This window comes from Euleptes europaea, chromosome 11 (assembly GCF_029931775.1).
Source record: "Euleptes europaea isolate rEulEur1 chromosome 11, rEulEur1.hap1, whole genome shotgun sequence".
NCBI classification, from domain to species: Eukaryota; Metazoa; Chordata; class Lepidosauria; order Squamata; family Sphaerodactylidae; genus Euleptes; species Euleptes europaea.
The window spans coordinates 74,274,666-74,418,844 of record NC_079322.1 but is presented as its reverse complement, the minus strand read 5'-3'; the positions used below and the strand labels follow the sequence as shown (position 1 = coordinate 74,418,844).

The window sequence follows — 144,179 nt, the reverse complement described above, 5'->3', positions numbered from 1 at the left end:
GTGTACCCATCATGAAATGTGGTTCCCCTAACCAACTGCATATCGGTTTGCAAAATTCACCGCGAGCCCCTCTGCAATTGGAACAGCTTTTGGAATCGGGTCGACTGCCTGCCTCGGGCATTGCAGGTTATTCTTGGCCCGCCTCATTATATTCCTCTGCCCGGGCTCAGCTGGGTTGTTTTCTTCCGACTCCCACGTTTCCCAGGCTCATTGTGCCCTTCGCAATCTCAAGCCGGGCCCTATTCTGATCCGAGCACGCGAGGCTGGGGCGGCGCTGTGGCCTTCGGAGAGATTCCCCAAGTTTAGATCACCTTGTCTTTCCTGCCTTCCATCTCTTTTCTCCGCCTTTTGTTTCCTCGCGCCGATTCTTTTCTCCCTTCAGCGGTTTTATTTTTATACCATCCAAGGTCGTGTTTAAAGCCTTGATTTTCTCAAGTTCTTTTTTTTCCAAATGCAATCCTATGTTACAATATGGCAGGGCATTTTTTAAAAAAAAACCATCACATTGCCTATACACATTATCTATGATTATATAATGTAGCACCTCTTGACAAGGTGGTGATTTTAGTCACAAAAGCTTGGAAGTTGGTGCCAAGAACATTCAAAGTGGGTGATCCAGATAAATTATCCCTATGCTACTGTTGGTGGGTTTTTCATTCTTTTGTTAGAGATAATCTCAATTTTCTCATCCCTGCTGTGTGAACTTAAAAAGCTGTGCTTCAAAGTTTGCTTTCCCCTTGTGTTAACCTGTTTAGATTTTTGCACATCTTCCAGTTACCTGTGAGTGGTTTGCTTGTCTCCACTTTATCAGTGCAACGGTGAATCAGCATGATATGTTATGCACCCATCAGGAGAGGTGCCGTGGCTCAGTGGCAGAGCATCTGCTTGGCATGCAGAAGGTCCCAGGTTCAACCCCCAGCATCTCGAGTTGAAAGGGTCAGGTAGTAGGTGGTGCGACAGGCCTCCGTTGTAGTGGTTAGTAGCAATGAGAACTGGGTTTGATTTCCCACTCCTCCACACTAAGCCAGCTGGGTGACCTTGGGCTAGTCACAGCTCTCTTAGAGCTCTCTCAGCCCCACCTACCTCACAGGGTGTCTGTTGCGGGGAGGGGGAGGGAAGGTGATCGTAAGCTGGTTTGAGTCTTCCTTAAGTGGTAAAGAAAGTCGGCGTATAGAAACCAGCTCTTCTTCTAGTGGCAAGACTGGTCTTCATGTTTTCCCGATGCATTTTATCGGCTTCCCTTTGTGCGGGTTGGGAAACTCCAATCACAGTGACAACACAGCACAACTTTTGACTCACACTACATCGTGGAGGAGAGGGGGAGAAAGTGACACGGGGCTGCTGTTTTTGCCGGCAGCTCCGGGTCTTTTGCAGGGTCTGACTCCAGCCTTCACCACCACCACCATCCCACTGGTTAATTCATATGTCTGTCTACGTTCGTGCTTCCCTGACCTTCCACACGACTTCCAGTATTCCCAGAGGCTTCTCTGCGTTTTCATGCTGAGCATAAAACCCGCCGGTCCTGTTTGCCCCACGAGTTTCTCACGCTAACAAGGAAGTGTCAGAAGCACTTAAGGAAATGGTGTTATAAAACCTGCAAAAGGTGGTGTTTTTTTTAAATCTCGCACACACACACAAATCGACAACATTTTTGTAATTGAAAGGAGAGAAAAATAAAAGTTTGCGCGGAGAGATCTCTTTCCTCGTTCCTCTCTTTTGTCTGAAGTTTTAAATTCTAGAGGGCTTTGGAGGTTTTCTCAGAAGTGTGAAAAATGCTTCCCAAGTGCTTTATGCAACATAATTGATTCAGAATATATTATGCACAAGCAGGAACCCGCGAGGACTTGCGGGAGGGGGGGGGGCATCTCATGTCTTCCTCCCACACTATTTCCCTGAAAGATGCTGGGCTTAGCCCACTTGCATGGTAGGGAATGCTCAAGGACTCATGCGGGGAGGGCACATCACTTCCCCCTGTATCCCTCTCCCCACATTATTCCCTATTTCCCTCCTCCTGGCAACCCCGTATCCATTCCCCATTCCCTGCCTCATTCTCTCCTGCTCAGCCGTTCACCAACCAACCTTTTATCTGCTTCTCATCTTCAGCTCTATTTATTATTTAATTTACACCCTGCCTTTCTCCGCAGTGGGGACCAAAGCGTTCTACCTCCCTCTCCTCTCCTCCTTTTTATCCTCACATCAGTCCTGTGAGGTAGGTTAGGCTGGAAGTAGATGACTGGCCCAACATCGCATAACTAGCTTCCCTGGTGGATTGAATCTGCGTCTCCCAGATCCAACTTTGAAGCTATAACTGCTAAACAGTGGGCTACTCACAGTTCTCTTAGAGCTCCCTCAGCCCCACCTACTTCCCAAGGTGTCTGTTGTGGGGAGAAGAAGGAGATTGTCAGCGTGGTGTGGAGGTCAGCGTGGTGTAGTGGTTAAGAGTGGTGGTTTGGAGCCGCGGACTCTGATCTGGAGAACCAGGTTTGATTCCTCACCCCTCCACATGAGCGGCGGAGGCTAATCTAGTGAACTGGATTTGTGTCCCCACTCCTACACATGAAGCCAGCTGGGTGGCCTTGGGCTACCCACACTCTCTCAGCCCCACCTACCTCACAGGGGGGTCTGTTGTGGGGAAGGGAAGGCGATTGCAAGCCGGTTTGATTCTTCCTTAAGTGGTAGAGAAAGTCTGCATATAAAAACCAACTCCTCCTCTTCTTCTAAGCCAGTTTTATTCTCCTTAAAAGGTAGAGAAAATTGGTGTATAAAAACCAACTCTTCTTCTTCTAAAAACTATACTGGCTTTTGTAGAGTGGCTGCTATTGAACAGGCCTGGGTGAGTCATGGATAGGGTTTCCAGGTCCCCCCTCACCACCAGCCAGAGGTTTCAGGGCGGGGCTAAGGTGGCGATCCCATGCACGGAGCTAGGGTTGCCAACCTCCAGGTAATAACACAAAACACAACAAATTATATACACAAATGTAACACAAGCAACATAAACATAAGTGTATACAGTCAACAATGGTCCCACAAAGTGAAGATATAGACCAATATAGATATAGACCCCATCGGTCTATATCTTCACTTTGTGGAAACCTTCGTGGGACCATTATTGACTGTATACACTTACCTTTCAAGGGATTGCTGAACACTTACCTTTTGAAGGACTATATAACTTTTGGACTATATATGTTGGTCTTGGACTGCTTGTTGGTGATGCACATGTTTATGTTGCTTGTGCTACATTTGTATATATAATTTGCTGTGTTTTGTGTTATTGTGTAGCATTATAAAATTTTGCACTTTGTTTAAATTTTTTGCATCTATGCTGATTTCCAAACCTCAGGTACTAGGTGCCTTTTTCCTACCTACAATCTCCATGTAATAGCAGAAGATCTCCTGCTGTTACAACTGATCTCCAGCCGATAGAGATCAGTTCCCCTGGAGAAAATGGCCGCTTTGGCTATTGGACTCTATGGCATTGAAGTCCCTCCCCAAACCCCGTCCTCCTCAGGCTCCGCCCCCAAAATCTCCCACCGATGGCGAAGAGGGACCTGGCAACCCTACACACAACCGTGCACGACACAATCACGTCACTTCCGGTTTTACTCCCAGAAGCGCTGCATTGCGACGGGACACCGAAGTGGCTGTGCTTCCGGGGCTAAACCCAGAAGTGACGTGATCACGTCGTGCGCCCGTCCGATTGCTGTTCCTTGTGGCCGGGTGGAATTGTCCGCCGAAACCAGCCACCTGGCAACCCCATCCATGGAGCTGGGGTCAGGTCGCGTAGCGGTTGCTGCCCAGCCTGGTCTCGATGAGCCCTCCCACAAACACTTAGGGCTGTTTAACTTGGAAAGAAGGCAGCTAAGGGGAGACATGATAGAGGTCTATAAAATGATGCATGGTGTGGAGAGAGGGGACAGGGAGAAGCTTTTCTCCCTCTCTCATAATACTAGAACGCGGGGTCATCTGCTGAAGCTGGAGGGTGAACAATTCAAAACTGATAGAAGGAAGTCTTTCGTCACACAACGCATAGTTAAATGGTGGAACTCCCTGCCCCAGGATGTGGCGATGGCTGCCAACTTGGAAGGCTTTAAGAGGGGGAGTGGACATGTTCATGGAGGAGAGAGGATTTCATGGCTACTAGTTAAAATGGATACTAGTCATGATGCATACCTATTCTCTCCAGGACCAGAGGAGCATGCCGAATATATGAAGTGCTTTGGAACAGAGGCAAGATAATGCTGCTGCAGTTGTCTTGTTTGGGGGCTTCCTAGAGGCACCTGGTTGGCCGCTGTGTGAACAGACTGCTCGACTTGATGGGCCTTGGTCTGATCCAGCAGGGCTTTTCTTATGTTCTTATGTAAAGGCCAAAACAGCCCTGCCCCCTCCCCCCCTGCCTTTTACTCACGGAAACTGAGATTGTCAAGATAAGAGATGCAATAATAGGAAGATGCTTCTCTTGACCGATTTTGGCTTGTCATCCCGCTGTTCAGCTCAGAGGAGTCTTGGCAGAATCCCCCGACGCTTCCTCTGCAGGCATCTGGAAAATGCTTTAACTTTCTTTTTGAAATATTTAGCACTAGGAAATTATAAATTTACATGCTGACCTAAAGGATGAATAATTCAAAAGGCGCATTTGCAGTATAGGATGAAACATAGAATCATAGAGTTGGAAGGGACCACCAGGGTCATCTAGTCCAACCCCCCGCACAATGCAGGAAATTCACAACTACCTCCCCCCTCCACACCCCCAGTGACCAGAAGATGGCCAAGATGCCCTCCCTCTCATCATCTGCCTAAGGTCACAGAATCAGCATTGCTGACAGATGGCCATCTAGCCTCTGCTTAAAAACCTCCAGGGAAGGAGAGCCCACCACCTCCCGAGGAAGCCTGTTCCACTGAGGAACCGCTCTGTTAGAAAATTCTTCCTAATGTCTAGATGGAAACTCTTTCAATTTAATTTCAACCCGTTGGTTCTGGTCCGACCTTCTTGAGCAACAGAAAACAACTCGGCACCCTCCTCTATATGACAGCCCTTCAAGTACTTGAACATGGTTATCATATCCCCTTTCAGTCTTCTCCTCTTCAGGCTAAACATCCCCAGCTCCTTCAACCTTTCCTCATAGGACTTGGTCTCCAGACCCCTCACCATCTTTGTTGCCCTCCTCTGGACACGTTCCAGCTTGTCTACATCTTTCTTAAATTGTGGTGCCCCAAACTGAACACACTTTTGAAACCAGGAACTTCTCAAAAAAGTAAATCTTATACCACAGTCTGTTCCCATCAAGTTTATATACCACATTAATCAAAGGAAAGCCAATTTAGGGATAAGAGTCTGGTTCTCTTTGCTTTCTTTCGTTTAAAAAATATTTTTGTACACATATTCAGTAGCTTTAGACATCTCTTCTGCTTTAAGCCATTCCTTTATGCAAAGGGAAGGAGGAGAACTCCGTTGTGAAATGATCAGAAACTTTCTAGTCGATGACAGAATTTGAATTTGAGAGGTTTCTTGGTTAAGGAAGAATCCCCAAGCCTTATCAATATGCTGATTGAGTTATATTTAAAACTTGTCTTGTATAATTAATTTACTTATGCATATTACTCCCCGCTTTAAAGAAAAACCCTCTAATCTGGAATTGTTCCCCCCATATGCGCATAATCTACTGAAGTCTTTCCACCCCACTAAGAAAGATCTTTGGCAGTTTTGAACATTGTACCCAACATGGGATACTGACGGTACATCATTTGGTAATGATTTTCTTTGAGATTAATACATGGAGATGTTTTTGGTCCTTTGGTCAAGATGAGATACCAGAATACCCAACCTCATTTTCTCTTTCCTGGCTAAGGCAGTACAATCCACAGGAGAATTAAGAAGAGTTGGTTTTTATATGCTGACTTTCTCTACCTTTTAAGGAGAATCAAGCCGGCTTGCAATATCCTTCCCTTCCTCTCCTCACAACAGACACCTGGTGAGGTAGGTGGGGCTGAGAGAGCTCGAAGAGAACTGTGACTAGTCCAAGGTCACCCAGCAGGCTTCATGTGTAAGAGTGGGGAAAGCAACCCAGTTCACCAGATTAGAGTCCGCTGCTCATGTGGATGAGTCGGGAGAATTAAACCCGATTCTCCAGATTAGAGTCCGCTACTCTTAACCGTTACACCACATTGGGTCTGTATTAAGATATAGATTTGCATGTTAGTAACCCTGACCTGGATGGCCCAGGCTCGCCCGATCTGGTCAGATCTCAGAAGCTAAGCAGGGTGCTCCCGCAGTAGTCCTCGGATGGGAGACCACCAAGGAAGTCCACAGTTGCTATTCAGAGGCAGGTGACGGCAGACCACCTCTGAACGTCTCTTGCCTTGAAAACCATGTGGGGTTGCCATAGGTAAGCTGTGACTTGACGGCACTTTATACACATGCACACATGGACCGTGTTATGAACTTACAAGTGGAATGGGGTTGTCGTTATGACACTACTTTTTAGCAAACGCTCCAGCATTTTACAGATTCCAGAAACGACCTGCTGGGAACTCTTTTAGTATCATGCTACGGATTCCTGCCTGGCCCAGTTCCTCATTACCCTGTCCTGAAGGGTTTTCTCCATCACCAGCATGGTGTAGTGGTTAAGAGCGGTGGACTCTATAAACCTCTAATAATTGATTGGAGAGAGAAATTATGGACATATATGAGGATGGCCAAATTAACGGAATTCCTTCATGGAAAGGATATGGAAGAATTTAAAAATATGTGGAAAAAGGCCGCCTCATATTGGGATAAAATGGCAAAAACGGATTTTATTAAATTATTTAGTGAGTTATAGAAATTAGCAATTTTAAAATATTTTTATATTTTATAGTAATAAATAAGTTTGAAACTGTCATAGCACTTCTTCGGAAGTCAGGTGAAGGGTCACAAAGGGTGGTGGGTGGTGGGAAAAGGGGTATCTTAATAGAGTTAATAGTGATATTTTTAATTGTATTATTGAATATATATGGATACTCCTGGTTTCTTCTTATTGTTACTTTGGTTATTATTATAATTATTGTTTTTTGTTGTTGTTATTTTTCTTTTTCTTATTTTTGTTGTTATAAAAAAAAACTAATAAAAATTTATAAAAAAAAAAAAGAGCGGTGGACTCTAATCTGGAGAACCGGGTTTGATTCCTCACTCCTCCACAGGAGTGGCAGACTCTAATGGGGTGAACCGGGTTTGTTTTCCCACTCCTCCACACAAAGCCTGCTGGGTGACGTTGGGCCAGTCACAGTTCTCTCTGAGCTCTCTCAGCCCCACCTGCCTCACAAGGTGCCTGTTGTGGGGAGGGGAAGGGAAAGCGATTGTAAGACACTGAGACTCAAAGGTAGAGAAAAGATGGGTATAAAAACCAACTCTTCTTCTCCTCCTCCTTCTCCTTCTGCTCTTCATCCTCCTTCTTCTCCACATTCATTAATACAGAGCAATGCTCAGTGTCTCTGGCTCATTTCTAAAAGGAGGGATATGCAAATTATGCCCTTTTGGGTTTCCTTTCCATACGTTGTCGCCGCACGGCTTTCCATTCTGCCAGTTTTTTTTTTTCTCTTGCTGGTGTTCCTGACTTGTTTGTTTCTTGTCTGCCATTTGTACATAATCGATCCAAAATGACAGGAACGGTGGCGTACACTGAATGGGAAAACTGTGAAGGAAAGCGAAGAACAGCATGAAAACGGGACATGTGGGTTGGGTTTGCAGAAGGGAAAAAGCATATCGCTCTAGCGTAGAACATGGGGACCGTTAAGTGCTGCCATGTCTTGGCCCATTGACAGTCTTCCAGTCTGTTTCTGGTTACAATTCAAGGACCTAGTCCTGATCTTTAAAGCCCTTGGGACTGGCATATCTCTGAAGGACCGCCTACCCCCTTACGAATCTTCCTGACCACTATGGTCATTTTTGGAGGCCTTGCTTGGGGTACCCCCACCTTTTAAGATTAGGCAGGTGACAATGCAAGGGAGGGCCTTCTCAGTCGTGGTACCAAAACTCTGGAAATCTCTCCCCTGGGAGACTTGCCTATCCACTTCAGTTGTCATCTTCCACCAGTGGGTGAAGACTGGCATTCCCTCAGTGATCTCTTCTTCCTTCCCTGTGTTTCAGTTGTAATTTTTATGTTTTTGTATGTGTATTTTGCCCTGGCCTGGATGGCCCAGGCTAGCCCAATATCATCAGATCTCAGAAGCGAAGCAGGGTCAGCCCTGGTTAGTAGTAGTAGTAGTAGTAGCAGCAGTAGCAGGAGGAGGAGGAGAAGTTGGTTTTTATATGCCAACTTTCTCTACCACAAGGAGTCGACAAGGAACCAGTCCATCCCATAAGCTTTCCAGGATATATTTTTTTCTCCAGAGAGGCCCAAAAGGATGAGAAAGGGGGGAGGCCAAGAAAGTGGTGGACTTGCCTGCCTCATTTCATCCGCTCTTAATATTCACAAACTGGAAGTAGTAGCATCATCTGATTTGATATTGGCTGTTTTGATACCCTTGGGCGATTTTGATGCTGTAATAACATCCACATACATCTCCCCTACCCAACATACCGTAAATGTGCATCGTCCTTTCATTGGACTTCTCTTTCGAAGGTTTATGCTAATTTGGTCTCTCGATTCCCTCATCTCCCAGTCCTTATTGCAGGTGATCTTAACGCCAGAATCCGCCAAGATGACAAGCAGTCAATCAGAAAGTGGCTGGGGGATGAACCTGAAGAATTTGTGTGTGTTAAGTGCCGTCAAGTCGCTTCCGACTCAAGGCAACCCTATGAATCAATGTCCTCCACAACATCCTATCCTTAATAGCCCTGTCCAGGTCTTGCAAATTGAGGGCCGTGGCTTCCTTTATCGAGTCAGCCCATCTCTTGTTGGATCTTCTTCTTTTCCTGCTGCCTTCCACTTTTTTTAGTATGATTGTCTTTTCCAGTGATTTTCCTACCATGACTGTCTTTTCCATTGAAGAATTTATCCCCCCCCCATTTATATAACAGATATTCAAAAGCTAAGATAGTTAATGCAGCAGGTCTTAAACTATTTGATTTCTCTATTCAAAGGAACCAGTCCTCATTGAGATTTACATTCTGGAGAGCCTGGGGCTGGTGTTGAAGAATGACCTCTGTAGCAACTCACTTGATAGGGTTGCCACCACTGGGAGGTTTTTGGGGCGGAGCCTGAGGAGGGTGGTGTTTGGGGAGGGGAGGGACTTCAATGCCATAGAGTCCAATTGCCAAAGCGGCCCTTTTCTCCAGGGGAACTGATCTCTATCGGCTGGAGATCAGTTGTAATAGCAGGAGATCTCCAGCTAATCCCTGGAGGTTGAGATAAATATGCACAAGTACTAACAAAGTATGGCTGAGTAAACAATAGTACAAGGCTCAAACACTCAAATAGCATAGATGTATATTTGAAAGTTACAATAGTGAAAGTGCAGGAAGTGACAAAAAGGAAACTTAACACAAAATCTATTCACTAAGATCTAAAGGTCGATAAATATGATAAAGTCAATAATTATGTCTCGATAGAATCTTTAAAAGTTCATAATAAATATATTCAAATCCTTGCGTTGTGGAGACAGAAGTCAGGAGAAGACGGAACGCAGTCTGGATGCCTTGCGTTTTCGCCGCCCCTCAGGGCGGCTTCTTCAGCTCTCTGTTATAAACAGAAACTGTTCTCCTTAAATATTCATTCAGCAGTTTCTTAGATATAAAATCTCAGGTGGACTCTTCCTGCTCCCAACTGGGCTGCTCAGTCTAATCCCTGGAGGTTGGCAACCCTATCACACAACCAGGATGTTCTCCAAAGGGGAAAGTGGGGACGAAATGGGAGTATTTGATTGTTAGATTCTGGGCCTCAGAACCTGTTAGATTTCTTGTATAAATATCTGGTAATTTTGCAGAGTGCTGAAAGGCTATTGAGTGCTGCAAAGTCTGTGTGTGTGCCAGGAACACAATTACTCGGAGCCTTTTATCTATTCAAACTAATATACTTGACTTATTAAAGGAACTCCATTTCTGCATAGGATAGAGTCAATATAGTTTCCTAATCTAGTCTAATTAGCTAGGCTGGAGGGAGCAGGCTTCCTCGGGAGGTGGTGAGCTGCCCGTCCCTGGAGGTTTTTAATCAGAGGCTAGATGGCCATCTGTCAGCAATGCTAATTCTATGACCTTAGGCAGATGATGAGAGGGAGGGCATCTTGGCCATCTTGTGGGCATGGAGTAGAAGTTACTGGGGGTGTGGGTGAGGGAGGTAGTTGTGAATTTCCTGCATTGTGCAGGGGGTTGGACTAGATGACCCTGGTGGGTCCTTCCAATATGATTCTATTCTATGATTTTATGAAGTCATCTTCAAGAGATACAGGACCTGCATCCTTCCCTCATGGCGGCAAGATGGAGAAGAGAGCAAGATGGAGAAGAGAGCAAGATGGAGAAGAGAGCATGCACATGCGAGTGGAGGTGTGAAGAAGGAAATGCTTCCCTGAGAATAGCAATCTAAACATCAAAGGGATCGTGTCAGAGCAGCAGAGCAGGGTGAAGTGTCTTCACCCTCTCTGTCTCTTTGAACCACCAGTCTTGTCCCCCTCTGGAGTCTGAGCGCAAAGTCCTTCTCTCCCAACATGGATGAGGACCACAAAACAGGGATGCCCTATGAGGAGCGGTTAAAACTCTTAGGGCTGTTTAGCCTGGAAAGAAGGCGGTTGAGGGGAGACATGATAAAGGTCTATAAAACTATGCATGGTTTGGAGAGAGTGGACAGGGAGAAGCTTTTCTCCCTATCTCATAATACTAGAACGGGGGGTCGTCTGCTGAAGCTGGAGGGTGATTGATTCAAAACTGATAAAAGGAAATATTGCACAATGCATAGTTAAGTTGTGGAACTCCCTGCCCCAGGATGTGGTGATGGCTGCCAACTTGGAAGGCTTTAAGAGGGGGCGTGGACATGTTCCTGGAAGAGAGGAGTATTCACGGCTACTAGTAAAAATGGACACTAGTCATGATGCATCCCTATTCTCTCCAGGATCAGAGGAGTATGCCTGTTCTATTAGGTGCTGTGGACAATGCTGCTGCCGTCGTCTTGTTTGTGGGCTTCCTAGAGGCACCTGGTTGGCCGCTGTGTGAACAGACTGCTGGACTTGATGGGCCTTGGTTTGATCCAGCATGTCCTTTGTTACGTTCTTATGTTCACATGCAAAAAAAAAAATCATGCCTTATGGATACTGGTCATGATGCATCCTTGTTCTCTCCAGGATCAGAGGAGCGTGCCTATTATTTTGGGTGCGGTGCAACACAGGCAGGATGGTGCTGCTGCACTCGTCTTGTTTGGGGGCTTCCTAGAGGCACCTGGTTGGCCACTGTGGGAACAAACTGCTGGACTTGATGGGCCTTAGTCTGACCCAGCAGGGCTTTTCTTACGTTCTTATTGTCCCTGGTAAATATGAACCCTTGGTTCCTGTGTTTCTAGTAACGGGAGTCAACTCTCCCTCCACTCCGCTTCTTTTATCACTTCTTTTCTACAATATGTTCTTCAGTATTAACATGCTGGGAGCCCTCCAGTGGCCGAAACAGGGAATCAAAATCTCAGCGGACGGAGACTTCTGCGGGAAAGGGGTATCGCGTTCGTTGGCCAAATGGGGATTCTTCGCGTTCTGCAAATGGGGGGGTTGAAGCAGACCCGTGAAGTCTTCCAAGCGTACTCCAAGCTGTTTTTGATCTCTGAAGGAGGATTAGCCAGGTATTCCACCGGTTTTTCTTGGAAAGATGAATTATTTTCAAGGAAATTCACAGTGGGTAGCCGTGTTAGTCTGTCTGCAGTAGTAGAAAAGGGCAAGAGTCCAGTAGCACCTTAAAGACTAACAACAATACTTCCTGGCAGGGTATGAGCTTTCGTGAGCCACAGCTCACTTCTTCAGATACAGCTAGAATGTGAATCCATCTGTCTTTAAGTAGAGGAGAGTGAATTCAGACAAGCATTAGTATGTAAAAGTATGTAAATATTAACAGTATGTACATGTGAATAGCAGGCGTGATGAAATTAGGTGTGGTATGCAGAAGAGTCTGTGATGTCCTGGGGAGAGATGGGTGTGGAGAAATCAGCATTGGTAATGAGCCACGAATGCAAGGTCTTTATTCAGCCCAGGTAAATCCATTTAGTTTGAATATCAACTGTAATTCAGCAGTTTTCAAGGAAGGGAGATAGGAACGCAGCAGGGATTAGTGTCGACTCCACCTCCCCACCAAAAGCAAGATGAACGCCATGATCTTATGAATATGCTGCAGTCTCCTGAGAGTACATACTTGAAGACAGATAAACTACTGCTGTGTCCTGACGGATATTGAGAATATCTCTTTATTAATGCCAGTTTCCCATATACAATTTATAATCAAATGTCAGGAGCACATCATTAAACCTGCTTGTTAAAAGCGCACAAAGGTTTTGTTAATTCGTATGTGCCCCGCTTTTTCCTGTGGGTACGCTGCCGCTCACGGTAATTCGGTCCCCAAACAGCTCATGGTATCTTTAATGTGAACCGAGTTGGTTTCCCCACTTCTTCACGTGAGCGGCGGAGGCTAATCTGGTGAACTGGATTTGTTTCCCCACTCCTACACATGAAGCCTGCTGGGTGACCTTGGGCTAGTCACACTCTCTCAGCCCCACCTACCTCCCAGGGTGGCCTGTTGTGGGGAGGGGAAGGGAAGGTAGATTGTAAGCCCGCTTGATTCTGCCTTAAGTGGTAGAGAAAGACGGCACATAAAAACCAACTCTTCTGCTTCTTCTGCTGCTGCAAGAACTGTCTTGCAACAATTGAGCATAGGGTTATACTGAAATGAGCAGTGTGCAGTCTTTTCTTCCTAGGTCTCTACCAGGTATGTTAAGAGTTTGGCAGAACTCTTGTGTAGCAGTCGAATAGGCCCAGCCTCACCTGATCTTGTCAGGGCTTGGAAGCTAAGCAGGGTCAGCTGTGGTTAGTATTTGGCTGGCAGACCACCAAGGGAGTCCACAGCTGCTACCTCTGCTAATCTCTTGCATGGAAAACCCCACGGGGAGTCGCCACGAGTTGGTTGTAGGGATGCCAGCCTCCAGGTGGGACCTGGGGATCCCCCGGAATTACAGCTCATCTCACTGCAGAGATCAGTCCCCCTGGAGAAAAGGGAGGCTTTGGAGGATGGCCTCTGCGGCACTGTACGCCACTGAGAACCCCCAGGCAACCCTACCCCCCACCCCCCACCCCCCACCTGTGGCCGGTGGGGACCCGGCAGCCCTAGTTGGTTATGACTTTCCAGCACACCATTATTAAAATAAACTTAAAGCACCTAGATTTCAGGCCATGTTCAGGCTGCTCTTTCCCAAACACTCCTGTAATGTTTTAAAATGCAGGTTTATCCTGTTTCTAGAGCATTCTCATCCTTGGGCTAGTCACACTCCCTCAGCTCCACCTACCTCACCTACTGGGGAGGGAAAGGGAAGGTGATTGTAAGCCGGTTTGATTCTTCCTTAAGTGGTAGAGAAAGTCAGCATATAAAAACCAACTCTCCTCCTCCTCATCTGGAGAACCAGGTTTGATTCCCCACTCCTCCACATGAAGCCTGCTTGGTGACCTTGGGCTAGTCCCAGTTTTCTTTGAACCCTCTCAATCCCACCTACCTCACAAGGTGTCTGTTGTGGGGAGAGGAAGGGAAGGAGATTGTAAATCTGTTTGATTCTCCTTTAAAAGGTCCAGAAAGTCGGCATATAAAAACCAACTCTCCTTCTCCTTCATGTGCTCTGCAGCCTGTGATCATACGTCACCGGTGGCCGTTCCACCTGGGTCTTCTAGAGGGCTTTTGCAACCAAAGAGGGTTTTTAATTTCCTAATCACAGACAGGTCTCGGATCTCATCCACCGTCCCCACAAGACATTGTCTATTTATTTGTGCAAGCATCTTACTTATGCTAGCAGTGGTTGTGTGAAGACTCCTCCAGCAGTAAGGAAATTTAGCAGATGATGAGAGGGAGGGCATCTTGGGCAACTTCTAGGCATGGGGTAGGGGTCTCTCTGGTTGTGGTGGGGAGGTAGTTGTGAATTTCCTGCATTGTGCAGAGGGTTGGACTAGATGACCCTGGTGGTCCCTTCCAACTCTACGATTCTGTGATTGCCGCTTACGTGTAACTAAGTGAAAAAGATTGAGTGGTGCGAGGTTAGCGGCTTCCAGAGCGCCCCAGAAAAGGAAATAGTTTTTGCCTTAATGAGCATCGCTCTGAAATTGTCATGCAAAAGAACGGGAGAGGGTCACCTTGGCATTAATTATTTGTTGCCAACAGTTCCTGTTTAAAAAGCAACGCATCAATTTGGCTGTCATAGTTAGTGGCACATTCGAGGAATTCCCTGTCTTAGGGTCAGATCTAGAGCTTAGGGGGAGGCAGATAGCCGTCAATAAGTCTCGGTCTTGACAGGAACCAGGAGCGGCTGGCTCATTATAGGAAGTTAACAGTTACAAACATTATGCACACATTTATCTTCTGTTGTCCACCCATCACCAGTTAGAAATGGCCCCACCCAGCCCAGTTGGACCTTTCCCTCCTGCATATTTCATCACTGTATGTCATTTCTTTCCATTAGAAGAAGAAGAAGAAGAGGTGGTGTTTATATGCCGACTTTCTCTGCCACTTCAGGGAGACTCAACCCGGCTTACAATCACCTTCCCCTCCCCACAACAGACACCCTGGGAGGCAGGTGGGGCTGAGAGAGCCTCCAGGTGGTGGCTGGAGATCTCCTGCTATTAACACTGATCTCCTGGTGATAGAGATCAGTTCCTCTGGAGAAAATGATTTGATTTGATTTGATTGATATGGTCTGTTTGACGAGCCACAAACTAATACATAAAATTATCTGACTTAATAGAACTTCAAAACTAATACAAATTACAGAATTAGATAAAATTCGAATATTATTAAAATGTAAAATAGAATCAAAAATAGAAATAGAATCAAAAGTCTAAGTGCAGCGTTCCAGCGACTCGCACGTAGAGACAAAGAGACCTATTATAATAACCAGTGTAAAGAAATAGAAGAGAACAACAAAAAAGGAAGAACAAGAGATCTTGTCAAAGGCTTTCACGGTCAGAGTTCATCTGTTCTTGTAGGTTATCCGGACTGTGTGACCGTGGTCTTGGTATTTTCTTTCCTGACATTTCACCAGCAGCTGTGGCCGGCATCTTCAGAGGAGTAACTCTGAAGGACAGTGTCTCTCAGTGTCAAGTGTGTAGGAAGAGTAATATATAGTCAGAAGGGGGTTGGGTTTGAGCTGAGTCATTGTCCTGCAAAGTATTAAAGGTAATGTGCTAATTATGGTCCTGTAAGTATCAAGATAATGTGCTAATGAGGGTGTGGTATGTTAATGTGGAACCATTGTATCCTGAAGTGATCTGTTGACATGTGGAATCCAAACATGTGGAATGTCAATAGCCATGCGGATTAGCTTGGACCAGGGTCACACAGTCCGGATAACCTACAAGAACCAAAAAAGAGATCTGTTCCACAAGATCCAAGAAATCCAAGAGATCATATTGCAAATATACGCTGGTTACTGGAGCGAATTTCAGAAGAAAATCATAGATACGAGAGAATTTCAGAAGAAAATCATAGATTTCATAGATTACCGCAAAGCTTTTGACTGTGTGGATCATGAAAAGCTATGGCTGGTTTTAAAGGAAATGGGTGTGCCACTACATCTGATCGTTTTGATGCGCAACCTGTACTCTGGACAAGAGGCCTCAGTTAGAACAGAATATGGAGAAACGGAATGGTTTCCAATTGGCAAAGGTGTCAGACAAGGATGTATTTTATCTCCCTATCTCTTCAATCTATATGCAGAACATATAATTAGGAAAACTGGATTAGATTTAGATGAAGGTGGAGTGAAAATTGGAGGGAGGAACATTAATAATTTGAGATATGCTGATGACACTACATTATTGGGAGAAAATAGTGAAGATTTGAAACGAATACTGCTGAAAGTTAAAAGAGAAAGTGCCAAAGCAGGACTACAGCTGAACATCAAGTAAACAAAAGTAATGACTACAGGAGAATTACACAACTTTAAGGTTGACAATGAGGAAATTGAAATTGTTCAAGACTTTCTATTCCTTGGCTCCACCATCAACCAAAAGGGAGACTGCAGCCAAGAAAGGAGCTAGAAAAGGAGATTGAGACTGGGAAGGGCAGCCATGAAGGAGCTAGAAAATATTTTGAAGTGTAAGGATGTGTCACTGGCCACCAAGACTAGATTAATTCATGCCATCGTATTCCCTATTACTATGTATGGGTGTGAAAGCTGGACAGTGAAGAAAGCTGATAGGAAGAAAATAGATTCCTTTGAAATGTGGTGTTGGAGGAGAGGGTTATGGATTCTGTGGACTGCCAAAAAAACCAGATCAGTGGGTTATAGATCAAATCAAGCCTGAACTGACCCTAATCTGACAGTCACCAGAATGACACTCTTTTCTTCTCAAAGCTGCAATTCCAGTTGAAGCAGATCTCCACTGAGTGGCTGTCCAGAATGCACAATTTCCAAATGGGGGGAGGGAGGAAATTCACTTGCAGAAGAAGAAGAGTTGGTCTTTATATGCCGGCTTTCTCTACCACTCAAGGAAGAATCAAACTGGCTGACAATCACCTTCCCTTCTCCTCCCCACAACAGACACCTTGGAAGGCTTTAAAAGGGAGTGGACATGTTCATGGAAGAGAGGAGTATTCATGGCTACTAGTAAAAATGGATACTAGTAATGATGCAGACCTATTCTCTCCGGGATCAGAGGAGCATGTCTATTATATTAGGTGCTGTGGAGCACAGGCAGGATAAATGCTGCTGCAGTCGTCTGGTTTGGGGGCTTCCTAGAGGCACCTGGTTGGCCACTGTGTGAACAGACCGCTGGACTTGATGGGCCTTGGTCTGATCCAGCAGGGCTTTTCTTATGTTCTTATGAGGTAGGTGGGGCTGGGAGAGTGTGACTAGCCCAAGGTCACCCAGCTGGCTTCACGTGTAGGAGTGAGGAAACAAATCCAGTTCACCAGATTAGCCTCCGCCGCTCACGTGGAGGAGGAGTAGGGGAATCAAACCCGGTTCTCCGGATCACTACTCCAAACCACCGCTCTTAACCACTACACCACGCTGGCTCTCCATAAGGCCCACAGGAGAGGCTGTTGGGAAATAAGAGCATGCAGGGCAATGCTGTGTCTGAAAAAAGTTCAACTAATAGCACAGGAGCAAAAAAAGAAAGAAAGGAAGAAGTGCCAAACACAGTTTGCAATCATGGAACGGCCTGCAGGCCAGCTATTTGTAAAAGAGACAGCTCTGATAATTACCAGGACAGTCAGAAAGCCCCCTGGGTGCCTCCATTTTTGTGAAATAGGTTAGGGCGATAGAGGGTGACCGCCCCAATGTCAGGCCATGGAATTTTATGTCTGTGGGGGGATTTGAACCCGGCTCTCTCAGGCCCTAGTCTAGTATTCTGCACAAACTATTCTTAGCCTCATCGAAAGTCCCTCCCAAACCGCAAGCGAATGATTAGAACATAGAAACGGCACTCCAGATAAAAGCCACTTTATTTCAGTAGATTATTTATCATGGATGGATACGATACCGCAATGCAAGGCACCTGTTCCATGTAGGGTTGTCAGGTCCCTTTTTGCAACCGGCGAGAGGTTTTAGCGGCCATTTTCTCCAGGTGAACGGATCTCTTATCGGCTGGAGATCAACTGTAATAGCAGGAGATCTCCAGCTATTACCTGGAGGTTTGGAAATCAGCACAGATGTGAGGGTAATTAACAACTACATTACCTGGAGGTTGGCAACCCTAGTTCCATGAGACCCCCCCTTGTCTGATGGCCACCAGTCAACTCCTGTGTGTCAGGCTTAATTCCTGTTTACCACTTGCCACTTTTTAAAGTGTCCAGGGGAGAACTTGAGGATCTGGGATTGTATCCCCAGAGCAGTATTAGCCAGGAAGACCCGGGTTCAAATCCCCCCTCGAATGTGAAATGAACTGGATGGTTCTGGTGCACTTAGTGTCTCTCAGCTTAACCCAATATGCGAAGAAGTGAACCATTTAGGGCTGCCATCCTGAGCTTCTTGGAGGAAGCATAGGATTAAAATGGCATTGATAAATGGGTAGATAAGAACGTAAGAAGAGCCTTGCTGGATCAGGCCAGCGGTCCATCTAGTCATAAGAACATAAGAAAGGCCACGCAGGATCAGACCAAGGCCCATCAAGTCCAGCAGTCTGTTCACACAGTGGCCAACCGGGTGCCTCTAGGAAGCCCACTAACAAGACGACTGCAGCAGCATTATCTTGCCTCTGTTCCAAAGCACTTCATATATTCGGCATGCTCCTCTGGCCCTGGAGAGAACAGGTATGCATCATGACCAGTATCCATAAGAATATAAGAAAAGCCCTGCTGGATCATACCAAGGCCCATCAAGTCCAGCAGTCTGTTCACACAGTGGCCAACCAGGTGCCTCTAGGAAGCCCACAAACAAGACGACTGCAGCAGCACCGTCCTGCCTGTATCCCAATGCACTTAATAGAATAGGCATGCTCCTCTGAGACTGGAGAGAATAGGTATGCATCATGACTAGTATTCATTTTGACCTGTAGCCATGGATAGTCCTCTCCTCCATGAACATGTCCCCTCCCCTCTTAAAGCCTTCCAAGTTGGCAGCCATCACCGCATCCTGGGGCAGGGAGTTCCACCATTTACTATGTCCAGCATCCTGCCTCACACAGTAGCCAACCAGTTTCTCTGGAGATCTAACTGGGCATAGAGGCCGAGGCCTTCCCCTGATGTTGCCTAATGGCACTAAGATCCAGAGATTCTACTGCCTCTGAACATGGAGGTTCCATTTAGTCACCATGGCGAGTAGCCAGTGATAGACCTATCCTCTATTATCTGCCTAATCCCCTTTTACAGCTGTGCATTTCTGTGGCCATCACTATATCCTCTGGCAGCAAATTCCTCATATTGGCCTTACAGATCTACCAGGAGATGCACAATGCAGTAGGAGTAGAGAAAATCCTGATAGCGGGATTGCATTCCTTAAATGTTTACTCTGGAGGGGGCCCTTATATGTTAATGCATGTTTGTTCCGTTCCTCGGGGCGGATTGGTACAAGCTGTTTAGTGGTCATCCATGAATTTCAGACTGAAGTACCTGCTTGAAAGGAACAGCGTGGACCTGGTGTTTCGGGGGGGCCCCAATAGATTCGCTCTGTGTTGTGACCAGTTCTCATCCATTGAAAAAATGTTTGCGTGCAAAAATTTCCTACTTCTTATCTTTTTCACCCTGGATAAAAAAGGCCCATCAGAATAAATGCCTTTTTCCAAAACAGGGTCCCTGAATTGCAATTCCTTTTTTACTCCAAGAAGTTCCTGTGTCGTCTGGCAAATCAAGGGAGAATTATTATAATAACCAGCAGCTAATGGCGAGGATATAGATCTGGCTCTTATCTGCAATGCGAACATTGATTTTCCAATGCTTAATTAGGTGGATGCCCGTGGAATTACTCAGCCCGTAATAATGTGTCACCGGTGGTTGAAGCTGTGTAGCGCCACAGGAGGGATGCCAGCTTTGGGTTGGGTGGGAGTGAAGTAGAGACCTCCCAGAATGGCAACTGATTTCCAGATTACAGAGATCAGCTCCTCTGGAGAATACGGCTGTTTTGGAGGGTGAACTCAGTGGCATCCGGTCACCCAGCAAGCTTTGGTGGCACAGTGGGGATTCAAACCTGGGTCTCCCAGGTCATTGTCTCCCAGATGGACACTTTAACCAATACACCACATACCTTGGGCCAGTCACTTGCTCTCATCCTGACCACAAGATCATTGCGAAGGATCGTTGTAAAATGTGGGTAGGAGACTTTGGCTCTCCTTGCATGCAAGAAGAAGAGGAGAAGCAAAAGAGTTGGTTTTTATATGTTGACTTTCTCTACCTTTTTAAGGAGAATCAAACCGGCTTACAATCACCTCCCCTTCCTCTCCCCACAACAGACACCTTGTGAGGCAGGTGGGGCTGAGAGAGCTCAAAGAGAACTGTAACTAGCCCAAGGTCACCCAGCTGGCTTCATATGTAGGAGTGGGGAAACCAACCCAGTTCACCAGATTAGAGGCCGTCCGCCACTCATGTGGAGGAGTGGGGAATCAAACCCGGTTCTCCAGATTAGAGTCCATCACTTTTAACCACCACTCTTAACCACTACACCATGCTGGCATCACAAGGTGCATGTGTAATGTTTGAAGTAAACCTCAGTCCCAAATACCCTGGGTTACTCCCCACCCCTAAGTTTCTACTTCAAACCCCAGGATCCTCAGCTCCCCAAGAGTGTGGAGCCGTGCGTCTCCCCTTCGCACCCCTTTGCATTTGTTGCTGCAGAGGCCAAAACACCGATTTGCCTGCAGTGCTACTAAAAATGCAAAGCAGCAGATCGAAAACCAAAGAGGAAAAAGAGGTTTGAATAATGGGAGGTTTAGTTTATCCGTTTTTCACGCACGCATTCTTAGCACCTTATAATGCACATTTTCTGAGACTTACAGTTCGGCGCCCAGATATTGTTTTGGCAGGGCTTTCTTGTAGTTTCGCAGCAGCTATTCATCATTTCTCTCCAGCAATAGGATTCACTTGCACAGGTTTTATAGGACAGGAGGATTGAGAATGAGTTTATGCCTCGGATAAAAGACGCCAGTGGAGTTATCGGGAAAGTTTTTTTGGGGTTTTTTTGCCTCTTAGAAACTTTTGTTTTGCTGGCAGGAAGGATTCATTACCGCAAATCTGCATGGGGACACAGCTCTGAAAATCCTCCCCGTCTCCATTATCGTATTTCATTACTCGATATTAAGGAACCCATCCGCGCTGTGGATGCCGGCTCCTCGGCTGCTAGAAGAAAAGAGGCAGCTTGACAGGGCAGAGAACGGGAAATTATTCTAAAACCGGGAGGACTTCGTTGGTCGATTGGACTGTTTAATTCTGCATCCTTTTTATTTGGGGAGGGGGATTTTGAACCCACCTCTTTTCACTCGACATGAACCCAGAGCGGCTTCGGGCAGCAAGCCATCAATGCCACAAATATTTGAAGTTACCAGATAATCTACTTGGCATCCGCAAGGTGTCTGTTGCGGGGAGGGGAAGGCAATTGCAAGGCGGTTAGATTCTCCTTTAAAAAGTACAGAAAATCGGCGTATAAAAACCAACTCTTCTTCCTCTCCCTCAAATCCCCATGCAGCCGTGAAGTTCCCTGGGAGAACTCTGGGCCAGTCTCACACTCCCAGCCTGATCTACCTCACAGGGGGGTTGTGAGGATATCATGGGGAAGGCAAAATTGTGCCCGCTGCACTCAGTTTCATTTCAGAGGGAGAGTGGGACAAGAATGCGCTAGATATATGGAATTGGTAGGCGGGGGGCTTAATGCTTAAGGTTGCCAAGCCCAAGTTGGGAAATTTCTGGAGATTTAGGGGTAGATCCTGGGGAGGGCAGAGTTTGGGGAAGGGAGGTACCCCAGTGGGGACGGGATACCACAGAGTCCAAAGCAGCTGTTTTCTCCAGAGGTGCTGATCCCTGTAGCCTGGAGTTCAGTTGCAATTCTGGGAGGTCTCCAGGCCCCACCTGCAGGTTGGCAACCTTACTAAAGCTATTTAGTATCCCTCCCCCTTTATGTGATCCTCTCAGCTGCCGGGTTGGGTCATGTGGAGCCCAGGCTTTTCTTTTGGGTGGGGGGAGATTTAAAATAGCTGGGGGGCAGTGGAGGGGGTGAGCTCCTTTCTCCTGAGCTTCTTCTGCTTCTTCAAATGCTGAGCCCGGGTGATGTTTTGGCCCTGATTCAGAAGTGTCCATTTAAGCACTCCGAATAAAGTTCTCTGGAGGGAGGCCAGAGACATCCCAAGCGCTGGGAAAATTTAGGAGAATAACTTCGAGAGCATGGCAACATCTGTTGCGTGTTTCCAAAAAGAGCAGGACCGCCCAGCGGTTCGGCCGCGACAGCCCTGAAGGCATAGCGTGTTTCCCCCCCCCCCCCCAACAGCGTGGCTTGCAAGACAGCTCATAGAATCATAGAATCGTAGAGTTGGAAGGGACCTCCAGGGTCATCTAGCCCAACCCCCTGCACAATGCAGGAAATGCCAAACTATCTCCCCCTCCCACACACACACACATACCCAGTGACCCCTACTCCATGCCCAGAAGATGGCTAAGAGGCTCTCCCTCTCATGATCTGCCTAGGGTCATAGAATCAGCATTGCTGACAGATGGCCATCTAGCCTCTGCTTAGAAACCTCCAGGGAAGGAGAGCTCACCACCTTGATTCACACTGCGTCAGCCGCCTGGAGTCTCAAGTGAGAAAGGTGGACTATAAACAGAGTAAAATAGTAAATGTCGTAAAACTGAACAACACCGCAAAACTGGGGGAAAGCTAGCACTGTTCTCGCACGCACATGCCAGCTCTCCTTCCCTGGAGGTTTTTGAGCAGAGGCTAGATGGCCATCTGTCAGCAATGCTGATTCTATGAACTTAGGCAGATCATGAGGAGGAGGACACCTTGGCCATCTTCTGGGCATGGAGTAGGGGTCACTGGTGTGTGTGTGGGGGGAGGTAGTTGTGAATTTCCTGCATTGTGCAGGGGGTTGGACTAGATGACCCTGGTGGTCCCTTCCAACTCTATAATTCTATGATTCTTCATCTTCCTCCTCTCCTTACTCTTAATCTTATTTTTATTCTTATTTCCTTCATCTGTACCCTGCCTTTCTCCCCTGTGGGGACCCAAAGCGGCTTGCATCATTCTCTTCTCCTCCATTTTATCCTCATAACAACTTTGTGAGGTAGGTTAGGCTGAGAGAGTCTGACAGGCCCAAGGTCGCCCGGCAGGCTTCCATGGCACAAGTGGGGATTCAGGCTTGTGTCCCTGATACTAGTCCGACACTCTTAACCACTACACTGCCTATTACTGTTGTTGTTGTTATATCATTTATAGTCCATCTTTTTCACTAAGACCCAGAGAAGGATTCCAAGTATGATTAAAAAAACACTTTTTGGTCAATCAGTAAGTGGATTACAAGACATAATAAGATTTGAATCTAAGAGCAAAGATCCCTGCGTGTGTTAAGTTCTGTCAAGTCACTTCCAACTCACGGCGATCCTATGAATCGATGTCCTATCTTTAACAGCCTTGCTCAGGTCTTGCAAACTAAGGGCCGTGGCTTGCTTTATAGAGTCAATCCATCTCTTGTTGGGTCTTCCTCTTTTCCGGCTGCCTTCCACTTTTCCTAGCATGATTGTCTTTTCCAGTGACTCTTGCCGTCTCGTAACGTGACCAAAGTACGACAGCCTCAGTTGAGTCATTTTAGCTTCTAGGGTCAGTTCGGGCTTGATTTGATCTACAACCCACTGGTTTGTTTTTTTGGCGGTCCGCGGTCTCCGTAAGATTCCTTGTAAGACAAAATAATGCAGTTGGGCTGGGATAGTAGAACAGGGCGGAAATGCACGCCAACCTCTCTGTTTAAGGCAACCGCACAATCGGTGTCGGAAGGACTTTATCCGGAATAAAAGCCAGCAGCTGTGCGGAACAGTTGCCCTGAAGCTTTGCTCTCTCTCTCTGCAAGCGTTTCCCCGTTGAACCGTTGCGTTTTGCCCATTTGGTGAAACGATAGAAGCCCAGGGGTGCTTTCTGCGTTAAGGGAGCAATCCAAGACGCAGGGTGGGGTGGAACGGCGAGGGCAGAAAGCCCCCCACTTAGGAAGCTGGCTGCGGTCTCATTGGTTCCTGAGCTGCCGCTTAAAACGGGAGGGTTTCGCTCCATCCAGTCCGCCCACTCTGCAAGACAGGGAGGCAGAGAAAGAGAGAAGAGGGAGAGAAATGACTCCACACGAGCCAGCGAAGACTGCTTTAGTTTAGCTGGGCAGGGAGGGACCCTGGATTTAAAAAAGAAAGACCCCAAAAGGAGAATCTCCCCCCACCCCCTCACCCCCAGGCTGTACCATGAATGAGACCATTATTCTCCAATTCTTTATCGAGGAACTAGATGCTAACTGCAGCCTTTTGGACGCTCTGCAGGATGGTTTTGACGGTAGGCAGGGAGGAGGGGTGTCCAGAGTCCATCAGGAGGTGCTCTTAGGGTCACCCCCCTCCAAACTGGTAACTTCTTTTCCTTCTCTCCCCTTCCTTTGACCCGAAGGTCCCTACTGCAACGCCACCACGGACCAGATTGGGACCTGCTGGCCCAGGACCGGCGCAGGGGAGCTGGTGGAGAGACCCTGCCCGGAGTTCTTCAACGGGATCAAGTACAACACCACCAGTAAGTCCCCGTCGGTTCTTTTCTTTCCCCTCTCTTTGTCGGGCTGAGTCTTCTTTGCCCCTCGCTGGGAAAGGAGGCTGGGCGAGAAATACGGATTAGCCCTTCCTCCCATTTGTTCTCGGGTTCGAGAAGTGGCGTTCCAAAAGACGTGCGCAAAAATTCTTTTCCCCAGATGACGGCCGCTGGCTTGGGTTTTCCTGCAAGTTCGTTGACTTATCTAATTGGTTTCCTCGGGGCAAAAGGTGAGCTCGATATTTCTGAGGATGCAGAGAAAACATAGTGCGTGCTGGTGAACTGTTGTGGATTTCGCAGGTGGGATCTTGTGTGTGCACCGGAAGGTACAACGCATGTATCTATGCTTCCACAAGAATAGATGCACATTGGGTGTTACTGCTTCCTTGATTCTCGTGTAAAGAGAGGCAGCAAAGCACCAATTTACCTATCCAGTGTGTGTGGCTTGTCTTGCGCGAGAACGCAGCCGTCTGCTAGGTGAGGCAAAGTTAGCATCTGGAGTTTGGATCGCTGGATGTCAAAAATGCCCTGTTTTCAGACCTTTCTCAGAATCGGGGAATCTGGGGCTGTATGTAAACTGCATTTCCGCTTTCTCACTGTTTCTCAATCTCGAGCATCTCTGACGCATTATAGTAAACATCCCAAATTGCAGACACGTTTTGGGAATGTCTGTAAAGTTGGTGGTCATCTAAATCTGGTTGTCGGCATGCATTTGGCTTATGCCCCAAAGTGGGGAAATGTCTGTCTGTCTTTGGTATCCCGGAAATTCCTCAGGGGTTGTCAGCATTCACCGATGAGTGGGAACCCTCACCAGATTTTGAACATGTGTGGTGCAAAGGAACTTGAACACAGATGCTGGTATGGGGAAGAAAAAATATTCTGGCATTCTGGCAGCGATATTTCTTCTGCATTCATTGCAGAGGTTATAAGAGGGCTTCTGTGATGTGTAAGTCAAATTTGTCATCTGCTTTCATGAGAGGGGCTGCGGTTCCTTGGAGAGGACGGGTTGTGGAAAATCCCAGGTCCACTTCTGGAAATTATCTGTGAATTGGCTAGCAGGTGATAGGAAAGACCTTTCTCTTCCTGATTCCCCGGGGAGCCACAGTTAGTCGGGGTGACCATGCTGACCTCAGTGGACCAATGCCCAAATAAGCTCCATGTGTCCATCATTATACTGAATTTGCATCTTACACTCTCAGCCTTGGCACACGAGCGCCTCTTAATTTCCACAGTGAGGGCCCACATGCACCTCCCGTCTAGACTGACTGACCTGAAATAAGAACATAAGAAAGGCCATGCTGGATCAGACCAAGGTCCATCAAGTCCAGCAGTCTGTTCACACATTGGCCAACCAGGAGCCTCTAGGAAGCCCACAAACAAGGTGACTGCAGCAGCATTGTCCTGCCTGCGTTCCACAGCACCTCATATAATAGGCATGCTCATCTGATCCTGGAGAGAATAGGTATGCATCATGACTAGTATCCCTAAGAACATAAGAAAAGCCCTGCTGGATCAGACCAAGGCCCATCAAGTCCAGCAGTCTGTTCACACACAGTGGCCAACCAGGTGCTTCTAGGAAAGCCTCAAGCAAGACGACTGCAGCAGCACCGTCCTGCCTGTGTTCCACAGCACCTAACATCATAGGCATGCTCCTCTAATCCTGGAGACAATAGGTATGCATCATGACCATTATCCCTTTTTACTAGCAGCCATGGATCGCCCTCTCCCCCATGAACATGTCCACTCCCCTCTTCAAGCCTTCTAAGTTGACAGCCATCCCCACCTCCTGAGGCAGGGAGTTCCACCATCCAACTCGGCGTCGTATGAAGAAATGCTTCCTTTTATCAGTTTTGAATCTTTCACCCTCCAGCTTCAGCTGACCCCTCGTTCTGGTATTATGAGAGAGACACTACCCACGGCTGACCCTGCTTAGCTTCCAAGATCGGATGAGCCTGGGCCACCCAGGTCAGAATGGGGCTCAGTGACCCTGTTAAGCCACCGTTTCGCCACCCTCTCATTTGCTCTATTCAGGCAATAAAAGGCCGAGCTTCCCATTCCATCCATTCAGATGGAAGAAGGGGAGGGGGAATCTACAGCAGTAAATGCAACCCGATTACTGTGCTCATCTCGGGCCGAGTTGGGTTGTTTTTCCGGACACTGGTGCATTACTGGGAGACCCAAATCCCTGCAAGCTCCCCGAACGTCTCTGGTGCTCTGCCGTCAGAAGCTTCCTTCACAGGGCAGAGCGACCTAGAAAAATCTCTTTGTGGCACTTGATTTTCTTTCCCTGCCTTCGCATCCGTACCAGCACACGACTGACGAGGCACCAGCGGCTGCTTTCCATTCTGGAGCTCAGTCCTTGGAAATGCGATGCTAGAACCAGGGAAAGAATGCCTCTGAGCATGGGCGGGCTGCCTCCGCCACTTCCCTGAGCTCTCAACAAGCAATTCTCATGTATCTGGAATTAGGTGAGAGGGATGGGGTGAGGGCCGCCAGCTTGTGTGCCCTTTACACACCCAAGCCATCTTACGTGATCTGCAGCTGTCTACCATCTGACATGAATTGTGTGGCATTAGCAGTAGGGGTAAGCTTTATGTGGCAAAGGAACTCATAGTAGAAGAAGAAGAAGAAGAGTTGGTTTTTATATGCCGACTTTCTCTATCACTTAAGGAAGAATCAAACTGGCTTACAATCTCCTTCCCCTCCCCACAACTGACACCTTATGAGATGTGGGGCTGAAAGAGCTCTAAGAGAGCTGTGACTAGCCCAGGGTCACCCAGCTGGCTTTGTGTGTAGGAGTGGGGAAATCAACCTGGTTCACCAGATTAGCGACTCCCGCTCATGTGGAGGAGTGGAGAATCAAACCCGGCTCTCCAGATCAGAGTCCACCATAGCACAGGGTCAGATCCTGTGGATCCATTTCATTAGCAGAGGTGCATTCCCACCCCACAAGATCTCCTCTGCAGTATATTGCTTCCAAGCGTCTTCCATCCTTTCGTTAGAGCAAAGTCCCTCATATACTGTGTCCGTGGGATCCAGCCCATAGCGGCCCGAAGCTGAGAATCACAAGGGTCTCTGTTCTAATTTTGCCTCAGCCATGGGCTCATAGGTTGGCTCTCTTTCAGTCGCGGCTGCTGCAACTGACATGGATTGGTCACGGCGATGGGTGCATTTGGACTTTTTAATTTTTTGTTTTTATTTGCTGTTAGCTGCCTCATAGCTTTTTGCAGACGGCTATTGATCGAACAGATGGATGGATGCATGGATGCATGGATGGATGGATGCATGGATGCATGGATGGATAAATGGATGGGTGGGTGGGTGGACGGATGGACAGATGGACGGGTGGGTGGCATCCCTGACAAGTGTTTGTCCAGCCTCTGCTTAAAGACAGCCGGTGAGGGGGAGCTCACCACCTCCCTAGGTAGCTCATTCCACTGTCGAACAACTCTTACTGTAAAAAACGTTTCCCCCAATATCCAGCTGGTACCTTTCCATCCATAATTTAAACCCATTATTGCGAGTCCTGCCCTCTGCTGCCAACAGGAACGGCTCCCTGACCTCTAAGTGCCAGCCCTTCAAATACTTCAAGAGAGCAATCCTGTCCCCCCTCAAACTCCTCTTCTCCAGACTAAACATTCCCAACAGTGCATTCCTGAGAGGAATGCCTGCCCCGCCGAAACCTCCTCATGGCGCCAAAAATCGTAGATACGCCACCTAAAAGGTGGCGTTATCTCACCCCCCCCAAAGCGTGTTCCTCGCCCCCCAGCCCCGCTCCGGAATGCCCTGGGAACGCCTACTGGGACGCCAGCGCGGCCTTTGATGGTGTTGGGACGCTGCCAGAAAGCCCATCGGTGTCCCAGGGTGCCGCTGGCATGGCAGCGCCCGGGAACCAGCATCCAGGCCTTCACACTGGCATTGGGGCAAGAAATGCAGGCAAGAACATAAGAAAAGTCCTGCTGGATCAGACCGAGACCCATCAAGTCCAGCAGTCTGTTCACACAGTGGCCAACCAGGGGCCTCCAGGAAGCCCGCAAGCAAGACGACTGCAGCAGCACTGTACTGCCCGTGTTGCACAGCACCTAGTAGAATAGGCCTGCTCCTCTGATTCTGGAGAGAATAGGTCTGCATCATGACTAGTATCCATTTTAACTAGTAGCCATGAATACCCCTCTCCTCCATGAACATGTCCCCTCCCCTCTTAAAGCCTTCCAAGTTGGTAGCCATCACCACATCCTGGGGCAGGAAGTTCCACAGTTTAACAGGCAAACGCAGGAGGAGAGCGAGGCGGACTCTGACAGGCGGAAAAGGCATGCATAATCAAAAGGAAGCCCCGAAGCGGTCGGTGGGAGTGATGCCGGGGAAACGTCCCTGCATAAAAGCCCGTTGTGTCTCAAAATGCTTCTTTTGGCCTTTCCTGCCTCTCCTGCCAATCATCTTCATTGTGTAAGCCGGAGTTTGAGTATAGTAAGGGAGGGAGACAAAGTCTTTCTTTCTTTTTTTTATCGACCCTCTCACATTCACCATCAAAGCCTTAACACCGTAGAACATGACATATAATATAATGCTCTGCACTTCAAGTTGCTTGTAATTTATGCTTGCTATTAATATTTAGTACATGGAGACAAGGGCTCCGATGTTCCCAGCTCTTCCAGTCTATAAATGGTGAAAGGGTGGGCCAATTTATCAATGTGATTTTGGGGGAGTGAACCCTATGACCAGTAGAAGATCTGATGATCTCCTGTCAATGTCAAATTCATCTTTCACAGTTGAGGAGGCAGAGGGAGGAAGATGGATGCAGCCAGATCACCCCGAGGTGAGATTTATAGTGCCACAAACGAACCTCTTAACTTGGCTTGAAATATGTCAACGTGGTTAGGGACTAAAGTAACAAGGTATTGGAGGGCCAGATTTAAATCTCTCCTCAACCCTCATCCTTATTGGGTATCCTTGGTCCAGTCACTCTTGCAGCCTAGCCTACCTCACAGGGTCGTTGTGCGGATGTGATGGGGAGGGGAGAACCATGTGCACTGCTCAGAGCACCTTGGCAGAATGGGCTGGGGGGGACAAACATGTAAAAATGTGATAGAAATTGAGATCTGTGATCAGATTTCCCATCCCTTTAAACTTTCCTAAGTAGTAACCATGGGCGGGGGGAGAGATTGGCAGTGTTATACAAGTTTAACTTTCCTTCTCTCAAATCCTTTTCTCTATATAAATCTTTTTCTATGGGCTACTTTCCTATTTCCTATTACTATGTATGGGTGTGAAAGCTGGACGAAGAAAGCCTAAAGGAAGAAAGTAGATTCCTTTGAAATGTGGTGTTGGAGGAGAGGGTTACCCCTGGATACCCTGGACTGCCAAAAAAACAAATCAGTGGGTTATAGATCAAGCCTGAACTGACCCTAGAAGCTAAAATGACTAAACTGGGGCTGTCGTACTTTGGTCACATTTTGGGAAGACAAGAGTCTCTGGAAAAGACAATCATGCTAGGAAAAGTGAAAGGCAGCAGGAAAAGAGGAAGCTCCAACAAGAGATTGATTGACTCTATAGAGGAAGCCACGGCCCTCTGTTTGCAAGACCTGAGCAAGGCTGTTAGGACATTTTGGAGGACATTGATTCATAGGGTCACCATGAGTCGGAAGCGACTTGATGGCACTTAACACACACACGAGGGCTACTTGCCCCAGTAGGGAAAGTAGGAGCTGTGGCTCAGTGGTACAGCATCTGCTTAGCATGCAGAAGGTCCCAGGTTCAATCCCCAGCATCTCCAGTTAAAGGGTGTAGGCAAGAAGGTGATGTGAAAGACCCCTGCCTGAGACCCTGGAGAGCCACTGCCAGTCTGAGAAGACAATACTGACTTTGATGGACCAAGGGTCTGATTCAGTAGAAGGCAGCTTCATGTGTTCATGTGTACAGAGGCAGATCAGACCTACAGGAAGCTGATTGGCATTGACTGAAGTGTATAGTGGGGAAGGATTAAACCCCTTTTGGCCTAGAATCATGGTCCCAATCCAGACTAGTCCACCCTTCCTCTACTGTTCAGAGAAGTTCAAAGAGGTAGCATCCCAAATCTTTAATGTCTTATTCTGTTTGGCCCTGAGGACCAAGATAGATCAGAAACGGTGCTAGCCAAGATTCCCAGGGATTCCCAAAGAGACCTGGGTATTCAGGAAGCATTGAGCGCTATAATGGATGAAAACAGTGGGAGAGGGGCCGAAGAGCCTCTGCTTGGCCTGCAGAAGGTCCCCGGTTCAGTCCCCAGCTTCTCCAGTTAAAAGGATCAGGAAGTAGATGGTGTGACTTGACAACACTTTCTACCACCAAGCTTGCAAAATTAATTCTCATTCCTAGCAATGACTGTGGGTTGCCCCCACCCCACATTCAGTTTCTTCATTCAGTTTTTTTTCCCAGCTATCCATTTCCATTGCGAAGGCAGCCTGAGGGCATGAGGAAAGCCGCCCCGATCCAGTCCAGCTCCGAAAACAGGGTCCTTCCAACAACCAAGTAATGGCTCTTACCTGCACACCCAGAACTTAGTCACAGCTGTCCTACAAGAAGTAATGTCGGACTTCTGCTATGAAAACTGGCACCGGAATTGCTGAGGCACTGTGTTAATGTGCCTTTGGTGGCACAGGGACACATGCTTTTGCGCACACGTGCACACACTCAGGGCTGCCGATCCAGCTCTGTACCAGATAAAGCTTTTAAATAGGCTCAAGGGCAGCTCTGCGTAGAGCGTGCTACAGTTACCTGGCCTTGAAATGATCCAGGCATGAATGACGGTTGCTAGGGTTTTAGCAGAGAACCTGCAAGAGGTGTTCTGTCATCTTTTCCCATAAATAGGTGCTGGAGTAGATTTCCTCCAAGTACTAATCTGCAGAACAGTGGCGGGAAGAGTCTGCATTGGATCGCGCTGACCCCCCTCGGCTTATACTTCTTTTGATGCACAGAGATGAAATCCAGCTCCATGCGTAACACACAGGAGTGCATCTGAGCCTCTCCTATGCACTGCTTGCGCCATATGAGGATGTTGTTGATGAAGGATTGTTACCCTAAGTAGGCAGTCTTCACTTTAGGGGAGGGGCTGTGGCTCAGTGGAAGAGCATCTGCTTGGCTTGCAGAAGGTCCCAGGTTCAATCCCCGGCATCTCCAGTTAAAGGGACTAGGCAAGTAGGTGATGTGAAAGACCTCAGCCTGAGACCCTGGAGAGCTGCTGCCAGTCTGAGTAGGCAATACTGACTTTGATGGACCAAGGGTCTGGATCAGTATAAGGCAGCTTCATGTCTTCATGAGTTGGGAGGAATTAGCTGGAGACAGAGACAGAGAGGGGGTAACTGGGACTGATAACCTATGATCGGATCAGATCAGATTTATTGATACATTAGCCAGTAAAAACTCATGTGTCATTTATACAAAAGGTTGATAACCTGTGTATACCAGGATAGCCCTGGGTGAACACTCTCAAATGAACAGGCAGTTGTATAATTTAAAAAGGTGGCACCTCTTAGTGGGAGGAGAGGTCTGACTGCTACACGAGGCTCTAGCGCAGAGGAGAAGTTGAATCTCCTTTTTCAAGCTGATGTCTGTTGCACATTCTAAGAATTGCCCGATGTAAACACAACCCCCTTTGAGACCTGTGTGGAAATGCTAGATGCAAGCCTAGTAGTACCTTAGAGGCCAAAAATATTTCTAGGGTATAAGCTTTTGAGAGTCAAAGCTCTTTTCGTCCGATACAAAGAAGGGAGCGTTGACTCTTAGAAGCTCATACCCCGCAAATCTTGTTGGCCTCTAAGGTGCTGCTGGACTCGAATCTTGCTCTTCCGCTGCAGGCCGATTCAGGTACCTGTGTGGAAATGATCTGAATGGATCTCCAAACCCACTACTCGGTTGGAAGTTACTCTTGCCATATGTTGGAATGGGAATTGAAAACAGAAGATACCGAAACAGGTTCTGCTGATTATTCACTGCCTCCCTTTACAAAACAGAGGGCCGTTTTAAGCAATTTCAGGTGCTTTGAACGTAAATTCAGATTTCCCCCCTCCCTCCTCCCCAGGCATCCTGTTGTCCTCTGATACTTCTAGAGGGCGAATCCAGGTTTTGCGTGAATGCATGAAAGCAGAACGGCAGATATATGAGCAGATGTGAGCAGCATGAAGGTATGCAGCCAGGCGATGCGGTTACAGCGGCGGGAGAAGCTCTTTTGCAGCCCAGTCAGGGATGGCATGATTGGGCATCTGTCAAGGGAGGGCCCACGGCCGACAACAGTCTGGGGAGGGTGCACTGCTGCTTTCTTCAGTCCACTCTGAGTAGGAAAGGGGAGATTGCCCCTAGAGGCCCCTGTTACGTCTGGGACAGTTGCCCATTTCCTGCTGGGAGATGCATAGCAACTGCCCTATGAGAACCGGTTCAAACGCATAGGGCTGTTTAGCTTGGAAAGAAGGTGGTTAAGGGGAGGCATGATAGAGGTCTATAAAATTCTGCATGATATGGAGAGAGTGGACAGGGAGAAGCTTTTCTCCCTCTCATAATACCAGAACAGGGGGTCCATCTGCTGAAAGTTGGTGAGTGAGAGATTCAAAACCGGTAAAAGGAAGTATTTCTTCACACAGCGCATAGTTAAATGGTGGAACTCCCTGCCCCAGGATGTGGTGATGGTCGCCAACTTGGAAGGCTTGAAGAGGGGAGTGGACATGTTCATGGAGTAGAGGGTTATCCATAGCTACTAGTCAACATGAATACTAGTCATGATGCATCCCTATTCTCTCTACTGTCAGAGGAGCATGCCTATTGTATTCGGTGCTGTGGAGCACAGGCAGGATGTTGCTGCTGCAGTCGTCTTGCTTGTGGGCTTCCTAGAGGCACCTGGTTGGCCACTGTGTGAACAGACTGCTGGACTTGCTGGGCCTCGGTCTGATCCAGCAGGGCTTTTCTTATGTTTTTATGCTCCCTGCAGTCTGGAGATCAATGTTAATTCCAGGAGAAGTCCAGGCTGCACCTGGAGGTTGGCAGCCCTACCCACTGACTCATACAGTCTGAATCATACCTTCCCCCTGCAGCTGCTGTTTCCCCAAGAAAAACGAGCCAGAGAGCCGGTTCAGCATATCGTCCCTCAAGGTTGACTTTTCTCCCGAGAATCCATTAATTGCCCTAAAGAAAGCGTCACTTTAGGGGGCGTCTGAATAAAAAACCAGACAGTAGAATTAATGGCTCGCTTATCCGTTGCCTTGTTTTCCCCTGGAGCTGGGAGTCGTTTTAGAGCCCGTTTCTCTTGGTCAAGGCTTTTGTACGGAATTGTACTTGATGGTTCAATGGCCCGCCTGGCGCGAGGGGCCAGAGCGCGTCCCCCATTCTCTGACCCATCTGCTCGTCCCCTCTTTTGGGAACCATTTTCCCCCAGGACGGTTTGCGTAGAGAGTTTATGAAATTACCGAGTGGCCTGCTGATGCCAGCCGCAATCTGTCTCGCTCGGAGCAGATTGTGTATATAATGTAAAACTCTAAAATAAGCACAGTTAACCCAAAAGTAAATGGAATCTCGACCTTGTGCGCAGATCCCAAAGCAAACAGCTTTTGGAGCTGGATCGAACTCGGGCCTGCGCTGTGGAGACCAGCCGAACTAAAGGCAGATCATCAGCCGCAGATGGAGATAAGACGAGGAAGGGGTGCTGAGGATGGTCAGAGCCCGCCTCCCCAAATCCAGGCACTCCGATTTGCATATTATTCAAACTGCTTGCAAATTGCCTTCGTCGACTCTGCTCAGTGCTGCTCGGCTAACCCGTTGCTTTGCATCTGCTCCTGGCAGTTAACACCCCGAGAGTTGGGGAGGGTTTGAACACATGACGCTGCCTTCTACTGAATCAGACCCCTTGGTCCATCACAGTCAGTATTGTCTACTCAGACCGGCAGCGGCTCTCCAGGGTCTCAGGTAGAGGTCTTTCACATCACCTACTTGCCTGGTCCCTTTAACTGGAGATGCCGGGGATTGAACCTGGGACCTCCTGCATGCCAAGCACAGGCTGTACCACTGAGCTACAACCCAGTTCCCCATTAACAGTTTAAAGCAAGGGGTCCCAACCTTGGCACCCATGGGCACCATGGGGCCTGTCAACACCTTTCCCGACTTCCGGCAGTTGTTTTTTTAGAAAGAGGGTAGTGCTAGGTTGAGCGTTTGCCTACCTTTTTAATTGGCCATTGGAGGTCCAATTGGCTGTGCATATTTTTTTCCAGATGCCAGGGTTTGTTCTTGCAGACCACAACAAAAGCTTGTTGAGAACAGAAATGTCAGTGAGTCAGAGCTATCATCAGCTGTAATCCTAGCAGGTGGGCAGTGGCTTGTGTCTCACCTAAGCGATGAGGTATAAACCGCTGCCCTGTTTTGCCTCCAGTCTTCAAGAGTTACCATGCAAAAGGGAGTTATACCCTTCTAAGACCATTGACTTAGAAGATGTAGTGGTTAAGTGAGGTGGGCTCTGATCTGGAGAACCGGGTTTGATTCCCCACTCCACACGAGCGGCAGATGCTAATCTGGTGAACTGGATTTGTTTCCCACTCCTACACATGAAGCCAGCGGGGTGACCTTGGGCTAGTCACAGCTCTCTCAGCCCCCCACCTACCTGACAGGGTGTCTGTTGGGGGGGGGGGGAAGGAAAGGTGATTGTAAGCCAGTTTGATTCTTCCATAAGTGGTAGAGGAAGTCGGCATATAAAAACCAACTCCACCTCCTCCTCCTCCTCTTCTGCTTCTGCTTCTGCTTCTTCTGTCTTAGAAGGGTGTAACTGCTAGAATCATAGAGTTGGAAGGGGCCATATATCAGTGCAGGATCAGCCTAGAGCAGGGGTCGGCAGACTCATTAGTCAAAAGAGCCAAATATCAACAGTACAATGATTGAGATTTCTTTTGAGAGCCAAATTTCTTAAACTTAAACTGTATAGGTAGGTACACTGTTGGCCCAGCCTGCTGGCTCCTCCTGCCTGGGGTGCACAAGAGCCCGGCGGGAGCGCAGCGCCTCTGCCTGGCTGGGCGCGGGGATGCGGAGGAGATGCATCAGCCGACGGACAGGGGGGGTGGGAGGCGGGGAGCCACACTCAATGGGCCAAAGAGCCGCCTGCGGCTCTGGAGCCGCGGTTTGCCGACCCCTGGACTAGGAGAATGAGTTATGACCTGGGATATCCCTGGTGCAAATGTTGCCTCCGCCACAGACTTACTAAGTAGACTTAAACAAGCTAATCTCGCAGGCCATTCATTTCCTCCTGGTCACCCCTGCCGACTGCTTCAGGGCTTCCGTTTCATTATGCATGCCTGATCTGCCCGTCAGGGGTTCCCTTGTTGTCCCTGCACATTTTGCCCGTGTTTTCCAGATGCTGTTTTAGCCAGAATTTGGAAAATGCAGACTAAACACACAGGGAGAGCAAGGGAACCTCTGACGGATGGAAAAGGCATGCATAGTCATAAGGAAGCCCCAAGCAGTCGTCCGGGGATGACCGCAGGGAAACGTCCCTGCATAAAAGGCCTCAGTCCTAGCCTTTCCACCTGCAATATAAGGCTAATAGCACCTTACAAAGTAGCAGTGAGAACTTCTGAAGGTTTTGGGTGAATGCTCAGTCGTTTCAAACTGAACTTTTTTGAAAACTAGCAGTGCAGTCCTAAAGAGAGTTAGTCCAGTCTAAGCCCATCATTTCTATGGGCTTAGGCTGAAGTAACTCTGCTTAGGATTCCACTGGAGGTATGAGCAAAGGTTCCCAGGAAAATTTCACCCTGTGAGGTGGGTGAGGCTGAGAGAGCTCTGAGAGAGCTGTGGCTAGCCCAAGGTCACCCAGCTGGCTTCATGTGTAGGAGTGGGGAAACCAATCTGGTTCACCAGATTAGCCTCCGCCGCTCATGTGGAGGAGTGGGGAAGCAAACCCGGTTCTCCAGATCAGTGTCCACCGCTCCAAACCACCAGTCTTAACCACTACACCACGCTGACTCCCACACGTAGAGGCACAACTAATGTTGAAGAATGCATATGCTTAACAGGAAAAATTTGGTGCAAAGAGACAGACGACTGGGTGAAAAGCAAGACTTTGCAGGAGAAAACCAAATCAAAGCAGGGCTTTTCAGACTGAATACCACCTGATATCGCTCTTACAAAAAATGTGCAGAACCGTTTTCTCCACAACTTGCTTCAGTAGCGAAAAATATCTTTGTGGGGTGGTTTGGGCACTCTCCGGTTGCCCCCACAACTGTAAAAAGTTGCATCCTCCCGGGTTTCAGAATCCACCCATTTTACATAATCACGTTCCAAGGCTGGCGTTGTTTTAGTTCCCTTTTCACCCAGGTGGGAGACGAATGCATTTCATACAAGGGATACCAAGGGGTGGGGGGGACCCTGAAATCAATTCTGCCTGAAACAGAGAATGGGGAGCCCTCGCCATCAAAGAGGGACAGGGAAAGATGCGTTTTTCTGAAGAACAAAAGTATGCAAATTTCAAAGGGATCGCTCTTCCGCGGCTCTTTCATGTAGCACATTTGAGAATTTGTCAGCTACGGCAGTGCAAGTTCTAATTAGGCAACCGTTCCGGGAAGAAGAAAAACCTTTGGCCCCCGAAGCTATTTTCAGATGAACTGGGTTCACGACATGCTGTGGCACTCAGCAGAGCCGTCTCTTTTACAAGTTGCTGGCCCGCAGGCGGCTCTGTTATTTAAGTCCATATTCGGCACCCTTCAGCTCCAGTGCTGTTCACGGAGATGTTTCCGTCACGGTTCTGTCCCATGGATGCTATTCTGGAGAACCGGGTTGGTTTCCCCACTCCTCCGCATGAAGCCAGCTGGGTGACCTTGGGCTGGTCACAGCTCTCTCAGCCCCACCTGTCTCATAGGGTGTCTGTTGTGGGGAGGGGAAGGGAAGGCGATTGTAAGCCGGTTTGATTCTTAAAAGGTAGGGAAAGTTGGCACATAAAAACCAACTCTTATAATTTATATTCTACTGTTCCAGGGTACTTACAAACTCAAATCTAAAATATACAATAACCAGCATGGTGTCGTGGTTAGGAGGAGTGGACTCTAATCTGGTGAACCGGGTTGGTTTCCCCACTCCTCCACACGAAGCCAGCTGGGTGACCTTGGGCTAGTCACAGCACTCTTAGAGCTCTCTCAGCCCCACCTACCTCCCGGGGTCTGTTGCGGGGAGGGGAAGGGAAAGAGATTGTAAGCCGCTTTGATTCTTCCTTAAGTGGGAGAGAAAGTCGGCATATTAAAAACCAACTCTTCTTCTACTTCCTCTTCCTCTTCTCCTCCTCCTCTAATTTCCCAATCACTTTTCCTGTGTTTGAAGGAAGGGCCCCATCCTGAAAGCTGATTTCCTTGTGACCCGTTTGGAAACCAAGCATTCTGGTTAGCTGTGCGACTGAGCTCTGCTTCCACTGGAGTCCACATCAGAATTTCAACTTTGGGGAGAAGAAAGACCCAGTCAGGGCAGTGGTTAGGGTGTTGACTCGGATCTGGCAGACCCAGGTTCAAATCCCCGTGCTGCCGGGTAGGTTGCTGGGTGTCTTTCGACCATTCGCCCTCCCTTTCAGCCTAGCCTACCTCTCAGGGCTGTTGTGAAAGTAAGATGATAAAGGGAGAACCACGGTCTCAGCTCCTCTTAAGGGCAGAACAAAAAATGAGGAAGCATTTCTGGAATGGTGCCAAGATAAGGGGTGATGGGGAGGGGCTGTGGCTCAGTGGTAGAGCATCTGCTTGGCAAGCAGAAGGCCCCAGGTTCAATCCCCAGCATCTCCAGTTAAAGGGGCTAGGCAAGTAGGTAATGTGAAAGATCTCTCTGCCTGAGACCCTGGAGAGCCACTGCCGGTCTGAGTAGACAGTACTGACTTTGATGGACCCAGGGTCTGATTCAGTAGAAGGCAGCTTCATGTGTTCACAACCCAGGTGTCCAAAGGTTGTTTTTACCTGGTTTGCATTGCCCATTCCCTCTTGAGTCAACCACCTCAATTCAACTCCACTGATGATTTGGTTGCAAGTCAAAACAAGCAGTATTTCAGACAGTTTGGCATCTGTGCTATGGTACCATTCAGCATGCTGGCTAATCAGGCCTCTGTTGGCACATGTGCACAGTTTGCAGTCTTTGTGGGATGAAGCGTGCCACCCAGCTTACCATGAGCAGGCTGTGCATTGTTTAAAGACAGCTGTATCACATACATATTCAGTGCTTTGGCCCCTGGGCTGTCCAGAGCATTAACCGGTCAACGTATTGCTGCCTGCTTGGAATGTACTCAACTGAACAGCAGTTCCCCGTTAACAGTGTGAGAATGCACACCATGAACCGGGTTGGTTTCCTCCTCCAAATGAAGCCTGCTGGGTGACCTTGGGCCAGGCACCGTTCTCTCTGAACTCTCAGCCTCACAAGGTGTCTGTTGTGGGGAGAGGAAGGGAAGGAGATTGTAAGCCAGTTTGACTCTCCTTCTGGTAGAGAAAATCAGGATATAAAAACCAACTCCTCCTACTACTCCTCCTTCTAAAAAACCAACTCTTCTTCTCTTCCTCCTCCTCCTTCTTCTTCTTCAGCTTCTGATTAAGGAAAGCTCTGCCCAAGAATTTTTAGTGCCATAGGCAGACTTTGACCCCCCCCCGTCCATTCAACATACCTACACACAAAAGGAAACATCAACTAAGCATGCTTACTTGAGAGTAAATGCTACTGAACATAGGGAAATGAACATTTATTTATTTATTTGATTGATTGATTGATTGATTTTTAGGCCACCCTTTCCTGCCTAAGCCAGGCTCAGAGCGGCTCACAGCCTTTTAAAAACAATCTAAAATCGGTCCATAATTGCATAACATACAACAATAAAACCCGTACAGTTCCAGTGCAAAAAAAAGCACCTTCATGCGACATGAGCATTTAGGGGTAACTTGATTATAACTTTTGGTGTTTCTTCAAAGTAGCTGTTAAATAATAAACTGGAGGATGGAGTAACAGCCTTATCATTAATAGACAGCAGATTGCTTAAGTGGTGGTCGTGAGAAAAAAAAACCCCATAAAATCCAGACGTCCGTTTCTATCACAGCAGCAAATAATAATAATAATAATACATAATTACCAGAGCAGCGAAAAAGGTTTTTTCTATTGGTGGGGAGATAGCAGGGATGGAGGAGGGGGGGACAAGGAGAAGGGGAGGCCAGCTAGATGGGAAACGGTCGCTGCCCTCAACTCTATGCCTGGCCTGGAGATATGTATGGGAGGAATGCTGGTTGGGCTCCTTCTCTGTCCTGCACCCTGGACCTTGGGGGCTGCCTCTGACTCTTTTGGTGCCCCATGAGCTCTGGTGCCCTAGGCAAGGACCTAAATTTGCCCATTGGACGGGCAGCCCCTGCCATAGAATCATCGAGCTGGAAGGGTCCATAGAGGCCATCTAGTCCAACCCCCTGCTCAATGCAGGACCAACCTAGAGCATCCCTGGCAAGTGCTTGTCCAGCCTCTGCTCTCACACAACGCCTAAAGCATCGTCTTGACATGATGGCATCACTTTCCATTTCATGCCAAAAGTGAAATCTCATATCAGCACAACAACACAACCCTACTTCAGGATCGAACTATCTGTAAAGGTTCCGCAACCGGATCTATCCAGAAGGCTACTGCAGTTGAAATAAACCTGGTTGGTTTAAACTTTTCAGCTTCTGTTCAAAGTCTGCGTTTTTGTGTGTGTGTGTGTGCGTCGCAGCTGACTTATGGCGACCCCGTAGGGTTTTCAAGGCAAGAGGCATACAGAGATGCTTTGCTATTCCTCTATGAGGGCTGAGAGAGTTCTGAGAGACTATGACAGGCCCAAGGTCACCCAGCAGGCTAAATTTTTCAAATTCTGTTTAAAGTCTGTGAGTTGAAATGCCATTAAAAACCAATTCCCTAAAGAATTCCAGCTTCTGGGTGTTGTTTTTTTTTTACTCCTGGTATCTTGGCAACCTCATAAAAAAAGATGCTCTGAGGTTGATTTGATGCATAGATACATCCTAAAATTATCCATATGTCGTGTAGACTCTTTTACTCAAAAAAATACATCTCCTGTTTTAATCAATTATGTAATCTTTTAGAGTGGTTTGTAGACTTTTATCAGCTGGACCCTTGCTTTTCTGGGTTGAAGATTCAGCATACATTTCCCCTAATTTTAAGCAAAGTGAACAAGCATTTCATCACCCTTGGAAATGTGAGATCTCTAAATGAAGATAATAGCTGCCCTTCCTTCTTGAATAAATCTGGCAGTTTTCCTTCTTTTTAGAGACCTACTGATTTTTCCCCCCGAGCATTTTGTCCTATTTGTAGGTTTCAGAGCCCAGACAGCCAACACAAATCCTGCTACCGCAGGATGGCAATTCGCTGTAGAGAAATTCCATAGAATTAGGCTTCTAGGATTAGAGACGGGTGAAACCGCTAGGTTCTTTATTGAGTGTAGATGGAGAGTGGAATCATTTTCATCTTGCTCTGAACACAGCCTCCACAAATCCTACTACTGCAGGATGGCAATCCTCCAGTTCGTGCTCCGAACACAATCTAGAATGGATAATGGAATACCGGACTTCTACTAGGGGTGCTAGACCGCCTGTTCTGGTGGGAGGCATCAAGCCAGCAGTTGTCCGCCATTGCTCTGAGCAAGAAAAAACACCAACGTCAGCTGTGTTACTACATCGTAACTACTTGGTCGGGAGACCAATTTAAGAAAGATGTAGACAAGCTGGAACGTGTCCAGAGGAGGGCAACAAAGATGGTGAGGGCTCTGGAGCCCAACTCCTATGAGGAAAGGTTGAAGGAGCTGCGTATGTTTAGCCTGAAGAGGAGAAGACTAAGAGGGGATATATGATAGCCATCTTCAAGTACTTGAAGGGCTGTCATAGAGAGGATGGTGCCGAGTTGTTTTCTGTTGCCCCAGCAGGTCAGACCAGAACCAACAGGTTGAAATTAAATCAAAAGAGTTTCCGTCTAGACATTAGGAAGACTTTTCTAACAGTTAGAGCGGTTCCTCATTGGAACAGGCTTCCTCGAGAGGTGGTAAGCTCTCCATCCCTGGAGGTATTTTAGCAGAGGCTAGATGCCCATCTGTCAGCAATGCTGATTCTATGACCTTAGGCAGTTCATGAGAGGGAGGGCACCTTGGTTATCTTCTGGGCATGGAGTAGGGGGTCACTGGGTGTGTGGGGGGAGGTAGCTGTGAAATTCCTGCCTTGTGCAGGAGGTTGAACTAGATGACCCTGGTGGTCCCTTCCAACTCTACGATTCTATCACTTCTGGGGGCGGGGGGAAACCTGGAAGTGTTGTAGGATAAGAATTGCCAGGAATTCTGTGATTTTATCAGAGTTTCCTGCAATTTCTAAACACTACAGAGTGACAAGAACATAAGAACCGAGTTTGATCCTGTTTATTAAAGAAAGATGGGCTAAAAATTTCATTAAATTACATTAAATGTCATGTAAACTACCTTGGCTCCAACATGGGTGGCCCAGGCGAGCGCGTTATCATTAGATCTCAGAAGCTAAACAGGGTCTGAGAGAACTGTGACTGGCCCAAGGTCACCCAGAAGGCTTCATGTGGAGGAGTGGGGAATCAAACCTCGTCCTCCAGATTAGAGTCCGCCGCTCTTAACCACTACACCATGCTGGCTCTCCAGAAGTGGCAATGGGTAGCTCTAGGAATTGACAGTAACTCTGTGGTTTAGCATAGAGTTTCCAGTGGTTCCTAGAACTGCCCTTTGTCACTTCTGAGTTGTACCTGGAAGTGATGTAGTGGCGTCAGCAATGTCGCTGGGTTTTTTCCCTCCCTTCACTTCTTGGCATCATGAACAAGAACTCAGAGTGGGGGATTTCTCTCCCCGGACAGGGGAATGGAAAGCACACACCCAAGGCTAGGGGTGGGCTGAGCCCCAGAAGCACTGCCAGAGCCTTAGGCACCCTTAGAGCCCATCTGGCGGTTGCATGGATCCAGGAGGTGATGACGGGCATCAGCCATACCTGTTGCCTTCTCCCACACTGCTGGTTGCTTGGTAGGGTTGCCAACCTCCAGGTGGCGCCTGGAGATCTCCTACTATTGCAATTCATCTCCCGATGACCAAAATCAGTTCCCCCTGGAGAAAATGGCTGCCTTGGAGGGCGGGCTCTATGGCATCATACACTGCTGAGGTCCCTCCCCTCCCCAAACCCCACCCTTCCCAGGCTCCGTCCCCAAACTCTCCAGGTATTTCCCAACCCAGGGCTGGCAACCCTGTTGCTTGGGCACGTAACTGGTCCTGTAAGCCAAGCACAAGGGAGGGAAGGCAGCACGGTACAGCCCGATCTCGTCGGATCTTGGAAGCTAAGCAGGGTCAGCCCTGGTTAGTACTTGGATGGGAGACCACCAAGGAATACCAGGGTTGCTGTGCAGAGGCAGGCACTGGCAAACCACCCCAGTCTCTTGCCTTGAAAACCCTACAGGGTCACCATGAATCAGCTGTGACTTGATGGCACATGCACGGCAAGCACAAAGGGTTTGTTGGGCCACTGCTGGGCATCCATGCCAGGGTTGCCTGCCACCATGTCGCACCAAAAAGCCAATGAACAGCTGTGCTCTTTGCCCCGGTGCCAGCGTGGCATAGTGGTTAAGAGCAATGGTTGGAGCAGTGGGCTCTGATCCGGAGAACTGGGTTCGATTCCCCACTTCTCACGAGCGGCAGAGGCTAATCTGGTGAACTGGATTTGTTTCCCCACTCCTACACAGGAAGCCAGCTGGGTGACCTTGGGCTAGTCACAGCTCTCTTAGAGCTCTCTCAGCCTCGCCTACCTCACAGGGTGTCTGTTGTGGGGAGGGGGAGGGAAGGTGATTGTAAGCTGGTTTGAGTCTCCCTTAAGTGGTAGAGAAAGTTGGCATATAAAAACCAACCCTTCATCTCCTTCTCCTCCTCCTCCTCCTGGATCAGCACTGGCCCGTTGTGCAGATAATTCCACATTCAAGAGACCCAACGCTTCCCTGCAAACGGAGAAGGCAATCTCTCCAGAAATTTCATTACGACCAGCGTCTTCCTTATCTGCTTATACCTGAAAAATAATTATACTCCAGGATTCATTGATCTGCTTGAAGAGCACTGTATGTGATTCCCGGCGCTAATAATTAAATCAGTGAAAGCGTGCAGCCAGACAATGGGCTGAATCCAAAGAATCATAAGCAGGGCTCCACCCGCAGACTGGATTTTCCTCTCCTCCTTCCTCTTCCCCCCATTCCACACTAACTGCAAAACTGTTCCTGGTGTCAGGGGAACATCAGGAGCAGGATGGAACACATGGAAGGGGTTAACATTCAAGGGGAAATCCTCAAAGCCCCTCTCCATTATATCAGAGGGTTGCCAACTCTGTGTGTGTCTTAAGTGCTGTCAAATCGCTTCCAACTCATGGCGACCCTATGAATCAATGTCCTCCAAAACATCCTATCCTCAACAGCCTTGCTCAGGTCCTGCAAACTGAGGGGCATGGCTTCCTCTATAGTCAATCAATCTCTTGTTGGGTCTTCCTCTTTTCCTGCTGCCTTCCACTTTTCCTAGCATGATTGTCTTTTCCAGTGACTCTTGTCTTCTCATAATGTGACCAAAGTACGACAGCCTCAGTTTAGTCATTTTAGCTTCTAGGGTCAGTTCAGGCTTGATTTGATCTACAACCCACTGATTTGGGTTTTTTTTGGGGCGGTCCAGGGTATCCATAACACTTCCCTCCAACACCACATTTCAAAGGAATCTACTTCCTTCCTACTAGCTTTCTTCACTGTCCAGCTTTCACACCCATACATAGTAGTAGGGAATAAGATGGCATGAAGTCTTGGTGGCCAGTGACACATCCTTACACTTCAGAATCTTTTCTAGCTTCTTCATGGCTGCCCTTCCCAGTCTCCATCTCCTTCTGATTTCTTGGCTGCAGCCTCCCTTTTGGTTGATGATGGAGCCAAGGAATAGAAAGTCTTCAACAATTTCAGTTTCCTCATTGTCAGCCTTAAAGTTGAGTGATTCTCCTGTAGTCATGATGCCAACTCTAGATAGGGCCATTCCTAGAGATTTGTGGGTGGAGCTTGGGGAGGGTGGGGTTTGGGTGATGTGGATGAGATGGTTGGCCCGGGCCATCCGGGTCAGGGCTGGTCCGAGCACATGTGCTCTGGAGGCAGTTAGCTAAGGGGGGCACGGGGGTCCCTCTGTCACATATTTTGAAACAGCCAGGAGGACTGCTGGTTTGGAAAGTCACACAATCTCTTCCTTGAGAAGCAAGGTTTCGCCGTTCCACTGCAAAGTGCCGCATGGTATTCAGAAAGTGAGTAAAAGCATGGTCAGGTTGAGTAATAAAAATAATCCATATGCACAAGCCATTTATAAGGATTGGTGGGGATGTTTCGGCAAGCTGCTGCCCGGTTTATCTCCACGGGCTGCTTTCAGCAGTAATGAATTCAGCACAGCTTGTCCATTTGGAAATTGTTCTATGTGGGAAAATTATGGCTTAGGGAAAAAAATGAGAGACTTGATTATGGAGGACGCGGTTCTCTCTTACGGAGAGTTTCACGCTTCGGCGTCCCCGTCCAAACTTCCCGGTCTACCGTTTGACCCCATCTGCTGTTAATGAGAAGTAAACATGGCCCCTTTGAGGAGCGGCTTGGGATTTTGAGCTTTCAATCGCTGCGTTTTCACAAAGCACCACGTGAGGTTCGAAGGGTGAAATATGTTCTTTTTGTTGGACAGGGTCCGAATTCAGTTGGAACCCAAGGGCTCTCCTCTGGCCACGGAAGAAAGCTTCTGTTTGTGGAAGGACTCCTTCTGCGTACAAAAGACACCTTTGGGCCTGAATGATGGATGATTAGGATCCGGCCGAATAATTATGAAAAGGGAAAGCAGAAGAACGGCTGTCGCAGCAGTATCCCTGCCGAGGCTTCAGTATGGCTTTGGAAACGTTCTTCCGTAACCTCAGTGGCTGCAAACGTCTTCCCACGTGTGCAGCTTTGGGCTGCCATTTGCCTGCTACCATCGGGCAAACCTCTATTGGCACTGCCCATCTCCCAGTGGTGAAAACCCAGAAGTGGCATCACCGCATTGAGTGACTCTCTAGGAACCCTAAGGTCTTTACTACAGAGATTGGGGGAAGCTCCTGCTAGTGCCAGACACAGGTCTAGCAAACCATGTGTATAGCACACAAACTGAGGATTATCAGCAGGGGGAATCTATCTACCTACCTGCCTACCAACCTATCCCTACGTATCTATTTAGCAATCCTATTATACTGCTTATTAGGTCTACCAATTACATCACCTTACACTCTGAAATCCACCTTGCATCTCAGTGGGAAAGGGGGACCATAAATTTACATCCTTTCTTCATTTATACCCCGCCTTTCTCCCCAGGGAAGACCCAAAGCAGTTTACATCATTCTCCTCCATTTCATCTTCACAACAACCCTGTGAGGTGGGTTAGACTGAGAGTGTGTGACTGGGCCAAGGACACCGGAGAAGGAGGAGGAGGAGGAAGAGGGTCTGTTGTGGGGAGGGGAAGGGAAGGTGATTGTAAGCCGTTTTGATTCTTCCTTAAGTGGTAGAGAAAGTTGACATATAAAGCCAACTCTACTTCTACTTCTTCTACTTCATTTCCAGAGATCTCCAGCTCCCCCCCCCCCAGCAGTTTGACAACCATTTCTGACATGCATATGGCATACAAATGAATCTACAAAACCGGCATAGTGGACAAAAATAGAAAAAACCGAATGAAATTGAGAACATTTGCGTGCCCATTATTTGATGTGTCCACTGGTTCATGTATTGCAGAGAATGGTTCCTTCCATACGAGATGCAAAAGGCCACAGCCTGGCTTTTTAGAACTGAGTCGCCAGCCCCATTTATCACAAAAAGAGCATACGCAAAATGTGCATATTCTGAAGGCGATTAATAGACCCGCAGTTTCCCACTGTGCCACAAGGTGTCATTTAAAGTGTGAGCGAAACAGGCATTTTACTCAGGTTGACAGTTCTTGAAAAGGAAGGGTGGGTGAACCTCAGTTGTTAAGTGCAGAATAATTCTCCCCATTTTAAAAAGGAATTACTTCCCATAGGAGAGGAGGGGATGGCTTAAATCCATAGCAATGCAATCCTTGGCATAAGAACATAAGAAAAGCCCTGCTGGATCAGGGCTTTGTCTAAGTCCATCAAGTCCAGCAGTCTGTTCACACAGTGGCCAACCAGGTGCCTCTAGGAAGCCCACAAACAAGACGACGGCAGCAACACCATCCTGCCTGCGTTCTACAGCACCTAATATAATAGGCATGCTCCTCTGATCCTGGAGATAATAGTAGTATCCATTTTGACTGGTAGCCATGAATACCCCTCTCCTCCATGAACAGGTCCACTCCCCTCTTCAAGCCTTCCAAGTTGGCAACCAGCATCACCACATCCTGGGACAGGGAGTTCCACAATTTAACTATGCATTGTCTGAAGAAAGACTTCCTTTTATCTCTTTTGAATCTCTCACCCTCCAGCTTCAGCAGCTGACCCATCATTCTAGTATTATGAGAGAGGGAGAAAAGCTTCTCCCTGTCCAATCTCTCCATATCATGCATAATTTTATAGACCTCTATCATGTCCCCCCTGAAATACCTTCTTTCCAAGCTAAACAGCCTTAAGCGTTTTAACCGCTCCTCATAGGGCAGCTGCTCTAGTCCCCTGATCATTTTGGTTGCTCTCTTCTGCCCCTTCTCAAGCTCTGCAACATCCTTTTTTAGGTGTGGTGACCAGAACTGTACACAGCGTTCCACCCTTACTAGTTACACCCTTCTGAATGGACTGGAGTCAATGGGTTGAGAAGAGTGCAGCTCTGCTTAGGATGGTGCTGTAAGCCTTAGGGCTGTTTCTTGCAATGCAATCCTTGGCATAAGAACATAAGAAAGGCCTGCTGGATCAGACCAAGGCCCATCAAGTCCAGCAGTCTGTTCACACAGTGGCCAACCAGGGGCCTCTAGGAAGCCACAAACAAGACGGCTGCAGCAGCACCATCCTGCCTGTGTTTCACAGCTCCTAATATAATAGGCATGCTCCTCTGATCCTGGAGAGAACAGGTATGCAGCATGACTAGCATCCATTCTAACTAATAGCCATGAATAACCCTCTCCTCCATGAATATGTCCACTCCCCTCTTAAAGCCCTCCAAGCTGGCAGCCATCACCACATCCTGGGGCAGGGAGTTCTACAATTTAACTATGCGTTGTGTGAAAAAATACTTCCTTTTATCTGTTTTGAATCTCTCACCCTCCAGCTTTAGCAGATGACCCCATGTTCTAGTATTATGGGAGAGGGAGAAAAACTTCTCCCTGTCCACTCTCTCCAAACTATGCATAATTTTATAGACCTCTATCATGTCTCCCCTTAGCCACCTTCTTTCCAAGGTAAACAGCCCTAAGCGTCTTAACCGCTCCCAATAGGACAGTTGCTCTAGTCCCCTGATCATTTTGGTTGCTCTTTTCTGCACCTTCTCAAGCTCTGTAATATCCTTTTTTAGGTACGGTGACCAGAACTGTACACAGTATTCCGAGTGTGGTCTCACCATAGATTTGTACAAGGGCAGTATGATATCAGCAATTTTATTCTCTATTCCTAGTCTAATTATGGCCAGCATGGAATTTGCCTTTTTTACAGCAACCGCACACTGGGTTGACATCTTCATTGAGCTATCCACTACCACCCCAAGATCCCTTTCTTGGTCTGTCGCTGCCAGCACACATCCCATCAGTGTATATGTGAAGTTGGGATTTTTTGCCCCAATATGCATCACTACACTTAAGCACATTGAATCTCATTTGCCATTTTAATGCCCATTCTTCCAGTATGTAGAGATCCTTCTGGAGCTCTTCACAGTCCGATTTTGTTTTAACCACCCTAAATAATTTGGTGTCATCTGCAAATTTGGCTACTTCACTGTTTAACCCCAACTCCAGGTCATTGATGAACAGGTTGAAAAGCACCGGTCCCAACACAGATCCCTGAGACACCTCACTGCTCACATCCCGCCATTGTGAGAACTGACCATTGATTCCTACTCTGTGCTTCCTATTTTTCAGCCAGCTCTCAATCCATAAGAGGACTTGTCCACTTATCCCATGACTATGAAGTTTGCTTAGCAGTCTTTGGTGGGGGACTTTGTCAAAAGCTTTTTGGAAATCCAAACAATATCCACAGGCTCATTCCTGTCCACATGCTTATTGACGCTTTCAAAAAAACTCTTAATAGGTTAGTGAGATAGGACCTACCCTTACAGAAGCCATGTTGGGTTTTGCCCAGCAGACCTTGCCCTTCTATATGCTTGACAATTCTATCTTTAATAATGCTTTCCACCAGTTTACCCGGAACAGACGTTAAGCTAACTGCCCTGTAATTTCCTGGTTCCCCCCTGGAACCTTTTTTATAAATGGGTGTTGCATTGCCCATTCTCCAGTCCTCTGGTACAGAGGCTGATCGAAGGGACATATTACATATCTTTGTTAGAAGTTCAGCAATTTCCCATTTGAGTTCTTGAAGAACTCTAGGATGAATACCGTCTGGCTCTGTGACTTGTTAGTTTGCAGTTTGTCTAGACGTTCTAGGACTTCCTGCCTTGTTACCACTATTTGCCTCGGTTCCTCATTTTCCCCTCTCCAAAATCTCTGTTCAGGAGAAGGAATCTGCCCTGTATCTTCAACAGTGAAGACAGATGAGAAGAATTCATTTAGTTTTTCAGCAATCGCTTTATCCTCCCTTAGAGTTCCTTTACTCCCATTGGCATCCAATGGTCCAACCGCTTCCCTAGCTGGTTTCCTACTCCTAATATACTTAAAGAATTTCTTATTGTTTGTTTTGATGTGTTTAGCAATATGCCCCTCAAAACCTTTTTTTGCATCTCTAATTATCTGCTTGCCTTTCCTTTGTGCAAGTTTGTGTTTGCTTCTGTTTGCCTCGTTTGGGCAACCCTTCCAGTCTCTGAAGGAAGAGTTTTTTTCTCTAATTGCTTCCTTCACCTTACCCGTTAGCCATAGTGGTGACCTCTTGGACTTATTACTACCTTTCCTGACCTGCGGTATACAAGCTAGCTGAGCCTCTAGTAATGTAGCCTTGAGTAACCCCCAAGCCTTTTCAAGAGATTTAACCCTCCTAACTGTTCCTTTCAGCTTCCTCTTTACCAGTTTTCTCATTTTAGAGAAGTTCCCTCTTTTAAAGTCAAAGGTAATTGTGTGAGATTTCCCAGTCACTTTCCCACTTACATATAAATTAAATTTGATGCCATTGTGATCACTATTGCCAACTCGCTCAACTACATCCACATCCCGCACTAAGTCACTGGCAGCACCACAGAGTATTAAATCCAGGATCGCCTCCCCTCTGGTTGGGTAAATGACCAACTGTTCAAGGGCACAGTCATTTAGGATGTCTAAAAATTTTATCTCTCTGGCTTGACTGGAGCATGTGTTCTGGACTTGATGGGCCTTTGTCTGATCCAACATCGCCTTTCTTATGTCTTTGCTTTTAATTTGCCTTTTGCGGCAGAATCCCAAGAAGTCCATAGGGTTGGCATCAGCCATTTTGAATTGAGAGGTTTTATCAGGTTAAGAAGATGGGTGGTGTTTTTGTTCTATGTAGCTCGTTTTAGAGTTTGGATTTTTATGAGAAATCTGGATAATGGATTGTGGGGGATTTGCAGGCTTTGGCTTTAGTTTTCACGTTCATCTTCATAGAAACAACTGATTTGGCATATCTAGAAAAGAAAACACATCACTGACTACTCATTCATGTTCCCTGCAGCTCCACCGACTCCATGTGCTTTTCTTCTTTGAAAACATTGACCTTGTTCCAAGGTTAAAATGTGTTCTGTTTTTCGAGCTGCTGTTTATTAAAGCTCTCCCTTTCCATTCACAGCTCTTGCTGAAAGAACTGCTTTCTGTACCATGTGCAGTTCTCGTGGGAGGCATAAGAAAATGTGACTTTAAAAAAAGGGGGGAGATTAATAAAATGGAAAGAGAGATTCTACATGTAAATGACCAGAAATGTACATATGACATGCATGTAACACATGTTCTTCCCTGAACCCCTGGTACAATTCTTTTTTTCCAATTTGTAGCCTGCCCTTCCTTATTGGCTCCTTAAAATATCAATCAAGCCAATATATATGGTCCCTCCCTTCCCCAAACCTCGCTCTCCCCAGACTCCCTCTCCCATAATACTAGAACACGGGGTCATCTGCTAAAGCTGGAGGGTGAGAGATTCAAAACAGATAAAAGGAAGTATTTTTTCACACAACGCATAGTGAAATTGTAGAACTCCCTGCCCCAGGATGTGGTGATGGCTGCCAGCTTGGAGGGCTTTAAGAGGGGAGTGGACATATTCATCGAGGAGAGGGGTATTCATAGCTGTTAGTTAGAATGGATACTAGTCATGCTGCATACCTATTCTCTCTAGTATCAGAGGAGCATGCCTATTATTTTGGGTGCGGTGGAACATAGGCAGGATGCTGCTGCAGTCATCTTGCTTGTGGGCTTCCTAGAGGCACCTGGTTGGCCACTGTGTGAACAGACTGCTGGACTTGATGGGCCTTGGTCTGATCCAGCAGGGCCTTTCTTATGTTCTTATGTTCTTATGACTCCACCCCCCTCCAAATCTCCAGGGATTTCCCATCCCAGAGCTGGTAACCCTACATGAGGGGCTATGGCTCAGCGGGAGAGCATCTGCTTGGCATGCAGGAGATGCCAGGTTCAATCCCTGGCATCTCCAGTTAAAGGGACTAGGCCAGTAGATGATGTGAAAGACCTCTGCCTGAGACCCTGGAGAGCCTCTACCAGTTTGAGTAGACTTTGATGGACCAAGAGTCTGATTCAGTATAAGGCAGCTTCATGTGTTCACATGTTCATGAGCTGCAGCGTTAAATTTTATGGCTTGAGAAACTGGGAGCCCCAAAATTTAACACTGAAAGTGGATTTAAGTCTGAAGTGCAGACATGCCCTAAAAGTGCCCAGAGAATCTTCCAAAGTATGAGAAATTAGATTGTCCTTTTCTCTTTGTTGATGCGGAGTGATGTTTCGAGTCTGTTTGCTCTGAAATCAAAAAGCTCCAACAGAATTAGAATTATGCCCTTTGCACCTGAGTGCCTTTCGCTCCACTAGAAAATGAGTTAAGCTCACTATTTATTGGACCCGTGAATCGTGTTTCCAGCCTGAATGAGGACTTCAAAGCCACCAGGCAAGGCCCTGAGAGTCAGATTAAAATTTACAATATAAAACGCAGTACGGGACGAAACAGTAAAACTCATAAGAACAGGACCCCGCCGTGAACGATCTTTGCCGGCGGTATTTCCGTTCTCATTAGGGGCACACTTATGGCTCTCCTTTGTTATCGCTGTTCCTTCGATTCTGCTTTGCTTTTTTCCAAACTGTTGTCTTTTATGTAGCTGAGAATGCAGCAATCATTGTAAGGGGGAAAAAATTACTATGGAAACTACCACCAAGCCAGCAGCACTCAAGAAAGAACGCTTCCCCGGTTTCCCTGTGTGATTTTCAGTTGTAAACAGCAGTCGCGGGAGGCCAGGATTCCCATTGGGGCATGCTGCAGGGTTGTTGTGAAGATAAAATGGGACTGAGAGAACCAGGTACGTCATCCTGAACTCTTTGGAGGAAAGATGGGAGAAACATGTGTTTCTGGGTGGATGGGTAGTTAAGAAGGACGAAGAAGAAGAGTTGGTTTTTATGTGCTGACTTTCTCTACCACTTGAGGAAGAATCAAACCGGCCTACAATCACCTTCCCCTCCCCACAAACAGACACCCTGTGAGGTAGGTGGGGCTGAGAGAGCTGTGACTAGCCCAAGGTTACCCAGCTGGCTTCCTGTGTAGGAGCAGGGAAACCAACCCAGTTCACCAGACTAGCCTCCGCTGCTCATGTGGAGGAGTGGGGAATCAAATCCGGTTCTCCAGATCAAAGTCCGCCGCTCCAAACCACCGCTCTTAACCACTACTCCACGTTGGATGGATGGATGGAGAGATAGACAGACAGACACAGACAGACAGACAGACAGACAGATAGATTTACCCTGTTGATAACTCCCAGCATATATACACTGATCGGGTAGGTAGGTAGGTAGGTAGATACAGACAGACAGAAGATTTACCCTGCTGATAATCCCAGCATATGTACACTGATAGTCCAGATGGATGGATGGATGGATGGATGGATGGATGGATGGATGGATGGATGGATGGATGGATGGATGGATGGACGGACAGAACTCCCAGTGGATTCTGTCCTAAGATTGCTGACAGTTCCTTCAATAGGCTTCTGGACTGTGTGCGTGTTTCTTGAAAGCTTCCAAAGTGATCTGTATCCTCTGTCCCAGGGAGAGCTAAATGGGGTCCCTTAGAGTAATTTGGCAATTTTGTGTGGCTTCTCAAGGGTCTACTGAATTATGTTTACAGCACGGTGCAAGTCTTGCTTGGAATTTGAAAGGAAAGCAATTGTTGTCAATGCAGTGAAAGACAGAGGCATGCCAAGTTTATGTGATGACGGGTTTTTGAGTGGGGTGGGGGTTGAAGGTAGTGCCTCTGCCCTGCCCAGCCCCACGTTCTCATAATTGCAAAGTCCTTACAGCTAGCAGGGATGCTGAGAACGGGTTCAAAATGCCATCGGTGGCTGATCTGGCCTGGACGGACTCCCCCTGCTTCCATGCAAGTCACGCTTTCTCTTTGGCTCCCCAAGGGCTTGTTCATAGAATCATAGAGTTGGAAAGGACCACCAGGGTCATCTAGTCCAACCCCTGCACAATGCAGGAAATTCACAACTGCCTCCCCCCCCCACATCCCCAGTGACCCCTACTGCAATGCCCAGAAGATGGCCAAGGTGCCCTCCCTCTCATGATCTGCCTAAGGTCATAGAATCAGCACTGCTGGCAGATGGCCATCTAGCCTCTGCTTAAAAACCTCCAGGGAAGGAGGTGATTGGTCTACTAAGACCCCAAGATCCTTTTTGCACACACTACTGCTAAGACAAGTCTTCCCATCCTAAAATTATGCATTTGATTTTTCCTATCTAAATGCAGAACTTTACATTTATCTCTGTTGAAATGCATTTTATTGGTTTTAGCCCAATTCTCCAGCCTGCCAAGATCATCCTGTATCCTGGCTCTGTCTTCTACCGTGTTTGCTACCCCTCCCAATTTAGTATCATCTGCAAATTTAATAACCATCCCCTCTATTCCTTCATCCAAATCATTGATAAAGATGTTGAACAACACAGGGCCCAGCACAGATCCCTGAGGAACTGCTCTAGTCACTTTTCTCCAAGTGGATGAGGAACCATTAACAAGCACTCTTTGGGTGCTATCCGTCAACCAGTCAAAGATCCACCTAACAGTAATAGGATCTAAACCACATTTTCCCAGTTTGTTGTTTGATGTTCAACTTAAAGGCTGAGGGGAGCATCTTTGAAACCCATTTGCACCTTGCGGAGAACACAGGGTCCCTGCCCTGTGTCCTGATAGTCACGCTTGAGTTGCAGGTTCTTCTCAATTCCTGCATGCACTGCGCTTGATTCGGATCACAGCCATGACACACGGGAAGAAGGGACTTAGCCTTGTGCCATTTTTCCAACCTGTAATGCTCCTGGGGAAACCCACATTATATACTTGTGGGTCCAGGAAAGAGGCCCGTCTGGAAACGAATAATTTGTGTTCTACGCTGGTCCGTTCTGAGTGGCCACTTTTACCGATTAAACCGGCTCTCAACTTGAAAACATTTCCGCAGGCACTCCAGAAAGATTTGACATCACTGCGCCGGGTGACTTTCCCACTCGCACTGAATCATTTTTCATTTCCTTTCAAGCGAAGTCTCCAGGTGTATCTTAGGCGTGTCAAGATAACTCCACCTGTGTCAATTTACTGCGATTTGTTCTAGCACCTGTATATCAAACCGGCCTCCCGGGAGAAGGAAAGGGCCAGGAATCTCAAGAAAGAGACCAATTGAAAGAGATGTAAGGCAGGTAGAAGAGCTAACTCTGATATTACAAATCCCATCTTGTGTTTTGAAAACACTTGGAGGGAAATAGCCAGAAAACGGCTGCAGAGTTGCATCGCAGGAACTTAATGCCCTTTTTATCTTTCCGCGAAGAAAGAATTACACATTCCAGTAGACATTTCTCTCTCTCTCTCTCTCTCTCTCTTTCTCTTTTGCTCTCTCTCTCTTTTGCTCTCTCTCTCTCAGCGTGGTGTAGTGGTTAAGAGCGGTGGTTTGGAACAGTGGACTCTAATCGGGAGAACCGGGTTTGATTCTCCACTCCTCCACAGGAGCGGCAGACTCTAATCTGGTGAACTGGATTTGTTTCCCCACTCTTACACATGAAGCCAGCTGGGTGATTTTGGGCTAGTCACAGTTCTCTCAGCCCCAGCTACCTCACAGGGTGCCTGTTGTGGGGAGGGGAAGGGAAAGTGATTGTAAGCCGGTTTGATTCTTCCTTAAGTGGTAGAGAAAGTCGGCATATAAAAACCAACTCTTCTTCTTCTCTCTCTCTCTCTTTCTCTCTCTCTCCCCCCCACACCCGCACACTAAATTAAGCAATCCAGTTCTCCAAAAAGATTGACAGGCTTATGCTTGACAAATGTCAGATTGGTATTTCTTTTAATTACAGATTCAGTATGCGGTAGCAGCCAGTATGTTGCAAAGTAAGAGCAATAATTGCAGCGCTCTGTCATCTCTGCACTTTGCCTCCCCTGTCAGAAATCTGCAGCGCCCCCGCAGAAAACTCAGTTCTGTGACTTGCATAAATTATGCAAATGAAGCACATTTGCATATGCCAGTTTTCACTGCGTAACTTATTCTGATATCCTAGGTGCGTGTGTTGGCTAGCACTACGTAACTTATTCTTGACGTACAAGATGCTATACAGGGGTACCAAAGTGTTAGAGTGAGCGACTCAACATGCCTGGACATTCGGGGGCGCTATATCACTCTAAGTGTGTATAAGTGTTATCACATTGAATGGGATGCCCCTGTCTTTGCCTTAACCTGTGAACTGCCCTCTGACCCTCTACTGTAGTGGTTAAGAGCGGTGGTTAAGAGCAGTGGACCCTAATCTGGAAAAACGGGTTTGATTCCCCCTCCTCGGGAAGGCTTCCTCAGGAGGTGGTGAGCTCTCCTTCCCTGGAGGTTTTTAAGCAGAGGCTAGATGGCCATCTGTCAGCAGTGCTGATTCTAAGACCTTCGGCAGATCATGAGAGGGAGGGCATCTTGGACATCTTCTGGCATGGAGTAGGGGGTATGGGGGAGAGGTAGTTTGGAATTTCCTGTATTGTGCAAGGGGTTGGACTAGATGACCCTGGTGATCCCTTCTAACTCTATTATTCTATGATCCTCCACATGAGCGGCGGACCCTAATCTGTGAATTAGGTTGGTTTCCCCTCTCCTCCGCATGAAGCCTGCTGGGTGATCTTGGGCTAGCTGCAGTTCTCTGAACTCTCTCAGCCCCGCCTACCTCACAGGGTGTCTGTTGTGGGGAGGGGAAGGCAAGGAGATTGTAAGCTAGTTTGATTCTTCTTTAAGTGGTAGAGAAAGTCAGCATATAAAAACCAACTCTCCTCCTCCTCCTCCTCTCTGTGTCCATTGTTCTTCCCACTCTAAACATGTCTTTTCATGGAGTCAAAGGTCCCTCCTGTAGAGACAATGCCTCATACTCCCATGCACATAATGCAGGATCAGCTGGCCCCTTGTAATAGGGAGATTACTCTTTAGATTATGCTTCTCTCTCTTCCTTTCAACTGCAACCTTAAAGTGAACAGAATTTACTTGAATAAATGCAAGCTTTACTTTTTGCAATATACTTCTTGGGAGAGATTTATTGCACTCAATGTCACACTTCTATGACTGGGCAAACTCTGTTATTATTAGCCAAATATCCCAATACAAAGACACCCCATGTGGTCCTACAAATCCTCATTCACCCAGCCCTCCGGCCCAGATTTTGAGAGTTGCCGCTGGTACTGCCCACCTGTAGAAGCAGTTGAGGGGCATGTTTTCTGTGAGTGTAATGTGCCATCAAGTCTCAACCAACTTATGGCAAGCCCAGCAAGGGGCTTTCAAGGCAGGTGAGGAGCAGAGGTGGTTTGCCATTACCATCCTCTACGGAGTGTTCCTTGGTGGGCTCCCTTCCAAGTACCAACCCTGCATAGCTTCCGAGATCTGACAAGATCGGGCTATACCGTGCCACCTCCTCTCTCAAAGTGCCATATATACATACAAATATGAGCACTGTTTAATTGTGCGTGTGTGAAGGGCCATCAAGCTACAGTCGATTTATGGCAACCCCAGCAAAGGGGTTTTCAAGGCAAGTGAGAAGTAGAAGTGGTTGGCCATTGCTTTTCTCTGCAGAGTCTTCCTTGGTGGTCTCCCAGTGAAAACTTATGGAGACCCTAGCAAGGGGCTTTCAATGCAAGCGAGGGGCAGAGGTGGTTGGCTATTGCCTTCCTCTGCAGAGTCTTCCTTGGTGGTCTCCCATCCAAGACTTATGGTGACCCCAGCAAGGGGCTTTCAAGGCAAGGGAGAAGCAGAGGCCTTTCCCACTGCCTTCCTCTGAGGAGTCTTCCTTGGTGGTCTCCCATCCAAGACTTATGGTTACCCCAGCAAGGGGCATTCAAGGAAAGCAAGAAGCAGCAATAGTTTGCCATTGCCCTCCTCTGCAGAGTCTTCCTTGGAGGTCTCCCATCCAAGGCTTATGGTGACCCCAGCAAAGGGCTTTCAAGGCAAGGGAGAAGCAGAGATGGTTGGCCACTGCCTTCCTCTGCAGAGTCTTCCTTGGTGGTCTCCCAGTCAAAACTTATGGAGACCCTAGCAAGGGGCTTTCAATGCAAGTGAGGGGCAGAGGTGGTTGGCTATTGCCTTCCTCTGCAGAGTCTTCCTTGGTGGTCTCCCATCCAAGACTTATGGTGACCCCAGCAAGGGGCTTTCAAGGCAAGGGAGAAGCAGAGGCCTTTCCCACTGCCTTCCTCTGAGGAGTCTTCCTTGGTGGTCTCCCATCCAAAACTTATGGTGGCCCCAGCAAGGGGCTTTCAAGGCAAGGGAGAAGCAGAGGCCTTTCCCACTGCCTTCCTCTGAGGCGTCTTCCTTGGTGGTCTCTCATCCAAGACTTATGGTGACCCCAGCAAGGGGCATTCAAGGAAAGCAAGAAGCAGCAATAGTTTGCCATTGCCCTCCTCTGCAGAGTCTTCCTTGGAGGTCTCCCATCAAGGCTTATGGTGACCCCAGCAAGGGGCTTTCAAGGCAAGGGAGAAGCAGAGATGGTTGGCCATTGCCTTCCTCTGCAGAGTCTTCCTTGGTGGTCTCCCAGTCAAAACTTATGGAGACCCCAGCAAGGGACTTTCAAGGCAAGTGAGGAGCAGAGGTGGTTTGCCATTGCCTTCCTCTGCAGAGCCTTCCTTGGAGGTCTCCCTTCCAAGTACCGACCCTGCTTAGCCTCTGAGATCTGAGGAGACCAGGCTATACCAGGCTGCTTTCCCTCCTTTGTGTTGTATAGACTGCTTCTATTACCAGCGTAGCCTCCGGGGTTGATTTACAGACCCTCGGGGTGTCAAAGTGACACCGAGTGCCAGAATGTGAAACTACTGTTGAATAAAACTGAACATCATGAACTGCGTCTCACAAAGGAAGCCGACTGAATTCCTTTCCCCCCTTCATTATGCTGTCACCGAATGTGCTGACAGCATATTTTCGGCTGCATATGGAATAATTAGAAACTTGGAAAAGATCAGGCTCTTCTCTCTCCCTCCACAGTGCCTTTCAGATCACACCCTGGTGGAGCACTGCCTGTCTTGTGTCAGGCCGTTCTCTCACCTTCTTTCTTTGTAGGATGTAGGATTCTTTTCATTAAAACACACACACACAGAGAGAGAGAGTAGTTAGTGTGTCTGGGAGTGGCCAGCGTGTACTGTTCGGCCACTGCCATTAGGCGGCCGCCTGGAAGCAGTGTGATGACATCAATGCCCTTCTGGTGGACGTTGATGACCATGTCCTAGGCCCGTGTTGGCGAACCTATGGCACGCGTGCCGGACTTGGCACGCTGAGCCCTCTCTGTGGGCACGCGCGGGTAAGTTGAGCAGCCGTCGCGTCTGCCTTCCCAGGACTCCCCGCCGCCCAGCTTAGGGGCTTTGAACAAACATTAATTGTTCAAAAGCATGCCAAATGCAAACTTTTACCTTTCAATAAAAAGTTGCTTGTGTCATTGAAAGCTCCGTTATTGTGTTTTTCTTTTAAGGCAAAAGGTGTTAATGTATGTGTTGTGTTTCCTAACTAAAACCTCAGTATTCAGGTTAAATTGCCGTGTTGGCACTTGGCGATAAATAAGTGGGTTTTGGGTTGCAGTTTGGGCACTCGGTCTCTAAAAGGTTCGCCATCACTGGACCTAGCCACTGTCCGCGAGCCTTCTAATTGGTGGACACAGTGCTATAGACCCGCCTCCCGTCCCAGAAAGTAGAGAAAGCCACTGGCTTAGCCCTCCCCCTCAGGAATGGGATGCCCAGCAGTCCCCAGTATCCGTGAAATTCTCTCCCAACACCCCATTTCAAACGAATCAGTTTTCTTCCCATCAGCCTTCTTCACTGTCCAGCTGTCTCATCCAAGCTGTTTTTTCAAGTCCCTTCTTATCCTTCTGGGGTCCCTGATTCGTGCTGGGTGAACGGTGGGCTGTAAACGTTTCAGTAAACACACCCATGAATAAAAGACCATGCTTCTGTGTCCCGCCCCCTTTAACCACTGAGAGCCAGCGTGGTGTAGTGGTTAAGAGCGGCGGTTTGGAGTGGCGGACTCTGATTTGGAGAACCGGGTTTGATTCCCCACTCCTCCACATGAGCTGCAGAGGCTAATCTGGTGAACCGAATTGGTTTCCCCATACCTACTCATGAAGCCAGCTGGGTGACCTTGGGCTAGTTGCAGTTCTCTTAGAGCTCTCTCAGCCTCACCTACCTCACAGGATGTCTGTTGTGGGGAGGGGAAGGGAAGGTGATTGTAAGCCTGTTTGATTCTTAAGTGGTAGAGAAAGTCGGCATATAAAAACCAACTCTTCTTCTAGGGTAGATGCACAAGACCGAAGAGTGCACCCAACTGATCTGAGTGCACTGTATATTTACGGCCCCATCAAGGTGGCCTTTTCGGTCCTGATTTATCAATGCACATGTGTACACCAATACTGTAGAGGGGGAAACTCCCTCAAATGAGAAGAATTTGTGACCCACTGCATACCTAATACTGTGCAATAAATTCAGAAAGTTACAAAATGGAGCATTGGAGAATTCCTAATGAATCATAGAATCATAGAGTTGGAAGGGACCACCAGGGTGATCTAGCCCAACCCCCTGCACAATGCAGGAAATTCACAACTACCTCCCCCACACACACACACCCAGTGACCCCTACTCCATGCCCAGAAGATGGCCAAGATGCCCTCCCTCTCATCATCTGCCTAAGATCATAGAATCAGCACTGCTGACAGATGGCCATCTAACCTCTGCTTAAAAACCTTCAGGGAAGGAGAGCTCACCACCTCCCGAGGAAGCCTGTTCCACTGAGGAACCGCTCTAATGGTTAGAAAATTCTTCCTAATGTCTAGACGGAAACTCTTTTGATTTAATTTCAACCCGTTGGTTCTGGTCCGACCTTCTGGGGCCACAGAAAATAACTTGGCACCATCCTAGGGTTGCCAGGTCCCTCTTCACCACCGGCGGGAGATTTCTGGGGCGGAGCCTGTGGAGGGCGGGGTGTGGGGAGGGGAGGGACTTCAATGCCATAGAGTCCAATTGCCAAAGCGGCCATTTTTCTCCAGGTGATCTGATCTCTATCGGCTGGAGATCAGTTGAATTAGCAGGAAATCTCCTGCTACTACCTGGTAGTTGGCAACCCTACACCCTCCTCTATATGACAGCCCTTCAAGTACCTGAAGATGGTTATCATATCCCCTCTCAGTCTTCACCAATATCTAGTGAGAAATTGCCACAAAGAGAAATGTGGAGGCATCCTGAGTGAGCCCTTTGGATCCACCCCCACCCCCACCCCCCGTTGTTTCAGTGGGGTGGCAGGAAAGTAGTACATTGTTTGTGCCAAAACACCCCATGCATCTGTTACTTCTGATGCCTCTTGAAAACCTTGTTCTTGTTTTCCCAAACTGGGATACCAACTCATTATATCCGAGGGGAGGGGGTTACAGTCCAGTGAACTCTTGACGGGTGCTTCCAGCATTACAGTCTTGCTCCTTCAGTTGCCTGGTGCTTAGTATCTGGAAATCTTCCAGTGAGTCTGTGACTCCCAAACAGGTATGCATTGGGTTGCAGCTTGAATTTCAAAAAGCAGAGCGCTCGCTTTTGTTCTCGGCTGCTTTTGCAAATCCATTTCCCGAAGTGCAGATTTTTCAAAGGGCGTGTGGCAGGATTTAATGAAGCCTGTTCTACCCAAAAGATTTTCATTTTTTTAAAAAAATAAACAAAGACGATGCATCCATAATAGATTGTCAGCTGCTGAGCCAGCTGTGGCCAATCCTGGGCGGGAAAGAGCTTGGCGGGGTGATGCCTGCCCTGGTAACATCTGGATTAGATTGCTGCAATGGGGCCGCTCTTGAAGACTGTCCAGTTGGTGCTGAATGCTGTGTCCAGAAGGCTAGCTAGAGTGGATCGCAGGACCATATCACTCTGGCCTTGTTGCATCTACACTGGCTCCCAGTTTGCTTTAGGTCCCAATTCAAGATTCAAGGGTATTCGTCTTTTCCCACCGTTACTGTTTTCCATCATTTGGTGAACACTTTTTTTGCTTTGTTTAGCATTTCCTCATTCATTGAGCCCTCAACCCTGTTTATGTGTTTTTATGAGTTTGTGAGTTTATATTCGGTTTTATTGAATTGTTTTAAATATTTTACATGTATTCATCCTTCAAGCGCTTTTTAACGTTTGAAACATTTTAGTGTTCACTGCCTCAGGGAACCGGAGGTTGAGTGGGAAAGTGGCAAATAAATGTTTTGAATGATTAAATAAATAATCTTATTAAGGACTGAACACCCCCAAATTTGAACAACTCAGGACGAAATTATGGACAGGTGGAACGCCTACATACAATTAGCTTCTGCAACCGAAGAGGAAGAAGAGTTGATTTTTAAATGTTGACTTTCCCTACCGCTTAAGGAAGAATCAAATCAGCTTACAATCACCTTCCCTTCTTCTCCCCACAACAGACACCCTGTGAGGTGGGTGGGGCTGAGAGAGCTCTAAGAGAGCTGTGACTAGTCCAAGGTCATCCAGCTGGTTTCATGTGTAGGAGTGGGGAAACCAACCCGGTTCACCAGATTAGCCTCCGCCACTCATGTGGAGGAGTAGGGGAATCAAACCCTGTTCTCCAGATTAGAGTCCACCGCTCCAAACTACCACTCTTAACTACTACATCATGCTGGTTGTTTGTAGATACATACATACGTATGTACATAAACTGTGTGTAGCTTAGTAGCTTCAGTTTTATGGTGGTTTGAAAGAGCAGGTGGTCGGAACGTGACAGTGGTGGAAAGCAGAACAAACTGATTGGGGGGGGGGGCTGCCTGAAGTTTCATATAACTTCCAAATCTCTTTTTATAACCTCTTGAAGTTGTGCACCCTTTTCTATATCATTTTGAACCATTGGGGGAAATCATTTCCCTAAGTATTGTCTTTGCAGCTTTTCCAACTGCCTTCATCTGCTGGGGACTTGGTTGGGGTTTCTGTTCTTTGTTCTCCGGTGATGCTGTAGTTATTTTAACTAGTTTATGCTGGGAGTTGCGGGGGGGTTACGCACACGCACGCACACCCCAATCGGTAAGGATGTTCTGATCATTAGCAAAAAGGAGCTTCAGTTCCGTCTTTGTGTTTTCTTTTATAGTGCCTTGCTTACTGAGAAAGCGGCTGGCTTTCCTTTGGTGATGAAAGAAAAATCCAGGCAAAAGGGAATAGTTGATTCTCAGTTCAGTTCCTTGTTTTTGTTGTGGAGGTTTTTGTTTGTTGGCTTTGTTTTTCTGCTGTCGCCCGTTTCCTCTGGATTAAAGAACCCTGTAAGACCCGGAGACTTCTTGCCGTAATGATATCAGTACTTGGTAACCGAAATGCATCTCGGTCTGCGCTCTGCGGAATAAATGGAACGCTGTGCCCAGCGGAGCGTTAACTTTGTGAGATCAGCCCAATATGCCGTAAAAAACTAAACCATAAATGTTTGTGTAAATCTCTCCCATTAGATTTCTCTCTCTCTCTTCCTGGAGCAAAACTTTCCAGTCAGAGAAGCCCTCTATTTTGTCACTAGGAAAGACAGCCATGCTTGGAAAAGTTGAAGGCAGCAGGAAAAGAGGAAGACCCAACAAGAGATGGATTGACTCTATGGAAGAGCAGGTGAATTCAGGTCGGAAGGTGACAGTGGCGGAAAGCAGAACAAACTGATGGGCTGCCTGAAGTTTCATATAACTTTATAAAGGAAGCCACAGCCCTCAGTTTGCAAGACCTGAGCAGGAGAGGACATTTTGGAGGACATTGATAGGACATTGATACATAGGGTCTATGACTGGCCCAAGGTCAACCAGCAAGCTTCCATCGCAGAGTGGGGATTCGAACCTGGGTTTCCCAGAAACTAGTCTGACACTCTAACCACTCCACCGCTGTGGCTGCCTAACCACTCCACCACTCTGGATTTGAACCCAGGACTTGTCGGCTACCTCCCTGCTTTCCTCTTCTGCTGTCTAGCCGATCGAGTCATGCTTAAATGAAGTGCGCTGCTCTAGTTCTTATGCATTGGTGGCATGATGAGCTCAAGGAAGCAAATGAGCGTTGTGCTCAGACTGGGAAGCACCTATTGTGGAAGTAGGGTTGCCAGCTCTGGGTTGGGAAATACCTGGAGATTTTGGGGCGGAGCCTTAGGAGAGTGGGGTTTGGGGAGGGGAAGGGCTTCAATGCCATAGAGTCCAATGGCCAAAGCATCCATTTTCTCCAGGGGAACTGATCTCTATCAGCTGGAGATCAGTTGTAATAGCTTAAGATTGCCAGCTCCAGGTTGGGAAATACCTGGAGATTTTGGGGGTGGAGCCTGAATAGGGCAGGGTTTGGGGAGGGGAGGGACTTCAATGCCATAGAGTCCAATTGTCAAAGCAGCCATTTTCTCCAGGGGAAGTGATATCTGTCGGCTGGAGATCAGTTGTAATAGCAGGGGATGACTAGCTAGTACCCGAAGGTTGGCAACCTTATGTGGAAGCCTAGCAGATACCCAGATTGGGCATCTGCAGCATTTGGCTCCCTGGTGTCCCCTGGAGGTTGCAGGGGAACAGAAGGGGTGATTCGCCTAATCTACCTGAGCTCCGGCAGCAAATTCACTCTTTCGGTTAATCTCTGCACTGTTTTCCAGCCCTGGATCGCTTTCTGAGCGAGCGTCTTCGTCCCTCAGTTGGAATCAGCGCTAATGACCCACACACATAGAGCAGTTTTGTATCTGCAGCTAGAAAAGCAGTTGAAGTAACTGACTTGTCTTTTCATTTTTTTAATTACTTTGAAAAATCGGGCACGAGCCATGAATAGTATCGCTGTGTCAAGGGTGCGTTGCCTAAGTGAGTCGTCAAAGTGGATTTCTGGTGCTTTGTGATGAGAAATTAATTTCCTTTTGACTGGGAGAGAGATTGGTGGGGCTTTGAATCGCCGCGTTTTTGTATTGCTTCACTTTGGAGCTGCTGGAGGCAGGAGAACACGACCTGACTTAGGCGGAAAACAGACAGTCCTGGTGCCCGGTTCCCCTGCGAGCTATTCACATTGACCTTGTTTGTATTCAGACTTAACAACGAAACAGGGAGGAGACATGGTGTGATGTAGTGGTTGGACTAAGAGGAGCCGTGTCAAATTATCCGCTTGGCATGCAGAAGGTCCCAGATTTAGTCCCCAGCATATCCAGTTGAAAGGACCAGGCAATAGATGATGTGAAAACCTCTACCAGAGACCCTGCCTGTCAGTGTAGGCCAGGGGTCCTCAACCTTTTTGAGGTTAGACGACCTTCCTAGAGGCTACCGAACTCCAAATGTGAGCATGGCCCCTTTAAGAATCACTCTTTACCCTAAGTGGGCATAGCCCCGTGTTGGCGAACCTATGGCACGCGTGCCCGACCTGGCACGCGTAGCCCTCTCTGCCGGCACGCGGGTAAGTGGCTCGGGACGGGACCGAAAGTCCAGGCGGGCGAGGCAGCGACGGATGGAAGCGGTGGAGAGAGAGCCAGCCCGCTTCCCGAGGGACGGGGCGAGGAACCGGCAAGCCAGCAGCCAGGAAAAGACGGAGCGCAGAGACGCGGCGGCGCGCTGCCGCACCCCAGCTGTAGCCCCGCCGCCCGGTCGCGCCTGCGCCAGTCAGAGGACTTGGCTGGGGGCGTGGGGAGGAGGGCAGGATGTTCCAGCCCTCCCTCTAGTCCCGCCCCCAAGACCTTATTAGGGCTGAAACATCCTGCCCTCCTCCCCACGCCCCCAGCCAAGTCCTCTGACTGGCGCAGGCGCGACCGGGCGGCGGGGCTACAGCTGGGGTGCGGCAGCGCGCCGCCGCGTCTCTGCGCTCCGTCTTTTCCTGGCTGCTGGCTTGCCGGTTCCTCGCCCCGTCCCTCGGGAAGCGGGCTGGCTCTCTCTCCACCGCTTCCATCCGTCGCTGCCTCGCCCGCCTGGACTTTCGGTCCCGTCCCGAGCCACTTACCCGCGTGCCGGCAGAGGAGGCTCCACCCCCACCAAAGGTCGACCACGAAGCCTCTCCTCACCGCCCCATTTCTGGTTTATTCCCCCCCACACACACACACACACAAGAGAGGTGGTGTGTGAGGTAAAGCGCCACCCTCCCCCTCCCCTCACAGCGCGGCCGGGTTTTGAATGCGCGCTCGAGGGCCGGCAGCGCCAAGGCGGGCGGCGAGGAGGTGGTCGGGGCTCGGGGGTGGGGTGGGGAAAGCAATGTTTGATTCAAAACTCTGCATGGGGGGTTATTGGCCATTTATGAATGGGAGGTTTTGCATTGGATTTGCCATTCAGATGCACATTTTCCCCATCCAGATCCTCAGAACTCAACAATAAGCCCCCTTGCAGAGTTTTTTTTCAGACGGAACCCTCTGAATATAGAGCAGGTTTTGCTTCATATATTTGCCTTAGGGTTGCCAGGTGTCTCTCCCCCAATCATTTACCTCTTTCCCTGATGGTTCAGTTACAAATATCAAGTTTCACTTTGAAGAAGAGTTGGTTTTTATATGCCGACTTTCTCTACCACTTAAGGAAGAATCAAACCGGCTTTCAATCACCTTCCCCTCCCCACAACAGATACCCTGGCCATTTATGCATGGTCAGTTTTGATGTTCACTAAAAGCTCTTTTTTAAAATGCGAATTTAAAACTGCCTATTCACGGTCTCGAAGCAAAAGGAGAAATTCCACCCCTCCCACTCGCCTGCTCCTTTGTTCCTGTTTGCATAACCATTAGCATGTGCATAGCTAACCCGCCACTGTTATTTTGCATGGTTCCTTCAGGGGGATTCTTCAGGTTAAATTGCCGTGTTGGCACTTTGCGATATATAAGAGGGTTTGGGGTTGCAGTTTGGGCACTCAGTCTCTAAAAGGTTCGCCATCACTGGCATAGCCTGTCTGGAGTCTGCTCCAGTATTTAAGAGCTTCGTGGGCTTCAGTGGCTATTGGAGCCAGTTGTTTGAGGGTGTTCAGTTTGCTTCCTTCCCTTCCCCTCCCCACAACAGACATCTTGTGAGGTAGGTGGGCTATGAGAGCTGTGACTAGCCCAAGGTCACCCAGCTGGCTTCCTGTGTAGGAGTGGGGAAACAAATCCACTCCACCAGATTAGCCTTCGCCGCTCATGTGGAGGAGTGGGGAATCCAACCCGGTTCTCCAGGTCAGAGTCCACCTCTCCAAACCATTGCTCTTAACCACTACACCACGCTGGCTCGCTGTCATTCAATGGTATAAAAACATAGAGGCAATTAAAACAAAACATACAAATAGTCCAAACACAAACCAAATTAAAACAGCCCCATAGTCCTCATTAAATGTAGAGTAATAAAATAGTAGATTGATACCCAGACGTATGCATTTATTTGTGTCTGGGCTGCAGCCATGCACCGATAGCTTTCAGCATGCTGTTTTGAATCTGAGTGGTTGTTAACGGCCATGGGCTTCCCAAGGAAAGGTGAGCTAGGACAGCGTGAAATAATACCAGTTTGAGCTTTTAGGAAAGCAGTATGAAATACATTGAATAAGTGAATAGTTTGCCCCCTGTGTAAAGAGTATTCTGGACTAGATGGACCAGCGGTCTGATCCAGCAGGCTCTAAGCTATGTTCTTAGCTGAGATTGGATCTCTAGATGCGTAAAGCGGAGTTCGGTGACAGAAGAAACGAGAATAAAAAACGCAATGAGGAATCCTATTAGGTTAACTCTTCAGGGATTTGCACTGCGGAGCTACATTTTTCTCCCTTTGCCTTCAATTTGCACTTTAGTTGCCATTAAAGGCCTGTGATCTGGCAGGGATGGTCTCCTCATGACTCAAAAGCTAGCACCAGCTTGTTAGAGAAGGCCCCCCGGGGGGCTGAAACAGGAGCCTCCATCAAGCACACAATACCGTACAGCCTGTATCATCAAAGTTTAATTTAGCAGGCTGATACCGTTGGCAAAAGTGAGATGCTTTACAGAAACTCCTGCTGCGAAGGAGCCTCGAGCTTTTCTTGAAATCGCCAACTGCTCAAAGATACGGCAGCAGGAAACAGGGGAGTCCCTCGTCTAATTAAAGAGCTGAAGACTCTTCCACTAGATGCCCCAATTAACATGTACAAATGCTGGTCAGCGGAAACTGTGCAGGTTTCCACCCTATTTCTTGCAATAAAATACAATCACATTTTTGTAAATATTTAAAGGTCACTGGATCTAATACATTTCTCTATATTCCAGCTCACAATAGACTTCAAAACCATGTGTGACTTCAGTCGATTAATTCTAAAAAAAATCGTAAGTCGATTTAGAAACAGACACTTTGGAGATTACCACTTTAGGTGGTAATGGAATATTTACAGAAGGTTCTGTTGAACAGACTGTGTTATATTTGGTAGTTTTTGCTGTTTGAGAAAACTCCTGCGTTTGACTACGTATCACGACTGCCCCATCACTTTTATCAGAGGCCCTGTCTAGCCTATTTGTTATTTGCAAAGTATTGTTCACTGGGCAGATCGCTTACTTTCTGTACTATGAATGCTAATATGGAAGCTGACTCCTGTGTTCTAGGTGGCAGTGTGGTGTAGTGGTTAGGAGCAGCGGTCTCTAATCTGGAGATCTGGGTTTGATTCCCCACTCCTCCACATGAGTGGCGGACTAACCACGTACTAGCCAGGGCTGACTGAAGAGTTGGTCTTTTGTACCCCAATTTTTCTACCTTTAAGGAGTCTCAAACCGTCTTACAATCGCCTTCCCTTCCTCTCCCCACAAATGACCCCTTGTGAGGTAGGTGGAGCTGAGAGAGCTCAAAGAGAACTGTGACTAGCCCAAGGTTTGTATTTGGATGGGAGACCACCAAGAAAGTCCAGGGTTGCAACGCAGAGGCAGGCAATGGCAAGAAGAAGAAGAGTTGGTTTTTATATGCCGATTTTCTCTACCTTTTAAGGAGAATCAAAATGGCTTACAATTGCCTTCCCTTCCTCTCTCCACAACAGACACCTTCTGAGGGAGGTGGAGAGGAGAGAGCTCAAAGAGAACTGTGACTAGCCCAAGGTCACCCAGCAGGCTTCATGTGGAGGAGTGGGGAATCGAACCCGGTTCACCAAATTAGAGTCCACTGCTCTTAACCACTACACCACGCTGGCAAACTACCTCTGTTTGTCCCTTGCTGCGAAAGCTGTGCAGGGCTGCCGTAAGTTGGCGGCAAATTGATGCCACTTTCCCCCAAAGGTCTTTTGGTCAATAAGCTCCACTCATAGAAGCTCCAGAAATTCCAAGAAAGACTGGAAACATAAGGAATCTGTGTCCTTTCTGCTCATGAGTCATTGCAAATCTACTAGAGAATTCTCTAGCAACTGTTAAACTAGCTACTGACTCTTAAGTTTTGCAAAGTGTGGATTTAATGGATTGTGTTCATCCCTGATCTTACCAACGATCCCCTAGACAAGAATCTGTCACCGCTGTATTTATAGACCCTGGGCTGGGTGGCTGACGGGGATGACATTTTTCATTTTAATTGCAGTGGCCAGAAAGGTAAACCTTTGTCAGAGAATGGCTGGCAAGCACACTCCCTCTGCAGTTCATAAGCCATTTAGTCCTAAGAGGCTGTAAAATATATTGTGGGAACCAGGGAGCAAAAGGGAGTGGGTAAGTGGCTGACAGTGCAATCCTAAGGAGAGTTACTTCCCTTTAGGGAAGCGCTGTGGCTCAGTGGCAGAGCCTCTGCTTGCTGTGCAGAAGGTCCCAGGTTCAATCCCCCACATCTCCAGTTAAAGGGACTAGGCAAGTAGGTGATGTGAAAGACCTCTGCCTGAGACCCTGGAGAGCCATGGTGAGGAGCCATGGCTCAGTGGTAGAGCATCTGCTTGACATGAAGAAGGACCCAGGTTCAATCCCTAGCATCTCCAGTTAAAGGATCTGGCAGTAATTGATGGGAAAGACCTCTGCCTGAGACCTTGGAGAGCCGCTGCTGGTCTGAGTAGACTATACTGACTTTGATGGACCAAGGGTCTGATTCAGTATAAGGCCACTCCTTGTGTTTGTCCAGTCTAAGCCCATTAATTTCCGTGGGTTCAGACTGGAGAAACTCTGCATAGGATTGTGCTGTAAACTGTAACCCACAAGGTCCGTGGTTGAAATCTCAGCTCCATTGTAAACAGACTTAGGGGTTTTCAACAAGGAGGGGCCGTGGCTCAGTGGTAAAGCATCTGCTTGGCATGCAGAAGGTCCCAGGTTTAATCCCCGGCATCTCCAGTTATAGGGACTAGGCATGTAGGTGATGGGAAAGACCTCTGCCTGAGACCCTGGAGAGCCACTGCCAGTCTGAGTAGACAATATGACTTTGATGGACCAAAGGTCTGATTCAGTATAAGCCAGCTTCAAGCCCTGTGCCCTATCTGGTGTATGGGGATAATAAGGATACTCTACCATTGAGGGTTGCTGTAAGGATAACATCACTAAAAGTGCTGTATAAATTATAGATATGCAGACAGCAGCCTAAATAGCTCAGACTAGCCTGATCTCATCAGAGCTTGGAAGCTAAGAAGGATCAGCCATGGTTAGTACTTGGGTGGGAGACCACCAAGCAAGACAAGGGTTGCTATATGGAGGAAGGCAATGGTAAATCACCTCTGCTTGTCTCTTGCCTTGAAACCCCTGGGGTTGCCATAAGTTGGTTGCGACTTGGCCTTCAATATGCAGATACAGGGAATTCCTCTTAGCTTGTCTGAACACGTGGCTGCCTCATAGGAGACAGACCATTGGTCTGTCAAAGTTAATGTTGCCTATTCTGGTTGGCAGCAGCTCTCTGGGGTCTCAGGTGGAGGTTGTTCACATCACCTGTCCTATCACTGGGGATGCCGGGGACTGAACTTGGGGAGCTCCCGCATGCATAGCAGATGGGCCACCATCAAGCCATGGCTAGAGTTGTCAACCTGCAGGTAGTAGCTGGAGATCTCCTGCTATTACAACTGATCTCCAGCTGATAGAGATCAGTTCCCCTGGAAAAAATGGCCGCTTTGGCAGTTGGACTCTATGGCATTGAAGTCCCTCCCCTCCCCAAATCCCACCCTCCTCAGGCTCCTCCCCTAAAATCTCCTGATATCTCCCAACCCGGAGCTGGCAACCCTAGCCGTGGCCCATCCTCAAAATGATGCCTGGTTTGATTTGAACACATGAAGCTACCTTCTACAGAGTCACAGAAAATGGATAAAAACACTGGGCCTGGACTGCAGCCTACATATAAAACCACAAGTATAAACTGTTACAAAAATAATCAGTAGTGTTGATGATATGCAAAATAGCTAAAATCACTAATAGATTTTGTCACTTGTTTGTGTTAGAACACATCCGGAGACTTTTTTTTTTTTTTTTCACCAGATACTTGTGTGAGCAAATTAATTCACATCTAGCCACACAGGATAAAAGGTTTACACATTTCTGATATAATACCTTATAAAGTGCATTTTCCAGATGTGTTTTTGAATAGTCATGTTTTGTATAATTTGACCACTGAGGAAGGCCCGAGAGGCTGAAACTTCTGCGGTCTGTGGCTCATTTATATTTTGCATATTATCAACGGTGTTGATTATTTTTGTAACGGTTTATACTTGTGGTTTTATATGTAGCCTGCTGTCCAGACCCAATGTTTTTTCCCTTTTATTGTGTGTACCTAATGTGAGTGTGTTAAGTGTCATCAAGTCGCTTCCAACTCATGGCGACCCTATGAATGAGGGTCCTCCAAAACATCCTATCCTTAACAGCCTTGCTCAGATCTTGCAAATTGAGGGCCGTGGCTTCCTTTATAGAATCAATCCATCTCTTGTTGGGTCTTCCTCTTTTCCTGCTGCCTTCAACTTTTCTCAGCACGATTGTCTTTTCCAGTGACTCTTGTCTTCTCGTAGTGTGTCCAAAGTACAACAGACTCAGTTTAGTCATTTTAGCTTCTCTAAGGTCACTTCATGCTCAATTTGATCTATAACCCACTGATTTGTTTTTGGTTTTTTGGGCATTCCACAGTACCCCTAACACTCGGAGGAGGAGGGGAGGAGAGTGCACCTAATAAATATATAATATTACTTTAAAAAAAATTTTAGTTCTCAGCTCAACCCTTGGGGTTCTCTGTACTTTTCTGCTTCTCCTTTTCCCCCTTTTTAGGTTGTCTTCTACTGAGTCACACCATCAGTTGATCGAGGTCCCTATTGTCTACTGGGGCTGGCAACTGCTCTCCAAGCGGAGGTCTTTCATATCGCCTGCTATCTGAGCCTCTTAACTGGAGATGCTGGCATCGAACCTGTGTCATGTATACAAAGCAGATGCTCTACCAATAAACCATGACCCCTCTCCTTTTTTGTTATTATTATGGCCTTTTATCTCTGAGGAACTTTTGTTGGGTTACAGTACAGTTGAAGTTGAGTGAGCATTCAGCACCGGTAGCATTGTCAACGTTCAGTCTAAGCGAGGCCTCTTAGTCCTTTGTGATATGTTTGCTAAGCACTTGAAGATACAATAACTACCATCTGTCTGACTGGAATGCCTCTCTGGCAGTATTTCATTCCTAGAAGTGTCCTCCGCTTCTGCTGGCTGTGTTTGTTTGGATGAGTTCTAACACCCATTGATGAAGAGCCTTGGGAGAAGGTTGGCATGTTCCTCCCTGATCATCTTGACCAGTTTAGGCCCACCAAAGGATGCTGTTGTCCTGGATGGTCCACCCCGTGGTGAACACATAGTTAAATTGTGGAACTCCCTGCCTGTGGTGCTGGCTGCCAACTTGGAAGGCTTGAAGAGGGGAGTGGACATGCTCGTGGAGGAGAGTGCTATCCATGGCTACTAGTCAAAATGATGCATACCTATTCTCTCCAGGATCAGCGGAGCATGCCTACCTATTATATGAGGTGCTGTGGAACACAGGCAGGATAATGCTGCTGCAGTCGTCTTGTTTGTGAGCTTCCTAGAGGCCCCTGGTTGGCCACTGTGTGAACAGACTGCTGGACTTTATGGACCTTGGTCTGATCCAGCATGGCCTGTCTTATGTTCTTAACACATAAAGCTGCCCTATATTGAATCCAACTCCTGGCCCATCAAGGTTAGTATTGTCTACTCAGACTAGCAGCCGCTCTCTAAGGTCTCAGATAGAGGTCTTCACATCATCTACTGTTTGATCCTTTCATCTGTAGATGCCAGAACTTGGGACCTTCTGCATGCAAAGCAGATGCTCTACCACTGAGCCACAGCCCCTCCCTATTTCTGTTCAGACGGGGGTGGATCCTATACCAGATCTAATTCCTGGTGAGTCTCAAACTCATGAATCTATAGCAAGGTGACTAAGTGTGTGGTGAAACTATCTGTATCTTTGCCAGTCTCAACTCAGCCAAGTTTTGGGGTTGTCCTGGATGGTCCAGGCAGTGGTGAACACATGAAGCTGTCTTATAATGAGTCGAAACCTTGGTCCATCAAAGTCAATATTGTCTAACTTGGGACCTTCTTTGTGCAAAGCAGATGCTCTACCACTGAGCCACAGCCCCTCCCCTTCCTCTGTTCAGAGGTGGGCATACGCACAGTCACCACTCTGTAACGGGTGGATGGAATGGTGGGCAATTGCCATTGCAATTGCAAAACCACCCACCTGGCAACCCCAGCTGGGGACCACCAGTAAATTCTTGTTAACAGAGCATAATGCTCTCGGAGGGGGGGATACCAGGAAAGACGGTCCCGCAGATATGATGGTCCCTGACCGTGTAAGGCTTTAAATGCCAAAACGCCAAAAGCTTGTAGATGAAACTATCTGAATCTTTACCAATCTCACTTCAGCCTAGTTTTGGAGTTTCAAGTGCCTTGGCGGTGCTGGTGTGTGACATTCAGTGAGATAGATAAGTGTAGAGGTAAGGTGGACCATAAGGACAACTGGAAGAGTGGACTCTATGGTATCTTGGCATCTTTTGCAGCCGTTTAACGGCGTCGGAGATTTGTGGCACTGCCTTACGTCTGTTCCTTTCCTGTCGGGAAGATGTCAGAAAAGGACACTGGGTGATTGATGCTGCACTCCATGGAATTAGTCTTTGGGGAGGGCCACGAGGAGATCTACCTTGTTTCCCAAACATCTTGAACATCCAGATGTAAGCTGTCAGACAATGCTCTTCGGAGATGGAGCATCTCATTATGTTGATGATTGCTCTATTGATCCTTTTTGTGCCTGAGCCAGGAAAGGCTGCATAAATTTATGAACAAAATATAATGAGACACTGGTGGAGCGAGTGAGGGTGAATTAATGCGAACTCAGTTCAAATAAGGTGGTATTAATGGATCTTGGAGTTGGCAGTCTTCCTGCTTTGAATAGGGGCGGGCTCCCTTGGAAACAGCAAGTGTAAACATCAGGAAGAATTTTCTAATAGTTAGAGTGGTTCCTCAGCAGAACAGGCTTCCTCGAGAGGTGGCAAACTCTCCTTCCCTGGAGGTTTTTAAGCAGAGGCTAGATGGCCATCTGTCAGCAATGCTGATTCTATGACCCTAGACAGATGATGAGAGGGAGGGCATCTTGGCCATCTTCTGGGCATGGAGTAGGGGTCACTGGGTGTGTGTGGGGGAGGTAGTTGTGAATTTCCTGCATTGTGCAGGGGGTTGGACTAGATGACCCTGGTGGTCCCTTCCAACTCTATGATTCTATATATACTCCCAGGAATGAACCGTCTAAACGGTTTACAATTCAAGCTCAATCTTAATTCTCTGTTCTGTGATTCTATTATTCTGAGTGCATGGTGAGAAACTGGGAGAGCTTCAGGTAAAGCATAAACTGCAGTCTCTTCTGGAGATAGGTAATCTGACCAGCACTATATGTGCCTTGACAGGGAAGGAGCCATGGCTTAGTGGTAGAGCCTCTGCTTGGCATGCAGAAGGCCCCAGGTTCAATTCCTGGCATCTCCAGGTAAAGGATCTGGCAGTGGACGATGTGAAAAACCTATCTCTGAGACCCTGGAGAACCAGGAGTTGGCAACCCTAATTGTAGCTCAAACACAAAAACCCTCATGGGACATGAAGTTCTTCAGGAGAAGGAGCCAATGTCCATGCCTACCGAGCTGGACCTGCCAATGAGAAAGGTCTTCAAGGTTCAGGGTGGGGGTTTAGATGGAAAGTATAAGAACAGGTATAAAGAAAGAGATACTAGAGTAACACGTGCCTTTTGGAATAGTTTCAGAGAGTAGCTGTGTTGGTTTGCAGTATAACAGTTAGATTCGAGTCCAGTAGCACCTTAGAGCCAGCGTGGTGTAGTGGTTAAGAGCGGGAGGACTCGGATCTGGAGAACCGGATTCGAGTCCCCATTCTTCCACACGAAGCCTGCTGGAGAACCTTGGGCCAGTCGCAGTTCTCTGGGAACTCCCTCAGCCCACGCGGAGGCAGGGAATGGCAAACCACCTCCAAACGTCTCTTGCCTTGAAAACCCTACGAGGTCGCCATAAGTCAGCTGTGACTTAACAGCACGAACAGCACGAAGAGTCAGACAAGGGGCAACGGGAGCTTTGATCCTCGAAAGCTTATACCCTGAGACGCTTGTTGATCTCTAAGGTGGTACTTGATTCAAATCTAACATGCCTTTTGGTTTCCACTTTGATTTGAGAAATACCTTCATCTAAGCCTGGAGGTGGGACTGGCCCTGTGCCCAAACAACTGTGGTGAAAAAAGAACAAAGGGGCCGTGGCTCAGTGGTAGAGAATCGGCTTGGTACACAGAAGGTCCCAGGTTCAATCCCTGGCATCTCCAGATAAAGGGACTAGGCAAGTTGGTGATCTGAAAGACCTCTGCCTGAGATCCTGGAGAGCTGCTGCCGGTCTTAGACAGTACTGACTTCGATGGACCAAGGGTCTGATTCAGTATAAGGCAGCTTCAAGTGTTCATGTGTTCATCCTGTGGACTGTTTCATGGATGTAATTTGAAGCTGCCAAAAGTCTGTTTCATGCAGAGATCTGGAGAACTGGGTTTGATTCCCCACTGCTACACACGAAGCCAGCTGGGTGACCTTGGGCTAGTCACAGTTCTCTTAGAGCTCTCTCAGCCTCACCTACCTCACAGGGTGTCTGTTGTGGGGAGGGGAAGGGGAGGTGATTGTAAGCCAGTTTGATTCTCCCTTAAGTGGTAGAGAAAGGCGGCATATAAAAACCAACTCTTAGAATCATAGAATCATAGAGTTGGAAGGGACCACCAGGGTCTTCTTCTTCTCTTCTTCTTTGTGAGTCCTATCCTCTGCTGCCAACAGGAACAGCTCCCTGCCATCCACTAAGTGTCAGCCTTTCAAATAAAGAGGGACTGTTGATATAGTTTTCCTTGTTTGAGTCAAGGCGAGTGAGAAGAAGAGGTGGTTTGCCGTTGCCTTCCTCTGCAGAGTCTTCCTTGGTGGTCTCCCTTCCAAGTACTGACCCTGCTTAGCTTCCCAGATCTGACGACAACAGGCTATACCATGCTTAGGGTTGCCAATAGGGTTGCTAGGTCCCTCTTTGCTACTGGTGGGAGATTTTGGGGGTGGAGCCTGAGGAGGGCGGGGTTTGGAGAAGGGAGGGACTTCATTGCCATAGAGTCCAATTGACAAAGTTGCATTTTCTCCAGTCGACCTGACCTCTATTGGCTGGAGATCAGTTGTAATAGCAAGAGATCTCCAGCCACCACCTGGGGGTTGGCAACCCTAACCATGCTGCCTTCCCTCCCCTGCAAATATGGCCGAGATTATAAATACGAAGGACTTTAAATTCTCAGAAATTGTATTGATTTGTTCACTGTGCTTCCTCCATACTTCGTGTCAAGAACGGGGTGGGCAGGAATGAGTTACTTCCTGCCCATACACTCCCAAGTATTCATCTCGTTTGCAAGACCTGAGCGAGGCTGTTAACGATGGGACATTTTGGAGGACATTGATTCATAAGGTCGCCATGAGCCAGAAGCAACTTGACGGCACGTAACACACACACATTCATCTGGTTGGATTTTTAAGGAGGTAGGTGTAAAGAATCAACAATTGTAAGAGCAAAAAAAAAGAGAGAGCATTATATAAAGCCCTCAGAAAGGCATTCGTATGACAAAAATTAAGAGGCATTCCCTGACAAAGGTTTTTCTAAAAAAATCAAATATCCACAGCAGTAAGTAGGGTTGCCAGGTCCCTCTTCGCCACCGGCAGGAGGTTTTTTGGGGTGGAGCCTGAGGAGGGCGGGGTTTGGGGAGGGGAGGGACTTCAATGCCATAGAGTCCGATGGCCAAAGCGGCCATTTTCTCCAGGGGAATTGATCTCTATCAGCTGGAGATCAGTTGTAATAGCGGGAGATCTCCAGTTAGTACCTGGAGGTTGGCAACCCTAGGTTGGGGAGAGAAAGACTTGCATGTGATTTGGGAGATGTTTCTCTTCCTACAATGCATGTAAAAGAAATATTCGTCACTTTGGTCAAACAGGTTTGGCAGGTTTTGGGATAGAAAAACCTCCCCAACCTATTTGAGCAGCATCAAAAGTGGGAACGAGAGGGTACACCACAAGCTGTGCTATCTAATGTTGACCTCATTCCCCTCTCTGGGGGGGGGGGAACTATTATCAGTCTCCAGTGGAAGCAGCATCCTCTCCTCTGAATTTCAGCTAATCACCATAAAAATGAGATCCTGTGTACTTCACCTTCCGCATGAATATATTCATCAGCTAGAAAATGGATTTTGCGGCGTTTCTTACCACTTGCAAAACAATTTGAGAGGGCTGGGTTGTGGGCTTTAAAAATTTAATTCCCAGGAGTAAAAAAAATAATAATAACTTGTCAGTGGGAGATGTTTTCAATAATTGAGGCAATTGACTTGATTCAATTTTTTTAACCTTGTAATTATCATAATGATAGGCTTTCGTATGTATATATAAAGAGAGAGATGCTTGGATCCCAAGGGCTTTATCTTGATAGTTTCGTATCTTTTGCTCTCACTGAAAGATGACAAAGTATGAATTTCTGTCAAACAATGTTTTACAACTGTAGGCAAACAAATCTAATATTCGGGGAAGCAATTTTAGCACGGTGTGTTTTGCTGCTTTTGGCTACAGAAAATGAAATTTCAGCCAACCCTATCTCTACAAAATCCTCTGTTCAGTCCCCAGGGAGCGAATTTGAGAGATCTGCAATTGCAAGTCCTCTGGAGTGATAAACACACACAGGTAGGCGATGCACTTGAGAAAAAGACCACAGAACTATGTGTGTGTGTGTTAAGTGCCATCAAGTCGCTTCCAACTCCTGACAACCCTATGAATCAACGTCCTCCAAAACGTCCTATCCTTAACAGCGTTGCTCAGATCTTGCAAATTGAGGGCCGTGGCTTCCTTTATAGACTTGATCCATCTCTTGTTGGGTCTTCCTCTTTTCCTGCGGCCTTCAACTTTTCCTAGCATGATTGTCTTTTCCAGTGACTCTTGTCTTCTCATATTGTGGGAACTACAGGCACCTTCAAAAACCTCACTGCCTCTACAGCACTGGAAAGTTTTCCAGCTTTCCTCATGCCTACCAAATCCTTCCAAAGTGGCAGAGATCAGGGTTACAACCATTGTGAGTGGGTAGGATGGAGGAGATGAACCTTACCCAGTAAGGGGAGGACCATGTACATTGCCTTGAACACCGCAAAGTAAGGGTGGGGTGAAAATGTGAGAGACAGGCTGAGACGTCCTGCAAAATAGTGCCTCCCCCCTTTTTTTGGCAACTTGCCTGCTTTGTGCGTGCCAAGGCCCTAACAACATAAGAAAAGCCCTGCTGGATCAGACCAAGATCCATCAAGTCCAGCAGTCTGTTCACACAGTGGCCAACCAGGTGCCTCAAGGAAGCCCACAAACAAGACATAAGAACATAAGAAAAGCCATGCTGGATCAGTCCAAGGACCATCAAGTTCACACAGAGGCCAACCAGGTGCCGCTAGGAAGCCCCACAAACCAGATGACTGCAGCAGCATTATCCTGCTATGTTCCACAGCACCTAAGATAATAGGCATGCTCCTCTGATCCTGGAGAGAATAGGTATGCATCATGACTAGTATCCATTTTGACTAGTAGCCATGGAAAGCCCTCTCCTCTGTGAACATGTCCACTCCCCTCTTAAAGCCTTCCAAGTTGGCAGCCATCAACACATCCTGGGGCAGGGAGTTCCGCAGTTTAACAATGAACACATGAGGCTGCCTTATACTGAATCAGACCCTTGGTCCATCAAAGTCAGTATTATCTACTCAGACCGGCAGCGGCTCTCCAGGGTCTCAGGCTGAGGTCTTTGACACCACCTATCTGCCTAGTACCTTTAACTGGAGATGCCGGGGATTGAACCCGGGACCTTCTGCATGTCGAGCAGATGCTCTACCATTGAGCCATGGCCCCTTCCCATGTTGTGTGAAGAAATCCTTCTATCTGTTTTAAATCTCTCACCCTCCAGCTTCAGCAGATGACCCCGCGTTCTAGTATTATGAGAGAAGGAGAAAAGCTTCTCCCTGTCCACTCTCTCCATACCATGCATAATTTTATAGACCTCTATCATATCACCTCTGGCCAGATTCTGATTCCAGGGGATGATCAGTTGTTCCCAACTGCAGGAGGCTGGAGAGGTTGTCCATTAATTCAGTTGAGTGCTAAAAGGCTCTTGATATTATTATTCCCCTTTGAAGGAAATAAATTTGGAGAAAAATTGAAAGTGTCAGCAGGGGTGGAGAATAATTGTGTCTGGGGTGTTCCCCCCACCACCACCACCAAAAGCAAAAACCTCATGAGACAAATTACCACTAATTTTCTGATGTGCTTTTTCAGGCAAAAAGATGGCTGAGGAGGGTTGGATTTGGGAGAATCATAGAATCGTAGAGTTGGAAGGGACCACCATGGTCCAACCCCCTGCACAATGCAGGAAATTCCAAACTATCTCCCACTCACACACACCCAGCGACCCCTTCTCCATGCCTAGAAGATGGCCAAGATGCCCTCCCTCTCGTGATCTGTCTAAGGGCATAGAATCAGCACTGCTGACAGATGGCCACCTAGCCTCTGCTTAAAAACCTCCAGGGAAGGAGCACTTACCACCTCCCGAGGAAGCCTGTTCCACTGAGGAACCGCTCTGACTGTTAAGAAAATTCTTCCCAATGTCTAGACGGAAACTCTTCTGATTTAATTTCAACCCTTTGGTTCTTGTCGAACCTTTTTGGGCAACAGAAAACAACTCGGCACCATCCTCTCTATGACAGCCCTTCAAGTACTTGAAGATGGCTATCATGTCCCCTCTCAGTCTTCTCCTCTTCAGGGTAAACATACCCAGCTCCATCAACCTTTCCTCATAGGACTTTGTCTCCAGAAGGTTCTCATCTTTCTTTTACTTTGTCTTTATATTGCCCATCTGTGGCAGCGCCTCCCGATTTGTGCCAAGGTCCCTGGCATAGAATGAGGCACCTTTTTTTGTTCATTTCAAAAGAACTTCCCTCAAAAGGCCAATCCCACTTTTTGGTAGCGGCACCTCCCCTGTGGACTGCCCATCCCGTTCAGACTCGCCTGGCACCTCCATCGCTCTCCTTTAGGGACCAGGCCAAAAACTTTTCTGTTTATCCGGGTTTTTAAATAAAGGGCTGATGTTTCGCCACCCTTTTAACAGTGTGCATTTTAGTCCAGAAACCGGTATTAATGTTAAGCTGCCTCATTACCTATGTTTTTATGCTCTGTTTGACTGTTTTATAGCGGGTTTTGATTCAGGCGCATTGGTATTTTATATTCTTCTTACGTTTTGTTTTGTCAGCTGTTCCCCTGGAATCCTGGGAGAAATAATGGGGTAAAAAAGTACTAGATGGATACTTACATGAACAATGTACATCAGTGTACCATGTTGTGTAGAGCTTAGAGAACATAAGAAAGGCCCTGCTGGATCAGACCAAGGTCCATCAAGTCCAGTAGTCTGTTCACACAGTGGCCAACCAGGTGCTTCTAGGAAGCCCCCAGCCAACACGACTGCAGCAGCATCCTGCCTGTGTTCCACAACAATTAATATAATAGGTGTGCTCCTCCGATCCTGGAGAGAATAGGTATGCATCATGACTAGTATCCATTTTGAAGAGTAGCCATGAATACCCCTCTCCTCCAAGAACAGGTCCACTCCCCTCTTCAAGTCATCACCACATCCTGGGGCAGGGAGTTCCAGTATTCAACCATGCTTTGTGTGAAAAAATACTTCCTTTTATCTGTTTTGAATCTCTCACCCTCTAGTTTCAGCAGATGACACTGTGTTCTAGTATTATGAAAAAGGGAGAAAAGCTTCTCCCTGTCCCCTCTTTCCATACCATGCATATTTTTATAGACCTCTGTCATGTCTCCCCTTAACCCCCTCTTTCCAAGCTGAACAGCCCGAAGCGTCCTAACCGCTCCCCATAGGACAGTTGCTCTGGTCCCCTAATCATTTTGGTTGCTCTTTTCTGCACCTTCTCAAGCTCTGCAATATCCTTTTTTAGGTGCAGGGACCAGAACTGCACACAGTATTCCAACGGTGGTCTCACCACAGATTTGTACAAGGGCAGTATGATAGCAGTAGTTTTGTTCTTTGATTCCCCACTCCTATACATGAGCAGTGGACTCTAATCTGGTCAATCGGGTTTGATTCCCCACTCCTCCATATGAGCGGCGGACTCTAATCTGGTGAACCAGGTTGGTTTCCCCACTCCTACACATGAAGCCTGTGGGGTGACATTGGGCTAGTCACAGTTCTCTCCAATCTCTCTCAGCCGCACCTACCTTACAAGGTGTCTGTTGTGGGGAGAGGAAGGGAAGGCGATTGTAAGCCAGTTTGATTCTTCCTTAAAAGGTAAAGAAAATAGGCGTATAAAAATCAACTCTTCTTCTTCTTAATTCCTGCGTCGTTTCTACATGATTTACTTTGCAAAGTTCCCTAGTGGGAAGTTCATGCTCTTATTCACTTGGATAAAAAAGATGTAGTTAGTTAGACTTAACGTTTCAGGTTGGTTTATTGCTTGGGTTTTCTTTTTGTTCTTTCGCTAACAGAGTTTGTTTTCGGTTCCCATCAGGAAATGCATATCGGGAGTGCCTCGGTAATGGAACGTGGGCCATAAGGGTGAACTACTCCCAGTGTGAGCCGATTCTGGATGATGAGGTCAGTATCCCTTCTCTGCGCGCGCTTTTCTTTCGACTGCCAAGTTTTGAAAATCAAAAAAGGAGATCATTTGACTCATTCCTGGCATTTTGAACACTCCAGCTTGGAGAGCCAGCGTGGTGTAGTGATTAAGAGCGGCAGACTCTAATCTGGAGAACCGGGTTCGATACCCTACTCCTCCACATGAAGCCTGTTGGGTGACCTTGGGCTAGTCACAGTTCTCTCTGAACTCTCTCAGCCCCACCTACCTCACAGGTTGTCTGTTGTGGGGAGAGGAAGGGAAGGCGATTGTAATCTGTTTTGAGTCTCTTTAAAAGGTAGAGAAAACTGAGATATAAGAACCAACTCTTCGTCTTTCCGTGACTTGATGGCTGGCCGGTATATTGAAACATGGCACTCAGGTTCTGCTCAGGTTCTGCTCCCCTCCTGTTGCCTGCTGCCACAGAGTTTCCGGTGATTCCTAGAGTTACTTTAGAAGAGACAAAGGGTAGCGCTAGGAATCACCGGACACTCTGTGGCAGCAGGCAACAGGAGGGGAGGATAAAAGGGGTCATGTAGCCTGATTTCCTTGAAGAAAGGACAGGATAAAAATGTGATGAACCTTCTTCAACTTCCTTTCTTCTGGTCACAAAGCGAGACTGGTTTCAAACTGGACTGACTTTGCATAGCAGGATCGCTCCAAGTTGTTCTTAGCCAGTTACACCTTGAACACTAGACCCGGGCAAGAAAATAGTCCCCGAAGCCTTCGGTGTTTGCAAGGCATTAATGGTTTCATTTGCTGGGGTTCTTTGCAGGCTTACCAAAGTGCTTTATAAATATTAAAGGCGGAGGAATATTCCCCAAATACTTTGGAGTTCAAATATCATAAAAGAAGAGAAGGGCCGTGTTTATGACCGAGCATTTCCATGTAATCCCGGCCTTGATTAAAGCTCAAATTTGTTCCCTTCAAATGACCTTTTATTGCTGTTTCTTAGTGCCGGTTTATTATTCTCCATGGACGGCACAACATCTTCTGGGCTGACCAGATCTGTCTAGCCTATTGGTAAATGTACAATAAAAGGCTGGGTTTATTTCCTCCCCATCCCCACCCCCCCAGGCTTCTCTGATTAAAATATGACATCTACAGTTGTAGGAAAAGGTAATTTTTCTTGTGCACTAGGGCTGGAGGTGTAGCATTCTCACTATCCCCTCTAGGATGTGCTGAGAGCCAGGGTGGTGTAGCAGTTAGAGCAGGGGTGTCAAACATAGGGCCCAAGGGCTGGATTCGGCCCCTTGAGAGCTTTTATCCGGCCGTGATCCAGCCGAGGCTGCCACCCTCTGCCACTCTCGATCTGGACTGGTGAGGCATGGACCGGACCGACCAAGTGACATTTATGTCATATCCGGCCCTCGTAACAATTGAGTTCGACACCCCTGGGTTAGAGTGTCAGGCTAGGATCTAGGAGGCCTGGGTTTGAATCACCGCTCTGCTGCAAAAGCTCTCTAGGTGAGCTGGGGCCAGTCACACAACTGACTCTCAGGCTGGCCCAAGCTCAGGCTTCCTTGCAGGACTGTTGTGAAGATAAAACGGAAAAGGGGAGGAACAATGTAAGCCACTTTGGGTCCCCATGGGGGGGAAAGGGGGGGCATAAATGAAGCAAATAAATAAAGTGAAATAAGGAGAAGCTCGGGGAAGGAGGACAGGTTCTGCAAGGCTGCAGACCAAACTAGCTGTGGAGAGCACTGATTGGCTGGCTGGCATCGGTGCAGGGCTGGCGTCAGCGTACCCAGTGGTAAGGCAGCTGGCTGCCAAAGGTGCCCACCCTTGCTAGTGCCGATAACCCATGTTCCAAGCTGCATGCACTGCCCAGTGTCACGGGAAAGGGCAGCAGGCAGCTGTCAATAATAGGGCTGCCAACCCCAGGTTGGGAAATTCCTGGAGATTTGGGGGGTGCCTGGGGAGGGGAGGGACCTCAGTGGGAGACCTCAGAGGGACCTCAGTGGGAGAGCTAGCGTGGCACAGTGGTTAAGAGCGGTGGTGTGGAGCGGTGGGCTCTGATCTGACGAATCAGGTTGGTTTCCCCACTCCTACACGTGAAGCCAGCTGGGTGACCTTGGGCTAGTCACAGCTCTCTCAGAGCTCTCTCAGCCTCACCCACCTCACAGGGTGTCTGTTGTGGGGAGGGGAAGGGAAGGTGATTGTAAGCCAGTTTGATTCTTCCTTAAGTGGTAGAGAAAGTCAGCATATAAAAAACCAACTTTTCTTCTTCTTCTTCTTCTTCTTAGTGGAGTATAATGCCTTAGAGTCCACCCTCTGAAATGCCTGTTTTCTCCCCGAGGAACTGATCTCTGTCTCCTGGAGATCTCCAGGCTCCACCTGGGGGTTTAGTAACTATATAACCAACAGCACATATCATACAATAAAGAAAACTTATAAGCAAGCTCTATTAATAACAAGTATGAATGAAAATCAAAGTTCCCCCGTAGGGTTGCAATATCACCCAAGTCCGGAGAGTGTCCTGATAAGCGGGTTACGTCACCCTTGAAGTCAGTCTCAATGTGGGAGGCCTCTGTTGGTTATATAGTTACTCCACCTGGGGGTTGGCAACTGTAGCGAACAGGGATGTGGGTGAGCTCATGTTCAAACTGGAAGGACACAAGGGTGGGAAGAAGAAGAGTTGGTATTTATATGCCGACTTTATCAGTTAAGGAAGAAGCAAACCAGCTTACAATCTCCTTCCCTTCCCCTCCCCACAACAGACACCCTGTGAGGTAGGTGGGGCTGAGAGAGTGTGACTTGCCCAAGGTCACCCAGCTAGCTTCATGTGTAGGAGTGGGAAAACAAATCCAGTTCACCAGATTAGCCTCTGCTGCTCATGTGGAGGAGTGGGGAATTGAACCCGGTTCTCCAGATCAGAATCCACCGCTCCAAACCACCACTCTTAACCACTACACCACGCTGGCTGGGAGTGAGGATTGTGACTGGAGGGAGGGAAAGACAACACAAGCAGGGGGGCTGGGGGTAGACGGTGGGCATGGGAACTCTCTGCTTGGTCCCCCTCAAAAAAAAAAAACCAGAACCAACCCTGCATCTATGCCATCCCCAAGGTACCCACCCCCAAAGCATATTTCAATCGGCTTTAAAGCGCTTCCATTCTATTTTCAAAGTGTAGAACAAAGACCTTTTCAGATGACTTGTTTACTAGACGCTAAATGCTTCGTCGTTGCTTTGAAGTCCTCCTCATTTTTTAACTTTTATGCATACAGTAATTAAACGCGCATAAGCAAAGCAAATTAACAATTAACTGTGAATTAAAATTACAATTACCAATCCAAGGTCTGTTGGAACGGCGTTGTGCCAGCACGGTTCCCTCCGGCGATGCGTCCCTTGTGGCCGACTCACAGTTTGCAGAATTGTCAGATGCATGTCCTGATGGGGCCGAGACGCCTCTAAGAGAGACCGAAGGCATAGTGGGTAAAAGACGGAGGTCTTTTCAGATTCAGATTCAGACACCTTTATTGGCATAGTCAAATAGCAACGAGGGAGCATACATACAGGCACCCGCAAGGATTCACATACAACAACATGACCGAAACTCGGCCATCAAGTTAAAACATTTCAATTTAAATACCATAACAATACATTCATCCAGCCAGCGGATAAGAACTGCAGCTAACACCGGCACCCTCCCAGTTGATGTTGCCCCAGTGCCTACAAATTTCCTCGGCTGGTTTTATACTGTTTATTTATTCTTTACCCTCTTATTTTTATTTTTGATGACAATCGTCAGAAATTCTGCCACATGTTCGGTGACAGCGGGTGTCTTGTCCGCTAATAAAAATTTGATGCATTCATATGCTAAATTTGTCAAGGGCGTAGAGGGGTGAGCTGCAGTCCTGCAGTCAAAAGCTCTGCTCACGACCTGAGTTCGATCCCGACAGAAGTCGGTTTCAGGTAGCCGGCTCAAGGTTGACTCAGCCTTCCATCCTTCCGAGGTCAGTCAAATGAGTACCCAGCTTGCTGGGGGTAAAGGGAAGATGACTGGGGAAGGCACTGGCAAACCACCCGGCGAACAAAGTCTGTCTAGAAAACGTCGGGATGTGACGTCTCCCCATGGGTCAGGAATGACCTGGTGCTTGCACAGGGGACCTTTACCTTTTTAATGGGAGGACTGATTAATTCTAGACGATGTTTATGATACAGGGGACAGTACAAAAGGATATGCTCAACTGATTCTGGTTCTAACAACTGACAGCTGCAAATTCTTTTGTTCCGGGGGGACTGAGGTCTTTTATGCCCGGCTGTTTCCCTTGTGGTCATCCCTCCGACGACTTTGGGTCTTTGTTTGGATTAGGCATGCCATCCCCAATTGTCAGAGCTCGCCTCGCTCTCCCCCTGCCTTTCCCCGCGTTTTCAAATTCAAGATAAAACAGGTCCGTCAAAATGTGGGGAAACCTGCCAGCATTCGCCCATCTCCCACAGACTCTCAGTGGGGTCGCAGGGGAGAACTGGGGGGGGGAGAACAGTGTCACGCAATGGCACAATGTGGGGGGAGGGACAGTGTCACGCAATGGCACAATGTCATTTCCAGCCGGAAAAACAGAAGTGACATCACTGCATCACCCAACACTCTAGGAATCCCCTGAAACTCTATGTATTTCTATAGAGTGTTGGAGAAATCCGTTCCCCGCTTGCCCCGCGTTTTCAAATTCAAGATAAAACAGGTCCGTCAAAATGTGGGGAAATGCAGGGGGGAGAGCAAGGCAACCTCTGACGGTCAGAAGCGGCATGCATGATCCAAACAAAGACCCCAAGTCATCGGGGGGTGACAGTGAGGGAAACAGCCATGCATAAAAGCCCCGAATTGGGATTCTCGAAGCCCCTGATTTAGGTCTCGTCCCTGCTGTGAACTCAGTTGGTGGCCTTAGACAAGGTGCCGGGCCTCACTCCCATCTGCAATAAAAGGCACAATCATATAGGCCTACCTGATAAGGTTGTTGTGAGGGTTACTGTGGTAATAATGCATGAAGTGCTCCGTATCTATGCTAACTATTATTTTAAGACACTCAAGCAAAAACTCAGTACTTGGGGTTTTGCTTGGCCTGGAAATACAACGATAGCAAAATTTAAACAGCCAGGAAAGTTCTACCGTAGTTCTGCCGGCTCCGTAGGTGTTGCTCAAAGATGTGTCGCAGCCCAGGGGCTAAGAGATTAAACTATCATTTAGAAGGTTCCCAGTTCGAATATCACTTCTGTCACAAAATCACTACCAGTTTTGGGGCCCCTTTTGAGAGAAAATTTAGATGAAAGTGTTTTATGTTTAAATAAGTCACTCATGGTACAGTCCTAAACAGAGTTGGTGGTGGCGGAAAGTGTCGTGAGTTCACAGCCAAATTGTGGCGACCCTGCAGGGTTTTCAAGAAGAGTTGGTTTTTATATGCCGACTTTCTCTACCACTTAAGGCAGAATCAAACCGGCTTACAATCACCTTCCCTTCCCCTCCCCACAACAGACACCCTGTGGGGTCAGTGGGGCTGAGAGAGCTCTAAGTGAACTGTGACTAGCCCAAGGTCACTCAGCTGGCTTCATGTGTAGGAGTGGGGAAACCAACCCGTTTCACCAGATTAGAGTCTGCCGCTCTTAACCACGACACCACGCTGGCCCCCAGTCCCATATCAGCCATTGCTTCTTGAAATGCCCTGTCGAATGCGGGCAAACCCGATTCTTCTGGAAGAGACGATCCCTGAGAGAACGTCGAGGTTTAGAAAAATCGTAACACTATTCCTATAACTCATCTCACTAGTTCTGAGCGTTGAATACGAAACTTTTCTTTTTTTGAGTTGGTTCCTTGACGCCTCCAGCCATCTTTGTTTCCAGTTCCTGGACAGTGAAGCTGGCCAATTTACAAATGCCAAAGCCTCGAGCCTGATATGATTGCATAAATTTGCCGGGCGGCCATTTGCCGCTTCCTAACCCGATTAGCCGTGCCTTCGTCCATCCGTTCGTACATTCGAGATGACTTGATTGCGTTACTTTCCCCCTTCTCTCTTTGCAACCTCCAGACGAAGCCCGCTCTCCATTACAAGGTTGCTATGATCATCAACTACCTGGGGCACTGCATATCTATCGGCGCTCTCGTCGTGGCCTTCTTGCTTTTCCTGTGCTTGAGGTGAGTCGTCCGTCCATCATGTTAATTGCCTCAATGGGGCAACTTACACCACAACTTACTGGTGTGGTGGTTAAGAGCAGCAGACTCTGATCTGGAGAACCGGGTTTAATTCCCCACTCCTCCACATGAGCGCCGGACTCTAATCTGGTGAACCAGGTTGGTTTTCCCCACTCCTCTACATACATCCTGCTGGGTGATCTTGAGCCAGTCACAGTTCTCTCTCAGCCCCACCCACCGAAGAAGAAGAAGAAGAAGAAGAAGAGGAGGAGGAGGAGGAGGTGGTGGTGGTTTTTATATGCCGACTTTCTCTGCCACTTAAGGGAGACTCAAACCAGCCTACAATCACCTTCCCTTCCCCACAACAGACTCCCTGGGAGGTAGGTGAGGCTGAGAGTGTGGGACTTGCCCAAGGTCACCCAGCTGGCTTCATTTGTAAGAGCAGGGTAACAAATCTAGTTCACCAGATTAGCCTCCGCTGCTCATCTGGAGGAGTGGGGAATCAAACCCGGTTCTCCAGATCAGACTCCACCACTCCAAACCACCACTCTTAACCACTACACCACGGTGGCTCTCTGTTGTGTCTGTTGTGGGGAGAGGAAGGGAAGGCGATTGTAAGCCGCTTTGAGACTCCTTAAGGTAGAGAAAAGCGGGGTATCAAAAACCAACTCTTCTTCCACCACATGCGAGCTCAGCAAGCAGTGTCACTGGTAGTGAAAAGTGGGAAGGATATGTCTCCCGCGATTTGTGTACCTGTGATTCCAGGATTGCAGTTCATGTGCACAGAAAACAGGCCAAGGCATGGAATTCAGCATCCAGAGATGCTCATTTTCCCTGTGTGGATCCAGTTTTGAACAGTGAGTGGAGGTTGAAGAGTTAAACCCCCCTTTCCCTGCCCTGCATGGCTCTGAGGCAAATCGAGGCTGCAAGAGATGCAGAGACTGTTGATATTGGGGCAGAGCTTTTACCTCTTGCTCTTCTCCCATCCCTTGCGGATTACTTTGTTGCTTAACCGGTCCTTGTATTCGATAGTTTCTTACTGCTTTCTCATTGTCAGCCCCTGAGTTCACATTCAGAGGAGAAAAGTGGAGTAAAAGTATCCAAAGTGTTGAGGAGCCCCGTGGTGCAGAGTGGTAAGCTGCAGTACTGCAGTCCAAGCTCTGCTCACGACCTGAGTTCAGTCCCGACGGGAGTTGGTTTCAGGTATCCGGCTCAAGGTTGACTCAGCCTTCCATCCTTCCGAGGTCGGTAAAATGAGTATCCAGCTTGCTGGGGGTAACGGGAAGATGACTTGGGAAGGCACTGGTAAACCACCCCATCAACAAAGTCTGCCTAGGAAATGTCGGGATGTGACATCACCCCATGAGTCAGAATGACCTGGTGCTTGCACAGGGGACCTTTACCTTTTAAAGGAAGTGTTAAAAATGAAGGGCAAAGCTCTCTTCAGGCATTCATGATTGCATGGGATATCAGGCACAGATGCATGCACTCTCAGAGTCAGGACTTAGTCAGATGTGTCTCATTCTGTCTGTAAAAGGCAAATTGCATGCTCTTGCAGCCTCGGTTTGTCTTGGAGCTGCGCAGGGAAGGGAGAGGAGGTTTAACCTTTCAAACCCAGTTTCGCTGTTCAAAACTGCTCCCTCTGTTAGCATGTTAAAGGAGAAAAGACCATTAAAACACATATATATTTTTTTAATAGCAAAGCACAGGAGCTGTTTTCAAATAGCAAGTTCAAGTGGAGGTTGAATGGTTAAAATCCCCTCTTCTTCTCTGCATGGCCCCAAGGGAAACTGAGGCTGCAACAGCCTGCCATTTACACTTTATGGATGAAAGAAGATGTGCAATTTTTTTTTTGTCTTGCCTGTTGGAGTTTTCAGTCAAGCAGCTGCAAAAAGCACCAGGCCATTGGGGCTACTGTTTTATTTTTAAACGCTTTCATTTATAGGATATTTTTCGGAGTTTATATCACGAAGTGTATGGCTCCCCAAGGGTTAGTGCATTGACAGACATGCAAGAGGAATTCCCAGTTATTTATAGGATATTTTTCGAATGAGTATATATCACAAAGTGTATGGCTCTCCAAGGGTTAGAGCATTGACAGACGTGCAAGAGGAATTCCCAGTCACACAGAGGCACCTCTGTACATGCTATGTTTTTTCTCTGCAAATATTTAGCCATATCAGCATCTGTCCATGGCTGGGGCCAGCAGTCATGGTCCTGTGTACACATATGTGATTTTGAATGCTCAAATGGTATTCAGGTCAACAGCAGTTCCTCCTGAGATATCTAAAGAACTATGCCAAGGAACGAGGTCCTAAATGGATTCTTAATTTACGGGCTGCTTTGAACCTTCTGGGGAGCTACATCACGGCAGCAGCACATGGGCAAAGATTGATATATGGATGACTAAGATGGGAGTGACAGCTTTACAATGGAATTGACGCACTGTGTAAAATTAACAGCCCACTCCTGTGAATATTAACTCCCAAGCAAGCTTCGCTTATTTCAATGAGACTCACTCCCAGGTTTGCAGAGGACTCTACCCCCAGAGGGAAAAAAACAATTGAGTTATTGGAAGGAATGGGAGAAGTTATTAACCATCTCCAATATTCATCCTAGTGTTTTTGAAATCTTCCAATGACACCGTACTCCTTTAAGCTCTCTAGTTGTCCTTGTTTGGATGGAGGAGGATTTGATGGCGCTTTTTGTACTTACTGATAGAAAATTTATAAACATCAATAAGAGTATGAACACATGAACCTGTTTTATACTGAATCAGACCCTTGGCCCATCCAAGTCAGCATTATCTATTCAGACTGGCAGCAGCTCTCCAGGGTCTCAGGCAGAGGTCTTTCACATGACCTGCTGCCAGATCCTTTAAGTGGAGATGCCGGGGATTGAACCTGGGACCTTCTGCATGCCAAGCAGAGGCTTTACCACTGAGCCACAGCCCCTCCCCTAGGGGAGGAAGAAGGAGCTGAAAGTGGGGACAGAAATAAGCCCCCCCCCAAAAAATGTTGCCAAACTTTCAGAATCAGCCTGTTCGGGGGGGGCTTCTTTCAAGATTGGGCAGGAGTAACATTCAACCTCGCCGAAAGCACCACTTATAACCGGCGCCAGCCTTCATCACTAATGAATGAGGAAATATTTCATTGTAATTCTATCTTCTCTCTCCAATGACAAATGTTCATGAATGCCCACATAAACAAGGAAGGAGCAATTTCGCTAATTCCTTCTCAACACACCATTTATCTGGCTTCTAATACAGCAGTGAGTTAGTGACTTCTTGGTTCATTTTCGGCTATATAAATCCCTCCGCTTGGCTTTTGACATCTGGACGAAATTGATACAGATTCCTACCTTGAATTAATGCTCTTAAATGAATACTTCTGTCCCCTCGCTCGTAATGTTATACCGAGCCAACTACGTTCACTGGGGATCTTGCATGTAAGCCAGAGAGCGAGGGTTTTGGTTTGGTTTGGTTGGTTTTTTTTCCCATAACAGTTGCAACAGTGGTATTAAGGCAGGGACACACACAGCCAATTACAAAGCACTGTGTAAAGAGGCGGGGATTCAAATACTTCATGCTTCCTGGGAGTTCTTTCTGGGCAGCAGAATGGACTTTTAAAACGAGGCTTGGGTTTCCCCCCCCCCCCCATTTCTTTTAGGGTGCTCCGTTTCGTTTTTGTCTTTTAAAATTGCATTTTGGCTGGGCACTTGGGTTTCCACGGGGAGGGGGCCGTCTTTCTCAAAGAAAGGGCTACAGCCAATCACAAAGCGGCATTTCAAGGGGCGGGACTTGATTTGAGCTTGGAGACTGCTGGTGCATAGATTCCCAACAGGGAAGTTTGGGTCCAGCGAGCAACGAACCTCGGGTAAAATCTCCATGCATAAACGACCGTAGTTTCATCCGTCCTCTCCTCTCCAGCTTTGGCAAAAGGAGGGGCGGACGGATCATCCCCTTTCTCCACTCCTGCCAAATTGAGTCCTTTTGTCAGCCGATCTGGGGGGCTAATGATGAAATGGACCCAGCTGCTCCACCGACGGTTGATGAAGTGCAAAAAAAAAAGATGATGAAGTGGCGTGCGGAAAGCCCATGTGAGGGAAAGGGGGAGAGAGCAAGCCCGGCACAGAATGTCTGAGGAGCAATCTTTCAAGGCCTAGAATCGCCCTGGGCAGATTGCTGAGAGGTGGATTTCCTAAGCTGCCACAGCATCCTCCGTGAGCCAGCGTGGTGTCGTGGTTAAGAGCGGTGGTTTGGAGCGGTGGAGTCTGATCTGGAGAACCGGGTTTGATTCCCTTCTCCTCCACATGAGCGGCAGAAGCTAATCTGGTGAGCTGGGTTGGTTTCCCCATCCTCCACACGAAGCCAGCTGGGTGACCTTGGGCTAGTCACAGCTCTCTCAGCCCCACCTACCTCACAGGGTGTCTGTTGTGGGGAGGGGAAGGGAAGGTGATTGTAAGCCGGTTTGAGTCTTCTTTAAGTGATGGAGAAAGTCGGCATATAAAAACCAACTCTTCTTCTTCTCCATGCAGGGGCTGCGGACCCCATTCTCTCCAGGTGATCCACTGATGCTAATTAATTCAGCACCTTCAGTTGCCAAGTTTTGCGGGTAGGGGGAAGAAAGAAAGCCATATCAGCAGCAAATCTCGCAATCTAGCAAGTGCTCCCGTTATTGCATTCCTTGCTTCTTTTTCACTGGGACACAGAATTGGCCCGGTAGGGGGTTAGACGAAAAACAAAGAGGGGGATGCTTGTTTTAGTCAGCCGCCGGCTTCGTTGGCAGTTTTGGCACGGAGGCTGCCAGAGCCCTGCGGCATGTTAATTACGCGCAATGGGATGTTTGGAAGGGGCGAGAACACCTTGGAAAGGTGATTTGCAGTCAGGTAGCTGGGCTCGGTGCAGCTTATTAAAGATGGATGCTAAAGTTTTCCTCTCCCAAGATTAGAAGGAGAGGGATCAGGGAAGGAGGAAATGCGCAAATCGCTTGGGAAAGGCTAATACCGCAAAAGTCATCACAGAAGTGTTCTTCTGGACAGATTGGTTTCTGTTTGGGGTCAGGGGACCCGTTTTTTACATTCCCTTCTGTGGGTTCACTTGTTTTAATTTACAGATACGGCAACAACAAAAAAGCACCCTGCCTTTCTGAGCCCTCTCTCCAGCCACTGGCTGAGCCACTGGCTGAGCTGCTGTGAAATCACAGAAAGTTCACAAAGAGGGCAACAAAGATGGTGAGGGACCTGGAGACCAAGCCCTATGAAGAAAGGTGGAAGGAGCTGGGTACATTTAGCCTGGAGAGGAGAAGAAGAGGTGATATAACCATCTTCAAGTACTTGAAGGGCTGTCATATAGAGGAGGGTGGTGAGTTGTTTTCTGTTGCCCCAGAAGGTTGGACCAGAACCAACAGGTTGCAATTAAATCAAAAGAGTTTCCGTCTAGACATTAGGAAGACTTTTCTAACAGTTAGAGTGGTTCCTCAGTGGAACAGGCTTCCTCGGGAGGTGGTAAGCTCTCCTTTCCTGGAAGTTTTTAAGCAGAAGCTAGATGGTCATCTGTCAGCAATGCTGATGACCTTAGGCAGATGATGAAAGGGAGGACATCTTGGCCATCTGCTGGGCATGGAGTAGGGGTCACTGGGGGTGTGGGGGGGAGGTAGTTGTGAATTACCTGCATTGTGCTGGGGGTTGGACTAGATGACCCTGGTGGTCCCTCCCAACTCTACAATTCTATGATTCTGCATAGGGTTATCAAGTAGAGCCTGGAGTTCTCCCATAATTAGAACTGATCTCCAGATTACAGAGGTTGGTTCCCCTGGAGGAAATGGCTGCATCTGTGGCATCACATCAATGCTGGGCTCCTTCCCATCCCCAAACCCTGTCCTCCCAAGGCCCCACCTTCAAATCTCCAAGCATTTTGTAAGCTCCAATTATTATGCCACATTGCCTCTCAGTAGGCATAATCTAGGGTTGCCAGCTCCAGGTTGGGAAATACCTTGAGATTTTGGGGGCGGAGCCTGGGGAGGGCGGGGTTTGGGGAGGGGAGGGACTTCTCGAGTCCAATTGCCAAAGAGGCCATTTTCTCCAGGTGAACTGATCAGTTGTAATAGCAGGAGCTGTCCAGCTAGTGCCTGGAGGTTGGCAACCCTAGGACTATCCCTGGTAAACAATTAAGAGGTGGCACACACACACACATATATATGCATAAGCAGGTAAAGGTAGTCCCCTGTGCAAACACTGGGTCATTCCTGACCCATGGGGTGACATCACATCCCGACGTTTACTAGGCAGACTATATTTACGGGGGTGGTTTGCCATCGCCTTCCCCAGTCATCTTCCCTTTACCCCCAGCAAGCTGGGTACTCATTTTACCGACCTCGGAAGGATGGAAGGCTGAGTCAACCTTGAGCCGGCTACCTGAAACTGACTTCTGTCGGGATCGAACTCAGGTCGTGAGCAGCGCTTTTGACTGCAGTACTGCAGCTTACCACTCTGCGCCACGGGGCTCATATATGCATACCTTAGCTTTATTTGGGGGCTAAGATCTATCTGTGTCTGTGTGTTAGATCTGATGGCGAAAGATCACGATGGGTAGCCGTGTTAGTCTGTCACTAGCAGTAGAAAAGAGCAAGAGTCCAGTAGCACCTTAAAGACTAACAAAATTTCCGGCAGGGTATGAGCTTTCGTGAGCCACAGCCAAAGCTCATACCCTGCCAGAAATGTTAGTCTTTAAGGTGCTGCTGGACTCTTGCTCTATTCTATTGATGGTGAAAGGGTTGGTTTAAATGTCTTCCTTTCTGTAATTTCAAATACCATCGGGCGTGCTTTGGGGTCATGTAACGACAGCATCAGCAGTATCTGCTTCCTCATACTTTAATGACAGCGTTGAAGTGGCAAAGAATTAGTTTGCATCGATGGCATGCCCAGTTGGTCGTGCCACCCTGCTGATTTTGGGTAGATGTTTGCAATCTTCTGCCACCACCTGAGATAATGGGTGTGGAAATCGTCGCCATCCCCCCCCCCCCCCCCCAGTTCTCAACACTGTTTGGAACAAATGCAGGGTTGGAGTGTGAAATTGGGCAGACAAGAACACAATTACCTTGGTGAGAGCACAGTGCCAGAACAGCCGGGAGATATGGACACCCGCTGTTATAAATATGTCCAGCATTGTGGTTCTGGCAGTTCCTTGGAAATGTATGAGCTCTTCGTTGACGAGACTGGTCGTGTTGGCATGAGGGTCCTGGGGAGCCATGAAGCCATGATTCTGCCATGGAAGCATGTTGGGTGACCTCGGGCCTGTCACACTCGCAGCCTAGCTTGCCTCGCAGGGTTGTTGTGAGGATAAAATGGAGGAAAGGAGAAAGGGTTTGAATTGTGTCCCCGTTGGCGAGGTCCCCGTTGGCGAGAAAGGCGGGTAAATAAAGTAAATACATAAATGTCTATGAATTAGAAGAAAAGGAGGAGGAGGTTTGTTTTTATATGCCAACTTTCTCTACCCCTTAAGGAAGAATCAAACCAGCTTACAATCACCTTCCCTTCCTCTCCCCACACCGTGTGAGGTAGGTGGGGCTGAGAGAGCTCTAAGAGAGCTGTGACTAGCGCAAGGTCACCCAGCTGGCTTCGTGTGTAGCAGTGGGGAATCAAACCCAGTTCTCCTGATCACTGCTCCAAACCACCGCTCTTAACCACTACACACTGGCTCAATTAGCACATCGCTTGTACAAACCCACGTTCAAATTGTACTCCTCCGGCCTTCTTTTCTCTTCGGATATTCTCTGATTTTGCTTTCTTTTTTCCTCATGCCCGTTTTCTTCCATTCTCGTGCTGCCTGTACATTTTCTTTCCTGCCGGTCCAACTCTCTTGCTTCTGGCCTCTATTTTTCCTTTTCACGCCTAAGGCCTTTGGAAAGGAGCTCACCGTTTGCCCAACCGACTGCCGCTTACTGGGTCTCCAAATGCCCAGATGCTGTACCCATCTGTGAGCAGCAGATGGGATAAAATACGGCCTCATCAAAAAGCAGATTTGGAATCGGTGATGTTCTCTGCACAAATTACGGGCCAGTTCTTTTTGAAATCATAACATTTGCGAAGGCAGCAAGTTTTTTCAACAATAAATGAAGTTATTGTACGAGCATCGAGTAATCATTGTTATAGCTCCATTGCCATAACATACTGGTTCCGGTACAGTAAGTTTAAAATACGGTTGGCTGAAACAGAGGATGCTTTAGTGGTCTAGGTTTGGCAAAACCCTTGGGAGGAAAAATAACATTGGCTCCTAGGAATTCAATTTTCTCTTTGTTCTATACTGTGGAGGCTCCTAATATTTGATTCCTAATATTATTCCTAATATTTGATTAATTGGAAGTAACAGTATTTTTCCGGCCTGTTTATTATTCTTTATTTATTTAGAAGAAAAAAGGTGAAGAAGAGTTCATTTATATACCCCGCTTCTCTCTACTTTTAAGGAGTCTCAAAGTGGCTCACAATTACGGTTTTTCAGGTCCCTCTTTGCCGACACCACACTGGCTCTCAATTTTTTTATTGGATTTATATCCCGCTCTCAGTCCCGGCCGCAGCCAGGCTCAGAGCAGCTAAATGGCTTACAAATGACATACACATTATGTATAAATGGCTTATAAATTGCATTAAAGGAATCGTATTTACTGACGCGCACAACGCAAACTGATTGTAGATTGGAAACAGCAGAAAAGTAAGATTATAGTCAAAACTAGAACTGGATATAAAAAGAAGTGAAACAGGGAACGTAGGCTTAGCTCTGGCTGAAGACAGAAAGGTTGAAAACATCTGCTTTATGGAATGCTGGCTGTTGTAAATTCAACAAATGGCTGTATTTTCTCTGAGATCCTTCACTCCTTTGCAAAACTACCATTGACAGGTTTTTTTGAGAAGATCATGCTATGGAGTCTACCCTCTAAATCTGCCATTTTCTCTAGGGGAGCTGATCTCTGTAGTCTGGAAATCAGTTGTAATATTGGGAGATCTCCAGGCCTCACCGATGCCTGAAAGGGTGCAAGTTGCAGGACCTTTTCTCCTTTGGAAACCAAGTCAAGTCTTTGGTTTGTGGTGCAATCCTTTTGATAAGACACAAGCAATGAAACTTCCGCTTCAGTTCCGTCTCAGCCAGTTCTAAAGCTGTCCTGAATGCGCTGCTTGCGAACGTATTGCTGAATTTAGGGGCTTAAACCCACAAGATGAAGACCTCAAGTCCTGTCCGTAAAAATGCAGATAGTAGGCTTGTGTAGCCTAGAGTTGTCAGCTGTTGGTTGGCAACTGGCGGGAGAGGAAGAGGGAACGGGATGCACATGACATCCCTTCTGGTGAAAACCTGGACATAATGTCACTACGTCGACGTGATGCTGTAGACCCCCCAAAACTCTAGTTTGGGGTGGGTCCTAGAGCATCAAGTGACATGGTAACATCACAATGGCTCGATGACTCTTCCCCCCCCCCAATTTTCTGCCACACACCCCTGCTGAGCAGCGGCAGGGAAAATAGATGGACAGTAGGTCTCCTGCCACAGTGGGAGACCTAGTAAACCTTATGTAGCACCATTTTGACTCAGGGCCATGGGTGGGGGATTGTTAACCCTTGAGCCTTCACTCAACTTTGCTGCTTGAAACCGTCCCCACTCTGCTATTAGCACTTTGAAGGAGGAAAAAAAATCTGTTTTTAAAAGTGTTTTTTCTCCTTTAAAATGTTAATAGCGGAAGAGGGGGGGTCTGTTATGAACAGTGAAACCAAGTGGAGACTGAAGGATCAACCCCTCTCGCTTCCATGCAAGACCCACAGGCAAACTGCCTTAGGAACCTGCCAGTTTCATTTTAATGGATGGACCGAGAGTTATTATCTTTGTCTCATTTGTCTGAGCCCTTAGAATCTGAGTGGCAAAGCTGAGGGAAGCATCCCCCTGCCAAATTCTTAATGGCAGATCTTTCCAAAACGGCTGCCTTAATTGAACATCCTTATTAATGAAATACAACATGGAATTAGGAGGCGGGCCTCCAAGCGCCTTCAAAAAGGTCACTGTTTGCAATTCATTCCGTGCAGATATTCCAATAAGCAGGCTGTGGCACTCACACACGATTATAATTGCTAATTTTAATTATTTGTGTTATTGCCAGAGCAGGCTCTCTTTGGGAAGAAAAAGGGGCTACATCCTCCCTCAAAATGTAGAGACACCAGTGCTTTCTGCATTACCCTTGAATTGACATGACATTGGGCACGATTCAGAGTTATGCGCCTTTCCTTTCCGGCAATTGGAGCACAAGAGAGATTTTATCACATGCCTTTGCCTTCCCATGAAAAACAGTGGTACAGCAAGGTGCTTAACTTGAGCTGGACGATGCTCACTGGGTTTTTTTTTGATGCAAATGAGTTCAGGAAATGCATAGGAAATGCACCACAAAGGAGGCTGCCACCATATCTCTGAGCGAGTCACTGATCTGGCCTGCCTCCTTCCATTTAGCCTTCGCTGGTAGCAGGAAATATGGCTACATCTTTGCATCGTATGAGTTTGGAGCATTCAATCGCTCTGGATGCAGAGAGGCAGCAGGATTGTTCACACTCAGAGGAGGCTGCCACTGCCTCTCTGACTGAATCACACCTCTGGACTTGCCTTTTTCCAGTCAGGAGGTGCATCGGTGTGTGTTTGTGTGTTAAGTGCCATCAACAGCCTTGCTCAGGCCTACACCGAGTGGCGCCTATGGATTCAGTGCAATGTATATTTTTTATTTTATCACGGTTTTAATAAGATCACTACGTATTATTATTATTAGAAGAGTAGGTTTGACTTTCTCTACCACTTAAGGGAGACTCAAACCAGCTTACGATCACCTTCCCTTCCCCTCCCCACAACAGACACCCGGTGAGGTAGGTGGGGCTGAGAGAGCTCTAAGAGAGCTGTGACTAGCCCAGGGTCGCCCAGCTGGCTTCATGTGGAGAAGTGGGGAAACCAATCCAGTTCACCAGATTAGAATCCGCCGCTCATGTGCAGGAGTGGGGAATCAAACCTGGTTTTCCAGATTAGACTTCACTGCTCCAAACCACCGCCGTTAACCACTAAATCCCGCTATTACACTATTATTTTAAATGGATTGTATATGGTTTGTTAACTGTGTGGTCTACGATGTGAGCCGCCTTGAGCCCGACCTTGGCTGGGGAGGGACAGGACACAAATTAAATTAATTAATAAAATAAGCCCTTTCCCACTCATGGCGACCCTATGAATTAATAACCTCCAGAACGTCCTATCATCAACAGCCTTGCTCAGGTCTTCCAAACTGAGGGCCGTGGCTTTTTCTATTGAGTCGATCCATCTCATGTTGGGTCTTCCTCTTTTCCTGCCACCTTCCAACTTTTCCTGGCATTATTGTCTTTTCCAGTGAGCCTTGTCTTCTCATTATGTGACCAAAGTATGATAGCCTCAGTTTAGTTGTTTTAACTTCTAGGGAAAGTTTCGGCTTGATTTGATCTAGAGCCCACGGATTTGTCTTACTCAAGCAGTAAATTGCACCGCTCAGGGGTAGGCCCCTGTGATAATAAGAGGGATACAAACATTTCCTTTTTATTTTGTTTTGTTTTCAAAGGTTGCTGTTGAGAGCCCTTCCATTTTGTCCATTTTTCACTATTGGCACTTATTATTTATTGATGCGGCATCGACACAAGACCGCATTAAAACTGCATACATTTAACAGGGAAAAAATGCAGCACGAGGGAACAGAAAATGATGCAAAAAAAATACTTAACAGGCGCGATTCACTCAAGTGAGAAGGAAGATCAAAAAGGGGATTTTTGAAGGGAAAGTTGTGGGGTTCTTGAAATTAGTGACATTCCTAGCAATGCGAGGATCGTCTCACTTGAACACCCTGTAAAAGTCAATCATTTTAGAGAGAGGCATGTTTCCCATTTTAATTTGGAGGAAAGGGTGCCGTATCTGTCCAATATTTACAAAGTACCGTAACAGTGATTATGTCCAAATGTTACTGTGGGGAAGAGATTTTGGCTGCCGCTCTAAGACTAGGGATGAGAAAATGTTCTCTCATTCATGTTTTAGAATATTATTTATTGGTTATTTATTCATCCAGAAGATTTCTGTTCCTCCTTTACAGACAGCTTGCTTGTCCCGGCTTACCAAGAAAAACCGGGGGGCGGGGGCGGGAAATGACGCTGAATAAAACTTAGTGAAGTATTAAAAACCAGCATTAAAAACCCACCTAGGGCATTAAAACAGATTAAAACAATTAGCAGCTTAAAACAAGTCTCGCAATATAATTCTCAGAAGCAGATCCTAAACAATTTTGAAAGATCAAGCACATAATTAAATTCTAGGTGAAACATGAGAACATAAGAAAAGCAGTGCTGGATCAGACCAAGTTCCATCAAGTCCAGCAGTCAGAAAATGCACAGTTTAATTACAGTGAGAACGCGGGGTCATCTGCTAAAGCTGGAGGGTGAGAGATTCAAAACAGATAAAAGGAAGTATTTCTTCACACAACGCATAGTGAAATGGTGGAACTCCCTGCCCCAGGATGTGGTGATGTGCTGCCAACTTGGAAGGCTTGAAGAGGGGAGTGGACATGTTCATGAAGGAGAGGGCTATTCATGGCTACTAGTCAAAATGGATACTAGTCATGATGCAAAGCTATTCCCTCTAGTATCAGAGGGGCATGCCTGTTATCTTAGGTGCTGTGGAGCACAGGCAGGATGGTGCTGCTGCAGTCGTCTTGCTTGTGGGCTTCCTAGAGGCACCTGGTTGGCCACTGTGTGAACAGATTGCTGGACTTGGCCTTGGCCTGATCCAGCATGGCCTTTCTTATGTTCACACCTGAGACAGTCAAGATCAGTCTTACTTAGGGCAGATGTCATCCTTCACCTGGATTATGCTTAATTTCCCATCCTAATATTTTATATTACATTTTATTTTCACCCTTATTTCAAGGAGCTCCTGGAAACATGCCGGTCCTCTCCTCTCTAATTTTATTCTTACAACAACCCTGTGAGTTAGATTAGGCTGAGAAAGAAAGTAACTGGCCCGAGGTCACCCAGTGAGGTTCATGGCAGAGTGGAGATTTGAACCTGAAACTCCCAGATCCTAGTCCGAAACTCTAACCACTACACCACACCAGCGGTTCCCTTGCAGGCTATATATTCTCAAAGGGAAAACTGAGTTCCTGATGCACTGTATGCCTTCTCTAGTCCAGATCCCGCAGTGTGGCTTGTCTATCATCACATCCTTCGGCCTCCACCTTAATATATCTTTCCCTTTCCTGTTTCTTTTCACTTGGCTTTGATTTAGCACCAGAATATATCATCATTTCTCAGCCAGGGTGTCATGCGTGAGGCAGGTTCACCCTTGCTAAGGCTCTCGTTGTTGATACAGTTCTGCGTTTGTAAGAAAAGAAGAAGAAGAAAAACTGCTTCTGAAGTTGTGAGAGATTTGCACAAGATCCACCTCCTCTCCTGGAGGAGAATTTTGCAAAACATGATTAAAACAAAAACTGTGAAATGCCTCTCGGGTCATTTCAGGCATCCATTCTGAAATATTTGTTGACAGCAGAGTTTCGGAATATAGTTTTTGCATTAAGATACTCTGTGGGTTTTGAAAAGTTCCTAAAATATTCAAGCCGGCAGAGAACACAGCGGTGTGAGGGAGTTTCTGAGCTGTCCTCTGTCTAGTTAAGGTATTTGTAGCGCTTTACATGAAATGATTACCAGCTGCAAAATGAGAGGCGAGACTGGAGGGCAAAAACCATTAGCCATGGAGTAAGCTTTGCTGAAGTCCCAGAGGAATGAAGACAATTGCTCTGCAGTAGGGCTTCATCCTACACTGTTAACTCCCAAACTGTGCAAACTGGTAGCCCGCCATTAGAAGCGATCAAATTCAATACCCTGTGTACCTGAAAGGAAAGGGGGAGGGCATCCGCTTGGCATGCAGAACGTCCCAGGATCGATCCCCGGCATCTCCAGTTAAAAGGACCAGGTAGCAGATGAATTGAAAGACCTGTACCTGAGATCCAGGAGGGCCGCTGCCAATCTGAGTAGACAATAGCTTTTGACCGATGGTCTGATTCGGTATAAGGCAGCTTCATGTGTTTTTTTCCAACTGTGCAGTCAAGACCAAAAGGGCCCCCTCTTAAATTCACATATAGGTGATAGTTATCTTTAGTAAGGTGTTTTGGGATAACCTTTTCCAAAGTGAATATGTGTTGGCTCTTCCTTACAAACAGAGGTACTCATAGGATCATAGAGGTGGAAGGGGTCATACGGGCCATCTAGTCCAACCCCCTGCTTAATGCAGGACCAGCCTAGAGCATCCCTGACAAGTGCTGGTCCAGCCTCTGCTTAAAGACCACCAGTGAGGGGAAGCTCACCATCTCCCTAGGCAGCTGATTCCCTTCTCAAACAACTCTCACTGAAAAAAAAGTTTTTCCTAATATTCAGCCGGTACCTTTCCTCCCGCAATTTAAACCCATTATTGCAAATCCTATGTACTCAAGTACATGAAGGTTGTAAATGCGTCTACTGGTAAATCTGAACATCTGATACACCTGAGGTTAAGGCATAAGCATAAAAAGGGTATGAAGGGGTTGCCAGCCAAGTGTCTGCAACCAGTGAGACATGGGGTGGGGGGTGGCACTGTCACGTCAATGGGTTGATTCTGGAAGTGACATGACACCCCTGTAGAAGAGGAAGAAGAAGAAGAGTTGATTTTATATGCCGACTTTCTCAACCACTTAAGGAAGAATCAAGCTGGCTTACAATCACCTTCCCTTCCACTCCCCACAACAGACACCCTGGGAGGTAGGTGGGGCTGAGAGAGCTCTAAGAGAACTGTGACTAGCCCAAGGTCACCCAGCTGGCTTCATGTGGAGGAGTGGGGAAACCAACCCGGTTCACCAGAATAGTGTCCACCGTTCATGCGGAGAAGTGGGGAATCAAGCCCGGTTCTCCAGATCAGAGTCCACCACTCCAAACCGCCCTCTTAACCACTGCACCACGCCGGCTCTAGGTTTCAGCACACACTCTGTGATTTTACCATAGAGTTTCCACTGCATCCTAGAATGGCATGATGTCCCTTCTGGGTTCGCCCGGGAAATGACATGCCATTGATGCAATGATTTCCCTCTTATTTCCCCCCCACTGTCCTACTGAGCAACAGCCCTGGAGGGATCAGAAGCCTTGCCGGTGGGGGAGACCTCACAACCCTACCGCATGAGGATAGTTTTAACAGATCCAGAGAGTCCTAACCTTCTGAACCCGCCATGTTGGATTGTTGTGATGGTCTGCTCAAATCAGTCTGCAACTCAGCTGATTTAGAAGCCCAGGAGAAAGTCGTTCTTGACAAACAACGTGGGCAGCCACCTCACGGTGTTAATTCAGAAGGAGAGAGTTGTAATTCTCCTCTCAAAGGCCTTTAAACCTTACTCAATCTTCCAGATACAACATAGACCCAGCTAACATAGGGCAGTTGGGTGATGGAAAAGCAAATAAACTCCATTTCCACAGATGAGACTCCTATATCTTGGAACTTTCTTGGCAGCCAGCCTTGATCGATGATACTGAGACCACCTTCCCTCTGACTCTTCTAGGGTTTTCTCATCAAGAAGCTAATTTAGAAGTTGGCGGTGGAAATTCAAGAGGTCTCCTCTGCCACTAAATCCTCGAAGCGGGATTTACTGCGTAAAGCAGGACTTACTTCTTTGTAAACACGTGAAGCCTTGGACTCTCATAACGTTCCTTATTTAGTTAAGTGGTGGAAATCTAAACCGGCCTGTTTTCCTTCAGTGTTCTGTACTCTGCTTAACCCCAATGGATTATGTTGTCAGGATTTTATTACCAAAATTAATCATTATGCAGAAGTGCGTTATTTGCTTATTTTTAAACACCAAGCGAGTGTTGGCATAATCTGGGAAATGCAGGGAGCTGTTTTGCAAAGGCCACTTTTCCGTGTCTAGAAGCGAAATGTTTCCAGCGTTGTTAGGTCACGGTTTAATGTCTTGTTACAGCTGTGAAAATCAGAGGGCGAGATAAGGAAATAACAGCAATTTTTTGTACAACCCAGTTTGAAACTGGACCTGCTGATGCAAACCGTGGAGGGCCAGCGAGGAGAGGGACTTTATTGTTTCTTTGTTCATAAGCGTAATTATTTCATGTGCTTATGTCTCATTTTACCGCCCAGAAATTGGCTTCCAAGGCAGTTTGCAGATAAAATCGATCACAATTTTTAATTAAAGCTGGTTGCCGGAATGTGCGGTTCCTTTTTTCTTTTTTACCCAATAAAAAAGCATCACCAAATAACACAGCATATGTTGAGACTTTGGGGAACCCTGAGAACCTGAGATTGTAGAAATGATGGTAAGGGTGAGATTGTAGAAATGATGGTAGGGGCAACCTCCCAGATGTTAATTCTCCATCCTCACCCCACTTCTGTTGGCTTCAGTAGCTGGGCTTCAGGATGTCCCGGCATGATGATAAAGGTTCAGTCTTGGAAGTGTCCCAACAAAAATAAAATGGAGGAGAGGGCTATCCATGGCTATTAGTCAAAATGGACACTAGTCATGATGCATACCTGTTCTCTCCAAGGATCAGAGGAGCAGGCCTATTACATTAGGTGCTGTTGAACACAGGCAGGATAATACTGCTGCAGTCGTCTTGTTTGTGGGCTTCCTCAAGGCACCTGTCTGACCGTCTTGTTTGACCATGGCCCCAGTCTCTGGATTTAAATATCCACAGATTTGGCAATGTTGAGAATTAGATATATTGATGTGCAGTTGACACGGTCACTTCCTTTGCTTCTACCGTAATGAGCATACATTGAAAATAACTTTTGCAGCATTGTTTTATTAATAAATCCAGGGAAAATATCTTTGACTCGATGCACATATTTATGGTTTTGTTACAACAAAAGAAATCACATGTTGCAGAAGTTTGGGAAGCTCTGGCCAGCATGGTGTAGTGGTTAAGAGTGGTGGACTCTAATCTGGAGAACCGTGTTTGATTCCCCACTCCTCCACATGGGCGGCAGACTCTGGTGAACCGTGTTCGATTCCCTACTCCTCCACATGAAGCCAGCTGGGTGACCTTGGGCCAGTCACAGTTCTCTCCGAATTTTCTCAGCCCCACCTATCTCACAAGGTGTCTGTTGTGGGGAGAGGTAGGGATGAAGATTGTAAGACTGTTTGATTCTCTTTAAAAGGTAGAGAAAATCATCATATAAAAACCAACTCTTCTTCTATATATTTATGAGCCTCTGTCAGTATCCAAAAGAATCTCCATCTCTAGGGAATGAGGAAGCATTTGTGCACATCCTCAGGGTTAGTCACTGTGCATCAAAGGAGGGGACCTGCCCTCATTCTGATGACTGATGTGGATTTGCCTCTCTAGGAGCATCCGATGCCTTCGGAATATCATCCATTGGAACCTGATCACGACTTTCATCCTGAGGAACGTGATGTGGTTCATGCTTCAGATGATTGACCACAACATCCATGAAAGCAATGAGGTACTTATTCTGTATACGGCAAAAGAAGAAATGCACCAATTTAATTTAAAAGTAGTTTAAGTTTGTAGCATGGGCACTGCAGTCCTCACTGGAGATTATCTTTACTATGCAATCAATAGTGGCTGTATTCTTTCAAGCTGGCATGATCTACCTGCCATAAGGATGAAGTCAAACACCAACATTTTCACAGGGCAGAATCACCTCCTGTAATATGGCTGCATTTATTGGAGAGCCAGCGTGGTGTAGTGGTTAAGAGTGGTGGTTTGGAGCGGTGGACTCTAATCTGGAGAACCGGGTTTGATTCTCCACTCCTCCACATGAGCGGTGGACACTAATCTGGTGAGCCGGGTTGGTTTCCCCACTGCTCCACATGAGGCCAGCTGGGTGACCTTGGGCTAGTCACAGCTCTATTGAGAGCTCTCTCAGCCTCCCCACCCCTAACTTACAGGGTGTCTGTTGTGGGAAGGGAAGGGAAGGGAGAAGGGAAGGGAAGGGAAGGGAAGGGAAGGGGATTGTAAGCCGGCTTGATTCTGCCTTAAGTGGTAGAGAAAGTTGGCATATAAAACCCACCTCCACCTCCTCCTCCTCCTCCTCCTCCTCTTCTTCTTCTTCTTCTTCTTCTTCTTCTTCTTCTTCTTCTTTGTTGCCATAAGTCAGTGTTGACTTCACTGGACTTTACACACACACATTAGGTTCGTGGTGAGGCTGTTTAGGGAACAATCATCCACTGATCGTCATGGCTGAGTGTGAATTTGAACCCAGGTCGAAGTCCATCCACCTTAATCAAACTGCTTTTTGCTTTATGAGAAGTATCCTGGCTCAGTAGAAATCTGGGTTGATCTTGAGGATTCAGAAAATAGGAGAAAACTGTGGTGTTTGTCTGAGGATTTGCATAAGCTACTTTTTGTTCCATCTGAAACCAATTCAGAGGCCAAGGAATATCACATGAACACACAAGCTGGAGCTGCCTTCTCCTGAGTCAGACCGTAACTTTATCAAGGTCAGTATTGCCTACTCTGACCGGCAGCTGCTCTCCAGGGACTCAGGTAGAGATCTTTCACATCACTTACTCTGTGATACTTTTAATTAGAGATGCCAGGGATTGAACCAGGGACCTTCTGCATGCCGAGCAGATGCTCTATGTGATGCACCTGGCCACAATGGAAAGTGATTTGAGTGATTCATCTCATCGCCAGATGAATGATCAGAGTGTTATGACGCCAACTGTTTTTAGCGTTTTCCACGACATGCCCTGAAAACAGATCTGATTGCAATATGGAGGATTTGTTCTTGACTTTTCCTTTCATGCAGCTGTGGGAGGGACCATGGCTTAGTGGTAGAGCATCTGCTTGGCATGCGGAAGGTCCCAGGTTCAGTTCTTGGTAACTCCAGTTAAAAGGATCAGGCAGTATATGATGTGAACATAAGAAAAGCCCTGCTGGATCAAACCAAGGCCTATCAAGTCCAGCAGTCTGTTCACACAGTGGCCAACCAGGTGCCTCTAGGAAGCCCACAAACAAGATGACTGCAGCAGCACCGTCCTGCCTGTGTTCCACAGTACCTAAGATAATAAGCATGTTCCTCTGATACTGGAGAGAATAGTTATGCATCATGACTAGTATCTGTTTGGACAATAGCCATGGATACCCCTCTCCACCATGAACACGTCCACTCCCCTCTTAAAGTCTTCTAAGTTGGCAGCCATCACCACGTCCTGGGGCAGGGAGTTCCACCATTTCACTATGCGTTGTGTGAAGAAATACTTCCTTTTATCTGTTTTGAATCTCCCACCTCCAGCTTCAGCAGATAACCCCATATTCTAATATTATGAGAGCTGGAGAAAAGCTTCTCCCTGTCCTCTCTCTCCATACCATGCATAATTTTATAGAAAGAGCTCAGCTGGACACCCTGGAGAGCCCCTGCCAGTCAGAGTAGACAATACTGACCTTGATGGGCCAATGGTCTGACTCAGTATAAGGTAACCAAAGAGGCTGAGAAAAACAAACCAGCATTTTGCTGTTTTATTTTTGTTTTAGACCGAAAATATTTTTAACTATTATCGTAAGCTGCCTTGAATTACAAGGAAAGGAGGGATATAAATGTTTTAATAGACAATTAAATGAACAAAACTCTTTTCACAACCTCTTGGGTTGCCTAATTGATTTTGGGTTGGGTCTGTAGTGGTTAAGAGCGGTGGTTTGGAGCGGTGGACTCCGATCTGGAGAACCGGGTTTGCTTCTCCACTCCTCCACATGAGCGGCGGAGGCTAATCTGGTGAACTGGATTTGCTTCCCCGCTCCGACACACGAAGCCAGCTGGGTGACCTTGGGCTAGTAACACTCTCTCAGCCTCACCCACCTCAAAAGGGTGTCTGTTGTGGGGAAGGGAAGGGAAGGTGATTGTAAGCCGGTTTGAGTCACCCGTAAGTGGTAGAGAAAGTCAGCATATAAAAACCAACTCTTCTTCTTCTTCTGATTCAGTATAAGGCATCTCCATGCGTTCATGTGTTGTTGTGCATTGAATCTGCCACCTCTCTGCCTTCAAACCCCTCTGGAAACCCCCGTAATGGCTCTTCCCCCAAGGACAATAACATTACCCTTCCTTCCCCTCCCGCTCTTATTTCCCATCATTTTAACTTCTTTCACACCATAAAAAGCACGGCTTATGGCTGGTGCCATGTGTTTCTATCTAGCCGGCAGCGCAGTCAGAGCGCGTTCTTGCCCAAAGGCCTTGATGCCCCCTCTCTCTGCCCACCTTTCTTGCTTACTCCGGCCTTTCCATTAATTTACCGTGCCAGTCCTCTTCCAAGTCTAGATGGTGTCTTGAGAGAAAGGGGGGGAATTCTAAGCATTAATCTTTCCCCTTTTGGGGGGAAACAGGGCCCATTCTCATAAATAATTGCTGCCTCTTGGACACAGCCTTGTCCTATATAATAGGATTCTGCTAGACTGAATTATGTCCCCTGCTTGTCGGAGTCTCAGAAATATGTTTTTCACCTCCATCTGTCTGATCTCATCTCTCCTTCACTTTCTCATCACAGGACTGGCGCATATGGCCCGCCTCTCCATCTTTCACTCACACGCACACCCCCCAATGGACTCATACTATTTTTGTTAAGAGCCGGTGTGGTGCAGCGGTTAAGAGCGGTGGATTCTAATCTGGAGAACCGGGTTTGATTCCCCGCTCCTCCACATGGCCGGTGGACTCTAATCTGGTGAACCAGGTTGGTTTCCCCACTCCTCCACATGCAGCCTGCTGAGTGACCTTGGGCTAGTCACAGTTCTCTCTGAACTCTCTCAGCCCCACCTATCTCACAGGGTGTCTGTTGTGGGGAGAGGAAGGGAAGGTGATATCTCACAGGGTGTCTGTTGTGGGGAGAGGAAGGGAAGGTGACCGTAAGCAGGTTTGAGTCTCCTTATAAAGGTAGAGAAAATCAAGGTATAAAAACCAACTCTTCTTTTTCTTCTTCGCGTTCTTCTTCTTCTTGTAGTGACAAATATAGTAGTAAGGGCTGTCTTGATATATTTGAATTTTGAATGATTATGGGGGTTTTTTTGGTTAGATTGTCTGTGACTTTATCATGTGTACTCATGCGCATGAAACTCACATTGCTAACATATAAGTTTATCTGAAGGGGAAGGTCGAAGCCCCCACTTCCCCTAAGCTACAATCCCGATCTGAATTGAACCCATGCGTGCCTGGAAATTAAGACAGTGAGAGTCAGGGTGGTATAGTGGTTAGAGTGTCAGACTAGTATCTGGGAGACCCAGGTTCGAATCCCCTGCCTGTTGGGTGACCTTGGGCATGTCACACATTCTCCACCTGTATGTGTATCAAGTGCTGTCAAGTCGCTTCCAACTCATGGCGACCCTATGAATTAATTCCCCCCAAAGCTTCCTATTGTTAACCTTATTTAAGCCTTGCAAACTGAGGGCCGTTGCTTCCTTGTTTGAGCCAATCAATCTCAAGTTGGGTCTTCCTCTTTTCCTGCTGCCTTCCACTTTTTCTAGCATTATTGTCTTTTTCCAGTAACGCTTGAGACTCTTTAGGGAGGGGCCATGACTCAGTGGTAGAGCCTCTGCTTGGCACGCAGAAGGTCCCAGGTTCAATCCCTGGCATCTCCTGTTAAAGGGACTAGGCAAGTAGGTGATATGAAAGACCCCTGCCTGAGACCCTGGAGAGCCGCTGCAGGTCTGAGTAGACAATATTGACTTTGATGGACCAAGGACCTTTAGTAGAAGGCAGCTTCATGTGTTCATGTGTTCATAATGTGACCAAAGCACGGTAGCAGTTTGGTCATTTTAACTTCTAGAGAGACTTCAGGCTTTATTTGATTTAGAACTCACTGATTGTCTTTTTGGTGGCCCACGGTATCCGTAAAACTCTCTTCCAACACCATACTTCAAACGAGTAACCTTTCTTCCTGACACCTCTCTTCATTGTCCAACTTTCACACCCAAACGTAGTGATGGGGAATACTGTAGTATGAATCATCTCGATCTTGGTCGCCGGCGACACTTCCTAACACTTAATTATCTTGTCTCGCTCCTTCGTGGCTTTTCTTCCCAGTCTTAACCTCCTTCTGATTTCTTGGTTGCAGTCTCCCTTTTGGTTGATGATGGAGCCAAGTAATAGAAAATCTTTAACTATTTCAATTTCTTCCTTGTCACCCTTAAAGTTGTGTAATTCCTCAATAGTCATTATTTTTGTTTTCTTGACATTCAGCTGTCATCCGGCTTTGGCACATTCTGCTTTAACCTTCATCAGTAGTCATTTCAAGTCATGTTTTGACAGAGAGAATAGAGCTTCTCCTTCTGCTTCTGACTGTGTAATCTATTTGATTTCTATATTGGCCGTCTGATGGTATCCACATATACAATGGTCTGTTCGGTTGACTGAAACAAGCATTGGCAGTGAACAGATAGATGTCTTCACAGAATTCTCTGAGTCACTTTCCTTCTTCATTCTGTGCTCTTAATCCAAATTTTCGGGCAACATTTGATCTTACTTTGTTTCCCACTTTTGTGGTCCAGTCAACTGTGTTTATCATCCAATCTTGCTTAGGTGTGTGATAAGTTTCTTCCTGGATGCATAAATTTCTTTCCTTCAGCATCTCTAGCTGGGGCATCAACTTGAATGATGGTTATGTTGATAGGCTTTCCGTGAAGTCTGATTTATATTGTTCGGTCAGACGTCGTGTTATAGACCTCGATTGGTTGTGCCACATTTCACCTCACTATTAGAACAACTTTGTTCCTTCTGTATTGTCATTTCCTTAGTAAAACACTTGGTAATTTTGTGACTGAAAATGTCCCAATCCATTTCATTTTACTTCACTCACGCTCAGCATTACAATGTCTAAAAGTTCCATTTCTCATTTTATGATTTCGAGCTCACCTTGATTCATACCTCTCACATTTCATTTTCCTATCATATGCATCAAACAGATGTGGACTTTCATTTTGTATCCATTCATGTCAACAACTGAACATCCTTTTAGCTTTAGTCCAGTCGCGTCATTTAGAATAAGAACATAAGAAAGGTCATGCTGGATCATACCAAGGCCCATCAAGTCCAGCAGTCTGTTCACACAGTGGCCAACCAGGTGCCTCTAGGAAGCCCACGAACAAGACAACTGCAGAAGCATTATCCTACCTGGGTTCCACAGCACCTAATATAATGGGCATGCTCCTCTGATCCTGGAGAGAATAGCTATGCATCATGACTAGTATCCATTTTGACTAGTAGCCATGGATAGCCCTCTCCTCCATGAACATGTCCACTCCCCTCTTAAAGCCTTCCAAGTTGGCAGCCATCACCACATCCTGGGGCAGGGAGTCCCACAAGTTATCTATGCATTCTGTGAAGACATACTTCCTTTTGTCTGTTTTGAATCTCTCACCCTCCAGCTTCAGCGGATGACCCCCGTTCTAGTATTACGAGAGAGGGAGAAAAGCTTCTCCCTGTCCACACTCTCCAAACCATGCATAATTTTACAGACCTCTATCATGTCTCCCCTTAACCACCTTCTTTCCAAGCTAAACAGCCCATAGCGCTATTTGGGTTGACCTCAGCCCATCATCATTGGGTTTTTGAGGTAAGAGCTGGTCAGAAATGATTTACAGTTGCCTTCCCCTGCCCAGTACTAACCAGGATTAGCTGAAATGGCACTGCTGTTGTCTACGACAGATCCTCCACCAGTGTCACCTTCCACTACTGCTGCTGCCCAGTAACTATCCATCAAGGATTCCTCCGCCCCCATCGCCACTGGAACGGTCTGTTCTCTTCTTCTGATGTGGCCGTTGATCCCTGAAGGGGGTCAGGTGTCTCCACTGTGGCCATTCCACCTCAAGTGACTATGCTGGGAGTTTAGAAGAAGAGGAGTTGGTTTTTATAACCTGGTTTTCTCTACCTTTGTGTGTGTGTGTGTGTTAAGTGCCGTCAAGTCGCTTCCGACTCGTGGTGACCCTATGAATGAAAGTCCTCCAAAATGTCCTATCTTTGACGGCCTTGCTCAGATCTTGCAAATTGAAGGCTATGGCTTCCTTTATTGAGTCAATCCATCTCTTGTTGGGTCTTCCTCTTTTCCTGCTGCCCTCAACTTTTCCTATCATGACGGTCTTTTCCAGTGACTCTTGTCATCTCATGACGTGACCAAAATACGACAACCTCAGTTTAGTCTCTACCTTTAAAGAGGCTCAAAGCAGCTTACAATTACTTTCCCTTCCTCTCCCCCCAACAGACACCTTATGAGGTAGGTGGGGCTGAGTGAGTTCTGAGAGAACTGTGACTGGCCCAAGGTCACCCAGCAGGCTTCATGTGGAGGAAAGGGTAAACCAACCCGGTTCACCAGATTAGAGTCCACCGCTCTTAACCACTACACCACACTGGCTCTTGACAGAGGGTATACGCCTTATGGTATTGCTCTCTGCTTTGCTGACGCACACAAACCCCCTCACCACGCCCAAGAGGGGGAATCTCATCCGACCCTACGTCATAGGGCTCTTGTGAGGCTAAAAGGGAAGAGAGGAGAAAAATGTATGCTGTGCTGAGTCCCCATCGGGTTGAACGCTGAGGTATAGATGAATAAAATAAAATGAAGTTCCCAGCATGGGAATCCCGTTGCATGTCTAACTGCATGTCCTCCTGGCAACCACGTGTCTGCAACATGGACTTTGTCGTGTGTGAATCGGCACATATTTCACGGGGTTGTCACGAGGATAAAATGGAGGAGTGGAGACCGATGTTTGCTGCCCTGCACTCCTCAGGTGAAGAGAGGGATCCACTGAGGATGCTTCTTACCTGTTTCAGCCAGCGTCCTCAGAACAAGAAAAAAATTCTCTGCTAATCACAACCGCTCATTTTTGCCCTTAAACAAAATGGAAACGAGTGTCACATATTTTATCTCTTTTTTGTGGAACTCGGCTCTGTTTTGTGCAAATGAGGTCAGAGATCTGATTCTTCAGGGAAATGCAGAGGTAGATCTATTTCAGGACTGCTTAATCATCGAGCCGTACAATTTTATCACTCTCGAGCTCCTCCCCCCAAAGCAGATGTGATTATCCCTGGTTAAAAATTGGCAGGTCTGATCTCACGCTTCATGAGCCGTGGCGATTACCTACCTGCTAGGGCAGGAGGGAAATTGATTAATTTCTTGTCTTTCCTCCTTCTGTGGCTGCTGATTTTTGTTATTGACTTTTTAATTCAAATTAATTTAAGAAGCGTGTCGGTTTCAACGTGATTATTATTTTCACGGCTGTGTATATGCCCCGATTCCTCCAAAGTGCCCCTCCTCGCTATTGGGTACCAACTTTGATTCTGATCGGGGTATCGATTGCCTCCTCAGACTCGTCGCGAACTTGCACACTAATGATAGGTGCCAATTTGTTTTAGTATTGGGATTTTATTGGAATATATTATATTTTTATCATTTTATTATTTTATTGTTATGTATTTTAAATGTTGTGAGCTGCTCTGGGCCCAGCCAGGGTATAAATTTAATAAAATAACAATAAAGATAAGAAATCAAACTTCCTGAAGGGAAAAAACAAGTTTCTAGTCCCTGAGGTTGTGTTGATATACTTGAATGTAAAAGGGGAATATGCCTTGTGGGTCTTAAAGTACTTAAAGCTTCCAGTCTTCTTCAGGCATCTCATTAGATTCGGCCATTTCAGTGGGTCCAGATCGCAGGTGGTTTCCCCACAAGCCTGACCTACGAATCCCCTCTGCTCTCTTTGCCAGCCGTGGTGCCGCTGCATCACGACCATCTTCAACTACTTTGTGGTGACCAACTTCTTCTGGATGTTTGTGGAAGGCTGCTACCTGCACACGGCCATCGTGATGACGTACTCGACGGACAAGCTCCGGAAATGGGTCTTTCTCTTCATCGGATGGTGTAAGTGTGCAAGGCGTACTTTTCCTTTCTGAGCAGTTTGTTCATTCCCAAGGGATCATTTCGGCATGTTCTCTGCAGAAATGGAAGCTGGGTCGAGGGCAGGAACTGGGCCGTCCAAAGGGTTTCAGGTTACAGGAACATAAGAAAAGCCTTGCTGGATCATACCAAGGTACATCAAGTCCAGCAGTCTGTTCACACAGTGGCCAACCGGGTGCCTCTAGGAAGCCCACAAGCAAGATGACTGCAGCAGCATCCTGCCTGTGTTCCACAGCACCTCATATGTAATAGGCATGCTCCTCTGATATTGGAAAGAATAGGTATGCATCAAGACCAGTATCCATAAGAAAAGCCTGCTGGATCAGACCCAGGCCCATCAAGTCCAGCAGTCTGTTCACACAGTGGCCAACCAGGCGCCTCTAGAAAGCCCACAAACAAGACGACTGCAGCAGCATTCCCCTGCCCTTGTTCCAAAGCACCTAATATAACAGACATGCTCCTCTGATCCTGGAGAGAATAGGGCTGCATAATGACAAGTATCCATTTCGGCTAGTAGCCACGAACACCCCTCTCCTCCATGATCATGTCCACTCCCTTCTTCAAGCCTTCCAAGTTGGCAGCCATCACCACATCCTGAGGCAGGGAGTTCCACAATGTAACTATGGTTTGACAAGTCACACGCTGTGCAGGCCTCAAAAATGGCCTGCAGGTATTTACGTGCTGGTTGCTGTGTCGTGCAGGGATGACAGGAGATGCTGGGGTGGAGCTTCGGTCCTTCCATCTGAATGAACGGAGCACCACTACTTTGCCCGTTGAAGCAGTCGGAGTCAGCAAGGGAAGGTCTGTTCACTCAGAGAGCCCAACTGAGAATTGTATTTGTCAAAGTGATCTCCACTGTCTCTTCTTCTCCCCCTTGTAGGTATACCCTTTCCAATCATTGTCACTTGGGCTGTCTGCAAGCTCCATTATGAAAATGAACAGTAAGTAAAACAATTTGACCCATCCTCTTCTGCCTGCTTCAGAGGACAGGATCATAATCTTTCTCCTCCTATCCAGGAGGTGAATGATTGCAATAGCACCAACAACCCACCGATTCGGTCGGAACTACCTTATAACAGGGTCAGTGTTAATTGCTGGGGGGGAAATACTCTTTATGGGGGTGGGAAGTATAGATGTATAGGCTGTGGCTAGGAATACGACAGAATCACATGAAGCTGCCTTATACTGAATCAGACCCTGGGTCCATCAAAGTCAGTCTTGTCTACTCAGACCGGCAGCGACTCTCCAGGGTCTCAGGCAGAGGTCTTTCACATCACCTACTTGCCTAGTCCCTTTAACTGGAGACGCCGGGGATTGAACCTGGGACCTTCTGCATGCCAAGCAGATGCTCTGCCACTAAGCCACAGCCCCTTCCATCACAAAAGTAAAACAATCACACACAAAAATCACAAAAGCAAAAAAGCATCAACAGCAGGAACATAGAATCATAGAGTTGGAAGGGACCACCAGGGTCATCAACAAAAACAAGGTAAACCCTAAACTAGTGATAATGGTGACATAAGAGAGTCAGCGTAGTGTAGTGGTTAAGAGCGGCAGACTCTAATACGGAGTACGGGGTTTGATTCCTCACTCCTCCACATGGAGCCTGCTGGGTGACCTTGGGCCAGTCACAGTTCTCTCAGAACTCTCTCAGCCCTCGTGGAGGAGTGGCAAACCACCGCCAAACGTCTCTTGTCTTGAAAACCCTATGGAGTCGCCATAAGTTAGCTGCCACTTGACGGCAATTTCCACCGCCAAGAAACGCAAATACTTGTGTCAGCTGACCTCCAGTGAAAATATCCTGATAACAAGAGGGCCCAGAATTTTTTCAGCATGGGGCATTTTTAAAGAACAATTCCAAATGCCAGCCAGGTGGCAGTGGGGCTGGCCCTGCCCACTGTCAGTTCGGGTGGAGATCGATGGTGGGGGTAAGTTCCATCAAGTCGCAGCCAACGTATGGCCACCCCACAGGCTTTTCAAGGCAAAAGACAAACAGAGATGGTTTTGCCATTGCCAGCCTCTGCGTCACGACCCTGGACTTCCTTGGTGGTCTCCCATCCAAGTACCAACAAGGGCCCATCCCATCCAAGTACCAGCAAGCTTCAGAGATCTAGATCAGGCTAGCCTGGGCCATCCATGTCTGGGCAGGCAGGAAATACAGAGAGCCAAACCCCAAAAGTTAATCTGGGAGTTCTTAATATCGGGGAACTCACTGCTAAAAGTGCAAACTGGCTTTGCTGAAAAATGATATGTGAAGTTCTGTTTATAAGAACATAAGAAGAGCCCTGCTGGATCAGACCAGTGGTCCATCTAATCCAGCATCCTGTCTCACACAGTGGCCAACCAGTTCCTCTGGCGGTCCAGCACCAGGGCACAGAGGCTAAGGCCTTCATTAGAACATAGGAAGATTTGCTGGATCAGATCTGTGGTCTCATGAAGCTGCCTTACAATGAATCAGACACTTGGTCCATCAGAGTCAGTCTACTTAGACCGGCAGCCCTAGGGTCTCAGGCAGAGGTCTTTCACATCACCTACTTGCCTAGTCCCTTTAACCGGAGGTGCCAGGGATTGAACTTGGGACCTTCTGCATGCCAAGCAGATGCTCTACCACTAAGCCACAGCCCCTCCATCTGGTCCAGCATCCTGTCTCACACAGAGGCAACCAGTTCCCCTGGAGGTCCAGCACCAGGGCACAGAGGCCGAGGCCTTCATTAGAACATCGAAAGAACCCTGTTGGATCAGACCAGTGGTCCATCTAATCCAACATCCCATCTCACACAATAGCCAACCGGCTCCTCTGGAGGTCCAGCACCAGGGCATAGAGGCTGAGGCCTTCCCCTGATGTTGCCTCCTGCTCTCTGGGATTTAGAGGTAAGCACAGAAGAACATCAGAAGAGTCCTGCTGGATCAGACCCAACACCCATCCTAGTCCAGCATCCGGTCTCACACAGTGGCCAACCAGCTGCCTTTAGGAAGCCCACAAACCAGAAGATGGGCGTTGACATGTGATGGCTGATTGGCAGGTGTGAGTCCTCCCAACACTGAAACGAGGCCCACGCCTGTGCAAACTGACCCTCATGATACTAAAATGTTTCCTCCTCCTCCGTCCTTGGACTTTCATGACTGTCAAAGTCTTTTTATGGCTCTTTTAAAAACTGCGCCCAAAATGATAATTAACGATAATAACAGTAATAAATCAGCTGCTTACTATTTCCACCGAAAGAAAACAAGTTTGACGCCAGAGAAGCAGATCCATCCATTTCCTTGTATATGCATAATTAATATGGAAACCAAAACTCCCCATTTGGAAGGTAATTGTGCACAATTCCTAAAGGGGCAACTTGGACCTTGCTGTAATTTTCTTGATGTATGGGATTTGAATTAGCTTTTATAAATGACTTTCTATTTACAGATGCTGGTTTGGAAAGGAACCAGGGAAGTACATAGACTACATCTATCAAGGACCAGTGATTCTTGTTCTGCTGGTAAGGTTTCTCTCTAAGATTTCTCATCCAAATTACAGATGCTGATGAAATTCTCTGTATCTGAATTTCTAAATGGGGGGCAGGGAGGTATTGAGTTTCCTGCTTTGGGGGCACCAGGTGAGCTGTTCCTCTGTTTTTTTTTATTTCCAGGTTTTAGAATCATAGAGTTGAAAGGTACCACCAGGGTCATCTAGTCCAACCCCCTGCACAATGCAGGAAATTCACAACTACCTCCCACCCACTCCCCCAATGACCCCTACTCTGTGCCCAGAAGAAGAAGAAGAGTTGGTTTTTATATGCCGACTTTCTCTACCACTTAAGGGAGACTCAGAGCGGCTTACAATCACCTTCCCTTCCCCTCCCCACAACAGACACCCTGTGAGGTAGGTGGGGCTGAGAGAGTGGGACTAGTCCAAGGTCACCAGCTGGCTTCATGTGTAGGAGTGGGGAAGCCAACCCGGTTCACCAGATTAACATCTGCCTCTCATGTGGAGGATTGGGGAATCAAACCCGGTTCTCCAGATCAGAGTCCACCGCTCCAAACCACCGCTCTTAACCACTATACCACGCTGGCTGTCCCAGAAGATGGCCAAGATGCCCTCCTCTCATCATCATCTGCTTTTGTTACCGTTCTCTGCTTTGAGATCCTAATGCACATTCGTGCACCCGTGTGCATAGATTACATCAGAGGGGAACAAGAATTCCTGTTGCAGTAGTTCAGCTGTGTGAAGATTGCGGGGAGTGGGGACTAGCGTGGTGTAGTGATTAAGAGAGGTGGGCTCTAATCTGGAGAACTGGGTTCGATTCCACACTCCTCCACGTGAAGCTTGCTGGGAGACCTTGGGCCAGTCACAGTTCTCTCCAAACTGTCTCAGCCCCACCTACCTCATAAGGGGTCTGTTGTGGAGAGAGGAAGGGAAGATTATTGTAAACCAGTTTGAGACTCCTTGAAGGTAGAGATCACTGGCCACCAAGATTGAGTTAATTCATGCCAACGTATTCCCTATTGCTATGTATGGGTGTGAACGCTGGACAATGAAGAAAGCTGATAGGAAGAAAGTAGATTCCTTTGAAATGTGGTGTTGAAGGAGAGTGTTACGGATACCCTGGACTGCCCAAAAAAACAAATCAGTGGGTTCTAGATCAAATCAAGCCTGAACTGACTTTAGAAGCAAAAATGACTAAACTGAGGCTGTCATACTTCTCATAATGTCGTACATTATGTCGTACATTATGAGAAGACAAACGTCACTGGAAAACACAATCATGCTAGGAAACGTTGAAGGCAGCAGGAAAAGAGGAAGATCCAACGGGAGATGGATTGACTCTATAAAGGAAGCCACGGCCCTTAGTTTGCAAGACCTGAGCAAGGCTGTTAATGACAGGATGTTTTGGAGGACATTGATTCATAGGGTCGCCATGAGTCAGAAGTGACTTGACGGCACTTAACACACACACAAAGGTAGAGAAAATCGGAGTATAAAAACCAGCTCTTCTTCTTCTTCTTCTTTTTCTTCTTCTTCTTCTTCTTTTTAATCAATGGTTGTTTCTGTGCATCAACAACTTTTAAGAGGAAGAAGGATCTAGATTGGGGGAAAGTTGTTCATTTGGTCCCTATTGTGTAGTGCCAATCGGATAACATCTGTGATATCCCCAATGCACCTACCAGTATCTAGTGCCATGATCCCCAGTGTCTCAAGGTTGTTGTTGTTGTTTTTTTTTTTAAGGCTTGTGGTATTTTAAATTTTTGTAAAGTGAGTGATGACTGTACCACATGTAGAGCTTTAAACACACGTGCAGAAATTTAAAAATGCTGGAAAATCTGCTGATCCCTGAGGGATGAGGCAAAACTGAGAGTAAGGTGTGGGTGGAAGGTCACATCTTAGTCTAGCATTCATCCTGCCTCTAACGGAAGTTTCAAACCTGGTTTTGCATGGCATGTGAAGAAGCCCAAGCGAGACCCCTTCCATTAAAGCATCCTCCATCTTTACAAAACCAAAGTCCAGTGGCACCATAAAGCCTGGCAACATTTGTTCCAGCATGAGCTGTCAGCTCTAAGAGTTCCCTTCTTCAAATGCAAATGCAAGGGAAATCGTTTTACACAAATTTATAAGGAAAAAAATTACGGAGGTGGGGTAAGGGGAAATTGCCTGCATTTGGATAGACGTATACCTCTTTTGCGTCTGTGCAGGTTTCTTCATGAAGCTGATGGATTTCCAGTCCTCCTCTCCCACATCCCAGTAATTTTCCTTTCAGATGCATGCAAAATGATTGCCCTCTTATTTGCATCTGAAGAAGTGAGTGCTGGAATAAATTCTGGAATACCTGCTGTTAGTCTTTAAGGCAGCTACCTCACAGGGTGTCTGTTGTGGGGAGGGGAAGGGAAGGTGACTGTAAGCTGGTTTGATTCTTCCTTAAGTGGTAGAGAAAATTGGCATATAAAAACCAACTCTTCTTCTTCCTCCTCTGTAGTCTGGAGATTAGCTGTAATTTCAGTAGACCTTCCATCCCCGCCTGGAGGTGGCTACCTTATGAGGAGGCAAGATATACTTTTGCGGACAGGAAGCTCCAGAGCTTAGGGGCCAGAGTAGAGAAGTTGAGAAAATCAAGGGGTTTATTCCATTTCCTGTCTAGACAAAGCAGGCTTATTTGAGATGATGGTCCTACTCCGCATCCACTGTGTTCCTACCATTCTCACCTCTAGTGAGGTCAACATGTGGAGAAGGCTGCTCCCTCTCTTGTGATTCTTTAACAGGGGGTACCAAAGATTTCACTTTATGTACACAAAGGTGGTACTTTCCCTGTACCGCCCCAAGTCCATACCTAGAGGATGCTTTACTTTAACGATTCTGCTCAAATGACCAATAGGTCTTAAGCAAGCCCACCTGGCCTACAAGGGCAGATCCTGTTGGAGAATGGAACTTTACTAATAATAAATAAATAAATTTTATTTGTGGCTCGTATGCCAGATAAAACAGGTAAAACAAAAACTGACCATACAGAGTAGATGTTTACAACCAAGGCCAACAAAATCAGGAATCACCCAATTTTACCTTTTCACAGATTAAGGATGTACATTAAGGCGACATAGCTTCATTGCTACTACACAATATTTTGCAACCTGGGTGGTGATCGGTGGGTGAGCTGTCTCCCAGCAGAAAGCTTTTGGTCCATTCACCCTCATCACCAGATGGTCCATTCCCCTAATCAAAGGGTCAATAATATTGAAGCAGGCTGACTTGTAGAGGGGACATCTAAAAATACATGCTCAATGGTTTCTAGCCCCCTGTGTTACATGGGCAAAGTCTCTCCACCCTGGGGATCTTCTTAAATCTCTCTTCTAATATGGCAGAGGGTAGGGCTGCACATCTGGCCAGTGTATAGGCCCTCCTATGTGTGTTCCTTTCCAGGGAGTGGAACTTTACTAAATCTGCCCTTCAACTCAGGCGACGGCAGAGCATTCAATCGGGCTATCATACAGGCTTCCCTATACTTGGGACAGGTTAGCAGATTTAAGTACCCAGGCACACTTTGTGGGAAAATACCCCAAAAGAGGGTGGAGCAAAACTCTCCATGCTCTATCGTGCACACTATTGCGATCTAATCAAATCAAGCTTTTTAAAATCTGAGTCACTGCCCAAATCAAGCTTTTAAAAATCTGAGTCACTGCCCAAATCAAGCTTTGACCGCGGCCATCGAGGAAGCCACCACGGCCGAGTCCTCCGCACGGCCCGGCCGTCTAGGTGACCGGGCCGCACCGACTCCCCGTGATCCGACTCCAGTCCACCACGAGAGCGCCAGCGACGCGGCCTCCAGTGACGAGGACGTGACTCACAAGCTGAGCGACCACGGGGGCGCCAGGCACGGGGCGCCATGGACCGCCTGTGCGCAAGCTGCGGCGAGCAACACGGCCGCCGTTCCTGCCGGTTCCGCGACACCTCTTGCCGGGCTTGCAGCAGGGTCGGCCACATTGCCAAGGTCTGCTGCTTGGCGCCGAAGGGACGGTCATCGCGCCCAGCCAAGAAAGATGGCGGCCCACAACCTGTCCACGACTTGGACAACGACGAGCCCACCATCGGCCGCCGGGGTTGCCGCGATTCCGAGCCACACAGCATCTGCCACCACGACTAGATTAATTCATGCCATTGTATTCCCTATTACTATGTATGGGTGTGAAAGCTGGACAGTGAAGAAAGATGATAGGAAGAAAATAGATTCCTTTGAAATGTGGTGTTGGAGGAGAGGGTTACGGATTCTGTGGACTGCCAAAAAAACAAATCAGCGGGTTATAGATCAAATCAAGCCTGAACTGACCCTAGAAGCTAAAATGACTAAACTGAGGCTATCGTGTTTTGGTCACGTCATGAGACGACAAGAGTCACTGGAAAAGACAGTCATGCTAGGAAAAGCTGAGGGCAGCAGGAAAAGAGGAAGACCCAACAAGAGATAGATTGACTCAATAAAGGAAGCCACGGCCCTCAATTTGCAAGATCTGAGCAAGGCTGTCAAAGACAGAACATTTTGGAGGACTTTCATTCATAGGGTCGCCATGAGTCAGAAGCGACTTGACGGCACTTAACACACACATTGAGGATCCTAGCCCTTTTATCTACTGCTTGTTTCCCCAGTGGCTTATAATTATCATTCCCAAGACGCTGCACATAGTAGTTGGGGTGTGTATTTAGCACCAACCTTACCCAACAGGCTAGGGGATACAGTACAAACCGGTGACTTTTCACATCCCTGTGGGCCGTAGCCAGGAAATAACTGCATTACCCGCTGCTGCTTCCAAACTGTCTTTTTCTTCTGGAACTATTCAGAGCTCTCCAAAGAGCTCAGGGGAAGGGAGAGAGATGCCTTCCAGAAGTGAAATGTCAGGGAGCCGAATGCAATCCTTTGCCATGCCTGCGCTTAGTCTCCCGGAGTGTTGCTCTCTTCCAATTACGGCTCATAAGCAAAGAGACCTTGCCCTATCGAAGAAGGGGAAAAAAATTGTGTGTTTAGTCCAAGGACCGAAATGATTTCATTATTGCTCTGACCTCATTTCTCGTCATCCGACGAAGGCAGCTGCCAGTTCCCTTCATGTTTTTTATCATTCTTTTCTCCCCTGACCCTGACCCTTGCAGCAATCGATACCGATATTTCTGTCTGCGGTAAGGCTTAGAAAGGCTCCATAAGCATACACAAAACCCACAACCTTGTATATTTCAGGCGCAGTACTAAAATATCTAATGGCCAGAAAATGACCTTACTGATTATTTTTTTCATAACAACATGTATATATAAATAATTTCAGGTGGGAAGTCATGTTTGTCTGCAGTGGAAAAGCAAGATTCGAGTCCAGTAGCTGGAAAACGTTCTTAAGGATAAGGATGTGTCACTGGCAACCAAGATCAAGTTAATTCATGCCATCATATTGTTACTATGTGTGGGTGCGAAAGCTGGACATTGAAGAAAGCTGATAGGAAGAAAATAGATTCCTTTGAAATGTGGTGTTGGAGGAGAGGGTTACGGATACCCTGGACCGCCAAAAAGACAAATCAGTGGGTTCTAGACCAAATCAAGCCTGAACTGACCCTAGAAGCTAAAATGACTAAACTGAGGTTATCGTACTGACTCAGGACAAAACAGCTTCATCTGTTCAGATTTTGGGGGAGGGGCTGTGGCTCAGTGGTAGAGCATCATTTTATTTTATTTTATCTGATTTATACCCAGCCCTTTGCCGGTCAAGCCTTTCCTGGTCATGAGTTCATATGTGTTTAAGGGGCCAGGATAATATGTGATGACTTGCATGTTTCTTTGAAAAATGAGAGAATTCTCTTACAGTACACCAATATTGCCCTGTCCTGTATGGTGCCGGCTAGCCTGATCTCATCAGATCTCAGAAGCTAAGCAGGGTCAGCCTTAGGATTGCCAGCTCCGGGTTGGGAAATACCTAGAGATTTTGGGGGCGGAGCCTGAGGAGGGCAGGATTTGGAGAGGGGGACTTCAATGCCATAGAGTCCAATGGCCAAAGCGTCCATTTTCTCCAGGTGAACTGATCTCTACTGGCTGGAGATCAGTTGTAATAGCAGGAGATCTCCTGCCACCACCTGGAGATTGGGAACCCTAGTCAGCCTGGTTAGTACTTGGACAGGAGACCACCAAGGAAGTCCAGGGACGCTACACAGAGGCAGGAAATAGCAAACCACCTCTGAACATCTCTTGCCTTGACCAGATGTCCCAGGCTAGCCCGATCTCCTCAGATCTTGGAAGCTAAGCAGGGTTATGTCGTGGAGGCAGGCAATGGCAAACCACCTCTGAATGCCTTTTGCCTTGAAAACCCTGCGGGGTCGTCATAAGTCTGCAACTTGATGGCTCTTCCCACACACACACACAAACACACACACACCAGTATGATTTCAAATCAATAACAGCCAACTTCTGTTGTCTCAAGGAGACGCTCATCTCTTGAGACAAGTGTTCCAGACGCTGAGCACAGTTTTTGTGGACTTGCGTCACCTTATTCAAGACCGAAGATGACGATCCTGACTTAGAAAGCTGGCAAGAATTCGCTCTGTGGCCATGCTGTTGTTTTGCCTTATTTAACAGTATTCAGGTGTCTTGAAAAATTGCGGCACAACCTCAGCCGCGGGGTGTGTGTCTCAGTATGCCCCCATCTGCTCCGCTTTCTCCCCTTAGCATTTCCAGGAGACGAAGACAGGGGCCCCCGAAGCATCTGTGTCTCTTTGATGATCTACATTTACAAAGATCTTCATTTGCATTTTACCTACAGAATCCAACAGAGAGAAGCAACGTTAAAATGAGACATCTTTGTTTCTTACAGTATGAAAATAAGGCTGCCGGGGTCCACATAAAATTGATTCAGAAGCCACCATCTGGCCATCCCACATTTCAAATAGCCATGTATTTTTTTTTTTGCTTCGATGCTTTTTTGAAAATATTTTTTGCTCAAGATTGTAATGAGCGTGCCTTAACCCATGTCTGACAATTCTGCTCTAAGCGGAGACTCTCAGCAGGGTAGAAAGGAGGCATGCTCCAGGATCTGTTCTCCAGGAAGAAGTGCAATTTCATTTCATGCCTGTTGTTATATTGCACATTGCAGTATAAAAAAGAAACTCCTTTTGAATTGAACTGCTCTGCGGACTGGTTATTTGGCTGGGCGTTCGCCTCTTGAAATCCACTGATCTTGTTTTCTCTTTTCCCCACCTTTTTTTTCTCCTTTTCAGATAAATTTTGTATTCCTGTTTAACATAGTTAGGATTTTAATGACAAAACTGAGAGCATCGACCACTTCAGAAACAATACAGTACAGGTAAGTTGAACGGTAGAAATCATCTGGGATTTTTGGGTGAAATGTGCACAATGTTTAATAGCTGGATATCTCCATGTGCAGTACAGAAGGTGTTCAGTAGCTGAATAATGAAATCCAGGATGGACATGTCTACTCAGACAAGGAGCACATTAAACCTAGTCTTACATAAGCTAAGCATGTTTGTAATTCCATGTTCATACATAACCAAAACAGGTAAGAACTTAGCTTGTCTCAGGCCGGAAGTAACAACCTTGCCTTGAATCAGAAACGTATTTTATTTTATTTATTTGGGGATTTTTGTTTCAATTTTTATCTAACAACATAGCAATACAGTAACAATACCATAATTTCAATACAATCCAACTAAAAATTCAGCATGCAGCAAACTAACGCTTTTGGCATAATAAGCCAGTAGCTCTGCTGGTCAAGTCCACCAAAATTACATTAGCGGAATGCCTGGTGGAATAACTCTGTCTTATTTGCCCTGCTGAATGCAGACGAGTCCCGTAGGGCACGGGTCTTCCCAGACAAAGCATTCCACCAGATTGGGGCCACAATGGAAAAGGACCTTGCCATTGTCGCGCTCAAACGGGCAGATTGAGGGCCGGGCACCACCGAAAGGCAACATGCGGTGGAATGAAGATACCATGAGGAATCATAATGGGAAAGGCCAGCCATGATGGGGAGGGACCCAAGGGACAGGTTGTAGCCTTTACAGTTCTTGGAACCTGATCCATATCCAACAATGAGAGCAAGAGGAAGTGGTCCAAACAAGGACCAGACAATGGAGCCTCCAGTACCTTACATTGCATCAACCATAGTGTGAAAAGGCAATGTTCTACAACAGCGTGGTGTAGTGGTTAAGAGCAGTGGTTTGGAGCAGTGGATTCTGATCTGGAGAACCAGGTTTGACTCCCCACTCCTACACATGAGCGGCAGAGGCTAATCTGGTGAACTGGGTTTGTTTTCCCACTCCTACACATGAAGCCAGCTGGGTGACCTTGGGCTAGTCACAGCTCTCTCAGCCCCACCGACCTCACAGGGTATCTATTGTGGGGAAGGAAAGGTGATTGCAAGGTGGTTTGATTCTTCCTTGAGTGGTAGAGAAAGTCAGCATATAAAAACCAACTCTTCTTCGTCGTCCTCTTCTTTCTCCAGTCCCCCAGACAGGAGCAAGCAAATTACCGTACGTAAAGATTTCCGAGTTGCCGAGAACCCCTTTTGAATTCTCTGTCCTCGGATAGTCGCAATGTGTTTGGTTGCTGTGTTTGTTCCCAAAATCACCCCAAAGGTTAAACATTTCCTTAATGTATCCCCAACCAAATGCCATCGTAAAGTCCAGAAGCGTAAAGCGCTACAGGGAAACTCTAGGAGCGCTGCAGTGTTCATCTGGTGGGGCCAGTGGACATCTGGTGGGGTAATCTGCCTCGAGTCCCTGTGAAAAGGGCAGGCTATATAAATAAATCAAATAAATCAGCCTTTGGCGTTGTTGGATGTCCATCTGGTGGGACCCAATCGCTGGGTCGAGCTCCCCCCCCCCCCCCAAATCAAGATGTTTGAGCATGCCAAGCAGCAGAAAAACACCGCTGGCTCATGTTTCCTATCCATTCAGTTTGATTTGTTTTAGCCACGGGCCATAACAAAGAGCTAAAATTTGGAAATGAGAGAGAAAGGAAATAAAATCCTATTTCCATTACAGATTCACTAAATACATCCGCAGGGTTGGAGACAATCAATTTCATTCCATTTCTATCATCTTTTGGCAACAGGCAAAGCCAAGGGAAATGTATTCAATGTAGCACTCCTGTCGTCTACAAGCGAGGGGGGAATAATTTTTGGTATTGTGGACAAGTGAGCATAATCTTGTAACCGCAGAGGTGGAATACTTTCTTCAGAAGTTTGCAGGAAAAAGATGCTTACAGTGCAGTCCTAAGGAAGTTGCACCCTTCTAAGGGCCAGAGTAGTCATTGGTCGTTTATGCATGGGTTCTTTCACTCATGTTCACACCCTGTCTGAATCGGTTGTTCCTTGGAGTTATGCATGAGTTCTCCGTCCATTAGAGATGACCTTGTGCCCTGCCTTCACAATGTCCAGGTCTTCCCATTCCTCTGTTAACCCGACTCTTCCATCTTCCCTGAGCAAAGCCCGGGTGAGATCTCCATGCAGAAAGCAAAGTGCAGAGCATGCAAGTTTGGTTTCGCTCACAGCCAATTACAAAGCAGCATGTCCACAGGCGGGGATTGAAATACTTCCTGCTTCCTTGGAGCTCTTTCTGAGCAGAGTAAAGGCTTTTTAAAACCGAAGCTTGGATTTCTGTCCCCTCTTCCTTTCAGATTGCTCCTGTTTTTTTGTGGTTGTTGTTCTTAAAATGCTTTTTTATGTGGCAATTGGGTTGGGGGGGGATTTTCTCTCACAGTAAGCACTACAAGTAAGCCAATTACAAAGCAGCACTTAAAGGGGCAGGACTTGATTCGAGCTTGGAGACTGCTGGTGCAGAGATTCCCAACAGGAAAGTGTGGGTGCAGTGAGCAATGATCCTCAGGTAAAACTCCCATGAATAAATGACCATTATGGGGCAAATACCCTCAGGGCAGTTTTGAGTCAGCAAAATGGTGGAGGGGATGATCGGAAGCCCATCCGCCCCCTACACTGTGGTCCTGATCTGAATTGAGATTCTGCAGATTAGGGAATTGAGTTCTCTTGAGAACCTCGCAGTTGCCGTATGACTACAAGACCCAATGGTGTGTCACATGTTAAACGTTACATCTAATTTGGTTGCAAGCCTGTTGACTTCAGTATATTTAGAAGGGTGTAACTTGGCTGAGAAATGCATTGTAAAAGTGATAATATTCCAGATCTTCAACCAGGAGACAGCCTTAAGTTCTAAAGTATGTTCTGGTACCTTCCCTCAGGAACTGCAGAGTTTGATTCTAGGAAGGTTAAGTGCATTTCTTAGTAGTAATGCCAGACGAATACTTTTCAAAAACATGTTGAAACTTAAACATGGAACACTGGGGGCCATCTTGGCATAAGGCTTTCAGTTCATGCCCTCCTTGCCAGTTGTGAGCAGGGAGCTGATCATTCAGTGAGGTGTTTGGATGTGTTTGAGCAAATTTGGATGCGTCCAGTTTCCACAATTTCACAGCCTTCGTGCATGATTAGACTGCTCTCTTGCAAGCTCTCCACTACCTGTCTTTCTTTTCTGCCTCCACTTTTTAAAAGGAAAAAGGAAACAAATCCATTGTAGATTTTTGAGTTGAGACTTACTACTTGGGTGTTCCTGTGCGCCTTCAATGTCTGCTCATGGAGCCAGCTAATCTTGCACTCAGATCTCAAGTAGAGGTCACTGGCTGCACAGGCACAAAAAAGCAAAGATGCTACTGTGCAGCAGGTAAAATTGGCAGCTGCCCATTCATGTGTATTCTCTGCGATGGCTTCTACGTTGTGGAATGGGCTACCTGAGGCTATTAGGAAAGCCCCCAGGTTTCTATCATTTTGCAAACTCTGCAGAACAGAGTTTGGGGGGGGGCATTCGTGGAGAGGGAGTTTTACCTGGGGTTCAAGGCTCTCTTGACCCACACTTTTCTGTTCCGAATCCTAAAAATGCTATTCATGTTGTTGTTTGCCCTGGAGAAAGTCCTGAGGTTTCTGGAGTACTGCAGAATCACCAGCAGAAATCTGGAAGCATCTGTGTCCCCGCCCCTTGAAAATGCTGCTTTGTAATTGGCTGTAGTGCTTACTGTGAGAAAAACATCACCCCTCCCCAGCTTCCCTCTCCTGCGCTTTGGCTTATGCATGGAAATGGGGACAATTTGACCCAGGCTGATCTCTGGGGGGAGTGAGAAGAATCACATTACAACAGGATTGGGAAGACCCAGACATTGTGTGGGCTGGGCGCGAGGTCATCTCTAAGGGATGAAAAACTCATGCATAACCCCAACGAAAAACCAAGTCAGACCAGCGGAGAAAGTCAAAGTGCCCATGCATAGAAGAACGAGGTGACTTTTATTAGGGATAAAGTCTTTCTTACATGGATGGTGTAGTTCAGAGCTGTAACTTGACTTGCTTTCACGAGATTATCGTGTCTGCTGTACCAAATAACACCACAATTGCTGCAAATAGATCTAAAACTGTTTTGGCTAAAGTGACTCTGGATGGAAGTCAGTGATTGACAAAAGGCCCCGACCAGTCCTTTAATAGCTGTCGCCAGTGGCTTTGAATGGACCATTCACTTTCAGGGAAGGGTTCTGAAGGCCAAACTAGGTGGAAAGGGGGGAATCCACATGTATTTATTCATGTTAGTTCACATATCAAGAGTGAGGGCACAAAGAACAAGAACAAGTAGAACAAGAATTAATTTTTATATGCCGACTTTCTCTACCACTTAAGGAGAATCTAACCGGCTTACAATCACCTCCCCCTCCCCACAACAGACGCCTTCTGAGGTAGGTGGGGCTGAGAGAGTTCAGAGAGAAGTGTGACTGGCACAAGGTCACCCAACTGGCTTCGTGTAGGAGTGGGGAAACTAAGCCAGTTCCCCAGGTTAGTGTCCACCACTCATGTGGAGGAGTGGGGAATCAAACCCAGTTCTCCAGATTAGAGTCCACCACTCTTAACCACCCCTCTTAACTACTACCCCACACTGGCTTTACTGAAAGATTGTGTGGGCTCAGCCCTTTCACCTGCTCTCCTTTCTGATTGGATCCCAGTAATTTATTATTGATTGATTGGCTTCATTTATACACTGCCTTTCTCCCCCATGAGGGCTCACAGTGGCTGGCATCATTCTCCTCTCCTCCTGCTCCATTTTATCCTCACAACAACCCTGTGAGGCAGGTTAGGCTGAGAGGAGGTGACTCGTCCGTGGTCACCCAGCAAGCTTCCATGACCGAGTGGGGAGTCGAACCTGGCTCTCCCGGGTTCTAGTCTGATACTCTAACCACTACACCACTCTGGCTACTCATAGCCATGATGGCAGAAAAGATGGTTAAAAGAATGGGTTGGAGTCTCTTTACCTGCAACGAGCCAGGGAATTAAAAGGTAGCCCAGATCGGGGGCCTCTGGAAAAGGCTATGGCTTTGGTGAACCTTGATTAATGTTGGAGAGATCTCTCCTACACACACACACACACACACACACACACACACAATTTGTTTTGATAAATCAGCAAAGGACATCAGTTATCCTCGGCCAGAGTCCAGGTTATCATGACACCGCTACTGGGAATCCCACGAGCTTTGATTTCTATAATGTTTGTATTTTGAAGGCTTTTCATTTCATCCCTAAAATCCAAAGGGTGCCATTCTCCAATTGCACATATTTTTTTTCAAAAGCCGCTTTCAGCTTGGCAAATCCAATCTGACCTGCTAAGCCTGTATTTGAACACAGCTTCGCCTTACCAGCGCGAAATCAATTTGAGCTCATGATTTGATTTCATTCGCAGGCTGCGAAAGGCACACATTGGTATGAAAAAAATGAGACGCAAACTTGTGATCGGATCGCGCCCCTAAAACGGCTCCACCAAATGTAATCCCCTCTGTTTAACGTTAACCTTTCTTTTAATTAAAGTGCTAATGATGTACAAGCCAGAATTGGACTCTGTTTAAAGACCGCTTCCTGAAAATGAGAAGCATAGTCCTGTTTATACAGCATATATGAGTAAATCAAGGTGTGGATGAGGGAGGGGAAATTGCACTCATTGCCACCTACCTTCATTGCTCTAAACCTGCATGCAGGGTCTGTGCGGATAGGATACGGATTGCATGAAGAGAGCCTGTATGTTCTGTGCGCTGGTTGATATCAACATATGAAGGTCAATTGGAAGTCGGAAGATATTGCTACGATTGCGGGATGGCTAGAAAAATTAGCAGAATATGCTAATTATTGTTATTGCCAAATCTAATGAACAGACAACTGATTGAAGATTTTCAGAAGAATTGGAAGATGTATTTTGATTACGAAACAAAATAATATACATGCAGAGGTCTTGCACATGTAGAATGATGTTAGATAACTTTTTCCCATTAACAATATATTCATATATCATATATATCTCAGTAATTATTGGTAAATATGTTGATTATAGGCTGTTACAAATAGCTTTAATGTTAGATAGTAGATTTGATGAAGGCATGTTGGGGGTGAATGATAGTATAAAATTGTAAACTTTAGTATCAAGATTTTAAGCTCATTATAATCGAAATTAAGATAAATAACTTAGATAAAATTAAGGCTAGAGAATAATTGCTTATATATCTATTTAATTATAGAAGCGAGTGTTTGTGTAGACTGAAAGAATAATGTTAGATGAAAAATGTATTAGAACTGCTCTACTATATATTGGAGGAGGATCTTGTCGCAGATACGAAGTATGAAGAGTGTGTGATGTATGTGAAGTTGTTTATGTTTTATTAAAAAAATAATAGAATAAAAAAAACATATAAAGGTCAAAGACAACACATGCAATCTCACCACCACCCCCACTCTTTCGCTGATATACCATTAAAATGAAATATGCTGAAAACATTCCTTCCTTCCTTCCTTTTATCCCTTAGAAGCTCCTTGATCCATTGATCTTGAGCAGCATATATCTAGTGTTTGAGGGATATTAGGACTGAAACAAATCTTGCCACTGACAATGTAGCCTTGGGATCCCTATCGCTTAGTAGAAAAGGCATTATGTCAGACACAGAGGCATTAGGGCCTACAGTGCTGTAAACAAGACCAATCAGACACATTCAGTTCAGTGCTCTTCAGGCGTCCCTCCGGCACGAGCTGCCCTTTTCTTTCCTTCCCGGTAACTTCGCCCATCTGATCTATTCTTCACAGGAAAGCAGTCAAGGCGACGTTAGTTCTCCTGCCTCTGCTGGGGATCACCTACATGCTCTTCTTCGTCAACCCGAGCGAAGACGACATTTCCCAGATCTTCTTCATCTACTTCAATTCCTTCTTGCAGTCTTTTCAGGTAGGAACAGCAGCGCTAAGGAACAGCAACAAACAGGCTTTCTGAGATTGGCGGGTCGGATCATACTGCTGGATCGTGCCTGCCACCGGCACAAGGAGTCTTCCTCTGATGCACAGGGCTCTCCGGCCTGGCAAAAGGACCCCTTTCATGGGATGATGGTCACTTGCATCAGAGGAAAGTGTCACCATTAGGTGAGCAGAGCGAACACACGAAGGTACCTTCTGCTGAACCAGGCCCTTGGTCCATCAAAGTCAGTATTGTCTACTGAGACCAGCAGCGGCTCTCCAGGGTCTCAGGCAGAAGTCTTTCACATCACCTACTTGCCAAGTCCCTTTAACTGGAGTTGCCGGGGACTGAACCTGGGACCTTCTGCATGCCAAGCAGATGCTTTACAAACTGAGCCACAGCCCCATCCCACCCTGTGTCATGGCACTCTCTGGCTTCTTGGTCTACCACTGTGCTGGTGGGCTGCTAGTGGAGAGGAGTGAGCTGAAACTCAGTAGCGCTGTTAGTGCCACAGGGAATGCTCAGCTTGTACATGGTTTCCAGTGACTCCTCCTCCACGCCACTGGTTAGACCTCAACTAGAGTACTGTGTTCAGTTTTGGGCACCACAATTTAAAAAAGATGTAGACAAGCTGGAACGTGTCCAGAGGAGGGCAACAAAGATGGTGAGGGGTCTGGAGACCAAGTCCTATGAGGAAAGGTTGAAGGAGCTGGGTATGTTTAGCCTGAAGAGGAGAAGACTGAGAAGTGATATGATAACCATCTCCAAGTACTTGAAGGGCTGTCACATAGAAGAGGGTGCCAAGTTGTTTTCTGTTGCCCCAGAAGGTCAGACCAGAACCAACGGGTTGAAATTAAATCAAAAGAGTTTCTGTCTAGACATTAGGAAGAATTTTCTAACAGTTAGAGCGGTTCCTCAGTGGAGCAGGCTTCCACGGGAGGTGGTAAGCTCTCCTTCCCTGGAGGTTTTTAAGAAGAGGTTAGACGGCCATCTGTCAGCAATGCTGATTCTGTGACCTTAGGGAGATGAGGAGAGGGAGGGCATCTTGGCCATCTTCTGGTCACTAGGGGTGTGGAGGGGGGAGGTAGTTGTGAATTTCCTGCATTGTGCAGGGGGTTGGACTAGATGACCCTGGTGGTCCCTTCCAACTCTATGATTCTATGGTTAAGACGGGTGGACTCTAATCTGGAGAACCGGGTTTGATTCCACACTCCTGCATATGAGCGGCAGATGCTAATCTGGTGAACCGGGGAGGTTTCCCCACGCCTCCACATGAAGCCAGCTGGGTGACTTTGAGCTAGTCACAGTTTACAAACTCTCTCAGCCCCACCTACCTCACAGGTGTCTGTTGTGGGGAGGGGAAGGGAAGGTGATTTTAAGCCGGTTTGATTCTTCCTTAAGTGGGAGAGAAAGTCGGCATATACAAATCTTCTCATTCCTGGCCATTCCTGCTACTGTATCATGTACCCTTCAACTAAACTGGGGGTCAGCATGCCTTCTTTGGAAGTGTAGGGAGTTGGCAGTGAAGGGATTTGGGGCTGGGTATGCCCAGAGCAGCTAACGTAAGGGGGGGTGAAGCTGTGACCATATGAACCTCCTTAGACTGGAGTCCCGTTATTTGTCCCATCTTTCCCAGTACTACCTACTCTGACACTCACACAAATGAAGCTGCCTTATATTGAATCAGATCCTTGGTCCATCAGAGTCAGTATTGTCTACTCAGACTGGCAGCAGCTCTCCAGGGTCTCAGGTACAGGTCTTTCATGCCACCTAATACCTGATCCTTTCAACTGCAGATGCAGAGGATTGAACCTGGGACTTTCTGCATTCCAAGGAGATGCTCTACCACTGAGCCACAGCCCCACCCTTGGGCAAGGTCTCAGCCAGAGGGCCTCCCAAGTTTATCCAGCTGAGACCTTTTGGAATTGGGATTCATGGCTTTAAGACTGGGCTCAAACACTGAGCTGTGTGGACATCACTATGGGTAGCCCACATTATAGAATCATAGAAACATAGAGTTGGAAGGGACCACCAGGGTCATCTAGTCCAACCCCCTACTTAATGCAGGAAATTCACAACTAACTTCCCCCACACCCCTAGTGACCCCTACTCCGTGCCCAGAAAATGGCAACAAAAACCCTCCAGGATCCCTGGCCAATCTGGCCTGGAGGGAAATTGCTTCCTGACCCAAACTGGTAATTAGCATTACCTTGGGCATGTAAGAAAGGGCCAGGAGAGCCAAACACTGACACAACCCTTCCTGCTCTCCCTCTCATGATCTGCCTAAATTCACATGGATGGAGAAGATTTTTGCACCTGGGATCTATAAGCATTAGGGTAATGTTGCTGCCACCATCTTTTCTAAAGCAGAATTCGGATTCTGTCGAAGAAGGTCCTTCTTCAAACCAAATCCCCGGCAAATGTTGTGGGAAGCCAAAAGCAATTCAGTAGAACTAGCGACATTTCTCACAGTGGCGCACTCAAGAGTCGCTCAGTTTTGCCTAAATTTGAAGGAGCTCCTTCGAATGAAACGTCTGAGAGATTTCAAAGGAAGGCAAAAGAATTAAGATGGGACTAGAAAAATGTTAGAAGGGGGCCTTATGCATCCTTAGAGGCATGTAAATTACCTCAAGCTGTGTTATATAAATGGAATTGGGGAATGTGTAGTCATAATTTGCAATTTATACTCGCTTGCAAAGAAATAGGCCTTTTAAAGAGAATTATCCCCAGATGCAGTTAAGATGTATCTAGGCTGGATTAAATGATCCTGTTGACAAATTCTGGAGCACTACAAGATGTATCTGAAACCTAAGGCAGAGGCATCAGTGGGCCAAGATTGCTCAGAATTTAGACAGACGGATACCTAGAAGGCAAGGGGATAGTTGTTTGCATCCTTGTTTAAATGCTGCCCAACGTTCCAGCTTTTTTAATGAGCATCCATCACCTGCGCCTGTCTTCACAACCTTACGGAGATTTCCTTGTTTGCTTTCCAGGGTTTCTTTGTGTCTGTGTTCTACTGCTTCTTAAATGGCGAGGTAAGTTGCATTGTGCCCTGTCTGTGCCGGTAATTAGCAAAAAAAGTGGATAATTGTTAAAAGGTAAAGGTAGTCCCCTGTGCAAGCACCAGGTCATTCCTGACCCATGGGGTGATGTCACATCCCAACGTTTACTAGGCAGACTTTGTTTATGGGGTGGTTTGCCAGTGCCTTCCCCAGTCCTCTATACTTTACCCCCGGCAAGCTGAGTACTCACTTTACCGACCTCGGAAGGACTACGTTTACAGGGTGGTTTGCCATTTCCTTCCCCGGTCCTCTACACTTTACCCCCAGCAAGCTGGGTCCTCATTTTACCAACCTTGGAAGGATGGAAGGCTGAGTCAACCTTGAGCTGGCTACCTGAAGCCGACTTCCGCTGGGATCGAACTCAGGTTGCGAGCAGAGCTTGGACTGCAGTACTGAAGCTGGCCACTCTGCGCCACGGGGCTCAACACAACACAAAAATAGTCACATTTCATAATAGGAAGAATGACATGTTCGTGCGTAACGCATCTGCTCTTCCAGCCATCCTGAGGGAAATCTGTATTGTTCACACTTGAGAGGTGAGGAATCGAGACACAAGCCCAGCAACCGCTGATCCCCCACAACGGAGAGAAATTTATTCATGATATTTGCTTTCAACCTTCCCTTTGTAGAGTTCAGGCTAATGGGCATGGAATTTATTTATTATATTTCAATCCCGCCCTTATTCCAGTGAGTTCAGGGTGGCAAACAGCGTGGCACTGAAATGGTGAAGCTCACCAGGGAGATTCGCCTGCCCCTTTCAGTCGTCGTCTTCTGCCAGCGGGTGAAAACTTTTCGGTTCCATCTGGCATGCCCTGACTGTGCCCCTCTTGCTCTTTTGTTTTTCATTGTTGTTTTTATACATAAGTCACTGTTTTTAAAGTTGATATCCATTGTGTTTTTAATGGTCCATCTCCTCGAGGGCCCTAATGGGTGGAAAGGTGGCATACAAATGTTTCCAGCTAAGATCTACTCCCCCAGTTCATCCTCACAGAGATCTTAAGAACATAAGAAAGGCCCTGCTGGATCAGACCCAGGCCCATCAAGTCCAGCAGTCTGTTCACACGGTGGCCAACCAGGAACCTCTAGAAAGCCCACAAACAAGACGACTGCAGCAGCACCATCCTGCCTGTGTTCCACAGCACCTCATATGATAGGCATGCTCCTTGGATACTGGAGAGAATAAATATACATCATGACTAGTGTCCATTTTGACTGCCCTCTCCTCCATGAATATGTCCACTCCCCTCTTAAAGCCTTCCAAGTTGGCAGCCATCACCATATCCTGGGGCAGGGAGTTCCACAATTTAACTATGCGTTGTGTGAAGAAATACTTGCTTTCATCTGTTTTGAATGCAGTTTGTATAGTATTGATAATGTCTGTCGTGTATACCTATGATATGCACATACTGCCAACTTATCGACACACAAATGCCATCAAAACATGAGTATGTTTTACAGGGGAAATTCAGTGAACCGCAAGATACTGGCAAGCTCCCGTGTTCATCACGCACCATCTCTTCCCTTGAGTGGCGTTCTAATGGCGTTTCGCTCCCGCCCACACACACTCTTCCACTGCTCTTACCGGGAGACTTTCTCGGAGCCCTTAATAATTGTGCAGCTTGTTTGTGGACCTTTTCTATTTCTGTTGTGCTTTTTTTTTTGTGTGAGTTGACCTGACCAGCCCTGTACTCAATGTCCCATTAGTGCGGTGTAAGAGCTTCTGATTATCATAATTCCCGACCTTGTGTACTTGCTGCTTGTTTGGAGCATTTCTCAGCGGAGCCGTAGAAAGCAGAGGTCTCCGCAAGGCGGTTCATAATGACCAGTCCTGCTCGGCGCTTGCAGCTACTACCGTGCCTGTCAAGATATTTGGATGGCGAGACATTTATATAAATCCCTCCGGAAGAGAAGAGCGAGGCCAAGCTCGAATATCTGAATGTGTGGTGGTCTTATCCTCAGGGATCCCTCTATTCTGACGTTCTGCAGAAGCATAAAAAGCAGCTCAGGTCATCTCCCTCGGGACCAAATGCCTCACTTTTAAATAACCAAGTTTCTAGTTCCCATGGCTGTGGAAATAAGCGTGGAGTGTGTAAAAACCTACTGTGAGGGTGTAGGCTGGCACACAGCACCACCTCTCCAGGGGGGTGCCACAGTTGCGGAGAAGGGCACATTATAGAATAATAGAATCAGAGAATCATAGAGTTAGAAGGGACCACGAGGGTCATCTAGTCCAACCCCCTGCACAATGCAGGAAATTCATAATTACCTCCCCACACACACACCCCAGTGACCCCTACTCTATGCCCTGAAGATGGTCAAGATGCCCTCCCTCTCATGATCTGCCTAAGGTCACAGAATCAGCATTGCTGACAGATGGCCGTCTAGCCTCTTCTTAAAAACCTCCAGGGAAGGAGAGCTCACCACCTCCCAAGGAAGCCTGTTCCACTGAGGAACCGCTCCGACTGTTAGAAAATTCTTCCTGATGTCTAGACGGAAACTCTTCTGATTTAATTTCAACCCGTTGGTTCTGGTCCGACCTTCTGGAGCAACAGAAAACAACTCGGCACCCTCTTCTATGTGACAGCACTTCAAGTACTTGAAGATGGTTATCATATCCCCTCTCAGTCTTGTCCTCTTCCGGCTAAACATACCCAGCTCCTTCAAACTTTCCTCATAGGATTTGGTTGCCAGACCCCTCACCATCCTTTTTGTCCTCCTCTGGACATGTTCCAGCTTGTCTACATCCTTTTAAAATTGCAGTGCCCAAAACTGAACACAATACATCCTGGTATTCTATACAACCCCCCCCTTCATCACTTCCGTTTCTTCAGGCTCCACGGAAGATAAACCTAACTGCCACCGTTAAGGTTTTAACTGGAGCCTGAAGTGGTGGCGCCAGTAAAAGAAGTTGATTTTTATATGCCAACTTTCTCCACCTTTTTAAGAAGAATCAAACTGACTTGCAATCGCTTTCCCTTCCTCTCTCCACAATAGACACCTTGTGAGGTAGGTGGGGCTGAGAGAGTTCTGGGAGAGCTGTGACAAGCCCGAGGTCACCCAGCTGGCTTCATGGGGAGGAGTGGGGAATCAAACCCGGTTCTCCAGATCAGAGTCCGCTGCTCCAAACCACTGCTCTTAACCACTACACCATGCTGGCTCTCTCTACAGAGCCAATACCGCACAAGCCAACTGGGCACTCTATCTCTCTCTCCTTCCCTGCTCCTGCAACCTCAGGGAGGGAGAAGGCCCTTCAAAAATTATTGCTTTAATTTCCTTTTTGTAATGTCAGCAAAGGTATGATTACTTTTTCACTCAAGTGGGAGTATTGTTCCAATATGAATTAAAGGCAGAACATTTTCCCAGCATGACTTTCCGTTCACAATAACAAAGAGGGCACCCCATTTGGTTTCCTTGAAAGCGAGGAGGCAGTCTAAGGTCACTCCTCTCATTGAGAAGAACTTTGGAAGGGGCGTCACAGCCCCAAGTTGAATCTCGATGCTTCTCAGCGGTGCAGGCCGATCTGCTGATGGATTGCACGCTGTTGCTTGCATCCAGCGTAACTGACTGATTGCATTTAAACATTTCACCCCGGGTGCCTTTGGGATGGTTCTCGTGTAATTTATTGAGGGCAGCCCTAGGAGAAAGAAAGGGACAGTTTGTACTGAATGCGGTGGTATCCCTTGCAGAGCTCCCACTGAGGACTTACTGCCAGCGTGGTGTAGTGGTTAAGAGCGGTGGTTTGGAGCGGAGGACTCTGATCTGGAGAACCGGGTTCGATTCCCCACTCCACCACATGAGCAGTGGAGGCTAATCTGGTAAACCAGGTTGGTCTCCCCACTCCTCCACATGAAGCCAGCTGGGTGACCTTGGGCTACTCACAGTTCTCTTAGAGCTCTCTCAGCCCCACCTAGCTCACAGGGTGTCTGTTGTGGGGAGGGGAAGGGAAGGTGATTGTAAGTCGCTTTGATTCTTCCTTGTGGTAGAGAAAGTCAGCATATAAAAAACAACTCTTCTTCTCCTCCTCCTCCTCAACATAGGGCTGCCAAGCTCCTGGTGAGGGCAGGGAATCCCTTGCCTCCAAATCTCGTTGCCTACTGCCACTCTGAGCAGTGATGGGATTTTTTTTCTCTTTAAATGGAACCTTGGGTTCCTACCGGAAGTTCTCACTAGAAGTTCTTACCGAAAGTGACAACGGGTGGCTCTAGGAATCACCAGAAACTCTTTGGTGTTACCATAGAGTTTCTGGCAATTCCTAGAGCTACCCTTTGTCACTTCTGGTTTTTACTGGAAATGAGGTAGCACTGCGTGCGACACTGTGGCCTTCCCGTGGCCCCGCCCACAACCCTCCCACCAGTTGCCAGGCACTCCAACCATAGCTAATATATTTTGTCACTTCATGATTTACAACACATCTGGAAACATTAAAAAAAATTGCACCAGATACTTGTGTGAGCAAATTACCATGCTGAAAGACCCATGATTGGGGTTATTAATTTACATCTAGCCACACAGGATATAAGGTTTATATATTTCTGATATAATACCTTGTAAAGTGCACTTCCAGATGTGTCTGTTTTATCTCCAGCTAAATCAGCATCCATGTATCCTGTCAGTCTTGGCACATCATTTGAAGTTATTTTCAATTTCATGTTGATAGTTTTCTTTAAGTATCCTGTAAGGTGCTTTATTGCGTTCCAATCATATTCTCTAGGTGCGCTGGTCCATCTACTCAGAATTCCAACTACGGCACTTATGTCTGGTCTACTAACATTGCTCAAGTATAGTAGTTTTCCACTAGCCTCTCGGTACTTGTGGTTGTTGCTCAATAATTCACCTCCTTCCAGATTCATATATGATGGATCAAGTGGAGTACTCTTTGGTCTGCACTCCTGCATATTCATAAATTGCAGAAATTCCAGTATTTTGATCCTTTGACTGATTGAGAATCCATTGTCTTGATCCCTTTCTATTTCCAATCCAAGATAATTTTTCACTTCACCAAGTAGTTTCACTTCCACTGATTGGTTCAGTTTGTCTGCAATTTTATTTGCAGCTGTTTCAGTGTCACAACAAATTAAAATGTCATCCACAAAGGTCAGGACATATTCCCATTGTCCTTCCACATTTCTTCTGAATAAGCATTTCTCTATGCTCCCTTGTTTGAAGCCTTAAGCTTCCAGTAATGAGGTAAGCTTGTGGTTCCATGCTCTAGCAGATTGTTTAAGTCCATACAAAGTCTTTTCAAGTTTACAAACTTGATTTTCAGTATCACAGTCCTTTAGTCCAGGAGGAATTTGCATGTATATTTCTTCTGACAAGTCACCATTCAGAAAGGCTGTTTTCACGTCCAGTTGCAAGACAATTTTATTCTTAGATGCGGCTATACTTAGCAAAGTCCTTATCGCTGTGTGTCCTATGACTGGTGCATAGGTTTCTATGTAGTCAGTTCCAAATTTCTGGGTAAATCCTTTTGCAACTAGTCTTGCTTTGTGTTTGTCCACACTTCCATCAGTGTTTCGCTTTACCTTGAAAACCCATTTGCATCCCACTGTCTTTCTCCCAGGTGGGAGTTTGGTTAGCTTCCAGGTTTTATTTTTCTGCAATGACTCTAATTCATCCTGAATTGCATTCAGCCATCTCGTCCTCTCACCATCGGGCAACTTCTGCAGTTCGTCCCAACTTGAAGGTTCCCAGTGACTGTCCACTTCAGCGTAGAGATTTAGTCTTTCTGCTGGAATGCCTTTTGTGTTCCTTGCAGATTTCCTTAAGGTTGGAGAGGGTTGCTCTGTTCCATAAGCATCAGGGTCATCCCCTTTTGTCTCTGCTGTCTCTTGACATTCCACAAATTTGACCACTGAGGAAGACCTAAGAGCCCAAAACGCATATGGTCTGTTGGTCATTTATATATGTATGCATTACTGGCCACCAAGATTACGTTAATTCATGCCATTGTATTCCCTATTACTATATATGGGTATGAAAGCTGGACATTGAAGAAAGCTGATAGGAAGGAAGTAGATTCCTTTGAAATGTGGTGTTGGAGGAGAGTGCTACGGATTCCATGGACTGCCAAAAAAACCAGATCAGTGGGTTATAGATCAAAAGCCTGAACTCTCCTTAGAAGCTAGAATAACTAAACTGAGGCTATCGTATTTTGGTCACATTATGAAAAGACAAGAGTCACTGGAGAAAACAGTCATGCTAGGAAAAGTTGAGGGCAGCAGGAAAAGAGGAAGACCCAGCAAGAGATAGATTGACTCAATAAAGGAAGCCACAGCCCTCAATTTGCAAGATCTGAGCAAGGCTGTTAAAATAGGACATTTTGGAGGACTTTGATTCATAGGGTCGCCATGAATTGGAAGCGACTTGACGGCACTTAACACACACATATCATCAACGGTGTAGATTATTTTTTATAGCAGTTCATACTGGTGGTTTTATATGTAGCCTGTTTTTACCTGTTAGTTTCCAGCTCAACCCTCATGTTCCCGTAACCACAGCTCTAGGCCTGCACACAATCTCGACAAGGCCACATAACATAATAATACTTATGATTTATAACCATCGTCAGTAATGTAGCAGCCTCGTTTAGAAAGCAACACAAAACCTGGATAGATGGCTCTGCGCTGGCTCCCTGTCTTGTCACTATATCTGAAAGTGGAGGAGCAGTTATCCCTTTAATACATCGTGTTAAACAGACCGGAAAATGATCCCGCAAATCACCAATATGCCTGACCTTTAGCAGGCAGATTCCCTTGCTTACCAGTAGCGTGATTTGCGACTGCCTGCCGCTTTCCTAAACACCAAGAATGAAGCATCTTGCCGCGTTCCCCTCCGATTTACTTGGAAGCCAGGGGACTGCTATTTATAGTGGCACGAGTTATTGATAGGCATCTGTGCCCAGCCTGTAATTGAAAATATTTTCTTTCTGGCACAAAAACAAAATCCCTCAGGGATGTAAAATAAAGAGAAGGGCCGTGGTGATGTCCGCAGCAGGCTTAATAACTCACACCCAGCTCTTGCAGCCAGAAATCCCTGCAGAGTAGGGCCGGACTCTCTGATTCCACTGTTTATTTCAAGTTTGCTCTCTCTTTCGGTCTCTCGCTCTCTCTTTTTGCAGCTTATCTTCCCCAGCTTCTGGGAGCAGAAGGTGCAGGGAAGATTAGCTATCAAGGAGACATAGCAGAAAGAGGCAACTATCCACTATGAGCCAGTGTGGTGTAGTGGCTAAGAATGGTGGTTTGGAGCGGTGGACTCAAATTTGAAGCGCTGGGTTTTATTCCCCACTCCTCCACATGAGGTGTAGAGGCTAATCTGGTGAACCAGGTTGGTTTCCCCACTCCTACACATGAAGCCAGCTGGGTGACCTTGGGCTAGTCAGAGTTCTCTCCGAACTCTCTCAGCCCCATCTACCTCACAGGGTGTCTGTTGTGGGGAGGGGAAGGTGATTGTAAGCCAGTTCCATTCTTCCTTAACTGGTAAAGTCGGCATATAAAAACCAACACTTCGTCTTCTTTTCCAAACTATCCACCTCCTTCTCCATGACGCCTCACTCCATGCTAGAGAAGTTAAAAACCCCTTCATTCTTGACTCCTCAGGCATCTTTAGACATCTGCATGTGCCTAGTTGGACTTCCTGTTGGACTGTGTTTAACAATGACTGGGAAACCAGGAGGGACACAGTTTCAGGGGGGCAGCCGTGTGGGTCTGCAGTAGAAGAGCAAGATTTGAGTCCAGAAACACCTTGGAGACCAATATGATTTCCAGGGTATAAGAGGTCTATAAAATTGTGCATGGTATGGAGAGAGTGGTCAGGGAGAAGCTTTTCTCCCTCTCTAATAATACCAGGAAGCGGGGTCATCTGCTGAAGCTGAAGGGTGAGAGATTCAAAACAGAGAAAAGGAAGGATTTCTCCACACATCGCATAGTTACATTGTGGAACTCCCTGCCCCAGGATGTGGTGATGGCTGCCAACTTGGAAGGCTTGAAGAGGGGAGTGGACATGTTCATGGAGGAGAGGGCTATCTATGGCTACTAGTCAAAATGGATACTAGTCATGATGCATACCTATTCTCTCCAGGATCGGAGGAGCACACCTATTATATTAATTGTTGTGGAACACAGGCAGGATGCTGCTGCAGTCATCTTGTTTGGGGGCTTCCTAGAAGCACCTGGTTGGGCCACTGTATGAACCGACTGCTGGACTTGATGGGCCTTGGTCTGATCCAGCAGGGCTTTTCTTATGTTCTTAAGCTTTCAAGAGTCAAATCTCCCTTCATCAGAGCCAAGTAGGAATGGAGACCCCTGAGCCCTTCCCTCCAGTCAGAAAATGGGAGGGGTGTTGCAGAGAAGGGAGTCAGGATGCAGAGGAACAATGCGAAATGAAATCAGCTTGATTGTAGCAGAGGAGAAATGCTAAGGGATGGGAAATTAGCACCTGTGGTGAGACAAGAATCCTATGTCCCTGTTTAGCCCTTGGGGGTCCGTTGTTTTGAATTTGTGAATGAGCTCACGTCTCACTTTGCAATTTCTTTGATACATGGATATGTTCATTACTCCCCGCCCCATAAAAAGCCATTCATATAGGAGGAATAAAAAGGTGGTCCAAGGAGTAGGTGTTTTGAAATATCTTTTCAAGAGCCTGACATGTATTTATTTAAAACATTTTAATGCTGCCTTCCCACCCAATCAGGATCCACAAGGCAGCAAACAAACAAAAAAAACATTAAAACAATTACAAATACAATAAAAATTCTAAAATAATTCAATTAAAACACATAAACAACACTAGAAGGAGGGCCAGTAACCATTATTGTGGGTATGTCAGACGAAACAACACCTTCACAAAGACAATGATATTTGTTTATTTAAGAAGGTAACCATATTGGTCTGTGGCAGAACGGCTTGATTCGAGTCCGGTAGCAACTTAGAGACCGACGAGATTTTTGGGGTATGAGCTTTCGAGAGTCAGAGGTCCCTTTGTCGTTTCGTTTTTAAAGGTTTTCTCTTGACGGAGAACAGACCGGGGGAGTCATTTGCTCTCATGCCAATGAAAAGGTCGGCTCCCTCTCCCAGTGATGGGAACTATGCGCTTGCATAACCCATTACATGACTGGGACTCTAAAAGCTTAGACTTGGGTTGGATCCTGCTGTGGAGAAAAGAGGAGGATGAAACTATCGGGAGGCCGTTGCATGGGTTACGGTAAGTTCCCTTTCAGGGAAGCGGCTTGTTGGTGGTTTCTCTCCGCGTTTCACGGCCTCTTTTTCTCCCGTCAGGTACGTTCTGCCGCCAGGAAAAGATGGCACCGCTGGCAAGACCATCACTCCCTGCGGGTTCGTGTCGCCCGAGCCATGTCCATCCCCACCTCCCCAACCCGGATCAGCTTTCAGAGTATAAAACAGACGGCATCCGTGTGACCACCGGCTGCCAATGGGATTCTGTTCTCCCACCATTCTTTCTCCATCTTGCTCCCGTTCTTCTCTTTGCTTTCTCTCTCCCCCATGGTTTTTTCCTTTCTGTTTTTTCTCTTCCTTTTTCTTTCCTCCTTTCTCCCTCTCATTCCTTCCCTTTCTCCCGCTTTCTTGGTTTCTTCTCTCTTCCTCTTTTTAAAATTTCCACCATGAGGCAACTCCTGCGTCTTTGTGGACAGTTTTCCGTCTCGACTCGATGCTGTTTCGGAGGCAGATGGCCAAACAAGTCGGAGTGATGAAAAGCGCAGAGTTACTGAAGAAGAAGCATCAGAGAGAAACGGCATCATTTTTGCCAGAAATCTTCCCACATTCCCAGAACTCTAACCACATTACTGAAAACAACAAATTGAATAATGCACTTCAGCAAGGGGAGACAATGTGGTCTCTTTCCTTAGTGTGTCTGGACCATTTCCACAAAGCCCTTGGTCTAGTGATTTCACAGTTTGCTGTGTATTTTTTTTTTTGTCTTGAGTTAGGGTTTTCCCAAATGATTTAACACCCTGGTTTTTCTAGGTAATATGTTAGCAGTCCCGTGACCTCGATGGGCCAGGCGAGCCCGATCTTGTCAGATCTGGGAAACTTAGCAGGGTCGACCCTGGTTAGTATTTGGATGGGAGACCACCAAAGAAGTCCAG

General features: G+C 47.0%; 1 protein-coding gene across 1 annotated transcript; it reads left to right on the top strand.

Moving 5' to 3' along the window:
• The first annotated feature begins 23,998 nt into the window (after positions 1-23,998).
• On the top strand, positions 23,999-143,490 carry CRHR2 (corticotropin releasing hormone receptor 2). The gene is made up of 12 exons (XM_056857136.1): positions 23,999-24,086; positions 24,195-24,314; positions 81,062-81,147; positions 87,190-87,296; positions 104,694-104,811; positions 113,053-113,206; positions 114,123-114,183; positions 116,655-116,727; positions 123,957-124,042; positions 130,871-131,006; positions 134,006-134,047; positions 143,350-143,490. Exons 1-12 carry the CDS (start codon positions 23,999-24,001, stop codon positions 143,488-143,490), a joined length of 1,212 nt encoding a protein of 403 aa, XP_056713114.1.
• Positions 143,491-144,179: the final 689 nt, after the last annotated feature.

Coding starts and splice junctions, on each gene's coding strand:
- CRHR2 (XM_056857136.1), top strand. CDS start 23,999: ATGAATGAGACCATTATTCTCCAATTCTTTATCGAGGAACTAGATGCT. Junction 24,315..81,061: donor GATCAAGTACAACACCACCA/GTAAGTCCCCGT, acceptor GGTTCCCATCAG/GAAATGCATATCGGGAGTGC. Junction 124,043..130,870: donor TCAGAAACAATACAGTACAG/GTAAGTTGAACG, acceptor TATTCTTCACAG/GAAAGCAGTCAAGGCGACGT.